This window comes from Echeneis naucrates, chromosome 16 (genome assembly GCF_900963305.1).
Source record: "Echeneis naucrates chromosome 16, fEcheNa1.1, whole genome shotgun sequence".
Taxonomy (NCBI): domain Eukaryota; kingdom Metazoa; phylum Chordata; class Actinopteri; order Carangiformes; family Echeneidae; genus Echeneis; species Echeneis naucrates.
The window spans coordinates 12,635,875-12,757,770 of record NC_042526.1 but is presented as its reverse complement, the minus strand read 5'-3'; the positions used below and the strand labels follow the sequence as shown (position 1 = coordinate 12,757,770).

At 40.4% G+C, this 121,896-nt stretch overlaps 6 protein-coding genes across 8 annotated transcripts; 3 read left to right on the top strand and 3 right to left on the bottom strand.

The window, feature by feature from the left end:
* Window positions 1-413: 413 nt before the first annotated feature.
* On the top strand, window positions 414-33,735 carry sema4ba (sema domain, immunoglobulin domain (Ig), transmembrane domain (TM) and short cytoplasmic domain, (semaphorin) 4Ba). The gene is made up of 15 exons (XM_029523746.1): window positions 414-656; window positions 16,410-16,831; window positions 25,005-25,165; window positions 25,347-25,409; window positions 26,136-26,234; window positions 26,661-26,772; window positions 26,990-27,106; window positions 27,369-27,526; window positions 30,213-30,394; window positions 30,901-31,051; window positions 31,339-31,549; window positions 31,676-31,791; window positions 32,223-32,380; window positions 32,513-32,604; window positions 32,825-33,735. The coding sequence occupies exons 2-15, from the start codon at window positions 16,714-16,716 to the stop codon at window positions 33,595-33,597; spliced, it is 2,511 nt and encodes an 836-aa protein (XP_029379606.1). The 5' UTR covers window positions 414-656; window positions 16,410-16,713; the 3' UTR covers window positions 33,598-33,735.
* A 2,948-nt stretch (window positions 33,736-36,683) lies between these two features.
* On the top strand, window positions 36,684-44,807 carry rasef2 (RAS and EF-hand domain containing 2). 2 transcript variants are annotated; one of them, XM_029522712.1, is made up of 17 exons: window positions 36,684-37,305; window positions 37,981-38,133; window positions 39,263-39,410; window positions 39,757-39,852; window positions 41,651-41,728; window positions 41,810-41,925; window positions 42,020-42,088; window positions 42,273-42,354; window positions 42,487-42,557; window positions 42,662-42,830; window positions 42,930-43,031; window positions 43,326-43,470; window positions 43,559-43,640; window positions 43,739-43,853; window positions 43,948-44,061; window positions 44,173-44,249; window positions 44,334-44,807. In XM_029522712.1, exons 1-17 carry the CDS (start codon window positions 36,995-36,997, stop codon window positions 44,434-44,436), a joined length of 2,031 nt encoding a protein of 676 aa, XP_029378572.1. In that variant the 5' UTR covers window positions 36,684-36,994; the 3' UTR covers window positions 44,437-44,807. The 2 variants fall into 2 exon arrangements, with proteins under 2 accessions (XP_029378572.1, XP_029378573.1); XM_029522713.1 differs by having other exon boundaries at window positions 36,686-37,305; window positions 39,320-39,410.
* Window positions 44,808-44,860: 53 nt separating this feature from the next.
* fkbp16 (FKBP prolyl isomerase 16) lies at window positions 44,861-70,619 on the bottom strand. The gene is made up of 8 exons (XM_029523886.1): window positions 69,742-70,619; window positions 69,304-69,473; window positions 68,659-68,747; window positions 49,515-49,732; window positions 47,621-47,805; window positions 47,298-47,375; window positions 45,543-45,680; window positions 44,861-45,447 (listed from the first exon to the last, which is right to left on the bottom strand). Exons 1-8 carry the CDS (start codon window positions 70,211-70,213, stop codon window positions 45,361-45,363), a joined length of 1,437 nt encoding a protein of 478 aa, XP_029379746.1. The 5' UTR covers window positions 70,214-70,619; the 3' UTR covers window positions 44,861-45,360.
* A 1,944-nt stretch (window positions 70,620-72,563) lies between these two features.
* LOC115056028 (RNA polymerase II elongation factor ELL) lies at window positions 72,564-97,352 on the top strand. Its single transcript, XM_029522248.1, has 12 exons — window positions 72,564-72,701; window positions 76,048-76,095; window positions 85,617-85,744; window positions 86,304-86,458; window positions 88,729-88,964; window positions 89,577-89,701; window positions 91,248-91,362; window positions 91,929-92,385; window positions 92,917-92,980; window positions 93,463-93,634; window positions 93,720-93,764; window positions 93,990-97,352. Exons 1-12 carry the CDS (start codon window positions 72,564-72,566, stop codon window positions 94,098-94,100), a joined length of 1,794 nt encoding a protein of 597 aa, XP_029378108.1. The 3' UTR covers window positions 94,101-97,352.
* On the bottom strand, window positions 95,939-101,995 carry pex11a (peroxisomal biogenesis factor 11 alpha). Of its 2 annotated transcripts, none has more exons than XM_029522249.1 (3): window positions 101,796-101,995; window positions 101,596-101,708; window positions 95,939-98,997 (listed from the first exon to the last, which is right to left on the bottom strand). In XM_029522249.1, exons 1-3 carry the CDS (start codon window positions 101,849-101,851, stop codon window positions 98,429-98,431), a joined length of 738 nt encoding a protein of 245 aa, XP_029378109.1. In that variant the 5' UTR covers window positions 101,852-101,995; the 3' UTR covers window positions 95,939-98,428. The 2 variants fall into 2 exon arrangements, with proteins under 2 accessions (XP_029378109.1, XP_029378110.1); XM_029522250.1 differs by having other exon boundaries at window positions 95,939-98,904.
* A 9,321-nt stretch (window positions 101,996-111,316) lies between these two features.
* On the bottom strand, window positions 111,317-117,516 carry gnrhr4 (gonadotropin releasing hormone receptor 4). Its single transcript, XM_029522325.1, has 3 exons — window positions 116,971-117,516; window positions 111,886-112,090; window positions 111,317-111,777 (listed from the first exon to the last, which is right to left on the bottom strand). The coding sequence occupies exons 1-3, from the start codon at window positions 117,484-117,486 to the stop codon at window positions 111,317-111,319; spliced, it is 1,182 nt and encodes a 393-aa protein (XP_029378185.1). The 5' UTR covers window positions 117,487-117,516.
* Between the last annotated feature and the right edge of the window lie 4,380 nt (window positions 117,517-121,896).

Below are 121,896 nucleotides of genomic sequence, written 5' to 3'. Positions count from 1 at the left end.
AATGATTCGGAATGAGGTGGCACTCAGTCCTCAAAAGTGCCCAGTCAACAGTCTTATGACCAGAAATTCCAGAAAATCACAGGGCACATTGGATTACGAGTTGAAGCTAATTAGTTTCGGGGAAACAAGACCTGCTCTTCTCCTATAAAACTGTAAAACACTCCGTTAGCAATCCACAATATGCAAAAAGAAATAAACAATACTGGTATTTTAACATTTACATGAGCGGTGCTGGTGAAAAATGAGTAAAGTTCATGGTGTCGAAATGAACCCCGCTTCCACTCCCTTCCACTCCCTCGTCTCTCCCTTTCCACCCTCTCTCTCCCTCTCTGACAGTGTGTGAAGGGAGGAGCTCCAGTGTGTGGAGTAGCCAGAGGCAGGCTGTGGGACGACACTGTGTCAGATAGAGGGAGCGTTAGGACCTGTGGACTTGGAGCTGTCAGCTATTTGTGCGTTAAACTCTGTTGTTCGTATGGATTTTCTTCTGACACTTCCTGGAGGAGTTATCAGTCTGTCTGTGTCACCTCAAGGAAACCTTTTTTAGAACCAAAGGACGTTTCTGTGTCACAGCAGAGCGGAACAGAGCGCAAGTACTGCTCCTGCAGAGATTATATCCTTGTGTTCATTAACTGTGTGGTGCTTCATGAATCATTGATGTGAGTACGCTGCAGTTCTGGTTACCTATTGAAATGATACCAGGATAACCTGTCATTTTCTACTTAGAGAAGTACAAACGTTTGATGAATGAGCCTGTGTTGAGGTTGTTGTTAGTTTCTCTATTTTAAAGGGAAAAGTGGGTGTGAGCTGACACGAAACAGCCCTCCTTCCTCCCAGTAGGTCTTTATCGCAAGGTGATAGCTTGGCAAGGGGGTCATTAAAGATCCAGTCTGAGTGCAAGCACATGTTTGTGTGTGTGTGCGTGTTCGTCTTGAGTTTGTCTTTGTGGGTCATTGCGCATGTGTAGGAGTTACCCTTGCATTATGAGATGGTGGACTCATTTCTGTGGAAACACAGTTATTTACCTGGGTGTGTTTGTATTCTAAGGTTCGCTGGCTTGTACGTGAAAAAAAAAAAAAAAAAAACGGTTGATGACTCTTCCTGCTGAAAAACAACTCATCAGCAGGGAGCCTGTGACTGGAAGTGGGGCCTCTTTTCCACTGATAGGAGTTAGGGCAGATAGGGCAGACAGTGCACACACATCCTCACACGGTCTGCAAACTTTGTGTGAACTCAGAGGAGTTTGGAAAAAGCTGACAAGCAAGAACCCACATATAAGCATCTACACAAAGTCTTAATTGTATCAGTTTGCTTGGCTGTGACAGTTGAGATCCAGCCAGGTCAAATAGTTGAGGTATTTTTGTGTTATGACACAGGTTAGGGGTTGATGTGATTGCTGGCTGCAACACAGAAGCATCAGGTGCTATTGTGTGAAACTCTGATCTCTCACCCACATGCTGCTGGCAGCACAATGAAAACTAATGCCAAATGGCCAGATGTGGGTGGTGGTTAATAAAAGGAACCAGAAATGGAAATGATTCTTGAAAGTCAAAGTGGAGTTCCACCTAGATTTTTATTTAATCTTCATCTTCACTTTTGAATGCGAAGCAGGAAGTAAAAGCTGTATTATTTACATTTTTTAATAATTAAATATCGTTTCTGACGTTTTTTAATACGTGAAAAAAACCCTTGAATTGAATCTAGTCCTGCTCTTTAATGAAAAAACTACAAATGAATACTAAAATATTGCTAATTTCAAATGATTTATCTCTTTATGTCTTTCTCTTCCGGTGAAGTTCATTCTCAAAGTGTGCAGAAGAGGTTTTCAAGTTTGCGCTCTACAGCTGCGGAAATTATCACAACTGGCCTTCAGATTAGTTGTGACCTAACAAACTAATGCTTATCTGTACACAACTTGAACTCAGATTTAATGTAAGCAAATAAAACTTTGTCTCTTCAGCTGATTAATATGAAAACAGCCTCTCAGTGTGAAACTCTATGAATAATACAATTATGCACAGTGAAGGTCAAGCAAGTAAAGTATCGATAAGCAAAACAAATTTTGGAGCACAGGGGGACTCCAACTCTCTTGTGTCCTCTCGGCTTCTCAAGAGAAATAGCAATGTTACTGCCATCTTCTATGGTCTCAGGACAGCTTGATTTCCCTCTCAAAAGCCAGTCCATCTGAGTCTGTCCAGTGTGTACCAACAAGGCAGCTGGGCACGAGAGATAACCCTCCCAAACCCGAATGGTCAACAAACACCCAGCAGTACTGGCATAAATGGGCGCTTTCATGAATTTTTGAGACTGGTTGCTTATTCCACAAGAAGGTGGAATATAATCAGCTGTGCTATCTCATTTGTGACAGAGAGTTTTTGTTGTGTATGGAGATTTATCCGTCTGCCGTAGGAGAAGAGACTGTCTGTACTGACCTTGGTCTGTTGTTTTCTTTTGGTTTGATCCACAAAGAAAACAGCTGGCAGTAGCATTCTGGATACCAACAGCCTTGACAATGAACTGACTGTATGATGCTGTCAGAAGGGCCTTGTTGGTATAGCTCGGTGCCTGTTATATCAATACCTCGAATGCAGACCTCTAAACCAAATATATATATTTTAGAACATTGCGATGGTTTCTTGCAGTGAAAGCCTGAATATGACTGTTGCCGTCTGACTTGCACGCTGTGTGTTCCCATGCAGCTTGAACATGTATTTGATGCAGGGCTGTTCTACATTAAGTCTGTTGAAAGGAACATAATCTAAAGGATAAAATTATGCCTCTGTGTCGTGCAGCTCAAAGCAGAGTGCAACCTGTTGCGCATTAGTAAATCTGTTCAGAGGAGTGAAGACAAAGAAGAAATAAATAACACTGTTTTATCACAGCTTCATCTCCAATGCTGCCCCCATATGCACATGTTTCCATTTTGTCAGCATATCCCAAGGGCATTTTCTCAGCATCGGGCTACTCTGACGCGTCTCCTTCTGTTTATGTAGTTGGGTTGGCTGTGTCGCTGTCATCGTGTGTTTGAGGGAGAGAGATTTTCCCTTTAGATTTTCTCCTAATGCGCTGTTTTCCCCTCACCATGGTTTGGTTTCACAAATTTCACAAAATTCACACCAAGATTCAGCTGCATGCACTTACAAGCCGAAACGCACGGCTCTGAATTAGATCACAGTTTGGACTGTGTGGTTGTTTCTTTTTCGTGAAATTCCGAGTTTGTTTTTAAGCCTCCCTTCCTCATACCATAATATTCATTCAGTTTTCAAACTTATGTTTACAGTAGCACAAAATAGACGTTTGGATGAAACAGCTATTGTCACTTTGAATTTGAGGATCTGTCCTGAGTTACACTGGAAATAGTGTTTATGTTTCTTTGACCAAATATTATCACCACTAAGTTTTGTCTCGGGGCTTTCAAGCATAAAACATTATCTTCATCAGAACATGAAGTTTGCCAAGATGTCCTGGAATCCCAGATAATTTTTCCTTTTCAAATAACTTTCAGTAACTTTCAGTTTTGTTTTGTTTTTGTTTTCTTACCTTGAAAGCTAAGATTCAGTGATCATTTGGAAAAAGTAGTTGACCACAAAGTCCATTTAGTTATTTAATCACATTGCATTATCCTCAGGTCAGATGATGTGATCTTACTCATTTCAGGAAACCTGCTTGTGCTGCATAAATGTGTGAGAAAAGGCTTAATAGCAGAGGAACAGGAGGGGTGAGGTCTGCAGTGGTCAGCCACTTGTAACCTAAAGGTTAAACACTGGCCTTCAGGGAGTCCTGTTACTGTGTACTCACTGATGGGAACTCTGCAAACATGCATTCTGAGAGCACAGCGGGATCCTCTGTTTATTCCCACTCCAGCACCGTGCCACGATGTGGGAAATGACTGTGAACGTGGAACATGGCCAGATCCCTGTATTTGCTGTTGTATCTTAGAGGTCCACACAGCTGCTTTTTAACCCGTATGAAGCATGTATCAACAACAAACGTCACGAGTGTATGAAGGGCCTTGCCTTGTTCTACCAGGGCATTATTTTAACTCGACACAAATCTGTGAAAATGCTTTGCAAGGCCACGTGGATTATGTTTACACATATGCCAGTGCTTCTTATGTGCTGGTGTGAGAATCGTCTTGTGTGCTTTTCTGGGTGTGTTTCCACCTCCCTTCACCATACACCTGTTTCTCTTGCATGTTACGTGTTCAATAATACATTTCTATTTTGATCCTCAAATACATCTAAGATAACATCTGAGCTGAGAGAAGTCTTTAAGGTTGTACGTCTACAAATCACACATCAGGTTTTTGTTAGCGGTCAGATGCTTTTGTGCTCCTGACGTGAGTATGAGAGTTGGCCAGATTAATGGGATCACACTTCAATCAAACCTTGTTTAGCTGTCTGTTCGTCCCCCCTCGCTGTGATTTGATATCTCAGAGTGTTCTAGGTTGTGCCCTTTACTTTGGTAATGGTGCTGTTGACCCCTTCAGACATTCCTGCTGTAACTTGCAAGCCTCTAATTACTTCACTGTAAACAAGCTGTACCTTCTTTTGATATTAATACTCATTGCTGGTTATTACTAAGAGGTAGCGTGCAGTATGATATTTCTGCTTGCGGTTGGCTCAGCTGATTTATTTATGATACACATCAGTGGTCCAAATCTTTTCAGTCTTCCGACTGGTTATTCTTCTCTAACTTTGAATGACAGCGGTGTTTTTCAGTCACTCATCCTCTTTGAAAGTTATGAATGGGAAATTTGCAAAGGGTGACAGGGAGGGGAATCGGTGCTGTGTTTCGTCATTTCATGCTCTGCTAAAAACCATAAACACTGCAATGGGGGGTGGGGGTGGGGGTGGGGCTGGAGGTGAGCTACAACCCTGACTTAACTGGTCTGGAAGTATGTAATGCAGCCTGCTGTGTTTTCTGCTTCGTGTGTGATGGAGTCCAGTGCTGGAATGTGATGCACTTGGCTTTGGGGCACAGGGGTCAGTGTTGGAAACTCCCTCTGCCCTACGTCTTTCTGATGTTGGGGGGGGGCTCTGTCCAGATATTTTTGGACGCAGCCCACTCTCTCACTCAAACTACTTTCTGAAATCAAAAATCTGATAGGTAAACCTACTTCAAACTGCAATTGGCCGGTTGAGCTGAATTAAGAAAGTAAGCAAGATTTTGTAGCATGCTTATTTGCAATGACAACAATAACTGAACCAAACTAAAAGCTAAATCCATATTTGATTATTTCTCCCTGGCTTTTCTTGATATCCACACAGCTGTTTACATTCCTTTCGATGTGTGCAAACATCATGGATATGTGTACAGTAGTGGCAAAATGATACTGTTTTCTTTTTAAAATGCTGTACAGACAGATGCCTTTTTTGACATTGTAACATAATCTGTTTCCCTCAGTGTGTTATGCCTCTAGTCCAAGAGATGGAAATAGAGATAGAGGGTTAAATGGAACAGAGACCACAGGACATCAGCAGACTAAAAGCTTCCTGTGGCAGAACAGAGTGTAAGCCAGACCTGGCAGACAGGCTGGCAGGGCAGATGTTTTCGGTGAGAGGCACAGTAGATAGCACCATCTGAATAATTCATCAGATTGGATTGAAGATGTGATATATAAAGACACTGCACATAAGCCATCTTATGGCCTTTTTCAGCGCTTTTTGTCCAGCGTGAGGGACTGCAGGGCTCAGATCCCCTGCATTCCTGCTTTCTCTCTGGCAGTTATCCACCGGAGTCTGGGCAGTGGAGGAGACAGTTATAGATGTGCTGGCTCTGGGTCCAGCAAGGCCTTCAGACATCTGGAGGGGATGAAGCTGTTCAGCATGCAGGTGCAGTTTAAGCTCACAGGAACTCACACGGTTGATGTATTTTTCTCCCCCGATATGACCATTTATTTATTTATTTATTTATTTTTATTATTTTTTTTAGCCATGGTCAGTGCTTTTTACTCGGGTGACAATCAGTAAATGTCTCCCGGTAATACAAATGCATGCTATCTTGTCCACTTCGAGAAGGATCTGTGCTGTGTCTCACATAGTGGGAAGATTCTCAGCCTTTCCAGTCAGGGTTATCCAAGAAGGGCTGAAGCCAGAGTAACTGTGCTTAATTGTTTTTTGTGTTTAATCAGCCTTTGGCCAGCCAAGAGGCTATTTCAGAATAACTTTGGAAATACCCAGAAGTTTTCCTTTCCAGTAAAACTCCAGATTTCTTCCACATTTCTTGCCAAGACACTACACTTTTCTGACTAATTTCTGAATAAATACTACGAAAGCTTACTTTGTTAAACGCAGCGTATTTATATTTTTTGCCAATGAAGAGAAATATATTCTGCTCTGGATTCCTGCAGGTGAGGTTGTCTGCTTTCCCTTGCGTTGAGTCTGTAATAGGGGCAAAACAGAAACCCTGTTTATTCTGTTCCTGCTCATGGATCAAATCATTGACCTTAGAACTTATAGTTTATAAATAATGCGATGAATCACTTAGTAACGTCACAGCACACAGGAAGCAGAGCAGCCTCTTGTACTTCTCAAGCAGAGAAGATGATTGGTAACATAAAAATTTTGTGTTTTGTTTAACCACTTAATCTTATTTTAACTGGATGTTACAGACCATAAATTGGACATTATCTTGTTTACAAGAAAATATGTCTCATGTTTTTGATAACAGGCTTTTTCTTTTTTTCTTTTTTTTTCATTTGGTTGTTTTTTTATCTTTGCCAGCAACTAGATGATTAAGTCAAAGAGTTGACTTCTCATTGTCTGTAGTATTTCATAATGAATTAATCACATCATTGTCTGGGTGGTTGCAACATCGCTGACCAGCCCTCATGACTGTTCTGTCTTGGGAAGAAAGAGTTGTGAAGATGTCTCAGGACATGATATCTTTGGGAAGAGGCTCACCTTTCTAGTAACAGCTCATTTCACCTCCATCTCTCCATGACATCAGCTCCCTCCTACACGCATCCAGCTGTGGGGCCGTGGTGCTGTATGAACGTGTCAGGACTTTCATCTTAGACGTGCTCCAGTATGCGTTTGTACCACAAACAAAGAGGCGCATGAAATTTAAGGGTCCCATCTGAGTTAAAAAGGCCACTCTCTTTTAACTCGCTGATGGGAACAATTTGGCTTGAAATGTGATTTAGGCTTGCTAAATTGTTGTTCTTTGTTATTATTAACTTTTTTTTTTTTTTTAGAATAGACTCATTTATGCCATTTGCACTGTGATTAACAAATCACGTGATATAATATGTCTGCCTGTATACCTGTAGCCAAGAACACTGAACTCTGTCATCTGATAGGTTGCTAATCCCCTTATTATGCTTGTCTGACTAAATAAAGCAGTCACTTAGCCATTAAATCATCTACTCCTGGGTTCAGCGTGGGCCCCATAATTTCGCTGTGTGTTCGGCTGGTTACAGTGAGACTGAAAGGGGAAAGGGGCTTGGGGAAAATGTGAGGCATAAACATTAAATTAGAGCTAAACAGAGCAGCACTAGCTGGAAAAAATCGCCTTTGAGTGACTGCATTAGCATGGTCTGCAGGGCGATACTCTTGAGTGACAAGAGCTCATCTCCTCCATACAGCTGACCAAACCGGTTGCCCTCATAGGTCAAATCTGGTCGTCTAGGATGTTTAATGTCAATGATTGGAATTTACCCCAAATATCATGGTGCTAAAGGATTCACAAGATGGCTTGCATGGCTGGGATACCAAGGCCTAAGCGATTCTTGAGGACTTGGAACGAGGAATGTGAAGCCTATTATTGATCTTTACTAAGTGAGGTCACGGCAAGTGGGGGGCAGCTGCTCTGCTCTCAGACCCCACATAAAGAGGACAGCCTTCCCCCTCAAAGATATTTTAATGCGTTCAATCCGCTAAATAAAGAGGTCAAATAGGGAGGATTTCACTTGACTGGTGCGTGATATCAAAGCTGTGGCCAGAGATGAAAAGTAGATACACCTATGCAACCACACACGTAACAAAACGAATGTCGGGAACATCTTTGTTGCCTCAGGACCAATTGTTTACTGTTTGTATCTCTTGAATTTGAGGGTATCAGACAGCTGATCTTTGCATTCTTAAGTCTCCAAATTCCTTCAAAGCATTCACATACCAACTGCATCCATCCAAAGATCTTAGATCCTGCCGAATTCGTGAAAGGTGACTCCTCCACAGTCAACAGCATTGCAGATTTGATGACTTGAATTAAAGTTTTCTGTAATCATCAAACTGATAATTTGTTCATAATTACGAATAAAACATGTGCTAAAAATTTCACTCTGCTCCCTTTAGTATGCATTCCTCAACCTAGAACATCATAAATAAAGGGTCACTTAGCACACAGCTGGATTAGCCTTTAACCAGATCTCACAGGGGTTATTTCAAATTGGCTGGTGAGTGAACATGAACCTGATTACACCACCTCAGATGAATGCAGGACTCCCTGGGCTCTCATTGAACTTTAAGATTAAACAACATGACCGCTGCTCTGGTAATGTCAATTTATGTCCTTAATTATCTGCTGAAATCGCAATTTATAGCTTTGTGTTTCATTTGCACACTTGACACTTTGTTGAATTATCCATTCACAAGGTCTGAGTGGTTTCAAGAGTGAGTAAAATACATCATCAACATCTTGTTAACCATAGTTCTTCCCATGGTAGGATCCCTTTAACTCAAGGAATTTTAACTGTTGTTTTCCTGAGGTTTAGTGACACTATCCAAGATTCCTAACTGCAGAAACTATGCTCTTTTTAAACAATTATTGAATGGAAATTTGTTGCGTTAGTTGAAAATTAGTTTGACTGAAAATAAGACTTTGTCAAGTTCCTAGTGAAGAAGGTACGAAGCTCGCTCTCTGTATAGAAAGCAATAAATTTTATGAGCCTGACCGTGAGAAACGTAGAACATCTTGGGGGTTATGACGTTTCGGTGACTCAGAAACTCTAAAGATGTCTTGAAGGTGGATTTGGGGTATTCGTCGTTATGACCATGTGGAGAAGTGGACCTTCTGAGCCTTTTATCGGACTCACACAGTGATGGATGTGTTCGATTCTTTGCCCAATGACCTACAACCTCGGCTTCTGCCTAAGCCTCTAAGCTACTGGAATGCGTGCAGCTTCGTGCTGCAGACATCAAGAGAGAACTGCTACGCCGCTTTGTTCGCGGCCTTTCATGGATGACACACCAGCCTAATCAATTTCAAGGAGGATAAATATTTCAGTGCACTGTTGGCGATTCAATGGTCCACAAATTTTACAGGTGCAGCAAATATTAATGCAGCACGTTTTCTTGCGTTCAGTCAAATTGCCCACAAGATCTAGTTTTAGTCAGAATACTCCATTAGGCTGTTGGAGCTCTGCAACCTTGTCTCAAAGATTCTTTCAGCAAAGTCTAGTTCAGTGTAGTTGTTGTTATCATTAAGTTTTGTTGTTGTTGTTGTTGTATTTATTCAAATGTAAAATTCTGGCAAAATCTTAGCTGGTGTTTATGCAATGATTAATTTCAGTTTTGCACCTTCAGTGATTGTTCTTTTAAGCAAATTCAATTATGCTTAAATGATTCTAGTGTTTAATATTTACCTTTCAACTTTCATATTTGCATTTAAACAGCAATCTCGGTGTGCTATCGGTTTATCATAGACTTATCTGTTTTAACAAATTAAGCTTCTGAAGGTAAACAAGGACAGGCTAGATAGAGGAACTGAAATCAATGCGGTGTTATCAGCCCTTGCCCTATCAGGGTCAATATATCACTCCTGTAAGTGCAGACAGTAATATATGGCAAACAAGTGTAGACATCATCTAGAATGGGAGTGAGTGTTTCAACAGGCCTGACCTACTTACTGCAGCCAGAGCTGAAACTGCTCCTTACCTGTGTCTGGCAGACGCCATCTCCCCTCATAAAAACACAGGCCTCGATATGTAAAACAGTGCAGCAGACAATATTATACTGTATATTTTTATTCTTCTCATAAACCCGTCCTTGACAAATTTTCTGCTTATGCTGGGGTGTGCTGCATATGGTCAGACTTTCTTTGGCTGGACTTGACTGTTACACAAGCTATTATCAAGTGACGACTGTATGTGACACCAAAGTTTCCACTGATGGCACATACTGTCTTAAAACCACAAAGGATCAGTGCACTGGGATTATACCCACTTAAATTGAGGAGCAGTACTGAGTCAGGTCAGGCCATATGTGAGTGCTGGTTACCAGAGTTTGCAGAGGTTTCAGTCACTTGATAACTTAGTATCAACCCAACTTTACAAAAGGAGTGAACTGACCATCCACTCTTAAAGCAGTAGCGCCACGTGTGGAGCAGGAACGAGAAGGAAAGACATTTCCAGATTGTCATATTATTGTGAGGCTTCATATGTGCAGCTCATCACTCCCCATGGTGGATGTAATATTAGTTTTCCGTACGAGACGCTGACACTGGAAAACCCACAAAAATGTCACCCTCATTTTGCGTCTGGATTATCGTGACAGCAGCAGAGTGGTGGCTGATTTGAACTTTCCAGCAGCAGTGAGGTGATGAGACTGTGGCTTAATGCGGATCAATTTAAAGGTGAGATTCAGATACACATGATGCCGACTATTTTTGCGCGTACTTGGAAGGGGATGAGAAAAATAAATACATATGCTAATGCCCAAACTGTGTTTCTGCAAGAAGAAGGTGGAACCACAAACCCAGAACTTAAGCTTAGTTATCAGTGAAATATTGTTTGTAAATAGAAAACCAAAAGGAGATTCGAGCACTAGCATTTCCAACAAAGGGCTTGTGTTCAAAATTTAATAAGCAATGTTTATCCTAGTATAAATATTTATTATAGTTGAAACAACAGCATAAACAATTGTGGTGTAAACAGCAGCAGTGTCCTCTTTTATCAGGACGCCCAGTACTGTGCAGCTGAAAAAAAAAAACAAAAAAAACAAACCCAAAACAAAGTCTTTCCTGAGGCGTCGATGCAGTTTGGGTTCGTCAGCATCAAAATCATTTCAACTTCTGTCCACTGAATTTGTAAAATATCTGGACAGTTTATTGTGCTAAGAGAAACCAGGTGAATAGACTGAGCGTTTAGAAAGCCCAAGAAGACATGGAGATAAAGAAGAGGAGCCACGTCATCGAGGGCTTTCTAGTGTTTGCAATGACTAATTTCGTGTAAAAATCGGTGGCTAATATGATGTCTGAGTGGTGCAGCCAATTATACAACTCAGTACTCTCAAAGATGTAGGCGTTTCCTTCCTCGGCAGAGGGTGTGTGACAGCACTAGAAAAAGAAATAGGCCATGTCTGCAAGATCAACAGGGCAGGCTCCTTCTGAAAAGTGGATCAGCTTCCAGTGGATTGGTGAAAACCGAAGAGACCGTAGGGGTAAAATACACACTTCTACCAACTTTTGCACAATCCTTCAGTATTTAGCAAGTCTGAGGGTTGCAACACATGAATAGTTTTAATCCAGGTTTATGCCTTCTCTGATGTGTTGTGACAGGGAGATTTGGTGCCGGGAAATAAAGGGCATTGTGCCAAAAGAGGCAATGACTCTCCAGAAAAAAAAAAAGTGAAAATCTCACTGAAACCAGTATTTGCCTGGTGAGATTAGTTACTCCCAGATGATCTCCATCTGCATTAGTATTAATGTATAGATTAGAGTTTGATGGGGAGACCAGCAGTGGAATGAATGGAAAATGTCTCCTTGCCCTTTCATTTGCTTGACGTCTTTTCTTTTCCACCTTCAGTATAATAATGCAGCTCTGTCTGTCGCAGCCCCTGCTGCTCTTCTTTCACCCACTTCAGTCCTGATATCGATAGCAGGCCCGGTGACAGACCTAACCCTGCTACTTTACATTTCATCAGCAAGCTGCTTCTGCTGGCTCCACATCTGTTATGGAAATTTGCACAGAGGGGAAATAGAATGAAATGGAATATCATTCTGAATATTTTCACTTTTGAGACAGGGTTGATTTAGGCTCCTGTAGAGGCTTCAAAGACAGAGGTGATGAAATATACTCATCCACTTTCACTGCGATATATTACCATAATCTATCAATACAATTTTTAATGCAAGTTCCAAATTTGGGGTTTTTTAGGAAGTGATAAAATTCAGCACCTCTGACCGTGTCACAAACCCTCAGAGGAGAAGCAAGCTTGATGAATTTAACTCCCCTGAACCTTCGGTTCAAAATGTCGCCTATCTCTGTTCAATAGTTTAATAATATTTTAATTAGGTAATTTGGAATAGCATATGGTCCTAATTACTGCTGTATAGTTCATTCAGGATGAATGAGCCATTAATTACTCTTAGCTAGGTCTGGGGATTGGACTAAAACTGGGTCGGCTAAGAACAGGAGAGTGTTTCTTCAGACTCCACAGTCGCCTAATCAGAACTCAGGCTTCCGAATTTTCATTCACCGGGGAACAGGACTGGGTGCACCAGCTATCAAGAAACTCATTCCCAAGTTTGTGCATGAAGCCCTTTGAAAGTTAACTACTAGCCTCTTTCAAACATATGTTTTACTGAAGGAAGGCGCGTCATTACAGCATGCGACACATTTATTTTATTTCAATATGCAGACATGGAAGAATCTGCATTTCAAAGTTAGTGGCCGTGCTTGTCTTGTGTGGGTATTGTTGTGATCGAAGGCATGCTCTTTTTGTGAAATGGAGCAAAGTTTTTTCTCTTTTCTCTTTAACAGGAACCAATTATTTACACAGTGTAATAGAACCAGTGGGAGACTACTTTGTCTTGAAAGTCCTTATGTGAGCGCAAGAGCGAGAGCGTGACATGTGAGCTTTGGGATGGAAGTATTGTCATGTCTTGCTCATAGATAGGTATTTTTATATCTGGATGAATAGTTAAACTAAAATAAACTAAAAGTAGGCAGCAGGACGGGTGCAGAACTGTGTCAAGACCGCACACCCACACTGCTCGGACTGTGAATCAGCCCCACTCTATCCACATGTGCACGTGGGCTCCTCCAATAAAGCCTCTCCTGACAGATAATATCCTCCACATCTGAGAGCCCTACCGGGGCGTGGAGGTGCTGAAGGGGCAGGAGGGGAAGTGCTGCCACAGGTTGAAGGCCACCTCTGGAAGCACGAGACCTGGGTTTTCCTGAGCTTGGCATATGTGGCCAACGTGTATTTGTGTGTGTGTGTGTGTGTGTCCAGGTGGCTGTGTAAGATGACAGCCATGCCAAGAGGTCGTATTTATCATTCAACACTTTTCCAGTCAACAGGCTGTGTGTGGAACGTGAGGAGCCTTGACCCTCTCCTACTCTACTCATATGGCAAATGCTAATAGCGGTGCCACCTGTTTCAGCAGAATGCACATTGCTGCTATTTATAATACTCACTGAGTCTTATAAGTAGTGCTGTCATTGGTCATTCAGTGATATATAGTGATAGTTTTAGCTGAGTTACAGGAAGTGACTGCTCAAGAGTTCTGGGAAGATTCCTGTTTGTATGAATATAAAAACCTGTATCCTATCTTCTTTTTGGACATCCTCTTCTGTGAAGCATATTGATGGGCGATGTCAAAAGGAAAAGCCTGGAATTTTTCATGAGAACATTTTACATGGCAAATCCCAGTTTGTGTTTCATTTTGAAAATACTGCATATAGCCTCAGTTTCCCTTTGACAGGAGTTTCATTCCTCAATGCAACCATGTTAGTGACGCAACTCTTGTCTTTTGGAGGATTTACTCCATTCCCAGCACAGCCTCTTACTGCTTCATTTAATGGTCACTTCCCCTCCTTGTAAATATTTCCACTGCTTCGACTATAAAAACAATTGTGATGGGGTTCAGATAGTCAGAACTCTTATTTTGGCTTTGCACTTGAGATGGACAGAACATTGCGGGGACAGGTTGTACCAGCCTTTCCAAATCCCAGCTTTGCCTCCCTTCTTATTTTCTTAAAGTCTCTCTTAACTCTTACTGTCCAAATGTTGTGTTATGGCTGTGAGGAATCTGCCCAGCGCAATGCTTCTTAGGCCCCGCGCAGGCAGCTCTCATCCTCTGATTGGTATCGGTTCGTGGAGATGGACATAACCTGATAAAAAGCAGATGTTGCTCAAGAGGCCCACCTCTGTACGCTTTTTAAAACGCACAAAGATGTTTCTTTGCTTTTCAGATGACAATGCTTGACAATGTTTATTCTACCATAAAGAATCTGGCAAACATTTAAGGTAGCAAAGAGCAGTGGTAGTTAAGGAAATTAACCATGTGTATATGGTTAGTTGTAAACAGCACCACATTAAGTCAGTCATTTTATCAATGAAACTGTATATTATGTTCAAACTGGTGCATTATTCATTATAAATGATTAACGTAAAAAAAAAAATAAATAAATCATTGCATGTAGTAAATACAATCACTAATCTTATACCTAACTGTATCCTCCCACTAATAAAACAGAGCATATGCCTTTGATTGGAGCCTGTTTTATCATCTGTGCTCTTGTCTTATACAATAATAGCAATAATTATGTCGAACCGATTAGGCTCATGCTTTGCTGGAGGGCCTATAGAAATTAAGGGTAGAGAGTGAAGAGGAGCTCATAGACAGAGATGTGAGAGCATCATCCACAGGCAGAGCACACTATCACGTCTGTGTGGGGAGTGAAAGGGATGATTCAGTTTATGCATCATGCAGGAGAGAGCAGTGAAGTTCTGAGTTGCATATAGATTTCTGTGCTTTCAGAGGCGCCCTTGTTCTCTCAGTCATGCTGAGTCGAGCTCTCTTCTACATTCCTCAGTCAGATTCAGCTTGATGCATGCGGGACTTTTTTTTCCGACACACACACATGAGCTGAATTGATGTTAGTGCCACTGCTTGGTGGTCAAGTGTCGTCTCTGAATTGTTCCGCACAATGACACTAATGATGCTTATGGCCACCTTCATTGTCCAAGTTACAGCCTACTGATATCACGTAGGCGGCTGGGGGGTGGCATTGTCCAAAAGACTGGAGTTTCCAAAGCAAAAGCCTTCCATAGCCTCATTTGTTTTTGTCATTATGATCATTAAAAGTCACGATGCCTCTGCTGTAGGCCAAAGCGCCACAGCATCCAAACCCTCTTGATGATTTCGATTTTTTTACCTTTCTGATTGACATTATTTTTCAGATTTAAAAGACTTTTTTTTTAAATACCCTGTTTCACATTCAGAAGCAGGAGTTTATTTTTTCTTTGCCTCAGTCACGGTATCATACACTAAACTGACAAAGTTTGTCTGCGTGTATTTTTATTTTATTATTTTCCAAAATCAAGTTATATGTGTGTCTCTATAGAAATAGCCCTTTTGTGTCTTGCTCTCTGGCCTTTATCGTTGCCTCCTGCTCCTCGAAATGTCATCTTCCCAGCTCAGATTTGGAGATGTCTGTGTTTGCAGCAAACGTCAGACTGCTTATTGACTAAGAGTCAGGAGCCCCTTGATAGAAACCAGGAATAGCTTCACTCTCCACCTTTAGCTATTGATTGCTATACCTCACATGAAATTGAGCCTCCTGTCGGCTGCATTTAATGAGGAGCTCCCCTTTGGCAACAGTAGGGTTTGCAGTTGGAACTGGGATGTCTGTATTGAGTTTCCCCTCATGTCTCACTGAGTTCAGTTAACCAGCTCTGAATCGGCTTATAACTCCATTAAAGGTATGATATTTGTCTTGTGGCTTTGCTCTGATATCTTCCTCAGGATTGTTGCGTAAACTGTGGAGAAGCAGGTTAGCCTGTGTCAAATGGTAAAAATGGCAAAAAGTTAAACCCTGGCGATGTGTATTGAGCTGATGAGAGCTGAACAGCAGGCAAAATCACTTATGTCAATTTTCTTTGGTTTTAGATGCTTTTATCTCCATGAATTCCTCACTGTGAGCGAGCAGGACTAAAACCCTCTGTAACCTGAGCGGATCAAAACATTTCCACTGTCGTTCATTCTAATGTATACACACCATTTCTCACCACTCAGTAATAAAACAAAAGTTCACCGAGGTAACCTGTGACCAGAAACTCCTGTGATTCCTGTAATATGAGCTATTATTTGGGCGTCACACCTCGTCATTGCCTTTAAGCTTCAACAAACACATCCAAGACATTTCTGCTTTCTCTTCTCTTCCAAGCAATGCAGGATAGAGCAGGCACGTGCAATTCAGAAACGGAGATTATGGTTTTTGGAGTGCAGGGTTGTTTTTCAGTGGCTGGCATTATCAAATTAACCTGACATGAGCACTGTTCACAGACTCAATGATGTAGTATTCTGTTTACGATCCCCTCAGTAGCATCATTTTCTCTCTCAGCAGAAACTGAAAGCAAAACCATACAACCTCAGATCTGGAGTGTATAGTGAAAATGTTTGCTTTAATCCCACAGCGTCTTAATTCATTTGGCTGAGTGTTTTCTCTTTCATCCTTACAGGTCCGAGCTCTGACATTGCGGCGTTGTGCACGGATGGAGGTTGATCGGTGGAGGCTCGCTGTCTTAATCTGAGCTCACAGGTCATCGTTTCCAACCAGCCTCATCATCTACAGCCCAAAAGGAGTGCCCTGACTTCAGAGCAGTGTAAAGACCCTATTTTCAAGGATCCAAGGGCTGCCGTGAAAGAGAGAGAGAGAGAGAGAGAGTGAGAAAATAAACACCGGTTAAAAAAAGAAGCTCTTCATGAAGTCCCCAAAACCCTGAAAGGCAAATACTGCAAGTTGGCTGGCGGTACTGAGGAGGCATGTGGACAAAGAGTATGGCTTGGCTCTGTCTCCAAACCTACACTGTCCTGCTTGTTGGATGTTTTCATACAGCCATCACAGAAGATGACGTTACCCCGCGCCTCACCTTCTCCTACAGTAAGTTCTATCAACTTATTTGCTGTCGTGACTTTGCAGTAACTTCATTGCAGTGCACGGCTGTGCAATTCACTTTTCAGTAATGCAAATCCATTGGAAAAAAAAAAAAAAATTTAAATAAGTAAATAAACTACATTGCGTATATGTCCAGGGGAGGAGTGTAAGAGCTTAAAGGATTTAGATGCTGGGAATGCTGTTTGTTTTTACCACAATGATTTAAAATCCAACTTAATCTTTTGCGAATGACAGCTTGATCACCGTGTCCCTGTTGAGTTACCTACAGTACAGGTCAGACATCATGACAAAATGATCAGCCTTATTGTGATGCAACATACTGAAGAGAGTCTGAAATTGTTTCCCATAAGAGTTACTGCTATTATGTGAAATAAAACAACATAATATAATCAATGTATTTTTTTGTTTATGTTCGTGCAGAATATCATACAATCCTGCCATCTTAGAAAAACAACAGACACGGTCAAGCAGCATGCTCTGTTCATACGGCTGTATGATTTTATCACCAATTACTCCAATGGTGTAATTACATCATTACTTGAGATGGCATGTTGGTTTTAAACATTTATAGTGTTTTAATGTGTCCTTATGGAAACTTACCTGAAGGAAGAATTGTGAAATCAACTACAGCCTTTCGTGACGGGACAGCAGTTAATGAGTAATATCAGAGGAGATTGTATTGATAGATGACGCTTTATAATCTCACATAAACATGGATAAAATTTCCTTTGACAGGATGATTATAAGCAGGACAGACGTCTTGCCTGTTTGGGCTTGTCCCCTCTCTATACCAACAGGTAATATCTCTCACCTGCCAGCTTCAACAAAGCACAGAATCAGCCCTGCTGGAGCATTTCACAACAACACACATAATCAATCTCTCACTGAAAAGGACGCTTCGCACTTCGGTCTTTGTTGATGGAAAGATTTGCTTTTAGGACATGCAGCCAATGTTAAGTACCATAAAACATATTAAAGCTCCATATCAAAGGCCTGCTGTATATGCTTTGCATTCAGCATTGCTTGGTTATCGTTTCTATCTCTTTTAGTGGTTTTATCCAGAGCTCACCAGACCTAGCCTCAGTCATCTTGCTTGTTTTGTATTAGCATTTTTGTTGCTATAACTTTAGCCATGCTGATTATCTGACCTTCCCATGAGGGGTAACATAGTTTTAATGACATAAGTAGTTATGATCCCCCATAAAAATGAACAAGGGCTGATTTTATCAGGTGGTTCTGACCTGTCATTTATATGACTAAGGGCTCATAAAGATTTAAACTTTACTAACTGGCTCAATAGTCAGACAGGGGAAATCTAAAAGGACTGAAGATGATGCCGTTTGACAGACCAGTTGTGACACAGAGAAAAAAATCCAAGCTTCAACCAGCTGATGAAGGTTACCAAGGCCTAGTGATAGAGGTTGGCTTGCTGTGGCAACGTCAGTTCTGCTGCACTGACATTTCCAAGCCTTTTGCAGAAGATCTTGCTCACATTGTGTTTGCAGCATTAAAGCAGAATACAGGGCTGCCCCATCTAGATGCCAGATATCTTAACGGTTTGCATGCTGTAACCTCGTTGGTGTTGGTGGGCCAGACTCCGGTCTGGCTGCTTCTCATTTGGTTAAGTTCTTGCAGACCAACCTCCCCTCCTCTTCTCTCTTGCCTTCTCTGTGTTCCCTGGTCCCCGCCTCTGCCTTAATGAAGAGGGTAATCTGCCATGAATAATGAGTAGGGATTTGTATGTGTTATGGTGTGAACACTTGTCTGATTCTCATTATGTGCCTATCAGGATGGATCATGAGTTCAGGGAGTATGTTCTGCATCTGCTTTTCTCTCAGCTTTTGTTCCAGGCTTTAACGCAGACCATGCTGAACGGCTTAGCGTGTTGGAACACTATTTAAAGGCACACCTATAAGCCACTTACGTTGGCTGTATTTGCTCATTGATGCGTTCAGCCCCCTGTTAGACATCATGCATTTGGACATTTGTGCTTTAATTCTTCTTTTGGGGCCATGCCCACAGCCACAGTGACAGAAAAGCTTTTTTAATTATTTAAAAGCTGTCAGGTCTCAACCATCTGAGGCAGCTTTCCCTCAAGTAATTCAAAATGACAGTTGTGTCAAGTGAGATAACAGCTTCTCAATATGGTGCCACATAGCTGAACATCAGTTTCAGTACGAATGCTTAAACATGTTCCCTTATAATGACCGTTAGACTTATGTAGATGCGTCAGAGTTCACCGCTATGATAAGTTAAAAAGGAAACAAAATTATTCAATTTAATGTGTAATTTACATAATTAAAATCAGGTGTGTTACTTTGGAAAAAGCACTTAACCAATAAGTAAAAAGTATTCAATTATTTTGTAAAACAGGAAAACTTGAAACTGTTCATTGCTGTGATGCTGTATGTCACAGCTGTGTTATGGTTTCACTTCAAACAAGCTTTTTACTAAAATGCTAATCAAGTTAATGAACTCATTACTTTAATTGTATGTACATTATAGGTTACAAAAATGCTACAAAATGAAAAAGAACAGTAGATGACATTGTGCTGTTTGATAGATTTTACCACTGTCAGGTATGTTTGTTTGTTTTTGTTTTTGTTTTTTTCATTTCATTTTAAAGATACAGCAGTGACTCCAATATGTCGATTCTATGAGCCTGTAATGTGCACTGAATGATGCGCATGGCCGAGTTAGTTACAGTGATGTTTTTAATCCATCATGAAAAAGCAAATCATTGATCCTGTTAATGCTGATGTTTAAGACACCCTCTCCCTTCCGCCCGCCGGAGAGCTGGACATACATCAAACGCAGCAGACCCTGCGAAAATTCCCTTAATGCTTCACTTGTTCATTTTCAAGATGCTGCGAGGGCACAGTGACCGTGTCGCTGGCCCTGCTGTAAATGCACAGCACAGCTCCTGGCTGATATGAGGCGTACAATTAGAAACATGCCATGACCCCGTGTATGGCCTCTTTGTTCTCCATACTTACGCCCTGTTCACGCTGGATATAGGGGTCGTGGTGAGTTCCTGATGAAACAGCAGCTGGTTTACATTATAGCTGCTAATCAGAGGTCAGCTTTTCTTGCGCTCTCAACAGCAGATTGGCCGATCACCGTTTTTCATTGGAAAGGGACGTTTTAAAGTTGGGATATAGTCTCTTTTACAATCTACACGTTTAATAGATATAGAGAAAAGTATTTAAATGTTAACGGATTAGTTTCTATCCCCAGTAAAAGGCCCCATGAAAGCCTGTAAGTGCCCATTCCCGCTGTGTGATACTCATCTCTGCACTTTATAATGAATCTCCCAGTGAATTGACCCTCTTGGTCTGTTGTCTTGATGCTTCGGTCTCATCCTTCAGCTTCCTCAGGTCTACTCTCCCACACCATCACTCATTAGCAGCAGCTCTTAATAGCTAGTTTAAAGTTACTGGGGGTGATTCAGTTAGAGCTCCAGTATGGCCTGTTTTTTTTTTTTGTTTGTTTGTTTTTTTTTTTTTCCTGGAAGTCACCAGACAATTTGACAGTAGCGGTAGTTCTGACACTGGACCAGAGGGCCTCCTGTTGGCACTACATCTTCCTGTCACAGTGGGCATTGCTTTACACTCAAGAGGCTTTTAACCACTTGTTAAATCAATTTGATTTACAAGGGTTCATCTGTGCTATCCTGAGCAAAGTCCTTTATCCTGTATGGTTGGCAGATGAAGCCAAAAATTGTACCTGCCGTTAATTTGCTTGGCGAGAGCGGGCACTTCCTAATTACTACATAAGTATAATTTCTGGTTTCTTTATTTGAGCAGCAGAATTTAACAGCCAAGGTGGCCAAGTTGTTCTGACGATCCTCACTGTCTTTAACAAAAGAGATAAACTACATTACAGTTTTCCACCTTGAAATGAGGACTCTGATTTACTTGTCATGCTCTGGGGTTTCCCACTGACCCCGTCTGTCTAAAAGATGGTGTGGATTCTTTCCTGGAGGAGTAATGGTGGAGTCGAATCCACCTACCTGTAAGTCAAATAGTCTCTGCCTTACCTTCACTTGACTTGCAAAGGGGAAGAATTTATGCATAGTACATTGCATGTGAGATTTTTTTTTTTTTTATTCATCCTTCTCTGGTATAGCCTCTGTTAAAGTGCTGACTCAGCCAAGATGATGGCATTTAAACTGTGCTATCGGCTGATTGGTCAGACACTCCTGTTCTGTTGCATCCTCATCTTTGTATGAAATCTTATGAACAAAAACACAATTTTTAAATAACCATGACTGAATATCATTCACAGTAACTGGTAGCATTTCTGTTATTGTGTTTATTGTTCATTCAAAAGGTTACTCAAGTTTCTCTTTGATTTCTTTTCTCGATAACAATTTTGTACAGCCAATATAAAAGAATCCTTTTATAAAGAGCATTATAATTGTTTGTCAAGAAACACTTTAATCATGAAACAATTATCTCCTAATTCTCTGTTATTTCAAGGAAAAATATTTAACAGATTCAGATCGAGTTGCGAGGAGTTTGTAGCACAGTTCACTGTTCATTTGCCATTTGCACGATGTATTTGTCTGTATGTGTTGTGTCTTCTTGTATAGTTAAGTTCATGGCAGTAAATTGACAAGATCAGGTGCTTTAAATTAGATATGTAATCGTCTGATCTCCTGAACATACAGCTGTAGGAACTGATAGAGTCAGCCCTTCATAAGGGAGGGCACTGATTCAATCAGCTTGTTACCATTGTCCCCCCCCCCCCCCCCCCCCCCCAAAAAAAAAAAAGGCACCATCGGACAAATTACTGTACACTTTCCTTATTACTCCAGGGAATGTTCCACACTTTTAATTATCTGGCTAACTTTTTTTTGGATGCAGACCCATCAGGAAATCAGCGGCAAAAATGTAGAAGGGTTCCTTTAAGCCCAACATAATTAATTTCCGCTCTAAATAGATTACTAAGCCAGTTGAGGCGAAAATTTCAGTCCACTTAGCAGTGCCATTTGCACAAATTACTTTTAATTACATAATAATGGCAATGATCACATACGGCTTAAAGCAATCAGAGGTTGAACCACTCAGTGTGCTGTTCGGGCACTTATATGAGGGGGTTGCCTGTCTGATTGACCTGTGACCAGCATCTCCATCATCAGGGACCATTATGATTTCCTTTCCATTATCATTTCAAAATGTATGTATATTTAAAATGTGTTCCAAGACACATACATTGAAAAGTATGGAAAAATTGGAAAAACCATCCATTCAATGCAGTGAGCCACTGCAGAGTGTCTCCACTTTACATCCACAAAGGATCTTTGTCGTACCTCTTCACTGGTGTCATGTTGGCCATTTGACGCTGACACTGTGGCTGCTCTTCCCCACTTCATTGCTCCATCTTAGCTGTCCTGTCTGTTTCCTCTTCCTCCTGTGCACCACAACATTACTGGGCATTGCATCGTCATGGAATGGCCCCTCAGGATTCAACCACAAAAACCTGAACAACAATAGAGGAGAGTCTCTATAGTTGACACAAAGGGGGGAGTAAGACAAGTTCAAGTCGAATACACTCATTAACCTGTAATTTTGTTTTGGTTGTAACAGTCTGCACACACTCATTGACCCCCAGAAGTTATTTTCTTCTGGTTTTGTGGTCTCAGGATTCTGTAAGTGATTATAACTGCTCAGCCTTCAAAGGGGGAAATGCCTGGCTCTTTATTTTGGCTAAAATTGTCGACTGTCAGTTCAAAATAAACAGTGAAGTTCAAAAGCTCATGCATACCAAATGTTTGTATGATATGACACTGATTACAGTCAGTTTCAACATTGTTCTCTGTTTAAAAGCTAAATACTTTTCATTAATGATTTCATTGAGTATTTCGTTCAAGTATACCATTTAGCAATTATCTAAGCCTCAGAGAAATACAGACTTGTAAACCAATAGGTCTAAACTGACAGATGATGAATGGTTTGCTTAAATTATGAATGGAAAGCTTTGTATGGTTTCAAACCCTCCCGGATCTCTTCAATGATACTCAATTAAGGGCCCTATTGTTTTTCTTCGTCGGCTGTGGTCGCTAAGTATGACAGTGGTGATCTGACTCCAGGGAACACTTATGCAGATATCCTCCCTTACAGCGTTTGTTTTGGTTTGGGCTTTTTCTTTTGTCTTTGTCTTCTCACTGTAAGAAACAATTACATTCACCCAAGGACAGAGAACCAGCAAAGAGCAGCCCTCCGTTTATCCCGTAATGACAGTGAAAAGGTGAGAATTGGCCCCAGTGGATCTGTGTACAGTATGCAGAGCGGAGCCCCTTGTGTTTTAACGGACAGCTTTTACTGCAATATGGCTCTCTGTTGCCGTGGCGATGGTCTGCTATTAACCTGTTATTTTCCCAAGGGAGAGGAAGTCGCTCAACCTCCTGTAACTACCCACTGAAGGGAGGTTATATAAGGTCACATGTACTAGAGGGTGCATATCCAAAACGTGCTCATTATCAGTAGAGCATAATGGAACCTTATTTTATTTAGACGGGATTAGTTTTATGCACGGAAGTGTAATAATTGTAACTATTGCCACAAACAACTGGGGGTTTAATCCAGTGCGATCTACCATTCCTGTGAACCACAGCCGTCAAAAAAGTTAAAATAAGCAAATGACGTCATAAAGTCAACAGACAATAGTAAAGATCAACTGAATTAATATTACAGTGCATTACGTTTTTAAGATGTATGAGCATATTATTTGTCAGTGGAAGGATACAGAATTATGCTTGGTCAGAAACCAGAAAAGAAATAATAAATCAAAATCAAAACAAAATATGCTAGATGAATATACCACAGGACAAAAAATGACTGAGGGAATATACACAGCAAGGTGAAATCCAGATAGCTTTACAAAATGTTCTGAGGTTTGGATATAAAAATGTGTATAAATGTTATTTTTGGTCAGTTGGAAGATTGTAAGTGTCTGTGACTTAAATATTTTTGTTTTCTTTTGCTTTTCACCCCATATAACATTTTTTCGGGACATTTGGTGGTTGCAGCAACCTTTGGTAACTATTTATACACTATTAAGTGATCTGAATACTGCTGTTTTCTCTAAATGTGATATTTGTGGTTATACTTTACGTCCCTTTCAAGTCTATGTGAAAATGATCACAGTTCAAATTAGGGTTAGGGTTTCAAAATATTGATGAAATAGATTAGCCAAATCAATTTCAGATATTGAGAAAGTAGGTGATGATGTTTTTGTATCAAGAAGAGGGTCCTAAAAAAATAAAACGAATGAAATGTATGAGCGAAAGATCATGTCGACCCCGTGCCCACCACAATAAGTTTCATAAAGTCATTAGCGGAGAAATTTAACGCATCATTGAGAAAAATAACTGAATGCTCAATCAAATAAATTAAATTCTTTGGTCTGTTATTTTTTTTCTGTCCTTCATCACATTATGGAACAAAGGTCATGTCTGAGAAGTTCAGTCACTTCGGGTTTCTTTCAGCTCTCTGCTTCTGTTTATACTGGCATGCAATTAAGGCAAGTCATTCAACCTGCGCCGGCAGCGAATATCTCCAGGCTGCTGCAATCTGAGATACACTCCGGCCTTCAAAACAGTGATTAGGAGAGCTGATGATTTAACCCTTGGCATCAGTCACAACGTGTTAATGTGGCTACAACAAAGCCAGCTGTGAGGAACTTTCTATTTCTCATCACCTTGTCTGTCTCTCTGATGAAGAGCTTGCACACGCACAGACATAATGAAACATAGACACGTAGATTTTTTTTTTCTTCATATTTTTATCGGTGTATCGAGGCCACAACAATTACAACTGTCTATTACAAACTGAAGACACAAAGTTTCATCAGCATTAAAGCATAACATCTTTTGGAACGGTATAATCGTCTTTGCTGTAGTTATAGGAATGAGGAACTTGATGAGGCTTGACAGGAGCTGCATCATGCTTGTGTCTAGTTCCACCATCTCCTGTATAGCTGTATATCAAATGTTCCGGCAGGACACAGTTAATTTGCATATTCAGGTGCCTTAATGCATTTTCTGCTGTCAGCATCGTGTAACAGTTTTCAATACACTGAATATCCTACCTGTGCACGTTGAATGCAGGAATGAAATCTTTTTGCCTTGACTGTCTGCATCTGTTCTTCCCAGATGCAAAGGAGAGGACAACCAGGAGCTTCTCAGCTGGCGGAGTCTTAAACTACACTTCTGTCCTCCTCAGCAAAGAAGACAACATGTTGTACGTTGGTGCTCGAGAGAGTCTCTTTGCGCTCAACCTCTCTGACATCAGCGCGGCAAAGCTACAAAGAAATGTAAGAGGTAGACTGTGCAGGCGTCTGTAAACTGCGCTAACATATATATAGCGCAGTGTATTAATATAAATGCTGTTGCAATAGGTTCAATGTGATTACAGTTAAAAATATATGATCCCAGAAGTGCAATGTGATTAAACCAGACCTACAGTATGTGTTTGACACTCTATCTCTCCTGCAGCTCACATGGAAAACTCCAGAGAGGAAGAGAGACGAGTGCAGTTTCAAAGGCAAAGACCTGCAGGTCAGTGAACTGCTGGTATAAAATCTCAAGTAGCCGAACTCAGATGGCTCACACATTATTTATGACTGCAGGTTTGCTATGTTGGTCAAGATGACCATTGTTACATGGCACTTTGGAAACAAACCCAGAACTGGGGAACATTTCCTGTCAAGTTATAACTTTCCATTCCAAAACAATGGATTTTTCCCTTCATTTGAAACAAACTTTTCCTCTGTTACTCTCTGTCTCTGTTTGTCTGCCTGCTCAACTACCACTTTTATCTGTACACACACAGTCCCAGTACCTTGTGAATTTATTGTTACAATTCGTTCCGAGGGATCAGATTAACAGACAGAAATCAGCGTGTGTTTTGAATACTGAAAGTGATCTGAAAGCTATTGCATGAAAAAATGACATGAAATCTGGAAATTAGATCTCAAACAATGCAATTTGCAGTGCAAGCACACAGTTTGACAATATGTAAACTACTTGAATTGACTGTGGTGAAGTCTGCAGAACATTTTTTGTTATTACCTAATAAGCTTCTGTAAACCAGGAATATGACTTCTCTAACACTCTTTTGGGAAAAGCTGTGTTGTTGTGTGAATAGATAAGATCAGAAAGACTACCTTTATGAATAGGGCCAAACCAAGTACTGAACATACTTGAGTAACTGGAAAGAGACACAAGTGGATAAATACATGTTTACCTTTTACATGAATTTCGCTTTGTGTATTCCTCATACAGACTGACTGCTTCAACTACATCAAGATTTTACTGCGTATGAACGACACCCATCTGTATGTTTGTGGGACGTACGCCTTCAGCCCCATCTGTGCTTACATAGTAAGTGTATACACGAGACAGTCACGTCTCTATTCCACTGACCTGCTGCATCGAGCCGAAAACGTTATATGTGATGCTTATTTATTGGATTCTAGGAGAAGACTATCTAATGCATCTGCTTCCCTGCATCGGTTTACTCGGCAGTCTGAATGAGCTCCTGCCTAGCTAGATACAATATACATGCATTATTATATTATGTCCTGTGCCAAAGGGGAAAAGGATCAAAATATTTAATGCTTCTAATCAGATTATATCAAGATCGATCCAGTTGTATCCAAAGCCTTTTCCAACAAATCATACCAAACATACGGGGATGGCCTGTGTTTCAACTTAAACCAAAGACTGACTGACTTCTTCTTTTAAGGAGGGACTGATGAACGCTGGAGTATACAGCACTGCTTATCAACCAATGTGTTATTTCAACAGAATGCTTCAGACTTCTCCTTTGTGAAGAGTGATACTGGGGAGATAGTTACAGAAGATGGACGAAGCCGTTGTCCGTTCAATCCCGAGTACAAGTCCACCGCCATCATGGCCGGTAGGTCTGAGTAAGACTGTCAGTAGATCCAGGCTGTGTTTAGATGCTTGTACTTATTGAAGCCACTAGGGGAATGAGTAAAGTCACTAGATAAACCTGGCTGATATCAAGACAAAATTGGACGCAACCTCTGGATTTCATTACTGTGTATGACGCAGAAGCCCATTCCCTTGTGGTAAACACTGTGATTATACTGGTCTTCTTCACTGCGTTGCAGATGGAGAGCTGTACTCTGGTACCGTCAGTAATTTCCAAGGAAATGAACCCATCATTTACAAAAGTCTCAGCCAAGGAACTGCTCTAAAAACAGAAAACTCCCTCAACTGGCTCCAAGGTATCGTGCTGAAGCTTTTCATTATATCTTCTCATATTAAAAATTCCATACGTCCGAATATCACGTCCGAGATAAATATCATTCTCGGATTCCTATCTGAAATAATACTGTGAGAAGTCACATGAGAAGTGTTTACGTGCAGTCTCGTCCCTATTAAAATGGAATTTTCCATTCAGGGTGTCAGAGGGAATAGGGATGCCTATCCTTGTATGGCAGGATTGCATATAGGTTGACAGCATTGTTCATGTTGGTTTTCTTTCAGATCCCGCCTTTGTTGGCTCTGCCTATATACAGGAGAGCCTTCCCAAAGGCAACCTAGTGGGCGATGACGATAAGATTTATTTCTTCTTCAGTGAAGCAGGAAAGGAGTTTGATTTCTTTGACAACACCATTGTGTCACGGATTGCTCGGGTGTGCAAGGTGAGTGACACTTGAAAGTAGATGGTCCATCTGAAGGGGTCTCCTTACCTGTGAGCTCTGCCTTCTAAAACCACCTTCACATCACTGCAGGAATCTATCAGATAAGAAGTGGGGTGGGGGGGTGCTATTTGTGTGTTTGTGCATTTCATTTGTGTTTGTGTTCAGTACAGTGCTCCTATACAACCAGGCCTCTGAAAGCTTCTTACAGCGTAAATACAACCTATGACGCTTACAGTCCTTCTGGGCAGTGGCACAGGATCTCTTGTTCGAGAAAAACATTCCTCGTGCACGTTTCCCGACGTTTGGCTCTTTTTCTCCAGATCCTCTTCTCCCACTATTCTTACCGTATTTCGCCAGATATTAGTGCTCCAATAACAATCAGTTGCCAACTCCAAATTGTTTAGGAATGATGCAGAACAAGGATCCATGCACTGAAACAGATTATCACCTGCTGAAATACTTGCGACCATTCGCACTAAAGTACAGACCTCGCAAGGTATTTATTATTCTTCTCTGCTCTGTAAACATTACGAACAGCTAAACCGGGTTTGTCTGATCAGACCGCCGGTTGTCTCTTTGCAAACAATTGTGTTTATTCTGAAGAGAATGAAAACATATCAGACGGCAGTTGGACGCCCACCTAAGTTAAAGCTGGTATTTGCGGACAGAAAAGACCTTTTTCATATTTCTTGTCATGTCAGAAGATTTGCTTTTTTTTTTCTTACTCATTATGGCTGAGCACCAGCACAGAGAAGAGCTATCTTTCTTATTTTCAATGTGTGTCCTGATAGTTTTCTGCTGTCATATAAGGCAATACATGGCCATCAGATTTGATATTTTCTTTCTTTTCATGCAGTCATCAACTCGGCATTACCAAAGCTTCAATTTAAAAAATAATACGTGTTAATAGTTAGCTAAATATTTTGACACATGTGGCATGTTGTTGAGGAGTCATCTCATATTGTTCAAATATGTGCTCAGGGCAAGCATCCTGCTGCAGATGACCCACAGGGCCATGAGCAATAATGTGCCAGTGTTTTTGGAAGTTGGCTTCCGAAACTAAAGTAAAACAGATATTATTTAAAAAATGTCAAATACATATTATGAACAAGCTTTAGAAGAGCTAAATTCTTAGAGGAATACTTTCATTAAGTAAGTAGCAATTCCTGTTCAAATAAATTAACGGTCCCACTCCTGTCTCTCCTCATCCCCTGTTTGACTGCAGTCCTGCTCTTTGTTTATTCAGGTGCTTACTACACAGGTTTCACTTCATTGACTCCAACTATGGAATGATAAACAATGTTTTTCTCTCCGAACAAACAAAACAAAGCAAAGCATGTTCTCATTTGCAGGATTGTTCTGTTTCCCAGAAAGAAACCATTACTACCCGGCGTGTTCATAGGATTTTGAACAGCCTTTTGAACAATGGGTGCTTTTTACAAGAGATTAATGAATGGGATGCATTTGCTTCAATTATTCAGAAGTCAGTTTAAGCACAGAGTGGCATTAAATTCTAAAACTAGGTTCAGTAAGGAGGAGCAGAGGATATACCGCATGATGCTCATTATCTGCCTGGGTTACTACTATAAGTAATTGCATCTGAAGTTCCGTACTGGTCATGTGCCATTTCCCCTCCCATCTTCTCCTGCCATTTCCTCTGATTAATGTAATACTGAAGTGGACTCAACTGAACCTTCACGTTCAAGGCTTTCATGTAGTTTAGATCATTTAGTATTTCTCTTTGGTCTTCTGCTCATTTCCTCCGACAGCCAACTTTTATGTGGTTAGAGCTGTCCTTTTGAAAAAAATGGGAATAATTGATACCATGAACTGAATGTAAACACGCTCAGAGTGGTTGGTACATCATCTTTAAATATCAGGTCTCTTCCCAAAAAGAAAATAAGCTCTTTGGTGTGGTTGGTATTGGTAAAACATTTAGTCACCTTTAATTGCCCAAAGTTTTCCGTTAATTGTGCATTACATCCTATAAATGTCCTTCCTTCAACGATTTAAAGATGGAGGTTCTCTCAAAATTCATCTGCGTGCCAAGGAACTCCTGCGCCACTCACTTTGAAGGCTCATGCCAAAGGCCCTGAACAGCAGTCGTGTCAGTGAAGGGGGATTGTCTGGGGGCAATGTGTCTTCTTCTTTTTCATTTAAGAAGCTTTTGTCCTCCTCAAAGCCCTGAGTGTTCACTATTATTATTATTATTATTTAAGCCAGCTGTATATTGCTTTCGTGACCTAGAAATAATCTACCTCAGGGTATATCTGTGTTGAGGCAACAACTGATTTTGCTCAGCGTGGTTCTTCCATTAGAGGTTAATGTTTTTTAATTACATCAAATCAAACCGCTTCACCCTTGGGCTCAATTCTTTGTTGTTTTTACAGAGAAAAAGTTGCAGGTAAATGAAAAAAACATAATTATTCCCCTAATATATATATATATATATAGTATGTCATATCAGCTCATCAGTCACAACCTCAAATTTGACTGTATATATATATATATATATATATATATATATTAGGGGAATAATGTATCAATAATAATATATATATGGTGTACATTTCACAGCTTTTATGAGATCACACTTGTGAATGATATTGCTTCTCAGAGGCGTCAACAGTCACCTCTACAGATTTACGTTTTTAAATTCTTTCTGCCTGCATTGTGTGTGTTGCAGGGTGACATGGGAGGAGAGAGAGTTCTGCAAAAGAAATGGACGTCTTTCCTGAAAGCTCAGCTCTTGTGCTCTTTGCCTGATGATGGGTTCCCCTTTAACATAATCCAAGACATGTTTGTGCTGACACCCAGCCCCGAGGATTGGAAGCACACTCTGTTTTATGGAGTCTTCACATCTCAATGGTGAGGACGATATTTCACTGTATCTGTTGCCAAAATAAACAATGTCGTACCTTAACATATTTTGTGCAGATACACATGTTGTGATAAAACTGCTGTGTTCAATCCAGGCAGGCTCATAGCTGTCCTTAAGGACATCAAAGTAGCTCAGTCGATTTGTTGGAATATTTGTATAAAAAATGAAAGCTGAATTTACAACATACTTTTTTTTTTTTTACATGTTTCAAGGTTGATTCTGATATTCTTGGTTAAATATCTTCAAAATTCACAGTTTAAGTTTTGAAGGCTTTTGAAGATAGTTGGTGGCCCGTTAATTCTTTGGCAGAATTTGGACATCTGTTTTAACTGGGGCTATGTATGAAAATATCAGCCTCAAATAAAAGAGGCCAGTCCTTTGTCCCTTGTCCTCTAAATATGGAGCTGGTTTGCTTCTATAAAGAAACAGACAGCTTTCTTCAAGATTATACTTCTGAAACTAAACATGTTGAGATGCCTGTCTGTCTTTTAAGGTACAAAGGTGCTTCAAGAAGCTCTGCAGTGTGTTCCTTCACCATGGACCAAGTGGAAAAAGCGTTCAGTGGGCGATACAGAGAGGTCAACAGAGAGACCCAACAGTGGTACACATACAACCATCCTGTCCCAGAACCTCGACCTGGTGCCGTGAGTACCTGTCTGCTGCCCTCTGCTGGGGAACTTACAAACGCATACATGTCAACACAAAAGCAGTATGTCATATCAGCTCATCAGTCACAACCTCAAATTTGACTGCTGATCAAGGCTGCCCTGCTCGCTTCCAATCTGATTCTTATCAAACTACTATTGCTTTCATTCCTGACCAATTTATCACGATGGAATCGTAGAAAAATTTAAAAATAAAAATATAAAAATTTAGCTGCAGTTCATGCCAAAAATGAAGGGGACTATGTGTTTTTGTGTTGCCTCCACAGTGTATCACAAATGCTGCCAGAAAGCAGGGAATCTCCTCCTCCCTGCACATGCCAGACAAGGTTCTGAATTTTGTGAAAGACCATTTTCTAATGGATAGCGTGATCCGCAGCCAGCCTCTCCTCTTGAAACGCAACGTTCGCTACAGCCAAATTGCTGTCCATAGAGTCCTGGCAGCACAAAAGGCCTATAATGTGCTCTTCATTGGCACAGGTAAAGGTCTCCACACCCACATTCACTGTCACACAAAAACACTCTCAGCTGGTATCAGCTTGCATTCCACCAAAACATTCACAAAGATTTAGTCTAATTACAAGTCATGTTGTCTCTCTTTTATAGATGATGGAAGACTTCATAAAGCCATTAATGTAAAAAACAAGATGCACATCATTGAGGAGCTAGTGCTCTTCCGTGACTCCCAACCAGTGCAGCACATTGAGCTGGATACTGAAAAGGTACGGTGAGGCACTGAGAGAGGAAACAAGCCTGGTTTGTTTTACAGAGTTTTCCCACGATGTGAACTAATAAGAGGCTCCGTAAATGCATTTATGGGCAGTTTAGAGATGCCATGAGGCACAAAGTCACAGCCCAAAGCAGACCTCATGTTCACCAAGCTAATTACATGCAACTTTCTCTCAGGGTATCAGTGAACAGTTGGGGTTTTAACAGTTGCAATTTTGACACTTCCTGAGTCCTGGCATGTCTTTGCATAGATTTGTACTTCAGGGCAAAAACGGTAGTTTAAAAAAAAAAAAAAAAAAAAAGCCAAGTGTAAAATATTTAGTTCATGGTCAGACAAGGAAGATGCTGGATGAAAATAGTAACCCACTAACTGTATTTGGGGCACTTCCTTTCTTTCCCCTGCTTTGTCATCGCTCCTCCACAGGGTCAGCTTTATATTTCCTCATTCTCTGAACTGGTGGAGGTCCCAGTTGCTAACTGCACTAATTATCAGAGCTGCGGGGAGTGCATCCTCTCCAGGGATCCTTACTGTGCCTGGAATGGACGGCACTGTGTGGATGTCAGACAAGCTTCAACAAGAAAGTATATATCATTCTGTCATCTACAAACGTTTTCTGCAGTGAATGCTTAGAGAAAAAATTTTAATGGTGGTGGCTATAAGACAGTAAGGGACTACGTTTGCCTGCACTTTTTAAGTAAATGTATTTGTTTCAGAACATGGCAGCAGGATATAGATGAGGCAGACACATCAGCTATTTGCAACAAGACTGTGCCAAGCCCACGGCTTCCTAAACCTCCACCTACACGTAAGTGAACTCCTCTTCTCTTATCAGTCAAAGACTTAGAGAGCAGCATTTTGCGCTGGCTTTTTCATTTTCTCTGTTTTAAATTGAGGTTTATATACACATCTCTAAACTGTGTCATAAAATTATTATTATTCTAATAACTTTAGCAGCAGATAAATCAGTGCAGATTATTTCATGTAGAATTTGACTACATTGGTCTCTCTTCTTTATCTTACCACAGGAATGTCTTCATGCCAGGTGATCATTATCCCAGCCAACACCTTCAAAGTATTGCCTTGCAAGCTGCGGTCTAATCTGGCCGAAAGGAGATGGGAGTTCAGTGAGAGTGCAGGTCACTTCCATTACCCCAGCCCGGAGGGGGGGCTGGTAGTGGTAGCTCAAGCTGACAGGCAGGAAACCTATGAGTGCTGGTCAGTGGAGGAAGGCTTCCGGCAGTTGCTGGCAAACTACTGTGTGAGGGGCGAAGCCAAGCAGGAGAGCACCACCCTAACAGGCCATTCACGTGCACCACAGATTCCCCAGGAAGAGTTCATCATCCTGCCAGGGAAGGCCCGCTCACCACAGATCAACACTAAGACCTACTGGAATGAGCTGATTGTGGTCTGCTCCCTCCTGGTGTTTTCCCTGGTGGTCTTCTCTCTGTTTGTGGTGTACAGGAATCGTGATCACATGAAGTCTATGCTGAAGGAGGGGGAGTGCCCCAACATGCAGCAGAAAAAGTCCAGAATAGTGGTGAAACCAGCTGAGAACTTGCCACTCAACGGCAACACAGTCACAGCATCAGTGTCAGATCACAAGGGCTACCAGACCCTTAACGACAACTACATCTGCAGCACTCCACCGCATGAGTGCTCGTCGCCTGACAACAGCAAGAGCTTTTCAGAATCAGAGAAGAAGCCTCTGAACTTAAGAGAGAGCCACGTAGAGATTTCACCCACATGCCCACGGCCAAGAGTCAGACTGGGCTCTGAGATAAAAGACTCCATAGTCTGAGGCTGGCTTCATATTACGTGGAGTGATTTATTTTAAACTGACAGGAAAGAGTGCACTTGCTGCGAAAGACAAAACCCTGTGAGAGGGAAAACTGAGGAACATTGGACTCTTCATGGAGAGACATTTCATTACACAGATTTTTGCACTTTGTCTTTTTTTTTTTTTTTGGGGATGGGGGGGGGGGGGGGGGGGGGGGATGAAGGGGGGTTGCTCCTGTGGCTGACAAACATTTCTTTTAATCCCACAACAGTTTTTTATTCCCTCAACAGTCACACATCCCTCTCTCTATTCAAGTGTATTCAAAAGCACGCTGATGAAGTTCCAGTTTGCCTTCAGACTTTTAATGCTTTCACACCTGGCTCACAGGAATGTAACAAACGTAGAGGTGGTGTTGCAACCATGATTCAGCTCCTGAATTTTATAGTATTGCAGCTCAGTCCGGCCACATAATTCACAGGGGATGCTTTGAAATGCAGAGTGATATTCAGCTATGTTCCCATTAACAGATGACAATGTTTGGGGGTTTATTTTCATTCTCTCTTCTGGTAATAGCCTACCCTTCAATGAGGTTATGCACTATGTTCTGTACTGTAGCGAGGTCAACACTCACACCAGAAAATACAGCAACAAGTCAGTGGCAGGCAAGAGAGATAATAAAAGATGCCCTGTCATACTTTCTTTTAGATAGCCTGTGTGTATTCTGGCAAGCATATTCATTGTTTGGGCTGAAATATACATAGCAACAGAGAAGGACTTCAGAGAAGCGCCTGTTGAAGCAGTAAAAAGGTTGATCAAAAAGAATTATTAGTTAACTGAAAGAGGACACAAACAAGGAATTGCCTACATGGAAATGTTGCAAAACCCTCACCACCTCAATCTTCACACACCAAAAAAAAGATTATAAGGTCATAAATGACTTAAATGTTGCTTTTTAGTATTGATGTTAGTGGATAGAAATATTCCTCTGTGGAAGCCTGACTTTCAACAGGGTTTTCTTTCACCAAATGTGATAAAGGGAAAAACTCATTCCAGGTATTATCATGCTGTTCTTCGTGAGATAGGCCGTCTATGCAAAGCAAATAATGTGAAGTGGGGTAAACACCAAGATAACCTCACCTTGAGACTGAGTAAGCACAAAGGTGTTGGCACTGTTAATGACTTTAGGATCAGTGGCACTGCAAACACACCCCAATATGCACCCCCCCCCCCCCACCTCCCCCCACACACACACACAGACTCACTCTCACTACACTAAGTATGCAAGAGATCTTAGCCATTTTGATGTACTTGTCCGTGTAAGGTAATGAAACTCTGAAAGACTGGCACAGGAAAAACAAATGATTAGAGACACTATGAAAATGTAAATCTTTGGCTGTTAATTCATCTCAATGTGATATAAATATATATCCAAAATTATTCTTTTACTACAAGGAGACATCTAGTCATTTTAGTCATTCATTGATGTTTTAAATATCTATCACTACTTTCAAAGGGAAACTATAATAAATATTTAAAAATAGTACGCCTATTAATAAAGCAAGTTAAATAACACATCTGTATAACCTCAATTTTGATATATATATTAATTGCAGAGTGCCAATGAATGGAAGAAAAGGCTGTCTGCTTGCTTAAATGGTTTTAACGGCAACCATAAAAGCAATAACTTTCATTTTCATCTAATAATAAACCATAACCATTATTACTTTCATAATCTATCTCCATATTCACAGATAAATAATTATAAACCATTTTATCCACCAAATTAATGATTCAGATGCTTAAAGTAACTTGAAAGCATTTTTCATCTAACTTGAGTTTGACTCGAGAATTGTAATGAGGCCAGCAAAATAAAAAGTTCACTAACATGCAGGAAGGCATGTTGCTCGACCCAGAATGCATTGGATTTGCACATGTTGTTGAAAAGCCTTAGTACAATGCAGGTTTGATGAGAAATCTGCCTTGGGGAAAATGGATAATGCCTTCTGATACAATAATCAAGAGATGTGCCTGTTGGGATAATGATCTAACCAGGTAGTAGTGCTGTAGAGTCAAATGCTACACTGTAGGTGTGACAGGACTGGCCATTGCTCAGATACAGGAGTGAATACATGTAATTTAATATTGTCAATGTTGTACAGTATGTTCTCATGAGGTGTTTGTTATATTTTTTATTTTTTGTTATGGTGGCTTCAACCACAGTCAGGGACGAAATTTTATTCTTAAATTGTAGCACATAAATAACCACTGGCTGAATTTGAAATAATAAATTATAGATAAATATTAGTATTATGTTACATTTCATGTAAATGGCAAACACAGCAAATACCGGTCATCTCTAAACATCATGCAATATGAAAGATTCATGCTTTGACTGTTAATGAAAACATAAACGAAAGGCAGCTTTTAGTGAAGTTGCTGTCATAACAACAATATTAAATTTGCTAAATGCTGAAAAAATATAAAATGATTTAGTAAAATATGTGCAGGTACTGAAAATGCTTTTTTGAAACCAAGCCTAAAAATGCCATAGTGAAAGTATCGTCTGCTTTCTCTAAATAAACCACTATAGTCAGGCCTTCTGTTTGTGACAGTACAAGTTGCTCTGACTCTTGTCAACATGTATTGTAAAAAATTATAAGTAAAACAAAGTTTCTATGTAAAACTGTTTTGTAAATTCAGCTGCCAATGTAAAAATGTTAATTGTAATTTTTTTTGTACATCACTACTGTTTTTGTTTGTTTTGTTTTTTTGTTTCTTTGTTTTTTTTGTACTGTATATAAAAAGCACTTTATTTTAATTTTTCAAATAAAGATCAAATGAATACTTTTTTTTTTTTTGAATGGCTGGTGATTTTGTGAACTAAAACATTCTCCTCAGCATCCTGCAGAGTAAGTTTGTGCTTATTTATTTGGATGAGTGTTGGCCACAGTTTTTTTTTTTTTTTATACGATCATAATTACATATCTCAGTATTTAGTTTCAATCTCTAAGGGTGGACCGAGCAACACGACACAAACTGCAAACCCTGGAGAACAAAGGGGAGTGTCAGATAAACTCACATGAGTTCCACACCTGAAAGGCAAACACAGGTGAGCACTTATCTGAAGTTTCTATTGTGTGACAGCGCCATGGCACGTATGGATGACATCTACCGACGAATGAGGCAAAGTAAATAAACCCACTTTGGTCGGTGCAGTATCGGATGGACTCACCGGGTTAATGGATGTGGAGGGCGCCCTCCTACACGGAGATCTGGGCCAATGAGCAGCTCCTGAGATCTTAATTGAGACTTTTACTTTGGTGGATCGGGCTACAGAAGCCAGAAATCAGGAGAGGCGGCGTCAAATTTTAACCTCGCGTTTTATGAGCCATTTTTTATTAAAAACCCAAACAAAATCATGGACCGACCCAGTCTCCGAAGACTGTTTTCCGCCTGCGATGTGGACAAATCCGGGCAGATCGAGTACGAGGACTTCACGGTTGTTTGCCGGGAGCTGAACGTCCCGGACGCCGAGATCAAAACTCTGTTCGACAAGTTCGACGCGGATCGGGACGGATACATCGACTACAGAGAGTTTTCGTCCAGGTTTCATGAAGTTTCGGAGACTCTGGACTTGGCGTCCTTCGGCGCCGGGTCGCCCCAAAACCAGGACTGTTCGAGGGAAGAGTTCTTGGGGAGGATGGACGCCGAGTGTCTGCTGTCCCAGAGGTAAACCCACCTGGAGGGCTGCTCCGGGTGCTCCAGGACTCGGCTAGCTAAACAGCTAGCCGTCCGGTAAAGCGTAGCTAACGGAGCTCCACTCGGTGGCTTCTTTAGCTGCTGTGTTATTTATTTTTATTTTATTATTTAACTTATTTTCAAGCTCTCGGACAAACCTGATGGCTCACACTGAAAACGAGAATCAAATCTCAGTCTTACAAGTTTGAGCCCCGCCGCACTGCATTCAGTTATTTTGTTTTAATGACGTGGGTTTGGCACTATCGAAAATAGATTAAAAAAATAATAATAAGTCAAACACTTGACTTAGACGCCGTCTTACTGGCCTTTGTCGCAGGTTTTAGTCGCATCCCACCGCTCCTCAGCAGGTGGATTTAATTACAGTCGCTCCGTTGTCGTGTAATCAACAGGTGGTCTCCATGACAACCGAGCGCGAAGATGGCCGTGGGGTGCAGGCGAAAGCTCCGGAAAAGGCTTTTTAAGTGTCAGCATTTTGGTCTGTTTTTGTTTTCGGTCCACAACACAACACACGCAGTGTTACTTTGTATACGTTAACATGAAGGCTTACTTTGTGTTACTACAGAATATTTCCGTGAGCTGGCTTTTATCTCTTACATCAGTGAGAAAGCAGCACTGACATTCCTGTTTCCTGTCTTCTTCCTGCAGTCTGAGGGAGCAGGTGGCTGATCTGTACCAGACCATTTCTTCCTCTGCAAACGTCACTCTGCTGCAGCAGTATGAGGAGATCATCCGCTCTCTTCTCAGACAAAGCCTGGACACCAAACTGGAGTGTGAACAGCTCGAGACCAGCTTGAAGCGGTAAGAATGAGTCACATTTAAGCGCATCTCAACCGTGGGACAGAAAAGAGGAAGTGGTTGTTAAATGGGGGAGCAGTAAATAAACACAAAGTAACATCACATGGATGTCAATGACGACTGACACTTTGTATGCAGGTGACTCCGATCGCATTTTAAAAACCATCAACCAACCATGAATGTACTCACTGACGTTACAGAGCTGTGGTGACATGCTGCCCTCTTGTGATATGAAACACATGGGAAGATAATAAATTGGAGAAAATTTTGTAATCTCATTTTAGTTGACCTGATTTCACCCTTTTGTATCTCTGGTTTCGTCTTCACCAACGAGAAAAAGTGGTCCTAGCTGTCTGGAAAAAAAAAAAAGTTTTACTTACGTGCTCAGTGTAAAAGTATATTCACATTTCATTGTTTCAGTTTTTAATTTTGTAAAGGCAATATTTTGAAGACGATCATAAAGTTAGTCTAATGATGTTAACAGTAGACAAAAGATAATGTCAATTTTAAGCATTTTCACAGTAATTGCTGATATTCACAATAGTACACAGCAGGGACAAGAAATTGCTTTGAGAAAGCATTCCGTTCATTTAAACCTTAAAAGTAACCTTTCCCTTGACACCTTAAATTAACTATTGAAATAGAGGCCTACAAATGGGAACGGAGTGTGTGTAACTCATTTTTGTTTCGGTGTATAATCGCTCTGCTTCAGTAGCTGCACAGCATGTGAAAGGGGACATTCCTTACTCAAGGAAGTAGGAAGACTTAAATGTGCTGCCCTGCCTGTTCTATTTATCCTTTTTACGAGCTAGATTTTTTTCACCTTTTTTGTTGTAATTATCAGAATTAAAAGAAAAAACAGAGTTTGAAAGCTTAACTTGCAAATAAACCAAAAAAAAAACTTTTAAAACTATTAAAAAATAAAATAAATTCAGTGTGTGAGAAAGTTTAGTGTGTCTGGAATCTGCTTCGAAGTCTGTCCCTCCCTTGACTCTGGCTGGTCTGAGCTGTCTGACAAGAGTAGAGCAGTCACAACTTCAGCACGTTTAGAGTCAAATCAGTCAGGTACAACTGACATACGGATAGTAGGTGAACTGATTTGTATTTTTATATCTGCTATTTTAATCTCTAGGACTGCTGTTGTAGAATCTGCCTACATAAACACGAATGTACATTTCTGTTCAAACAGAGCTGAGGAGATGAGCAACAGTCAGCTGGCAGAACTGGACGACGATATACAACAACAACTTGCCAGAACAGAGGCGAGGGTGAGAGATGAGGTGAGTGAGATACCTGCAGAATTTATTGTGGACCATTATTTCTGTGATTCATTTGAATGCTTGTAAAAAAGTCCATGTTTTAGGTATAAACTAGATGAATTGGCTGTTAGAGCAGCATTTAATCAATAAAGAGTGCACAGAGAAATTGACTAAAAGAAAAAGAAAAAATATTTTGTAGCTTTTCTACACAATTCTTGTTGGTTCTAGTGAGCTACCTGCATTCTTTTGGTACAGCAAACAGCAGTTGATTAAATCTCTCCCTACAAAGAGCCTCTGTAAAGTCAGATGAAAGCTGCTCTTCAAGGCCTGAGCCGGCCCCTTTACTGCTTTGGTTTCATGTTTGCAGGAGTGTAAGAGAATGGAAGGAATTATGGCTTCCATGCAAAGGAAGCATGCGAATGAGGTTGGAGACCTGCATGCGACTGTGGACAGACTGTTAAAGGTAAGTTTCAGCACAGAAATGTTTATTTACTTTGTAGGGTCATAGTAAATGGATTGTGTGAAGATGGCTTAATAGTTTCATGTATCATTAAAGAGACAGAAAAAAGTCCACTGTACCTGAAAGACAACGCAAAACCCCTGTATGTGCGGCCATGTGGTAATTTTTTTGGGAAACCTTGGCAGTGGAACTGTCATCTAATTTTCTTTTAGGTCGCTCATCAAGAGTACCTTTTTTTAAGACATTAAAACTGAGTATGTTGAATCCACACATAGTGTTATCTGCAATGTGTCAAGATCCAGCAGGGAATGAAGTACATTTCAGATGTGTCTCCAGTGACCCCTCTTGGCCAGATTTTGCTTCTGCACTTGCAGTAAGCAGGACAGAAAAAAACAAAAAAAGGCTAGGGTAGGGTAAAATATAGGGAATAATATTTACACCTCTCCTGTGCCTCTCCTATATTCCCTGTAATATTGGGAATATAGAGAATAAAAGTGTATAAAAAAGAAAAATCTAACAAAGAAAACAGATGTCACAGTGTGGGGGGGGCAAGAGAAAGATGAGCCAAGACATATTTTTCAGGGGCTTGTTGTGCTTTATGTGTACCACTGTATAGTGTTATCAGAGAAAAAGTGTATTCATAGAATGACAAATGCATAGATATAAGGGCAGATCATTCTACCTCTGAATCCAGCCTGAGTGGTCAAGTCTCTGCGCTAAAATACATGCAGGGTAGTCTGATCATAAATGTACAGCTCTACCAGCTCTACTATAACTACAGGAGTTGCTCTCTGGAGTTTTGCAGTGCAGTCAGAAATTTGGTGCAGATGAATTTAAATGAGGATCAGGGAAAGAGTTTGCTTGTGGTCAAAAATGTCTTTTACCTTGTTAGTTTTTAGACACTTTCAGCCCCTACATTACCATGCCATGCACTATTTCCTCTTGTGCTTGCTTTTTTGTCAGAAAGCACCTGAGTATATTTTAAAATCTTTCATTTTTTATGGTGTGTGAGTGTGAGTGATTTCTTGGGGTACACACTATCAAGTGATAACAACACTGCAACAAGCCAAAATTTTATATACACAGGATTTAGCTATGTGTTGCGTCTAAAGTGGCTGTCAAGACTACAACTGTTATTGGTCTTCATTACCAGACACTTGTTTGTTGTTGCTGTTGGGTTTGTTTTTTTTTTCACAACTTTCAGTGAATGTGACAGCTGCTGGCAGTAAAGACCAAGATCAAGCAGGCAAAAGAGAAGTTCAATCATCTTCGATCATCTTTTTTTAGTAATGTGTTCTTTTTCTCAGTTTCAGTTTTATTTCAGTTGCAAAAATCATTGCATGACCATAGTTTTAAAATTAAAAAGGACCGAAGTACCCCAGTGTCACTCTATATCACATAGTAAACATGCAGTAGCTAAAAAACATGAACTGAATACATAAACAGTCAGGTGGTATCAACAGGTAACTCTTATTCAAACAGAATGTTTTTGGTGTATGCTGTGTTTTAAGAGTTTTACAAAGGCAACTGGACAAATTTTATTTTTAAAGTGTTTTATTTAAATAATTATTTTGATAGCTAGTTAAGAAAAAAAGACTATCAGCTAATATATTGTGGTAAAATTGTTATAAGCAATCTTATCACGCATGTGGACACGAAATGACCGGTTTTAGTTGAAGTTGTTTTGTTTTGGGGTTTTTTGCCAAAAGCTATTAACTGCATGTGATAAAATTCTGCCACTGATGCATCATCAACATCATGAAGAACTAACAGTATACTTGTGTGAATTACTCATCTGTAGAGCCAAGAAGACTCTGAATTAAACCATTCAAGGGAGGAAGTAATCAGACTGAACAAACAACTCAGCAATCTCTCGCAAGTAAGTCATGTTGGAAGAGATTGGATTATATGAATAAATCACACATGTGCTGTAACCACACACTGCCTTAAATCTCCACAGGAAAACGAGCATCTACGCGCCTCTCTTTTGCAAGCCCAGACAAAGATCGCCATCCTGCACTCAGAGCTGGACAAACTGAAGAACATGTATGCAGACCAGAAAGCTCAACATCAAAGGTGACACCCTGTGCTAACATTACAATCAACTCAAATATGAATTACATAAAAAATGACCCAGCATCAAATACAATATGTGTGTATGTTTTTACAGAGAAACAGAAGAGCTGAAGATGATGGTTATGGAATATCAGTCATACTCCAGTCAGATTCAGATCCTACAGTAAGTCTGTCCTCAGTAGATACAGCTGCCCAGTTTGGATATTTAGGAAGTAGTTAAAGTAGTTAAGAGTTAGATTAAATGGTGGGCACACCAGTCCCTCACTTGCCAATACAGCTTGTCTTATACACATCTATTGTGTGTTAGTAAATGTCATTGTGTTGTTTTTCCTTGAACACATCATTAGGGAAACAAATAAAAAGCTGTACGACAGCAACGATGGGCTTCGCTCTGCATTGGCGAATGAAGGGCTTGCAGCTAAAAGAAGGGTGAGTCTCTTTTTGTTGATGACATATTTCCTCATACCCACTGGCTCTACATTACATACAAGCTGCCAATTTCGTTAGTTCGAGTGTAAAAGTTTCCTCCCTGACATGCCTTCCTGGTTACCTGCTCAACAGTTGTCTCCTCAAAATGAAATCCCTGCTCGAAAGATGAAACCCCTCCGACAGAGCACATTTAACCACAGCAGGTATATAAACATTTTTAAGCATACTTTGTTGAATCTGTGAATTGATCTCGGTTAATGAAGCTGTCACAGCTAAAGCCTCTGTGGCTGTTGGTGCTTTGGTGCAGCTCAGAGTACTCTCATGTGGCGACTTGGGCTGATAAATACCTGGACAGTGGAGTCTCACTGCCGATGGACACAGCTGAGGGCTCAGGCAGTGATTACGATAGTGATGACAGCAGAGGCTCAGTGGAAACGGTGCACCACAGTTACTCCTGCATCCCCTCTGATGTTGAGGTCAGAACACACATTAAGCACATATAATGTAATATACACAATAAATAATCAATATGCTGCTGAGCTGTCAGGACTTAAAATCAGTGTTTTGCTCGTCAGATATCAGAGGTAAAATCAGAGGCTGCAGCATCAGTGGCTCCCAGCAGATCTAGCTCCTTCACATCATCCATAAGAAGACGTTTGTCTGCATTTTCTACAATGGTAAAATGATGCATGACATCCCCCCAGTATTTGTTTTCATCATTTGTACACTACAAGTCAAAAGGTTTAGAATTTTTCACATTTTCATGAAATTTCAATACTGCAACTGCTGTTCGTAGCATTAAATAGTAGAGTGGTGAATTGCAAATTGCACATATTAATTAAAAAAAATGTAAGTCACCAAAAACTGAAAAAAATCACATCGATTGGGAAGAAGAGTAAAAATTTTTATTGCACAGATTTTCTGGAGTAATGGGTTCCCTGTAGACTGTCACGTGTTATTCATTTACACAGCCATTAGAAACCAACATAGAAGAAAGGGAAGAACCAGCGCAGATGTACCGTCTGGTTTTAGCTGGAGATGCTGGAGCAGGAAAATCCAGCTTCATGCTGAGACTGACTCTTAACGAATTCAGAGGAGACATTCAGACAACACTGGGTGGGTGCCATTGCAAATATGTCACATTTAATGAAGGCCTTGATGCAGTCTTGATTTCAGACTTGAAAATCTGCTTTTCAATTCTCAGGAGTTGATTTTCAAATGAAGAAAATGTTAGTGGATGGAGAAAGGACGAGCCTGCAGATATGGGACACAGCTGGGCAGGAGAGGTAGTGCACTGACTCAGTGTTTCTTCAGGAAGTAGTGCTGGAAATCATGACGTCAATTAAAATGGGTCAAGACTAAAAATATTTTCCTTGTATGTCAGGTTCCGCAGTATTGCTAGATCTTATTTCCGCAAAGCTCACGGCGTCCTGCTGCTCTATGATGTTACTTCAGAGAGCAGCTTTCTCAACATCAGAGCATGGGTGGATCAGATTCAGGTAGCTGGAGTTGCTGAGTGACATGAAGAAGATGAATGTGAATGACCTCACCAAAACACAAGGCTGTGTTTCACAACATGGTGTGTTTATACAGGATTCAACAGATGAGAAAATCCCCATATGTGTTATTGGAAACAAGGTGGACCTCCGAGAACAGCTCGCGGAGGGAAGCTGTGTGAGCAGTTTGCATGGAGAGAAGTTGGCCAAGGTGTGTAACTTTTCGTTGTACCTAATAGGAACGGTGTTTATACAGGCGCCTGGCCTCCCTGGTGTCTAAGTAAGCTGACTCCACTCAGGTTTGTCGATGCTTTGCTCATAGGCATACGGTGCCTTGTTCTGCGAAACAAGTGCCAAAGAAGGAACCAACGTTGTTGAGGCAGTGCTTCATCTAGCGAGGTAGGAGGCCAGAGAGTGACAGAGCTAGTTTCAAGTGTTTTTCCTCCACAAACCTTGGCAACACTGTTTTTCCATTTTCCACAGAGAAGTGAAGAAAAATGTCAAACTGAGGCGCCAGTCAGATTCTCAGGTCAGACTGAGTCCAACCAACCCCAAGAAGACTCTTAACAGCTGCTGCAGACTGTAGATACGGTGGAAGGAGCAGGGAAGGACAACTCTTTTTATTTTGTGATGAGCAGACAAATTTTCTTAGATGTTTTAACTTTTAAATTTAAAGTCTGAAATATATTTTTCTATAATAAATATATTGTAAGTGGTCATTCTCAAATCAAAATGAAGGATCTGTCTTACTGAAAAAAAGTGCATGTACAAATGAACATAATGTGTTCATGCTCGCATTTTTTTATTTTTTTTTTTTAGTAAGGAACACTTGCCTCGACCCCGAGGTAAATATTTTTGTTTGTATGTCCAAACGATTTGAAAATGTTGAAATTTATACACTTTTTCCTTTCAGATCAAGTGACAGATGTAATTGTTTCATTAAACAAATCAAAGCAACACGACTTGATAACATTTTTGAAACATTTTTATTTTAAGTGTCGATGTAAGATAGAGATATATATATATATATATTACAGTGCAGTTTGAACACATTTACTTTTTGAAGCAAAATTTTACAGATTTGTTGTTGAAAATCTTACGTATTTACAAAAATTACTCTTTGTGGTTTGATTTCAGATTTTACAAAAGTGCCAGAGATCTTTTTTTTTGTTATTATTATTATTATTATTATTAGAATATCTGTTCCAAGATCTATACTTTATGACAAAAAGAAATGCAATCCTGTTTCCGAAGCAAACATAACAGGAACGATGACTTTAAGCAACTGTTGAATCAATCAGCAAAAATCTCTGATGCTGGACTATTCTCATTTTATTAACATCGCACATTTTCAGTCATAACAATTTTCTAACTGGTGGAACTCGCATAAACACCATTTTAGGCTGTTGAGCTGCTGTGTTGCATAACTCACAGCATATTCACTGGAGACCAAACTTCATCCCTTCAGATGGTGGTGATGTGCAAATTGCAACCAGCCCAGCAAAAGACTTCATTGTCTTGCAGTCAGAATCACCGATGTCACTAAGCTTCCCAAAGCCACCACCAGAGCTCCGAGTATAAACTTCCAGGAAATTCCCTAAAACCCCACACCAAAGATACACGTCACAGTGAAAATCCAGACTGTTTTTTTATGAGCGGGACAGTACTGGTGATATTCCTCATTTCACTTACGGATGGTTTCTTCTTCGGTGGAATGAGAAAAGGTGCAATATCTTCTCCAAGCACCTCTGCTGGTTTGGCTTTCCATTGCTGGGCGTCTTTGCCTCCTGATTGCCTTTTGACGAGTTTGGACAGCTCGACGTGGATTGCCTACAGAAAAGGGAAAAGAAAAATATCTTTGTAAGGAAACATTTTTCTCCAGCTTGAACAGTGACAAGCGGAGTATATTACAGCATGTTCAACAGGTAAAAATGCAATACCTAAACTTCCCAGTAGATGAGAGTAGAGGTCTAAAATGTAAGGCCTTAGAAAATCTGATGAAGGCCGAGAAGAAGCCAAAGAATGATGATGTTCATTTTTGATTTCCTACAAAAGATTTATCTTCCATTCCAAGGACTTTTTATAATACTTCCTTAAAATCATTAGATTCTCGTGAAAAGCAATCAGCAGCTATTAACTGCATTGTGCTGCATTTTTCTTTTGTGAACATCGACAGACTGCTGTACAATAACTTTCTCACAGAGCAGCTAAATTGGGCTTCTGCAAAGAATTTTATTCAGCACTGAGACAAGGGTGTAATTACCAAAGCAGCAGATATTTTAGTTTTGTCTGGACGGGACCAGTCATATGTTATGGCAGCGTGCCCTATAGGTCAGGTTATTGTCATTCTGACAGCAGGGTGTGTAGGGAGCAGCTGGTAGAAATCGATTTTTATTCAAATCCAGCATGAAGAACTTCAGAAACTGTGAATTCAAATAACCATTTTTCGTTGCGAACAAGTGTTCTGATCATTTAGCCTGATTACACAGTATGTAAAGTCTATACTTTGGCTGGCTAAGTCTAAGGCTGTCTTCATTCTACTATTTTTACAGTCACAATATTCAGCTCATGCATGTGTTATTTTTACCAGGTTTGCTTCGCAACTCTAAGCAGTGTGGTCACATCTGTAGACTGCCAGATGTGCAGTTTGCGAGATCCTCAGTGGAGGATTTGGCAGATTAGACAAACCAAAAAAAAACAAGACAGAACAAGCCCTCAGAAGTACACAAAGCAGTTCGCCAGGATCTGTTTTCTCCGGGCTAAATTGTGAACACTTTCTCTGTAAATTTGAACCTTTCACACTGGAATGCAAGACAGGTTTTCATTCAGGGTGACGAGGTGGTGACCAAAGTTTCCAACACCAGCAATTGTAATTTATCAGGGTGTGGATGGTTATGCGCCTGTTGAGGCGGAACTCAAACTGAAGCTAAATGTTGAAATCTGATCAGGGATGAGTCCGATTCTGCATCAGGCACACAGTGTTAACCAAATAAGTGCATAAATTGGTGCTTCTACAAACAATTGGTCCAGAATTTGGTAAATGCTGTTGGGTGGACTGGCATGAAATTTTGTGCAGACATTCGTGGTCCTCAGAGAATGAAGCCTGCTGACTTTTCTGGTTTCAGGTTTTAAGTGAAATGTCTCAACAACTATCAAATGTCATCATAAATCATCATGAAATTTGAAATAATCGTGGTATGATATATAGTTAGCGTACGATCTATTCCATATATATACCATAAATGTTTTCTTAGTAAAATTCTACATATTGCTTTTAAACCTTGTATCGCTAACAAATTTAATCAGCCATTACTTTATTTGTATTGATGGACAAATTCAGAGGCTCTAGTAATGAAATCGGCCTAATTTTAGTTTGACCTTTCCTTTGTGTATATGAGGGATGGATGGGATTCACAGGCTGATGTGGAAGAGAAATGGTCATCTCACCTTGGTGGCTGGCTCCTGTTTCAAGGCCTTTTTTAGCACGTCCATCGCCTCTTTGTATTCACCTTTGTCCGAGAGGAGCTGAAAGAGATTAGAAACCCTTCACTGTGAGCACTGTTGGTGGACCCATAAATCAAAACAGGCAGAAAACAGACAACAATAATGTAGCTACTATTTTTTTTTTTTTTTTTTATATAATCTCATATTAAACAAATTCTGATTCCTTCCAGGAACTCACCCTGCAGTTATCAGTTATGAGATGATAAAGAACAAATGAGATGCTCCATGTTGTCTCTAGGTAATTAGACCACAGGATGGGCTCTCACCTTTCCCGTTCTGTAAAGGGCCTTAACGTTGTTGGGCTCGAGGGCCAGAACGCCGCGGCTGGTGTCCAGTGCCTCGTCATACTGCTCCAGTTTCAGATGAGTGGCGGACAGATTGTTCAAACACTTCACCCTGTAGTCCTGCACCTCTTCCTCCTCTGCCACCAACGCACCACCACTGTTACCACCTATACAGAGGCAGAGACGCACAGACTGCAGATATTTCAACACAAAGGTCTATCTATCTTTAAATAAAATAGTTTTCAGGCTTTTGAGGATAAATTCCATCTGGCTTCCTTGTTAGACTCGGTCTTGTGTTTTTATATTTAGCGGAGGATTGTATATCTGTCCCTGCTGTATCAACCGAATGGTTTCATCATCAGATCCATACATGTTGATTTTAAGACTGTGTTGGTCCAGGTAAGGAGCTCTTTTATCCTTGGCCCTGAGCATTATGGGTAGTAAATACCAGAAGTTCAAAGACATCTGAATGGGTGCATGTCTTATTTTTACCAGACCTCTCTGATTTATGGTTGAGTTCCAAAAGCTAATACTGCTCAGGATATTGACCCAAGTTAAACTCTTTAAAATTTTGTTGAGCGATTTTTATATATTTGTATTTTATATATATATTTCTTTAAACAAAAAGTTGTCAAATCGGGTTCTTGGCCACCTAATTTCATTCGAGGTCTCCTACATCTCCCCACCCACTGTCCTTTTAGCTGTGACTTTGGTCTCCTACAGTTTCCAGGGGACAAAACAGGCTCCACTGTGACCACCAGCTGTTCACTAACATGTCTGACTGTCATTTGGCGCTGGCAGGTTGTGTACAGTAACTTTATCACAACTCATGACCAGTCTGACACTCCTGTAAAAGACTGGAAGGCCTTGACTTTATTCGGCCAAGTGCCTTGAGATAGTGTAAGTTGTGATTTTGAGCATTGTTGCTGCAGCTGGAAATGATGAACCAAACCAACCGCTGAACCAAACACATGACTTGGCTTTTTTTTTTTTTTCTTTTTTTTTTTTATATTTATTGGTGCAGCTTTGAGTTCCAGATTTACAGATCTCTTACTGATTCCATCGCCTTGACAAAGCCAGTGAGCAGAAGCTGTGTTGATTGATTCATTGACTGATTGATATTTCTTTCTTTTTTCTTTCTCCCTTTCTTTTCCCTTTTCAATTTTATTCATTAACTTCCATTAAAGTTGAAATTCAGTTGCATGTTATTCCTATTTTAATGATTTCAGTAATTTATAATCCCCTCATGGCATGAATTGTATTTGTAAATTAAATCTGATAGGTCCAAAATGACTTAAAAGGAGTTCATAAGCTGATGTCTCTCTTTCCTAATTATTCAAATTTTTTTTCCCCGGTCGTCTCCTCATCCACTAATTACTCGATCGCGATGCTCTGATAAACTCCTCTCTTCAGTCCAACATCATTGATAGATTTTGAAACAGTTCATGATTTTCTCTCCACGGACTTGTTCAGTTACATTTTCCTCTTGGGCCCACCCTGCCTCGTCAATGATTAAAGTGATTAAGAAGGTGGAAATTATATGAAATTTCATTAGCTTTGATTATGCAAAAGAATAAAGCAAAAAACATTTATCGTGGCCCTCGGCTGTAATGGATGTTGCTCTGCATCATGATGGTGTGATTAGTGTGACGGCAGACTGGAGGGGTGCACTGAGCTGTGAGGTCATTTTGGGCTGTGACTGGTGCGAAAATGTGTCTGCGTGCCCACACTTTGGTCTGTGCTGTACTTCCATTTGCTCCTTTTCCTGGGAAGAGAATGCTCATATCAACTAGTATGACACATTTCCAGTAGAGCAGTAGAGTAGACCACGGGAATATTTTCTATGAAAAAAATTCAGGTTTGCATACTGGGTTACCTTGGCTGCGTGTTGTTAGAACATCCAGAGCCATACAATAGGCTTTGGCCGCCATGCTGTACTCTTCTCTCTGAAAATGAAAGTTTCCTCGCTCTCGTTTCTGGTTGCCGATGCGGATGCGGTCTGCAATGGGCAGAGTTAATGGGTCTGGTTTCTCTCTAATGTCCAGCAGCTGGAGCTGGTAGAGTAAAGGAGCCCAGGCTGGAATATCAGGCCCTCTGCAAATACAGAAACACAAAAACAGGCAGACATAATCAATATCATTATGGGGCAAGCAGTAAAAGAGCCTATGAGCACTTTATCTAAAAGTCACTCCAGATGTCCCCCAAAGAACACGCTGATCTTTTAAAGGCTGTTTAAATCAATCAGGAAATCAATCTGTTTTCAAGTGATCAGTGTCAGCTTCAAGAAGAGCAGAAACAAGCAAGTCAATATCCTGCACATGAACCCAAAGCTCTTCCATGTTATTTGACAGTTGTGTTCAAAATACAGTGCTGTCGCTGGTACACTGGATTTATAAGAAAAATAAAATAGTTTAATGTCCAAAATCAAGTAATCACATTTTGATTTTCCTCCCCATGAGCACTGGTGGTTTTGTGGGACACCAGAAGGACTTTACAGTGTGATAAGCAAAACTTACCATTAGTTTCACCATTTGTTATGATAAAATAAAATCAAATAATTGACTCTCATGACAAATCAAACGTTTTATGTTTGTGCCTTTTTCTCCATGGTTGCCCATTGAGAGTAAACGCAACAGAGATAATGAGTGCTGCTGTCGGATCTTGGATTCACTTTAGACAACAAACTTTGCTTTGATCAACTCAACAATATGATCTGTTGCTGCCAAAAAACATTGTTAGACACAGAGTCAAACTATTGCTCATCCTCATGCGGCACATTTTTTGATGTATATATATTTTATTTGTATTCATGTTGTTAATTTATTTATATAAATATATATATAAATGAATGTTTTCAAGACAACTTCCATGACTAACAGAAACATTTTATCCTAGAGCACCGATGAACACTTGAGGTTTTGTGTTTTGTGTGACCCTGCCACGGGTATTTTGTCCCAGGTTCGTGTCAAATGCAAACACATTGCTCAGGAAAACAGCATTTGGAATATAAATGTAAAAAACTGTGATATCACACAATGCGGTTAAAATTGACTCATTATTGAACAATATATCTTTTTTTATGAGCTGTGACAGCTGCTCTCAGCATAGATTAAATTTCACTGCATCCAGCAGCTCGTATACCTTGAAAGCAACATGTTTAAAGATGTCTGAGTGACTCAGGCTCATTTAAGCAGACAAGAATTTGAGACGGGTATGAGAGTGGTATGAGCCGGGGAACCGTTGGTGGCTTATCTTACTCAAGAGTCACTCAGAAGGAAAGTTAATTTGGTTTTCAATCATGTGGATCTTGACCACATAGCACACAATGGTCTGTTATCAGTTACTCTGTGGAGGCCGAGGTGTGTGAGAGTGAATGAAAGTAGGACATGTTTATTTCTGCAAAAGTTAATTGTGACATAGATTCTAACAAAAATGACTGAAAAAAAAAAAAAAAAAACACATTAAAAACACACTATGTTAAATGCTCTAATATACATATACTGTAATACTAGTTGTGTACTATAACAACATTTTAATGAGCCACCAAATGAAAATTATTCTTCATCTTTTTGAAAGATCCTGACAGTTTCATAAAGGTCTGGAAATTAGTCAGTTAAATATAGTTTCTCCACAGTCCTCACCCACTGATTGTTGGCTGCAAAGTGATCGTTCTGGGAGTAGTCTCAGGTTATGTATTATTCAAACTTCCGTCAGTGACAGAATATATGTCTGTCAAACAGATTTAGTTGTATCCCAGCCACTGCGAGGCTGTGTCAGTAGGTGGGATCAAATTACCCTTTCACCTCTCTTCTCTAGAGACCTCGTCCACTGTCACAGGAGTGTGAAACCAGCAGCTGGGCCGATTCCTCAGAAACCTGAGCCGGATCCCTGAGCTACGAACTGGAAGAAGCAGTGTTCAGAGATGTTATCGCTGCAGGATGTGAATGAGTAGATGCGTGCCCTTAAGAAGTCAGTCTGAACTTTTCCAACAGCAGCATTTACTCCTCTTGGCCTGTTTTTGCATAAATGCAGCATGTTTATGAGAATCAGAGACTTGTCAGCAAAGCTTTGTAAGAGATGAAAACAGTTTATTCATTTATGAACACCACACACCACATGGCGTGAGCAAAGCTAACTTCAGGCTCTCAAAGAGGCTCTCATTTGACCATCAGAGTGGCGCTTTGCTTCTTGTTAATTCCAGGCATTTTACTACTGAGCAAGCATGTGACACCATGTCCAAAGGATTCATTCACAGTTCGCACAGCGAGTGAACTAACTGTAACGTGAGTTCTTGTTCTCACTCTCTTTCCTCTGGTCTAATCTCAAAATATCACACAATATACCGAAGACTGGAAATTACGCAATGGTGTGCAGTGAGTAACAATGATGCACACAGTGTCCTGCATACGGTGTCCTACTAGTGTCTGGTTCAAGATTAATGGACTTCTGTGACTTCAGCTCTGAAGGCACTGCTAAAAGATCAAATAAAAGTACACAAATCTGCACAAACTGTTCTTTTGGAAATGTTTTTACTAAACCAGATTCAGCACAGACACAGCAGCATAAGAAATGTGGGTTATTTGCACTGTAAGCAGCACTGCCTTGATATTATTGTTTGTTGTGTCACTGTGTATTGTTAGTGTTAGTGTCCCAAATACTGATACCTGCCGTGACTGCAGACTCAACTTAAGTAAAAGCCGCAACACAACAGTGTAGAAATACAATTTTAATGGATAGAGCTGAAGCTAATTTCAAAATATGCTTCAATATTTCTGGGTCATTTAAACTATAGTTGCAACAAACAAATAGCAAATGCCATGCTGTGTGCTACTCCAAGTGAACTTGGACTACATCCCGACTACATGTCTGAGCGTTACCTATTGTGAACACTCCGAATTCTTCCATCATCTGTATTTACGTGGTCAATGTGTGTATGTATTTTCATCTCATGAAAGATCCCACTGCATAGTTTCCGACACTAGAAGACAAAATAAAAACTCATTCTTTACAGCACTATATTCCCTACTTGAATGTTGTGGAAAATTCTGGAATAAGTCTAAAAGAGATGTAGACAGATTTAACTACCAAACAAAAAGTGATAATTTTTTACATCTATAGGTTAGACTGATGAGTTACGATAACAGATACTCTCAAATAAAGTAGTTAAGCCTCTGAAATGTTGCTCTCATACACACATGCACGGATTGACTACTCGCTATCTGACAAACGGAGGTCTTTCACATACAGAGCTCAACAGGTGACATTTGAAATTTGATGTCATTTCAAACTCAGCGGCTAATGCATTTAGCAAAAAATGAAAATGTGTACGACGTCTAAAACACAGAGAAATGCTGGGAGGGGGTGAGATTGAGTGGCCGTTATTGGCACCCTAAGAAACAAAATCGGCGTGACTGGCAAGGTGCCGACTGTAATCTGAGAACACAGCGTGCTGACAGATCTATAAGGTTTACTGTGTCATGTGGGTCACTGGTGATTAGCAGGGCACCAGCGTGCTGCTGCACTGCACTCAGCCAATGAGCCCCCAGGGTCTTATTAGTGCAAACAGGAAGTAGGGACTGGTCAGCGGGATGAGATCCCTTAAAGATCCAAGTGAAACCTAAACCTGCAACTTTAGCCCAGGGCTTCCCTGCCTGCTGCCTCCAGCCTCTCTTTGCTGCTCTACAGAAGAAAATGGGGGATTTCGCTTTTGCTACGGTAATAAACACATTCATCTTAAAATCTTGAATGGTATGAAATAAGTTCAGTGAGTTCCTCAATAGCTTGTATCTTGTGTCTTAATTTGTTTTTGTAACACTTCACCTTTTACTTGCATTGTACAACATAAATGTGAAGCGCATTACTTTGCTTCTCATCCATTTTCCTGTGTTTTACACACATTATCCCAGGAATTGCTCACCAGGGCCTGAACGCTGCCTGGCTGTCTGATTGAGACGCGCACGGTGCTGCTCTACTAACACGATGCATGCGCTGCCTGTAAACACGGTGTCACAGGTTTGACGTGTTTTCCTCCGTGAACTTGAAAGTATACAGTCAACAGCTCTGCAGCACCTTGAGCATGCTTTCTGCTGTAGTAAGGTGATGGATATTAGTGAGGTGAAGCTGGCGGTGATGACAGCAGCTCTCTGACAAATAACTAGAAAGATGCCATAGATGTTTCTGCTGACTGCACCCCGAGGTGTGAAAGATGTGACGTTAATGTTGGCTCTTTATGAACGTTAACTAAATGCTAACATTTAGAAATTGTCCATGTTTGAATTTGGTCTGTTAGGATGGTAACATTTGCTAGTTAGTGCTGAATATTCACAAAGTACAGCAGAGGATGATGGGACTGGTATTATTTATAGGTATTATGAGGTTATATATTAAATATAATGTGAAGCTTCAGCAATGCAACATCAAACCAACTCAAATGCCTGTTTGTTCCAATACGCTTTCATTAACAAACTACTCCGATAACGTATAAAGTCATTAGTAGGTTCTGCTTTATCTTCTTTACATCATTCTTTTCTTTCTGCTTTTTTTTTTTTTTTTGCAGTTTTTTCTTTTTTTTTTTGCAGTTTTTTTTTTTTTTTTATACTGTCTGTCTGTGCAAATCCATCAATTTTCCTGCTTGGTGGGTTCAATAATGGGCTATCTTAATCTTAAGAGCTGCAGAAAAGAAACCCTTCATAAAAAATGTGAGAGGCAGAAGATTGAACCTGAAAATGCCAACCAGGACCTGAACCAAAGTGGTGAACAGACCGACCACGTCACAACACAGACAGATAAACTGCAGAGAAGGACACTGTGGTAATTGTAATACACATTCAGATTCAGTTCTACTTCGGTGTTAGGCTGAGTCTTTCTCGAGGTTTAGTTGAAAAACACTTTAATTTTCACTTCGTGTCAAACCAGAAAAAATTACACTGCTGGTTGTCACCTGACCCTGACCAGAGTAAAGGTCAGTGAGAAGACACAGAGAGAGGTTGTTTGGGCTGCAGCAGCAGGAATTAGCCTGAGGAGAGTTGAGGGTCAAAGATAGAAGACATTTGCTGAGGCTACAGCTCTGACAGGAGTGAGAGACAGAGACAGGTCCAGGTGCCACGCTGGACTCAAGGCCGTCAAACTTTCATGTTTGTGCTTGCTTCCATAAGAACTAGCGTATTGGGGGGAAAAAAAGAATCAGTACAATTATACGATGTATGAATTGTCAGAGTGCAAACATTTTGTTTGCTCAGCTATCCTGCTCTTCTCTTTGGATCTCTTTATTTAAAGGTGATAATTTATTCATTTTGTCTTTCATTCATTCATTTACTTATACTTTGCTCTAATAAACTGTAATGGCATTTCATTTCACTTCATTGTTCAGTCTGACATGTTCGGTAATGTTCATGCTCCTAAATTTAAGTTGTCAAAGCAGCACAGAGCAGCCAGCGGCTGACTAATGGGCGAAGTTTGACATTTTGAGAAAAACACTTCTTGCTGAACATTTGGTCGATTGATACCACTCCCCTGACAAAACACGATATACGACGCCACAAGTTGGCTTAGCTTGGTACAAAGATGGGAAATGGGAGGAAACCACTGGTCAGCTAAACACTGTCTGAATAAAAAAAAATCTCCCGGTGAACTATCGCTGTAGTTCAGTCACTCATTCGATTTTTTTCTTTTGTAGAATTTGCATAAAAAAAATCCCTGTGAAGTTAATCAGGATTGACATCTGTATGAAACTTCTCCACTAACTCTCAACAAAAGAGATTTTCAAAAACTTTCCGATAACAGCTGTCGCGCCTTCAAGTCATCTTACCACTGCCTGTATATATGAGTCCATATTTTCCTTGTACTTCAGTATTTCTGTGTCAATTTTCTCAGGCTATAGAAGGCAATGTCACTCCTTTGGTAAATATGTTTCCCGCCATCAGACAAATTTGGCTGAAATGTAACACGAGACATGATTTTTTTTTAATTAACATATTAAAAGGTTTGACCTACAACAACATCTCATCGGCCCGTCGTTTTATTGTGTGACGTTTGCGTGACATGGCTGTGTGACTCTGACAGAGAGAGAGAGGAATGTTTCCTCTCCTTTCTGTTCCTATGCATGTTGTGATAAGGAGAATGAGCTTTTCTCTCTTGTGTCATGGAGAGTTGTGCATTCATTATATGCTTCCTCATTAAGGTGTATGATAGTGCCGCTGACTCATCCTGTTATCTGTCATGCAGACCTCACACTGCTCTGAATGAAAGGAAAAACTCCCTCAGAGGGAAAACAGTGGTCACTTTGACGTCATGTGCTCCATACTAAATGATCGAAAGGCCACCAATGTACCTCACACCGATTTCTATGGTAACCAGTCCAGACAGTACACCAATACACCCCAATAAATATGATGTGGAGCTTGCATGATAATACAAAATCCGGGAGGATTTACGAGGTTGTTTATTTTTTACAATGGTGAAAACAGATGAACTGCCACCGTCGTTCAGGGTTGTGTCTGTTTTGACTCTTGGATGGACACACGGCACCAATACAGCCATGCAAAGGAGCTTAGCTTTAATCCCGGCACTGGTGAGACGTCACAGCTGTTTTTCCTCGCCTGCTGCCATGCTAGTTAATTTGCTGCAAAACAGCCTCCTATTACAGCTGGAAAGCCAGAAACTAACAGTGCCTTAATAGTGCCAGAAGCCTTTCAGTTGCTTCCTCAACATGCGCTCTCCTCTCCTATTTGATTTTATTTCATCCCGTAGCGACCAGCCAATCAACGTGCAGTCGAAGCCGCTGTCGATATCCTGGCTGTTGAGCTTCTCAAAAGTCTCCATATAATCTAGTGCAGATTTCCTTATCCTGTTAAAATGAACCCAGTCTCAGCCTCAGGCTACCTGCTGGGTAGCCCGTACCACACACATGCTGGCACCAGCCACTTTATAAGAACTGCTGCTCTTGCAGTGGACACAGCTGTTTCTCCAAACAGTCATCTGAGCTCAATGAGGTCTTTATGTACAGATAATACTACGCATATAATATGCACAAATTGCACATTCCCTTTTCGCTCCCTGCATAGCATTGTTTATATCCCAAATGTCAATACTTCTGGCTACTTTGGTATGTTGTTTATACATTACTGTACAGTCTAGATTTTTTAAATTCATTTTGTACTCTTTTTAAGTATTTTTCTCTGCCCTTGTATATTCTCCACCTTATTTTCCTGGGCTCTATGTAACACTGTAGAGGACAAAAGAGCAAATGGAATTTCGATTCCTCTGTGTATCTTGTATGTACAGAAGAACTCACATGTCATAATAACGAACATAATAAAGAACTTGTATGTACAGAAGAAGTTGACCTTGACTAAAGAGTAGCTTTTAAAGAGCACGGATGTGCAGTTGCCTGGTCATTTCAGAGCAACTCGTGAGGATCATTCAGTTACTCAGCTTTATTAAACCAGCTCTAAACACACAGTACTTACAGTAGTTATCTGCAGTAGAAAGACTGAGTGCCAGCACCACATTTGAGGGCCTTTCAAACAGAACAAATAGACTTTGTAGACATTTTAGCATTTTAGCATTAGATTAGCATGAAAACGTCAACAGGACTGTTTAATAGGCCATCCCTGTTTTTGTGCGATTATGTCTCTGATAAATAAATTCAAAGATCTGCTTATCAAAACATTGATCCATACAACAGTGCTACTGCTGGTTAAATCCCATCCAATTTGTGTTTCAGCTCAGATGGCCTCACTGTTGTTACTGTATGTCCTCATCAAAAACACAGGAAACAAACAGTGTTTAAATACAGAAGTGTGCTTGACTGTATTTTTTTTTTTTTTTTTTTGTTTAAGAAGAGCATACTATACAAACACTTTGGGGACCTTTGCTGTGCTGCCAGACTGGTCCCACTCAAATTAATGAAGTTTTTTTTTTCTTTCACTCTAAATGAAGGCTCGAAAAGTTGAAAAGTTTCTGCGTCTAAAATTCCCCCAGATTTTAGCTCAGGTTTGGTCTCAAAAACTACCTATGTCTCCAGACTAGTATATAAGAGACATTTCATCAACAACTCTTAAATGTCTTTGACAATTTGCAGTCTTTACTTGGATGGTTTGCAGAAAGGGCTTAATGAAAACGATGAACGTCAACCCCACGATCCACCTGTAAATTATGAGCCTAAACAATGAGCTAAAGAGAGTTCCTCGTTGTTTCTTAAGATTTCAGTACAAAAAAAATTACCCTCCTGCCAATTGATGGAGCTTGAATAAACAAATCCTAACACAACACTGCACACAGCCAACAATAAATACCAAAATAAAATCAAATAAATAAAATCCTATCAGCTTCACTTCTCATCTGAGTGAGTGAGGGAACGAGAGAAGTTCAAAGTCTTTAAACAAAATAACACCTTTACTTTGACTCACAGGTAAGCAGACATGTTTTAGTTTCTAGCTTATGCAACAATCTGAAATCTCTTACAGGTTTAAGGTCTGATGTGTGGCAGCATCCGCATGAATAATTTCTCACAAAGAAAGTTCAAAGGTTTTGGTCTGTGTTAGGGTGGATGAGAGAACAATCTGTCTTACACAGAAATATATCACCAGGGATCATTATCTAGTACATCAACCTCACAGTTATCTGCAGACAGCATCTTATCCCAGGACCTAGCCTAAATTTATAATCAATCAATATGAGCAAACAGACGCCACTGAGGCGTGCATGCTGCGGTCAAGACAAGAAGCAATTCCTCATGCAACCCCAGGGTGCGAGGTTTAGTTTCAGTGGATTTCCAGAGTGGTAAATGTGAAGCAGAAGTTAACTGCAATGACAGCTCAACTCTTTTTTTACACAGTCATTATGTCTACTGATTATATAAACCAAATCTCTGCCAGTTTTGGATTTCACCTCTGAACTTCAAAGCTTTCTTTTTACAGCTTTTTACAACAAATTTTGAGTTAGGAGCCAAAAATCCAGCTCTTTGAAAGATGGAAGTCCTCCTCTTCTATTACTATTATATTTCGCATAAATGCCTGCCTACTTCAGTGGACACACAAATCCCTGAATATTGAATACTGAATAAAGAGTGTATTTGACTTCCTGTTTAGAGGAACAATCCAGGGATTTATTCTCTACAGTACCTAAGAGTGTTAGTCAGAAAATATGGGTAGCAAAATTGCTGCTCTACATGGTTGCTGTTTGTCTCTCGCTGTGGTTAAGACATTAACGCTGGTGAGCTACTGAGAGATACTGATCTGGAATTAATTTGCTTTCGAAGTCCAACCTGTCACACATGCATGTGGCAGAACCAGATCATTTCCACAAGGACAACGTCACAATTTCAGGAATATAACTTTGCTGAAAAAGCATTTAAATAAAAGGTAATTTGGTTTTCTGTCTCTTTAAGGTTTCTTTCTCTCTTTCCTGGTTTTAATGGTTACGAACTTGTTCTGCCTCTGTATTTTAACTGCTGCATTTGTGGAAATAATTATGAATCCTCAAGAACAACTAACTAAATAAATAAATAAACTAAGAAAGAGCTATTTGGTCAATGTTAAGATAAGAAACATGATTGGGTATATACATTACGCATCCTGTGGTGCACCATTAGTGTAGAGAGTGAGTCTGTGTGTGTGTGTGTGTGTGTGTGTGCGCGCACGCGTGCATGTATACCAAAAACATTATTATCATTCACTGTCACCCTCTTGCCACATAGCTGTCCAGGAGACGTATGACTGCCTCAGCGAGTGTGAGTCTGTAACCTAACCAAATAAAGATCAGGCTTCCTTTCAGCAGCAGCAGCCAGCTCTGCCTCTCTGAGCTGCCTGTGAATCAATAGCAGCTCACTGAACTCCTGACTTATTAGTCAGGTTGTCACAGAGGAGCAGCTGCCTGAGCAAAGCAAATGTAGCAGAGCTATTAGCGCTATCTTTTAGTTTGTTTCTAAGATCTGGAGCATCAATCATGAGTCAAACAGATACATTTTTTAAGAGGGGGGCCTTGACTTTACTTGACCAAATCCGGGGCCATTGGCATAGGTCATAGTGAGTTTGGAGAGAAAACACAGAGAGCCTATTTACAATAAAATTTAATCTATCATTGCTCACGTTGGCAAGCTGATTTGTGTGTGTGTGTTTTAATACATGAGGTGTTTTGTATGTGGCCATCTGCAGCAACAATACAAATCCTTGCCACAGTCCAACTAATCCCATCAGTGCTATCAAACATCTGAGCTCTACTTTGTTAATCCCTAAATCCTAAACATGGCACATCTGATTTTGATTTCGTAGTGGGGATGTCAGTGGGAGTCTGCAGCCAGTCATTACATCTGAGAAGGATATTTTGAAAGTCTCTGGGTGTGTGTGCACACACAGCGTGTGTCTGTGATAGACTGCTGATGACGGCGTACTGACGTCTCAGAGGGGTGAGTCACCCTCCACGTCCTCAGTGACGGTACAATTCAACCCCCCACAAGCCCCCCTCCCATAAAAGACACACACAAACACACACACACGCACACACATAAACAGATGCATAAAAAGACACCAGTGCCACTCGTCACTCGGCTTCACGTCTCCTTCCTCTGGGCTCCTTTCACCTCACATCCACTCATTGCCTCAGCATGACACAGCTCGACAGACTCACAAGCATCAAGTCAATGTGCGTGCAAGATACGTGTAGTGTCTTAGCCTGTCGATACAAACCTGCAACACACCGTATGTGTGTGCACTGTGTGTCAGTGTGGGGGAGTCACAGACTGGCATCCCACTGGCCAATATGCCTCCATGCTACTGAGGTTACAAATGAGTAAAATTTATTAAGTGGCCTTACAAGTTGCCTGGCAACTCTCTCACCAATCAGTGCATCTGAGGTTCCAACCTGGGAAAGTTGTACTCCTTGTAGTTTAAGATGTGTGAAATTATAAAAAAAAAAAAAAAAAAAAAAAAAAGTTCCCTCTCTCAGCCACAAATGAAGAGTGGGGCTGATCCTGGGTGTTAAACATACCAGATAAAGTGCCTGTGTGTGTTTGAGCAGTTGTAAAAGTGAATGAAAATCAGCTATGAATACAAAGCGATGGGGACATAATCCAGGTAAGGAGAGGCCAACGTACGCTCAAAACAAACTTCTGATTGCAACATAAACAATCACATTTGAAGGCGAGGTGAATATTACTGTGGGCTGCTGCAGGGCGATAGGTAGTGTAATAAATTATTAAATTGTGATAATGACAGCAACGAGTTTTATCTTTCATTTGCTGCATTGACTGCACATATGAAAACTGACTGAACTAGTTGTATGAAATATAAAATGTCTGGCCAAACCCTGCCTGACGTTGGCATGACTGTTAAATTGCCGGTGTCTGAAAGTTGTGAAATCTGTGAATGGAAGCTTTGTGGACTCCAGATGCTGTGTGACTGTCTGACAAACAGCCTGCTTGAGGTCACAATGTTATAAATGATCAAATTGTTGGTTTGCAGAGCTGAAATAGTTTAATTTAAAATGGCATGATTTCAAGTCAGACACAACACAAAGTGCATTTGCTGTAAACAGGAGCACATTTGGTTACATTTGTACCAGCTCTGTGTAACCAGCTCTTCTTTGTCACGGCCCTCTATTCTCTCTCTCTCTCTCTCCCTGACTGTGTGTTTTGCACAGCAGGTGTGGGTGATTTAAAAAGGATAGTTGGCATAGGTAGGAAAGGTGCCAGTGGTTGAAATAATCTAAGTACCATTTCACGTGTGTTTCTGCCTCTCGCACGCCTCACTCTGTAAAACAGACTCTGTAGCAACATTGTGGTTATACAACACAGCGCAGCTAGCAGCTCAGAGGACAAGAGATAATACCAACGAGGCATGACAGGGCTCCAGTGCAGGTAGCATGTTTTTACACCAGCATAGGAGGGTAACATGTCAGAAGCTCCACCTGTATGGAACCTGAAAGATAAGCGATGTATTTCGAAATTCAATTTGTTTACAGTTTTGAAAACTTTTGACAGGTTTGATAAATGGCGCTTGATAAATATAGAACAAAAATGAGCTGGAAAAAATTCATGATGTAAAGCCATGATTTCCGCAGTGGGTGTGCCAAGTGGTGGGCACAAGACAAGGGGTGTTTATTATACATTTAATAAGATTGAAAAATTTAATTACATAAGAAACATATTGCTAAATGTTGCTAAATGCTAAATATTCTGAAAGCCCATCAGCTGTAAAACATGGGGGAAATATACCTGTTAGAGCTGAAGGTAAAACTTGCTGCCGTGGTTTCTTATTGTTCTTTTTAGGTTTTGTTGCCATGTCAGTCACACTGGATATAGGAAATGGTTTGCATTGTGTCGAACAATATCCTGTTTGCTCTTGTCTGCTGTGCTCAGTAATTGTGTGGTAAGAGCTCTTATGTGAACGTTTTGTACATTGAGGATATTGTGGGTTTTAATTGTTTTACACACTCAAATTGTCCCTTGTGTGACGACCTATTGTACCACCTCTGGTTGACATCACCAACAGCGAGGACAGCAGGAAAGACGCCTGCGGTGTTGGTATTGCACAAGGAAAAAAAAGACTGACAAAGCTCTGACCACTGTGGAATTGATATAAGGCAAAGCCAACTTTACTCCACCAAATATTATCTGCAGTGCAAATACACTATTTAGCTAAAATTCAGTAAAAGCTAATTTCAGTTGGGGGAGCTTTACTGTCCCACTAAAAAGCCCACACTCAAGAAAAACAGAAGTAGATATAAGCCAGGGCAGTGCTATATTACAACCAAAGCTGTGTTGATGAGAGAGATAAGCCAGCTTGCAGAAGGGGGAAAAAGGTAAACATCAAAGGAGATTAGATGAGGGACATGCACAGTTCAGAAACTGGTTTGAGAGGTAAAATACTGCTGCGATGTCGAAGCAACCCAACATCTAGTAAAACTACAACTAGTCTGAACTGTTTAATATGTTTACTATATATCTTTCTTTTGTAGCTAAATTATGAATATAATGTAAAGGTGGCTGTGGCAAACATAAGAGTGAATGCTGCTCTTTAACTAACAGATCTTATCTGGAGCGTGCCCCAGCTGTACGCACGGCCTGATCTGCTCGCGCAGCGCCAAGTCTGGGTGTGGCTTCTCGTCAGCCTGCTGTATCTGTGCTTGGAAAGAGACTCACAGGGACCAAACGCTACAGTCAAACTTGTTTTGGTCACGTGACGACACGGCCAAGACTTCAATTGTTTCAATAAGCCTTCCTTTTAATCACAAACAGTAAAAGAAGGGACTGTGACATTAATACTAGCGTTGTTATTACTGGATTAATTTTGCACTGAGAAGAAAGTGATTTTGGAGAAGAATAGCTCAGATTCATTGTTGTGTTTTTCCACAGAGGAATGTCTGAAAGGTCACATTATTCATTTGAACCAGGTGGCCCAAAGGAGTGATTCACACTACCTTCAGCACAGAGAGAAACTCCACCTCAAAGTTTTTCTGACTGGACAACATGCGTACGACTCTGGAGACTCGTACGTGAGGGAGGAGGGCTGGTGTGAATAAATGTGACAAACACCAGCAAGACTCTGTGGTGAGTGAGTCATTCTACCTGTCTACTTACAAGTGCCTGATGCAATGAAAAGCAAAATCGCCAGTTCTTGGCTTTGTCATGCTACATTGTGTGATAAGAGGAGAGACTGGCTTGCGAGAGGAAGAAACGCACAAACTGTTGTGCGATATGCCATATATTTTGTTTTATGTTACACCAGACGTGTTTCTTTCTGTTGTCGCTGTAAGGAAGAGGACAGAGACCAAATAAATCACTGACATTTATTATATCTGTCAGCAGTGGATACTCCTGCATAAATCCTCAGTCATCATCACACTTGACTGTATTGCGTGTGGGCTTGACACCTTCTCATGTTTCCACTTTTCTCTGGGAAGCTCAGCCTATGTTCCTCTCAGCTCCGAGAAATGTCACTGTTGCCTTTTTCAGCTGCGTTCCCCGCTGGATATGGGTGTGCCTCAGAGGCTACAACGGAAAAGCTTCTGCACTCGCCAACTTCTTTCAAAATGTCAACAAAGATTCCCCTTGAACGCATTCCCAAGATGTTGTTTCGCATGTTATCTGTAAGTGCAGACTAAATATTTGATTTCATTTAGCAAACATGATGCCTGCTCTCTAGCGACAATCCCATGTTTTATTTAACAAGAAGATTCAATAGAAGCTGTATGTTGTGCGGGTTAAAACTATTACCTGCTCAATAAACCCTGACCTAATGACGATCCAGTGTGGATGAAAACACTGCCTGATGTAATGGCTTTCAAAAAAACTGAAGTCAGTATGGATTTGTGGAAGCAGCCGTGTTTAGGGATGTCAGTATGGTGGTTAGTCAGTTGATACCAATCAGTCAAAATTTTGATTCTTAGACATTTTAGCTCATTATCACCTAAAAATCCAGCCGCTTCGGTTTTAGAAATTTAACGCTAATGCCGGAAAACCAGAGAGGTTGTGTCTTTATTTAGCCCTTTTTAGCACTGGCGTGCTAAAAAGGGCTAAAATCTGTCCCAGAAAAAGTCTGTAATATTGTATTTTATCAGTATCTTCAAACATCCATACATTATATCACAAAGCCAAGAAAGCATCTACGCCTACACATACATAAGCCACTTTACATTTGCACTGTGGCAGACTGACAGCAAGGAAAAGCCATAAGAGGACATGAAACTGCACAGCTGATGAATATGACGCAATAACTATTAATCATCACAGTAAATGCTACTGTACTTCCCAAGAGCCGAAGCGTCACTCAGCACGCTCCATCCTGCCACTCTAAAGCCAGATCAGCGTGTCAGATTTCATCAAAGCTCCCTCAGGGTCAAAGAGAGAGAAATCCTAATTCTCCTCTTGGAGCAGGACTTGTTTGTTTTTCACCCCTCTGAAACTGACAGCGATAGTCATCTGGTGTGTCGCCACAGTGTTTCCTCTATTCCATTAAGGGTTATTTGTTTAGTATGTGATTATGTGTGCTGTGCTTCACAGTCACTGCTAGTGATTTATAATCAATGTTCATCTGCAGAGGATACTCCCTTATTGTTCTCTGGATATGCTGCCACTAAAGTAAGTTTCTCATAATACAAGCTCAGTGCTCAAAAAGACATGAGTTTCTTTTATCCAGGCTAATAGTAAAATACTAGGTTTTATTATCTAGATGTCTTCAATCTTCAGATGATGCAGGCTCATTTCACCACATTTACAAAATGTAAGCTTGCATCGGGGGGGATCATTTCTTATTTTGTTCATTTTGATGCAGTTCCCAAATTAAAACCACAAACCATACTGTGAGCATATTTTTGGTAGACAACTAAATTCAGATGTTAAATCATGATTTTTCACATTTACATGACATTATTGACTGGTGTTTTCTTATACAATTATTGCAGAATACTGGTATTTCAACACCGTTAAGATATTTTAGAAAGTGATTGTGCAAACCTGATCTTTGCTTTCTTGGACCTGATGCTTGTTTATTATCAAGTCCTTGTTGTTCATTTTACTGAAAATGTCTGCTGTTTGTGCTTTTCAAATAGTCCGAGGCCATTTTACAACCTACATTGTCTCTTTAGATTATTTTTGTGTACATTCCTTGTTGTACAAAGTTTTGTGAACTTCAATATTATGGCACATTGATGCAACATTTGAATGATTAACTCCCTGACATTGTCCATGTGGACTTGGATTAAACAATTAATTTGAGTATGACATGTCCCAGGGGTCTAATTTGGTCTACTTGTGGCACTGAGGAAGCTCTCAGTTGTGCAAAGAATAAATGTTCTGTCTTCCAAGTTACCTCACCATTTCACACTGGGGACTTTTTTTTTTTTTATGTGTTGTACGGCACCTCATTCATAGAAATACATGTATAGGCGGTATATAATGGCAGCACTGCAGGCTACTGTGGTCTTTCATTTTGTTTGTAATTATAGTTTTATTTAGGTATAAATAAAGTAGGTGCCAGTGGCATTTAATGTTGACTCTGGAGCTGGGCAGTGCCGATGAGGCTGACTCCCTCTGGCCCCCGGAGGGTTGAGTGTTAGAGCTGCGCCTGTCCAGAGATCAACTGATGTTAGCTTCCACTTTTCCATGATAATGACCCGCTGACTGAGGGGATGCAGCGCACGTCCCTGACAAAGCAGTAAGTCTCAGCGGAGGATAGTCCTGACGCATGCTGCTGCTCCTTGACGAGACGAGTGCATTGCGTAACGTCTTTGTCTCCAAAGCGCAGGGCTTTTCTGTCTCACAGGAAAAATGTCACTGTTTCTTCCACTTAATTCAGTCCCAGCCATCCTGTCGGTTGTAATCAATCGGGTAAATACTTCCACTGCTTTCGTTATCATCATCACATCAATATCGGTGGTGCAGCCAGCCCATCACTCACACACCCAGTTACTGTACAGACCACATCACTGTGCTGTGCTGAATCCGCGCCTGACTGGCTTTACCTTCCGTTCTGGTAAATAACCGTGAAGCACTCTTAGCAACACTGTTTGCAACAGGCGACTGACAGAGCTAAATCAATGCATCTGCCAGAAAAGAGAGAGGCTAATTAGATTCTCCCTCATTGTGTGTCTGTCATTTTACAGCACAGACATGCTGAGCCTGTCAAATCCGGTCTGAAACATAATGTCTGTCCCTTCTTGTGATTACTGTTCCTGTGAGCTTGTATGCTCAAATATTTCCTTTATTTGAGGCCTCCTGCTACAGACCTTAACAGACATGTTCAGCAGATGTGTTTATCCAGACCAACAAGCCATTAATATTAATGAAGCTGTCAGAGTTCAGTGTCGATATAAAAACAGGAGGACACTCTGCGATATACAGTACATCTCGCCCATCAGTGTGATGAGAAAATTCATACTACTGATGTTTGTCTGCTTGCTGCTGGTCTATTTTTACCACTTATCTTAGTTTAGCAAAAGACTGGAAACATCTCAAATTTAGAGGGACCTTGCGTGTTATTTATGTCAGTAATTTCCTGAAGTATCTGCTTATCATGTCAAGAGCCTCCAAAAAAAGCCCAGCACACAAGACATCATATAAAAAAAAAAAAAAAGAATATTTCACTGCTTTGACATGTTGAATGAGCGAGTTATAGATAAACTTCTAGGTGAATGTGTCGCTTGACAGAGCCCCGCTGGCTTTTTCAGTCTTTAAGGTAATCTAATTTGGCTTTAATCTCCTGAGATCCTGCATCCTCATAGGAGGACATTGTATTTTGGATTCTCTTCGCCATCAGTGAGTCTCATTCGTGGACATTGTCTTTGTCATCTTGTGGTTGCCAAAGCACATTACAATGATCAATGTACAATTAAAAAGGCCAACAAGTTCCACCAACAAATAAAAGTTCCAGTCTCTCTCTCTATTTAATCTGGCGTCATATTCAATGTATGTTGTGTTCGACAGATTGTAGTTGACAGAAATTGTTCATAACAACTGCACACACACAACTAGGTGGAAGATTAACTCGGATGAGAGGATTTAAAGGAATCATTTTCCTTGAAATAAAAGAGTATTATTTTGAAACTGTGAGTGGTCCATCACTGGCTGAGCTGTTTGACCAATAGACAGAGCTGCTGCTGGAGTAGCTGTACCTTTCGTAGAGTTCGTAACATGGTTCGGAATTTCTAGGTTTTCGTACCAAATCATGCAAAAAAATCATTAAAATTCATTGACAAATCAGGAGATTCAGTGAGTGAATCAAGTTGACAGAGCTGGCAAAAAGTGCTGATTGTCTACATTTTGCCACGGAAAATTAGACTCCACAGCACACAACCCTAATCAGCTGCATCAAAACAATCATTAACTAACCTCCTATTGCCTCCCCCTGTTTGCTCTGCCTCCTGCTCCAAACACGGCAGAGGGCGAGACTCCAGACAACACTTCAGACTCCTCACTCACACCTTACACAACTCACAGCCCATCATTCGCCAACATAGAGCTCTGTATTAAAATAATGTGCACCGGACACACAGCACACAGATGGGACTGAAACAGTTAAGTACACACTGAAAAAAACAAAACATGCTTTCACAACACAATTTTCACTGCATCTGAACATTATGTTGTCAGCAGTGTTTTGATGCATTACTCTCCTGTACACCTACTCTGTTAATGGATACACTGTGTCCTCCGTGTAGCTGAATGGTCAATTTTGATACAACTGTGCAGCCCGTACACTCAGAAATGCAGGAAAATGCTTTAATTTTGGGTCGGTCAAGCTTTTTATATCAATTGGAGGACTGCCGTCCACTCACAGAGCACAAATGGATCTATAGTGAGTGTCTGGAATTATCTAATAATGTTGAGTTTGTTCTGATGGGTGTGGGCCTAAATAACCACAGGCTTAGAATTACATTAATCGTCACAATTTTGTTGTTGATGAAATAACTTAATATGCCAGTATGTTACGGCCATGCCTAGCGTTTGCTTCAAAATAAGCAACGTACGGAAAAATTTAATTGCACATTTTCGATTAACTCTGGCCTCCATTATTACCTCAAGTGGTGTTTCTCCTAAAATATTTTCAATGTATTTTCATTCAGTTTGATTTCATACAAAATCTCATTAAAACACCGTGGTACATTAATGTCTCTTTCTCATGTGTTCAACTTATCTAAGGTAAACTTTACAACTGTAAACAACAGGTTTTTGTCCACGGCACACTAATCTCTGCTGTGTTTATACTGGCACTTTAGTGGTGTAAAAGTTATAAACCTAAGCCATTGGTGGTAACGTGAGCATTGTCCTCCCATAGGTTGGTGTGTTGCAAACAAACCACTGATAGGCTCCCTTTGAATGGTGTCAGGAGGAAGCCATCTGCTCCTCTTTATGGTTCATTAACCCTGTTACCCCTGGATAACCAGGCTGCCCCCACAGCAACAGGTACGATAGTCCTGCGCTCACTTGCTAAGATTATGCTGAAGATAGAACTGGCCAGGTCTCATTTCTTTTACAACGTGTTCTTGATTCTGAATTTCAGGCAATATTAATTGGCAGTTCTTACCTTCCCAAAAGTCCATAAGCATACTGTGAATCTGCCAGCAGTAATGTGATCTCACCCTTCTGCATGGATATGACACACTCCTCCAGGGCCTACAGGTGTCAAAAACACAATGTGCTATTCAGCAAAGCTAAAGCGTCTGCAATTTCCTCTGTCATTAATGTCACCACGCAAAATGCGCATAAGCACTGTGATTGATTCCTTTGATTTACAACTGTTGAATGGAAGTCCCAAGTCTCAAGCATGTGGCACATGACTCAAATGATGGCAATGTTGGTCTGTTGGTTCTTCACTGTGGTCCAGACTGAACCATTCAACAATTACAAGATGGACCGCCATGACATTTGTTTGAAGATAAAAAAACTTTGGCGAGCCCTTCACTTTTCCACTTAATCCACCATGGATTTAACATTTTTGGTTTTGAGTCAAATATCTCAACACTTGTTTATTTTCATGAAATTTGACACATGGATTCATGTTTCAATGCCTGAGTTTATGAAAAACTGGACATTACTTTTGTCTTAGCTGTATTTTGTCTTTCAGCGGGTAAACGCAGTCTTGTTTACCTATTTTCAGCATCCCTGTTGGCCACTAATGAACCATGAGGTTTACCCTGTTAATGTCACCCAAAGGATTCAAAATTTTCACCTGGGTCACATCTCCTTCTCCAATAACAAAGACCAGCTTGGAGTCTTTCTCCACGACAGTACGGTCCTCCAGAACAGACTGCATCTTCACAGTGACCTCCTGGCCCCAGGTGGGACACGGAGTCTGCAGGGCCACAGAGTCCAGGACCTTCTTCCTCAACAGCCGGTCCTCTGCATGAGAAGGGAAAAGGTCAAGCAGGAAGAAGTAAGGTTAATCTGCTTGTTGGAAAACGTGTCAGGAAAAAGCTATAGACACATCAAGTTTGAGCTCACAATCGTTTGTTTCTGTAAATCAAAATTAAATGTATTTAAATTAAAGATGTCCATGAGTAAATGAAAAGGCCTTGATATGTAAGTCAGTTATGTTCATATTTAGCCAGATTACCTACCACAGCTGAAGCGTGTGTCGTGGATGTGCAGTTGACTGACGTAGCCTCACCTGTGATATCCTGCCAGTCTTCTGCAGTGAACAGTTCCTCAAACGTTGAAGAAGTCCACTCTTCTATAGCATATTCTGGGAAAAGACTCTCTGCTGAACTGTCCCTCTCCACCAAGCCGTCATCTTCCGATGGGTCTTGAAATCGTACCATTTTCCAGCTGTTTGTTTTTTTCAGTTTTCTCTGTTCTTTGCATCCTGCCTGGCCGTCTCCTTTCTCTGGATTTGAAGTGCTTTTGATTTCAGTGCTTTCATTTGCTCCTACGCCGCTTTGTGTTTCAATCTTCTCTTCACTCTCCAACTTCTTGCTTTCCTCTTGTGGCTCATGGGCCAGCTCGGTGTGGGAGAAATGGGGTAATGGAGAAATGGCCTCTTTTACCTCAGGCCCTGTAGGTGCCGCTGCGAGGTCTTTATGTTCTTCATAACATGGCTCTGTCTCCATTTCACCACAAAGTGTGAGGGACATCGTCTGCATTAGTCTCCGAAGGTGATGATCGTCTTTGTCGAGTTAATCTTCCACCTAGTTGTGCGTTTTCAGTTGTTATGAACAATTCCTGTCAACTACAATCTGTCGAAGCAAAAATAAATATCCATGATGTAATACTTATAAAAATCCATGCTTCGTTTCAGTAAATCCTGCTCAGAATGCATCCCTAAATCCTGGCTTCGTCTACGTTTTGGAAAGCTTGGTTCCGCCTGCAGCTACGTAGTTTCTGCACTTTGACCTTCTGCTCCTGCTTGTGTCCGTCTTAGTCTACGCAGTTCAGTGATTTAGATGCAGCAAAAAATGATCAATGTGAAGAAACTGTGCGCAACAACGAAGCACTCTCGGACAGAAGGCTTGTGCAGTGGTAATCTGCAGGATTAGAAGAGAAAAACCTAATCTGCCAGAACGTCTGTAAGCTTCTTAATGACTTCACCGCCGTGCCACATAACGCAGTTTCCATGAATACAATCTACCAGCAAGATCGCAGGAGATACAAAGCTATAACTTAATTTGATCTGAATTAGGGTGGGAGTTTTTTTTATTTTCACTTTCCAAGAGGCGCCACAATACTCCCTAAAGAGTGCAGACTGTGAAACTGACTGCAGATTAGAGATTACAACCTGCTGTGTTCATGGTGCAAGCCCCCCGGATCATTCACATTCAAATATATTCGCAATAGTTGTCAAAAACTGAAATGAATTTAAGATAAAGTGGTGCAAGTGTAAGATTTTCTGGTGACTTGGAGAGTCCAAGGGACAAAAGCTCATATGATTTAAGGTTGAGTCATACATTCAAACCCAGAAAAGAGCATAGAGCTTGTGTGCTAAGCTAAGCTAACCTGCATTCTCTTTGATGACAACGGTTGCAAAACAAGTCAGACTGTACTGAAGTCTATGAAAAACTGCCCCTACTTCTCATTTCACTCATTACCTTCGGAAATGTTTTCCGAATGTGTGAATGGTCTCGCTCTCTTGTTTGCAGCCTTTTTCTTTTTTTTTTTTTATATGATCCCATTTGGAAGAAAATAGACAGTAAAACAGGTTATGCATTGAGGTTTGGCTACCAGGTGACTAACAGGCCACGGAGCACGCAGCTACCTGTCTCAATCACGATAGTACAGCATAAAGAGCAGCTTGGCTCTTTACTGTCCATATTGTAGATACAGCCTGCTTCTTTGACTGTGAAGCTTATGTGGCAACCCACTGTGACGTCGCCTACTGGTTTGTGATCTCGCATTTTGAACCCTTGAGTTTGTAATATGGCATCTTGATTTTGAACCAAAAGAAACTATATTTGGAGAAACTGGAGCTCAGGAAGACTGAGGGTGGATCTGATCTGCTTTGTACTGATTGCCACGCATTTGTGGTGCAGTCAATCACAGAGTAGCCTCGCCCTCATCCATACCCTTTTTTATGGTCTATTTTAAATGGGACAATTTTTTTTTTTTAACGTGTCGTGATGAAAAGGACTTGAAACTACAATCTCAGCGCATAAAATCTTTGTTTTCTGAGGGAATGTCGGACCATTTTCCCATAGACTTCAATACAAATGGGCTTCTTTCAAATGCCGTTCAAATGCTCTGCTTGAATACAATAAGGAAATGTTTTCCCTTCACTTCCACTTCAGTACAATAAATAATTTTTCTTATGCTGCCTAATTTGCACAAGTTCTCTGATTCGAGCCTCTAAAATGAGACGATTTTCTGTATTTATAGCAAACCATGTGCATATATGATTGCATTTTATTTTTCCATTTTACAATTTTGTTTTTTGTTTTTACTTTTCCACTTTGTGATGTATGTTTGACTGAAATTCAGATAGAGAGGAAGATTTATAATAAAAAAAAAATAAGTATTCCACATTCTCCAAATTCACTTTACGTGATTAGTGCTGTGACCTTTCATGCTTTCATGTTTCACCGTTTTTACTGCTGATAAAACTCATGCACTTGAATGCAGAGTGATTGTTTTTATAGCTTTGCGATTTAACTGCAATTTCTACTCTGCACTGCCTAAAATGTCATCTATGCTCCTCTCATGCATGTGTCCGCTGGTGTAATTATACTTCCTCATGTGTGTTCTGTAAAAACAAGGGACATTTACCGAAGACTCATTTGGAGGACCAAACCCTGAGCGAAAATAGATCAGAGGTAAACACAGGCCGGAAACTCCACGGGGAAACAAAACGGCCGACGGTGGTCGGATAGGAAAACAAAAGTACAATAATCTCAGTACTTCGGACTTTAGGTGTGTGTGTGTGTGTGTGTGTGGCTCCGCCCACTAGCTCTCTCCTCCGTGACGTCTCCGGCTGAATGTCACCAATAGTGTTCAGTAGTAGAAATGGCAGCGCTGAGACAGGAGCATCGGTATGGGCTCTCCTGTGGCAAAATCAACAAAAACAACCCCAATCACACTCTCTATCACGTCAAACTCACTGACACCGCCATCCGGACCCTGGAAGCCCACCAGAACCTGAAGGTAAGACCAAAACCACCCACTTCAACTTTGGAGGCTGTGTATGTTTCTTCATCTGTATTTTCTTTTCCTCCTCCTCCCCCCCTCCATATTAATAATAATAAGAAAAAGAATAATCGGCTGCCAGCTCCGGGATCTGTGCGATCACGACCGGAGCAGCTGCCTGTTCCTTCACTGTGGGAGAGAAAAGTTCAATTAGTTGGGTTGAACTTAGTGCGATGACCGAGCAAAGCGTCGGTGGCAGATCGGTGGAGTCTGTGCTGGTTTATTCTGGCTCGGTTACAGTAGAAAGCAGGCTAAGCTTAATTTATGGTGGCCATAACAGGCAATTCACCGGACGAAGGCATTCTTAAAATAAATAACAAAAAAAAAATATATATATCCGTTTTGAGGGGAAAAAAAAAAACGAAACGAAAAGCTCAACCTTTGTTTTTGTTTGTTTTGGTTGTTGTTGTTGTTCTTGTTGTTTGGTTTTTAAATTGTACGTGTCTGCTTGTTTACCCAAAGCAGAATTTCCTGAAAACCCCAAAAGTATTTAAGTTCCCATATGGCAGAGGGTTGTGAATATGCCCAGAGCTTTCAAAGCCTGTTGTTTGCTCAGTCTCTCTGTACATACATTACATCTGAAATTCATTATTTAGATTATTGGTCCACACAGATGATTGTCAGTCATTAAATGTTAAGAAAAAAAAAAGGAGGTGGGGGGGGGGCTGGCTTTTCTGCTGCTTTGCTCTCGGGAATAAATTAATGAACAAGCTATCAACCAAATGATTCAACTCCTCTGAAACTGGAGACTGTTTTATTGCCTTTATGGTCCATTAGATTAGACTGAGATAATTTAGTCTATCCAAATGTCTTTTCCAGAGTAACGCTTGATAAGACAGCTTGTCCTACATCAGTTTTGACTGCACTAGGACGCTCATTTGGTTCAATGATTTTTTATTTTTGTCTCTGAGCCGCCAAAACAAATAGTTGTAGATACAGTATGTGTGTCTGCCACAGTCCTGAGCCATACGAGGTCTGGACCTGGATGTTGAAGTCTCTGGCTCAGCCACATAGTCAGCTCTGGGCTCAATGGCAGGGCTTGGCAAGTTGCTGCTTGGTCCTTGCGTATTATTGTTTTTTGCCCTTTACACGCCTGGAAACCCGCCCAGCTCCGGAGCTCATTGGTCTGTGAGGCAGAGTAAACTCCAGAGCTCACGCAGCCTGACAGCTTCCTCCAGGCAAAGGCAGACAGGCAGGCAAGCAGGCAGGGAGGCAGCAAGAGGTTACTGCAAAAGTTTTCCAAGTCACAGACCACCCCACAAAGTCCTGCTTTAGACTGCTGGGCTCCCTGTGTGCTGCAAACCATTTTGATCCCAGGAGTCTCAACCTGAAAGAGTTTCTGTTGTAAGAAATGCTAAATATTTCTCATGTCTGTGTTGCTGGTGAGAAAAAAAAAAAGAGGGGATTTGTGAATCTATATAAAAGAAGACGTATTTTTAATCTGCAAGCACATGCTGCAACTAGCTCATGTTTATCTAAAATAAATGTTTGGTCTAAAATGTCAAAAATATTCATAGATCTCTTAAAATTCCTATTTTATTTGGGACACTTAAAAAACCCCAGCAAGGGGTTCATATTTGAGGAGTCTGTTGATCAACTAATAGTCTCAGATCTGAAAAATGGCAAAACATAAGAAGAGCTTGAGAAGAAAAGAAAAATGCAACAATTACATATTCCAAAACCAAAGTTGATGCCGCATTTTGTCCAATCCAAAAATTAAAAGATACCACATTTTTTAACATGCCAACAAAAACAACTCTTCACATTTTTATAGACAAGTTTTTCTGGACTAATCCTTCCTCGTGTAGCGACCTTAATGAAACCTTTGTAAACATTAAATACGTTTGTGCACAGTCAGTTTACAAAGCCTTTAAATATGTTTCGAAAGATTCCATTTCATTTACTAGATTTGATAAATCAGATATTACCCACAAACACCTATGAGGTTGGCTGGTTCTAAAAAAAAAAAATCCCTTTAGCTGCTGTTTCCTTTTATTTAGTGATAATTAAGTCAGGAAACTTCTTCAGTCATTCATGAATTAACACTTGGGAGCTTTTCACTCTCTAATAAGCCATCATCTCTGCAGTTATTGACTGTTAATAAATGACTGAAATTATAATGGCCCAGCTGGAGGAAGATAAACACCAACCATTTTACATCTTGGCATCTCCAGACTCGCTATTCGTATTGACAGCCCATTACTCATCTAAAAAGTATGAATAAAAGACTTATTAACAATTATAAAGCTGTTAGTTACAGTCTATAATGCTTCAATCAGGTGCATTATTAAGAATGCCTACAAATGAATCTAAAATGAATCCACTAATTGTTTCAGGAGTAGTCAAGTCTCCGTAATACGAATAATAATTCTCATATTTACAATTCATCCATCTTCCTTCATCCGCTTATCGAAGGTCGGGTCGCGGGGGTAGCAACAATTTGCTGCTTTTTTCTTCACTTATGTTAAACCTTCTGAAAGACAATCAATCCTGCTTCCAACCTTTTAACAGGTTTGATTTAGCCCTAAGGTTGTGCTAATATTTATTATTCCATTCAATATTAAAACCTAACAGATGATGGTGAAAAATCACAACAACACTCCTCAATAGGGAAGACATTCCCCAAGACCATTAATAATAAATTAAGAGCGCTGTCAATCACACGCACAGCTGTACTTCAAAGATCATTCTTTACCTTTTAAACATATATCATGTTGCGTCAGAGGCAGAGACTTTCATTTGATTTCTTTATCAGTAGGGGGAAGAGATCTTAGTGAATTTAAGCCAGATACACTGTGGACTTGGGTTTTTCGAATCATAGCACTGGGGCCTTCTAAAATGTACCTTTTCGAAGAAATATAATTGGTTTCAGAAGGAGCTTTATCTTTCTTCTGGGATGTTTTAGCTTTCATTGAATTGTTTAGAAATCAGCTGAAACACAGCGTTCTCATGAAACTTACTGACATGAGAAAATTATTGTGTAGGCTACAGATCAATCACACATTCCTGCACAGATTAAGGCCAGAAACGCTCAAACCTCAGACCTGATATGATGTGCGAACATAAGCGTAGCTCAGAGCAAAGCCCAATGGGAAATGGTATTAATGGTGTTTTGCCTTTAAATGAGGAAAGTTGACCAAGCTTAGTCTCATCAAACCTGACTGTTACCAGGAGAAAACTGCGAAGCTGAGCTGTAACAATGTCACTATATTTTCACCTGTAACGTGTGATCTGTACATTGGATTAAACATGAACATGATTTCCGATCGGTGACCAGTTTCTTCGTTTTTTCTTTTCTCCTCAGGCATCACTATCAAATCAGCCAGCGATTTGCTTCAAGGGGAGCCAGGGGGTAAGATGTTTTGCATACTCTCCCTGATGCCTCAGAAATGGCATGCTCTAATTAGTACTGATATGCTTCAGAGCGCACTTGTGACAGTTCCTCTGCACATCTTATTTCATCCTAAAGCATCCAATAAGCACTTACATGCATCCACAAGGAGGTCTGCCTTTCCAAATGTTGGGATGATTTCATTGTTGTTCATTCATTTGCTTCTTGAGCACATGAAAATCAGATATAATGTTCTGCATACCAATGGAGAGCATGGTTTGCTGCTAGTTATCCAGAGCCCAAGCCCTGAGGGAAAGATGTCATTAATTTGCTCAGCTATATAGGTTGGACTGACTATTTTATATATATATAAATACATACAAAACACTTGAGAGTGAAGGCTAATATGAAAGTTAATATGGCATTCCTGTGAAGAAGCTGTAAAGAAAGATGCCTGTGTTCAGCATGATTAGCTTGGCCAATATTACACTCTTCCTGGCTGTGTCTGCAAGGCCACTACACATTTACCACACAATCAGCCCTGTCTAAAAGGAGCTGTTCTAATCCCTGCAAGAGCGGATTGCATTGACGAAAATGACCGTACACCAATGCTGTCCATGTGCGCTCACATGGGCCCTGGAAGCCCTGAGATAGGGTACGCTATACCCCCAGGCTGCTAGCCAGGTTACTGGGTCAGCCTCGCAACTGGGGAGGCTTTGTTCGAGGAGGGGGAGGAGGAAGGGGAATGGGCAAACCCCAGGGAGCCCCCATGTCTACATGCCTGTTGTCTCCCTGCAGACATGAAAGATTTGAAATACAGGAATGATGCGGGAGCTGTGGAATTTTAAGCCAAGAAAAAGAGCGAAATATGTTCAAAACACAAATGATCTGTGTAAACATGTCATAAAACATATGTGGGGAAACAGCAGCTTAACCTGCTTAAAGGAGTCTCTCTGTGAAGCAATGTTTAGTGAGTGCAATTTAAGTGTGCTTTAATCACTGAATGGGATTTGGTGATTATATCTTGGCTGGCGCATTGCATATTCAAATTGCTTTGCAGAATTCAAGCATGAGCTCCCTCCCCCTCTGACAATAGTCCCCGAGCTGGACGATTGGGCATTAATGAGGTAGTTGCTACCATTGGTGGTGGGGGAGGCCAGATTAAGCCGTTAGTGGGGGGAGGATGTTGGTGAACATGGCAGTCTGGCATAAAACAGGCTGAGAGGATAACCAGTATCTGTTTCTCCCGGGCGGTGGGTTACAGCATCACAGATGTCGGTATTCCTCTATTTTGTGCTTGAGAGAGGTCATCCCTTCACCAACAGCAGCACAATGCTCAGGAGGTCATATGTAGTGTGTGAGAAAGCTTGTGTCCACTGGCACTTCCCAGCAGTCAAGTCTGAACACAAAAACTACAACTGCTACGTTCACATCTTTAGTTCTAGCTGGCTCATGTCACATTTCCTGCAATGGGGCACTTCGAAGGCCACAAAAACCAAAGGAATTCTTCAAATCACTGTCCTGGCATCTCTCCAGGGCTCGATGGTATCAGAGGCCAGGGCTTCTATCAAGAAATAGCACACAGAGGTTTTCAGCTGCCTTTCCCTCTGACCCGGTGGCATTTAGACCGTCTATTGTAAATTGTCTGCCAGTTTTCAGTGAAAGACACAGATCCCTGTGAAAACAGTCTTCACTCATCTAAACGGGGTGAAGACAGTTTTATAATCGCACGATATTAGACTAAATTCAACTGAATGGGTTTTAATCTAAATCTACCTGCTGCAGCAGTGAAAGATATTTTTTCTTCTTTTTTAAGTAGACATGGTGATGCAACTATAAAGAAGCAGAAGTGGAGAGATTCTGAAGGACTTTGAATTCAACAGAAAGGATTAGGAAATATATTTCAAGTTGGGCTGGGTTCCCATGGTCTGGAATTTCACATCTCAGTGCTTATTTTCCTTTAGGTCTGGAAGCACCGCCTGCTTGTTGGCATGATCTATATCCATTTAGTAAGAAATGAAACCTTGTTAGTTCTTATTTATTGGGTCCATGCTGTAGCACATGTATTGATTAGATAATGTGTTTTATCCACTTAATGAAAACACCCCTGGTTATTTAATACACATAAGTCCATTTGTCACTTGTTCCATTTAGGTCTCTGTGGTTAGGGAACACTGTATTTCATCTCTTGCATTGCAAATTTGTGACATATCACTGAGTGGTCCAGTATACCTTTTGTACCGTTGAATAAACATTTATGGGTGTTATACTGTGATAGTGAGCTTTACTTTACATTTGAAGACCGTATGCTGCACTGTCAGGTGTGACATCGGCTCCTATTGGCCCTCAGTTCATAAATGTTGAATTGCTGTTGCCAAAGTAATTGTTTTTGTTTATGTCCGTGTCTGTTTTTATGTGCACAGCTGTCACATAAAGGCAGTGGTGTCAGGATACAGAAGTGCTCTTGAAGATATGCTCGTGATGACTGTGTGTGAAGGCTGAGCGTCCCCTGAGCTCCCTCCCTCCTGCCTGCCCTCTTGATTATTGTGCCGTTTCACCCTTTGCCTCAGTTGAATCCTTACGAGACGTAGCTGTATCTCGCACACAGCGGCCCTGACCCCCCCCACGCTCCACCCCACCCCCGTCCCCTATGCTTCGCCTGCCTCTCTCACACTGTAAATAAGCCTTTTTTCTTTTTTTCTTTTTTTTTGGCACTGTGTGAGTTGAGTCCATGCACACATTATTTCTTTCCTCTTTTTTCCCCCCCTGGAAGCTAATTAGAATAACAATAACAGGAATGCGGTTTGAGAAATTTCCTCTCCCAGTGGCACGGCAGTGAGAGGGAGAGTTGTCCCACGTGTTTCTGAAAGGGCACACGCCGCCCTATTCATCCAGATGTGTTAAGTGAGGATAAAGTCTATGCTGCTGCTCATCTGAAGCTCACTGTTTATGCAGAAGCACTTGGCCTTAGGATTTTTAGATCGCACAGTGTATTTTAGGAGTAAACCACATGAGATCCTTCTAAAGACATTTCTTTCTGAGCTCCTCTGTCATTATTGTGATCTTTAGCTTCAAACAAGGGATCTGGGAGGAAGCCATAGTGGCTGTGGCAGTGTTTTATAGTTGCTGTAAAAGACCATATATTGATGTGCCAAAGCGGGCAGGTAGTACGAGCAAAGGTGACACTGTACATATATGAAAAAAAGATGAATTTGCTAGGCTTTACAGAACACTGTAAAATGCATACAGAGTAGTTATGGTTTTGTGTTGTTTATTTACATTCCAAACTAATCTGGATTCATTAGGACTAAAGACGTAACTACGACCCTGGGAAACTGGAAGGAAAAACTCCCAACAGCAACAACACAGTCTGCTGTGAAAAGAGACAGAGGGAATGCGCAGGTTTGAAAGTCATACGTCACTAAGCAACACCTTGAACAACGCCATTTAAAGAATCTTAGCATGTAGATAGATGAAAGGCCATAGTTCACACAAAGGCAGTTTTACAATCTTTTTTTTTTTTTTTTTTGCTAATTGCACTCTCAGAAATCCAAAAGATAATTTGGCATTGTAAAGCAGAACAAGTACGACAATAAGGAAATATTTCATGTTGTGTCAACACTGGCCTCTGAGGAGTGTGATCACAAACGTGTTTTCTTCTTGGAAATAAAAATGCAGCACAACAGGATATGAGTAACACAAATATTGCGAGTAAATACAGTCAGTCTCTCTGTATACATTTGTGAAGTGCTTTTAAAGCTTAAATCCAAAAGCTTGAAACCAACACTAGAGAGCTATTGTTTAACCTAAAGACAAAGATTTAACAGGCTAATGTAATCCTTTTTAGTTTGGTGCTGCTGCTGGAAGGCACACACTGGACAAAGTACCTCTTTTCATAGAAATGTTTTGTAAAGTTTTATTTGTTAAATTTCTTCGTGAAAAAGATCAAGCGACAGGAGTGCCTTGTAACATTTTTACATTAAATGTACTCATCATGCCGCAGGTATACAATTTCACAAAACACCAAACCAATGAACTCTGTCCTTTCTCACACCTGTATGTTGAGTGTGTTTGACAGCTCAAGCAGGTTCATTGTGTTGTTTGGCCTACCTCCTCCTCCTGTGATGTTAAACACCACATCTCAGTGCATGTTTTGGATTTTCCGCTCTTTCTCCAAGTTTCCCTGCAAGCTAATCAGGTTTGGACATACTTTCCAACGCACAATCTGTGAATTGTTAAAGGATTACAGACTGCTTGTTTGTGTGGAGAGAAAAGTCCAGTAATGGGAGCAGAGCACAGCACTCCAAGTGGTTTGTGAAGCTGCTCCATTGAAACGGCAAGGAACCAACAAGGCAAACACGTAAATGGTGTCGCTGCATTTGAGGTCTAATAACTGGTGTGTAAAGGGAATTTCCTGACTCCCTATCACCACTTAATGCAAATTAGGCAAGGCTTAATGGGAGGGGGGGGGGGTTTACAAAAAAAAAAAAAAAAAAGTCAAATGGTGCTTTACTGATTTTCCTTTGTGGACATATTTCGAAAAGAGAAAAGAAAGCAAGACAAAACATTACAAACACAATAAAAATGTAGGTCTTTCAGTGCTGCCTCCATCCATCCCCCTGTCTATGAAGAGGAGGGCACCTTCAGTAAAGAGGGGTGGGGGGTGTTGGTAGGAAGAAGCAGAGTGTTTGTTAAAGTTGACAGATTAGCCCCAGCTTCTTGGAAAAAAAGACTGATTCTGCTTGGCATAACAGGCAGTACCTTGGGGGATGCTCGACAGTTGCCCATCCCCATATCCCGTCAGTCCCCACCCCCCTTCCTTTACTTTTCCTGACTCTACCAACCCCCCTCAATGAATAGATCCTCAAGCACAGAAACCAGCACATCCATCCGGGCTCACTGAAAGCATGATTTAAACTGTAAAAGGTGATGTCATGCACTTTGTTTTTTAACAAATGAGTCACAGTGGAACTGTAGATCATACTGCACAAAGCTTCAGGAAAAAATTATGTGACCCCTGCATTTCTCTGACCATTCGTCAACATAATTTTATTTGGTTGATTGCATCTGACACATGGCTGACAGTTGGATGTTTTCGTCCGTCAGGTCATCGCTTCAACCTGTGGAAGACACTGTATGTTGCTGTTTGAGCTCACATAAATTGTGTGAATTAGGAACTAATGCACTTGTTCCAGTTTGGCTCGTACCCCCTCTTCTGCACATTCCTGAAGGAGGACTATTTAGGACCATCCCTCATATGCTGGCTCTACTGGGAGCCACTGCCAACCCCCTCCCCTCCATACACACACACCCAAACCCCCACTCCCTCCCATTACCCCCCAACAACACACAGCCACACGTCCCTGCTGTTCATGAATAATCCAGGCAGGCCGGCAGGCCATTGCACTCAGCTTTGTGGGGGAAGAAGCTAGAACAAAAGGCGGGCAGCTCAGAGAGTAGCTATGGCTGAGTAGGCTCAGATGAGAAGACAATGGTAACTAGTGTCAGTACAGACAGGGGCAGGAGGCAAAGGCTCAGCGTAAATCACATATCCAGGCACCCGCTCCCATCTCAGTGCTGCCATGCCAAATACCAGAGCTGGGAACCTTGCTGTCTCACTCTGCAGAGCAAAGAAAGAAAGACAAAGAGAGAAACTATGGTCTCATCTTTCCCAGCAGATGTTTGGCTTGCTAAATGCACACAGCAGTGGGGAAAAAGTACATCCCTGTAGTGAAGGTATTTTTCCTTCTTCACCAAATGGCAGGGTAAGATCTGTTTAACCTCATCAAAGATGAGCAGCTCAAACATGCGCAGGGAGTTAAGTTTTTTAAGTTTTACAAGGACATTACAGATAACACCTTTTGTCCTTGTGCTCAAATGCTGAACCCCCTGACGAGATTTTCTGTTCCAGTCCAGTTCACACCTTACAACAGCTTGAAAGTATTTGACATCTCCAAACACCCAGAGCCGGGAGTAGCAGATGTGGCTGGGTCAAGGCCAGAGAGGCAGTTATTGTATCAGCCTGTATGCTCTATGGGGGGTTGGTGGGGGGTGAAGGGGGGGGGTTGCACTGACAAGGTGGTAAGGATTGCTGTTATGATGCTATTTGGTTGCTCCATCTGTAACTGCTGTCTAATGGCTTTACTCAAATCATGATAATGAAAGTATTACGGCACACATCTCACTGCTGTGTTGTTACAGAGCTGCTCAATTTCATTAAACTGACACATGTTAATAGTACTCTCTGATAATAATAATACCCCATTAAGCTTTTCCCTGATTAATTACTTATTAGATTATCTGGCACACGCAATAATAATTAGAACACTATTGAATCATGAGCAATTCAATGATTTCTTCTGCTCATTCAGAGCCGGATCATTAACGCAGACTCCATATTATGATCTCCTACTATAGAACTGCCAAATTCAAAGTCCACAAAGGCATGCATTTGTGATAATAGTGATTAAATTTAGTTTAAGAGCTAAGTGATTTTCATTTCTTTATTTTTCCTAAATGTCTAAAAAGAATTTAAGATTTGATTCACGAAATGAAGTTTACTCATCGTGACATTAGTCTGTCTGGTTTTGTGGCAGAACCTGATCACCATCTTTGCATGTGGCACCTAGTCAAATCACTGGTGTGGATGGAAGTACGGTTTAGAGGTGCAATATCTAAATGCTCACAAATGTCATTTAAAAAAACCAAACTGCTGTCAGATTGCATCTAAAAACTCATTTCGCTTGGTGGAGACTGGTGTGACCTGTTGTATGTTATATGTTATTTGCAGACATGACTTATCAGTTCTTGTTTTAGGATTGCTGTAGCCAAATTCTTCTGTTTGGACCTTTTGTGACTCATTTACTGGGGTTAATGTCTTTTTTTCCTTTTTTTTTTTTTCTGGGTTTACTCATTGATGATATTCCATAACATGTTGCAAAGCGTTTGACTGATAAAAGCTTTATTCTAGTGACATAAGGCTTAAACTGACAGGAACTGTGTCACTAAGGACATATTTGACCTCCCTCCCTGCATGTGACCAGGGGAAGCATAAGGCTTCCTTTGCTTGAAAAAGACAAAATGGTAACACACACACACACACATGCACACTCAGCCTCAGGGGATCAGAGAGGCAAAGCTCCATGCAGAGATATATGTGACTCAGCGTCTCTATGTAAATCTACACCTACAACTTGACTGGCAGCAGCTTTGGGATCACAAACCTGTTGGCACAAGTTGTGTCACTGACTGAAGTCGCACAGCTAATTTCATCAAAGTTGGTGGGATGGCAATGAAATAGATCACTTTGTATAAATTAGCTGTGATGAAAAGTGAATTGTAAACTCACGGTAGTTCAGGCTGTGGCAGCGATTTTTTTGTTGCTCCTTCTCGTTGTTGGTATGCCGTGATCGGGTAGTAAAATTGTGTATATTAACGATTCAAAGCTTTTGTCATTGTCACTTGGAGACACAAGAGTACTTTTCTGAGGTAAACAAAAATGTTGCACAAAATAATATGATATAAAGCACATCACAGATTTAAACGTATCCCACAATGTTCAGTGTCAAAAGTCACAAGTCATTGCTTCATTTTTATGGTACACACATGCAATGCTCAACAGCGCGTTGAGGGCTACGTTTGTGATCCTGCAGACTGATAGAGAGGTGCCTCATAGGAGTCAAGAACTGGGAACTAGTGGGTTAAAAGACATATGGTTATGAAGCTTGAGAAGGAAGCTGTGAATAAAACAGGGATGACCTCTGAACAGTCTGACCTGAGTGACATTGATTAGAATCTGAATGTGAAGTGTGCACTGTGCCATGGATGTGTCTGACAGGCAAAAATAATGCACGGCTGGAGGGGGCTCGTACTTCTGCCACTGACTGAAAGACCAGACCTGGTGGCACTATTGCAATGCTAAATGTGTATATGTGTACTCTCAGCTTATTGCATGCTCGCTTTTGTTTAGCAGGGCCCTCTTTTTAAAATGCAGTTCATTTCCATGCCTCTCTCTACATCAATGCCCAGCCTTCTGGTGACTTATAATTTTGGTCAAGTTGGCTACTACTTTACTCTCTGAAAGCATTGGGTCCTGAGGACATGGTTCGCCTGTTGGCCCTGCTCACTTTGATGGTTTTTTATTTTTTATTTATTTATTTTTTTTTTTCTTGATCGTTCCTAATTAGCATAAAATCTAAAGCAGACATAGGGAGGACTCGGCTTCACCACTTCATTTGAACGGTCAGCCATAAATAGGGCAGAATTAATGGTCAGCTGTGTGCCTCAAGTATCCATGGCCTTGTGAGCCTGCTTTGCGTATTGTGCTGACATGGGTGGGCTTGCGCACATGAAGGAAAGCTGCAGGCAGATGGGGGCAGGGTGAATGGCATGCGTTGGGTTTTAGACGAGGGAGAGGGGGGTTGAGGAGAAGAGCTGTTCATTGGTTCAATGTTCAAAAAAAAAAAAAAAAAAAAAAAAGCTTATGGCTTTGCTGCATGACTGGGCATTTGTGACAACTATATTCCTGTCTGCCACATCTGCCAGGGGCACCGCGCTCTCAGCCAGTCAACTCATAATCAATCACTTATAACCGATAACTGAAGAGGCAGCTTCAAGCGCATTTGACCACTGTTTTGTTTTTCTTCAGACCTGCTGTTGAAAAAAGTCTTTATGCTTTGGCCTGAGGTCGTAACAAAACGTCTGCGGAGGAGAGCAGAAAAAGAGATGAAAACTGGGAGCTCTTGTAAATGTTACGTATTTCTCATCAGTAAGCATGTATTCATGCTTTTATAGGATGGTGGATAATCATCAAAGTCCAGCTGAATCTAGGACATGAACAATAAAAGTAAACTGTTAAGACTGAGCCACAGCTGCAGGCAGAGAAAAAGAAGGCTGCTGCTTGAGGACATCTCACCTGTTGGTTAATGACTTTCTATGTTGAACTGTCCTTTTAGTGGAAGCGGGTTTTTGGGTCATTTTATGTAACAAGGTGTCTGACAGAGATTGCTGTTGTTGCTGGGGAGTTGCTAGGACAGCCTGTGACAGGAGAGGTTTTTGCCCAAGTGAAAAAAGTGACCGGTATAATATTTTAATGTTTTCCCTTTCAGGCAGGCTCCTCCCATGACTGGCTACAGGTCATCATCCCTGACCTGGGAGGTCCCATGTGGTCTTTGTGACCGCCCCAACTGGGAAATAATTTAGGTCACATTTATTACATGAAAAACAGTAACCAGCAAGTCAAGATCACTTTCAGTCATGTTGATTTATTTTATCCTGGGTTTTTCCACGTTTAGACTAGATGATATCTACAAGGAATGAAACATACTTATTACATAACACAACCCTCAAATTAGCCATCCTAGCAGATGTACACAACTTTGTAACAACACTGTAAAACTGTTAAAAGTGCAACTACAACATAACAGTTGTAAACACAAGCTGAGAGTTGGCTCTGTTTGTTTTCACTTTTCACTGTGAAGCTCTCCAACTTTAAAACAATGTTTCCTATAATTTCATGCTTTCTTTTTATTTGTCTTGGATAGTACATAAAGATCCCAGCGCCATCTCCAGAATCTCCTGACGGATTCAGAGTATTCTCCTTCTACTTATCCAGTGACAGCAAAGACAAGCCTCAGTCCAGCTTCGACTGCATTCACCAGTATGTCTCAGGGTAAGCAGGACACACAAGCCTTTCCACAGTCGGCCACAAATGGAACTCGTAGTAAATTTGGTCTGACACTGAGACCACATGGCCTTACCAAACAGCGGCCTCCCTCCTCAGTACAACAGCAACAGACAGCAGCACTGCTGGACTATATTCAGACAAGTCTACCATAACAACCAAAGTCTGTAATGCTGTGACTGCCCTCAGAGGTGTGACCGGTAATAATTGAGAACAGAGAGGTACTGTTTTTGGCTACACAGGGTCAAAGGGTTGCATTAGAACTGCTTTCTTTCTAAGAAAGCCTTTACTCTTGCAAAGGGGTAAGGGTTAGCCCTAATCCTGTTGATAAGAAGGAAGGTTCATGAGTGAGGGCAGTAATTTGCATGCAGATATGTCACAGAACCAGTTATGCTTGTGTCAGACAACATGCCAAACACTGAATTACAAAAATAATGCTCGTGTTTTAACAATTGGCCACATAATTGGGCCAAGACAAAAAAAAAAAAGAAAAAAAAAGAAAAGAAAGCTTCAAGTCTTTTCTCTTCTTCTCTCTCTGTCGAGACAGGGAGGGTAGGGATCGCCTGGAGGGCCAGGGCAGCATTCAGGACAAGATCACAGTTTGTGCCACAGATGACTCCTACCAGACAACCAGGGAGCGTATGTCTCAGGTGGAGAAGGACATTTGGAGCCGCTCAGCCATTGAAATCAAGCCTGGGCCAAGTAAGATATTGCCTTATGGCTTTATCTTCTTTTTCTTCTGCTGTATCGTCAAACCTCAGTGTGACAGCATTCAAGAGCGTAGGGAGCAATCACAGATACGGGACAGAATTTTTATGTTCCCATTAAAGCGTCTAACCCTCCGTCTCTCACCATGTCATCCCACTGATAATTGCCATATGGTGTGGAAGTTATCACATAATTGATCAGAGTGCTGCATTGCAATTATTCAGGAGGGACGCCTCTTTTTCTTGTAATTTTTTCCTTTCATTCTGACCAGATTGTTCAGGCACTGTGCCAGCTATCCTGCCAGCACCATTAATGTGATTGCATTTACCAGAAGTGTGTGATAACAAGTCTATCGTGGAAGAAGTTTTACCAAAAATATTATTGCACTGCCTGGAATTGGATTTATTTCCATTTGATAAGTTGTTTCTAAATATGATCTAAGTAAGAGGCCACAATTCAGCTGATGTATCCTGGGTGTTACATGTGGGAACTCATTGAACCTTTCCAGAGCCTTGGTTTTAGAGTCACCGCTGATTAAATTCACCTTGCTGCATCTTTATAAATCATGCATTCATGACGCTCCATGACATTCAGAGGTCCCAGGAGTTTAAATGCTTGTATAGATTATATTTTAAGAATGGAAACATGCTGTGTAGACAAATGTGATGATATAATGTTTAGGGTAATTGCTGTAGAGGCCAGCTGTTGGAACCTGTTTCTAGTCATTACGCACCATGCTTTCCTGCAGAAGGAGTCTCTAAGAGGCCTTTACAAAACTCATTTAACATATCTGGCAGGTGTATGCATCTCATAAAAGTTGGAAAAGACACCAGAGATCCCAGTTTGCAACACAAAGAACTCGATATCTTGTTTATTTGAAAATTTTGAGCTGTCTGGCTGTCCTTACTTTCTCGTAGGCACCAGGGAGTAAAATAAATGGGTTATGGATCACAGACTATGCCCGATGCAATGGAAAGCATACTTTTGTATTGTGGTGCCTGCTACAGACTGGAAAAATATAATTCATAATTTTATGCAGGCAGTGATAATTTGTGCTCACCTGGCATTGCACTTAAACTTGAATTTAATAATTAAGTAATTTCAGAGTTATCAATTTATTCTTGTAATTTAGTGATTATTCCCCTCTGTAATATTGATTCCACAGCTGTACTTAGTTCTTTTTACTGCAATTAGACAAGCGCATTAGTTAGTTATCCGAAGTGGGCTATATACTGTTATCAAGTGATTGCTCTTAAACTTCCCTAAAGCAATTCTAATTTATTATCATCAAAACGACTCTAGTTGCTGCTTGTCTGAAATGTGGTAGTGCAGGTTGCTTCAGCACAGGAAGAATATTTGCCCAAAATCTTCACAACCTGATTCATGGTAGATCTTAAAACAAGCTCTGGCAAGACGGGTGCATTTTACACTGCAGATTCATTTTGACTCTCTGAATGAATACAGAACTTTAGAAACCAAAAATATCTACATTTCTGATGTCCTCGAGTTTGATAAGTCAATGTTCCTCTGCGAAAGTCAGTCAGTCTTCGACCTATAACAACCTCCAAAGGTTTAGCTTATGTAAAGAGATTACAGCCTGCAGATATCTGTAAGTACTGCCTGGCCAGGTGTAACTGAATTAGTGCTGCAACAGGAAGAAGTTGCTTCGGTTTCCACACTCTTCTGTTCACCCAGCAGTAGGCTAAACCCGCTGTCAACCCATTTCACTGTCCACTAGCTACTACCATAGTTACAGTTACTACCATATTGTAGGTATTGACTGTAAACATGTAATCTGTTTTTGTTTTGTTTTTTTCCTTTCTCCCCACATTTGGCTTTTACTGTTGCGCACACTGCTGTTGTGTTTGCATGAAGCCGATTGCATAACATTGGGGAGTAATGAAGATTAAAAAAAAAAAAAAAATCCAAACAAATTAGGTTGTCTCTGGTGCGTAGGTCTGTCTGTCAGAATCAGAATATAATTTGTATAACTGGCCTGAGGACAGGATTAGAAATTATATTTCGGCTGTGCTATTACTGTCAACGTTTCTGAATCCTGTTATCAGATCAGTTATCTCTTCACTCTTGTTTAGTTTTGTGTCGGGAAGCAACTGTCACAGCAGTAAAGAGAGAAAAAAAAAAAAAAAAAAAAACAGAACAGTGTTAGGTCACTGTTGTAATTTTTTGATTAACTGATGAAAGAAACTTTTCCTTAGAAGAGTCATGTAGATACTACCCTGTGTGTCACTTTGTTTTATTCTCAGATAAGTGTGTGAAGGTCCAGAGGAAACAGGGTCTAGTATCAAGCTCAGACAACAAGCACTCCCCCAACAACAAAAGGAGCCTGGTCCCCAGCCCGGTGGCACACCGGCCCCTGAGGGACCGCATCATTCATCTCCTGGCCTTAAAACCCTACAGGAAACCTGAGCTGCTACTGTGGTTGGAGAGGGAGCGGGCCAGTCCAAAGGACAAGACCGACCTGACCTCACTACTGGAGGAGGTGACACATCTGCCATGTTATCAAAAAGCAATAAGATAGGTGCAAGAAGAAAAACAGAAAACCAGAATGTTGATATTGCCACTGATAAATCCATCAACTCGTACCAATACCCTATACCAAAGCAAGGATTCAAAGAACATAAATGCTGCTTTGCTCGTGATACTAGTCAGTAGGTTTATGTTACGAATACTTCCTGTGTTCATAATGTCTGAGTGTCCCACTGCAATGAGCAAATGGAGACTGCTGCTGCTGGTAGCTGTAATTAGGGCTGTGTTTTAATTACCTTTGAAAGAGAAGATTGTGTTTTGGCAGGAGAGGGGTGGGGAGTCTCCAGCTGGGATATGACCACTTTCAGAATATAAAGTAGTTGGTTTAAATAGATTTGCAGCAATAGGAATAAGTTGTTTAAAGGCAGTGTGTAACTATTTACCCTGGAATCAAATTAAACACACTGAGAAAACCGGTCTAGTTTTACTGAATTATAAGGTGGACTTATGGCATTGCACCTTAACAGTTTGGTGTTTGTCTTTATGACTGTTGTTAGCTTATTTTCCTTCTGTACTCTGTCCCTCTGTGTTGATTTGTTAACATTGCAAGCTGTTGGTATTTCAGATTGCTAAACTGAACCCTAAAGACCACAGCTACTCTCTGAACGACGAACTCTACAGACATGTTCAGAGAGACTGGCCTGGATATCTAGAAGAGGAAAAGCAACTCATCCATCGGCTCCTTATCAGGTGAGCTTAGGATTAGCTATAATACTGAAAAAGCTTCTTGTGTTTTGTTCCAGTGAGAGACATGGACATGGTTAATCAGCGTAATGTTCTTTTTTTCCCCAGGAAATACAAATATTTGTTCACTTCCTGTTTGTTAGGAGAGAGCTACTGCCAGCAGTATCTGAGTCTATTTTAGCATAAATAACTAAGTTTGCTCAGTCCAAAAGTAACAAAATCCGGCAAGTAGCTCTTCAAGGAATCAGTAACTTCAGCAACGTCTTGAGGTTTCCATGAGGTTATCAGCAGAAACTGTAAACTGAAGACACAGCCAGCCAAACTGTTTCTCCATGTTTCCAGTCTGTGTCTAACTAAGATAATTACCTGCTGGCAAATATGAATGATAAAGAAATGAGAGTGATGTCCATATTTTCATCAAACTCTTGTAAAGAAAAAAAAGGGGCATATTTCACAAATAGTCAACCTTGTGCTTTCAAGTTAGAATTTTCTGTTTGGGGGGGGGTAAAGCAAAGAAAGACTACGGGATGAATGCATTGTGACAGTGCTGGCGTTAATACGGAAAGGCCACTGAATTAATGTAGACATCCTCTGTGATCAAGCTGAAAGAGGAGCTTCCAAATGACTAGTTCTCTGCACTGATGAATCTCTTAATGGACACATCAAAGCAGAGCAAAATATTTCCTGCACCATGTTGCCAAATGGCATTAGCATGGAGGGTTCAGAGAAGCAAGGCTGAACTCCCATCATAGGTTTTCTCTGCCTGCCAGTAAACATGAGGGCCATGTGCCTCCTAAGTGCTTTGGAAAAGGTGCAGGTCCCATTGACTGGTTGAGCAACCTCTTCTGTTTACCACCCCGACAAAATATAAAAAGCTTGGGACTAGTATTTTAAGCCAAGCATGATAAAACTAAGAAAATCTGTAATTACTGCAAATAAGACATCTTTGCAGTAATATTTATTCATTTATATCAGGCTTTCCTGCTGCTGTCTGTCACTTTCAGTTAATGTTTAAAGGACCCTCGACTCCGCTTACACTGACCAAATGATTGAGAGGGTTACGTGAATCCAATGGGGGAAGTGTCTCTGGTGAGGCGGCTGTTTGAGGAAGGAGCTGTAGGAAACAGATTAACAGAAGAGGGTTTGGTCCTACAGAGGTTAAATCTGCTGCTATTGTTCTATTCACTGGACTGTGTTCGGTCCTTACGGTTGCGTCCTGCAGATTGTATCACCAGAGCCACAAAAGAAAACATACCACAAAACCACAGAACGAAAAGCTGAATAACCGCAAAAAAAGGAGCTTAACTTAAAAGGCCAGCAATTTCGTAATGTTGAAGACCGTCATGACTGCATTTCCTGTGTGGGAAAGCTGCTGTCTGTCTTTTCTCTGGAACCTACACATCATAAACGATGATTGCACATTCACTTGCTCATCAAATCTTCTAAAACAAGCTTTATAACCTTCTAAATGCATCTTCCCGTTTAGCTTTAGAGGCCTTTTGCTTTGCAGCTCATATCAAACTGAAGATATTCTTTCTTCATCTTTCTTCAGGAAACTCCAACCACTCCACAGTAGCCAGTTGAAGAGTCCCCAGTCCAACCAGTCATTCCACAAAACTCCTGGGGACTCTCCTTCACAACTCAGTCCTGCCAAAAATCTTTGTGTGGTAATTATTCACCTTGAATCAATTCTATTTCCTCGTGTTTCTTCTTACAAACCAAAGAATACAATATTTCCTTTTCTTGAATAGGCATTTCCTTTGTCTACTTGTAATGTGCTGCTCATGACTAAATACATTCCTGAAAGGTATAAAAGGAGTATTTTAACAGTTTCCAGGAAGTTACTGGTCCCAGCCAACAAATCATCCGGCAACCAAACTCCAATTAAAATGTCATTTTTTTGTATTTCAGTGTTGTAGTATAAACCACTGAGGTGATACGTGTTAACAGGTGGATTTCATTACCTCGGACAGATCCAGGCTCCGTTTTTATAAGTTATAATATGCTAAGCCAACCAGCTGTTGGTTTAAAGAACAAGTTTGGACGGGAGTCACGTCAGTCTCCTCATCTAATTCTCAGAAAAATAAATAGTTTCCCAAAATGTTACCTTACTGATTTGGGGTAAAAATGTGTATGCGTAAGCTGCAGTCATTTGGGTCAGTCTCATGTGGTTTGCATTCTGCTATTCAAAACACGAGAGCTAATCAATGTGTTCTACTTTTCCCCCCTCCAGAAACGCCCATTGCCCTCTGACCCATCCAGCTGTCAAACGCCCAAAAAACAAAGACTATTGGACCAGTGTTTGCTTCTGCAGTCACCTTCTCATGGGGAGAACAGCACAAATGTGGCGTGTAGCTCCTCTAGTAACAGAAACTCTAGTGTACAGATCAAAATGGAGTTCGACAAACCCAATAATCATCTCCAAGGGAGCCCAAATGGTCTGTACTCGCCGCACAAACTCAGTGGGTCATCTGTTATTCCCAAATTGGAGCGCGCAGAGCCAACGCTTCCTGCTCCCAGCCCCAAACCCCCACACACGCAGACCTCCATTCGCACCGACCAGCAGTTCACTAATGGCCAACATAAAAAAAAGAGGTCCAAAAAGCACAAAGACAAGGAACGAGAGCGCTTTAAACCAGACTGGATTGAGACCAGTCCAGATCTGAAGCAGAGCCAAGAAAATCTCAAAGGTAATACCGGCAATTAAAACTACAACACCCTCCACCCTCTCTCCTTCTTACCCTCTCACCTCCTCTTAGTCTCGTTCTACTTCATGTATCTTATTGTGCTGTCGGATTTTTATTTTTATTTTTTTTTTCAGTGGAAGACTTTGCTGTCCTTAGCAGTAAGGGAAAAAAAACAAAAAAATCTCGAGGTTGAGGTTTGAGCGTGGCTATTTTTATTTGAGAGTGCAGTTAGTGTTGTTAGGACTGTGACATTTCCTCAGCCCTCCAGTCCCAAATCGCAGCTCCAGTCTGTTGATGATTGACTGTGGAACAGCTGGGTGACCTACGGTCGAGCGAGTCAGCAGGCAGCGTTGCCTCCTGCTCTGGTGTGCTGACGTCACTGCTTGCCTTGGATCAGATCTCTTATCGGAGTCAGCGATAAATGAATCCACCAACCTTGATATGATGGGCACATTATCACATTTGCATTGGCTGATTGCTTTAACCTTTTTCTTCTGATGTGTGTGTGTGTGTGTGTGTTTTTCCTATCTACAGACCATGAGAGAGAGAAAACACCTGTCAATCGAACCTCAGCGGAGGAACTGCCGGACTATTTAATGTAAGATTTAATACATGTCATGTCCCTGACTGTGCAAATGTCACATTCCCAGATTCAGAAATGATTTGCGATTAAGGGAGGGAATCCAAATAGTTGTCACAACATTTGTGGCTCCATATACTTTCCTTTAGTTTGTCACCTGTCACTGAGAAGTTCCGGTTTCAGAAAGCAGCTATCTGTTTTAGAGAAAAGGCACCAACTTGTCCCTAAAGGGTTAGTTTCAGCATCAAAACATTCATAAATATAAGGGAAATAAAGCACATGTCGAAATGAGCTGTGGCAAAACATCACTGAGGATGACTTTGAAAACAAATGGTCCTATGTCGTATATTTGTACATCTGGCCAACACATCATACTGTTAAATCAGTGACGTGTCAGACCACTCACTCCACCAATCTGCAGTGCCATCTAATGGAAGGACTGCGCACGCCAACGAGGCTACTTCTGCATTTATATAACGGCCAGTGTTCTCACTTTTCAGAAAATACAGAACCATAACAGCACTGGAGCAGCGTCAGCAGTATAAAGACGACTTCTGTGCCGAGTACGATGAATACAGAGCTCTTCATGACCGGATTGGGGCTATCACTGAGATGTTTGTTCAGTTGGGCTCAAAGATCAATACTCTCTCCCCAGGAACACAAGAGTACAAGGTACTGCATAGACCAGAAACCTTCGGGTCTGTTTATCCAACCAGCACACGGCACTCTAACACCTTTTCTTTTGTAACCTTTACAGCTTATGGAGGATCAAATACTACAAAAGTACCGAAAGTACAAGAAAGTAAGAAGAATTACATTGTGCCTCATTTCATATATCATTTTGGGCCTCGTGCAACAACCGTTCTAATGACAATATTCATTCTTTGGTGGCGCAAATTGAATTTGCCAGTTGTTATGCATTTGATGTTTTCTCTAGTGATCATGCCCGTCAAAATGTCCTTGCTTGAGGCCCATGGTGTTACTGAAATCTAATTGACCCCTGACCCTTTCTTTTCTCCCTCTTTAGAAGTTTCCTGGCTATCGGGAAGAGAAGAAGCGATGCGAGTACCTCCATCAGAAACTGTCACATATCAAAGGCCTGATCACAGATTACGACCGAGCACAGGAAGTCTCCTAGTAACTGGCCTCGACCCTCAGCAGGGTGTTATATGACTGGACCAAAAGTCTCCTAATGGACCCAAAGACTGCCCAGCCGGGTCCTGGAGTCACCAAGACACTTTTCACTTTATTCCTCCTGTTTGAGGAGAGAAAGTTTTTCTGTTCGTTTGTTCCCCAAAACTGGGCTGAGACCACCGACTCGTGATCTGATGGTGCCCTTTACCGCTACGGTTTTCTATCTATTATTATTATTGCTGTAATGGCTGGATTTTGTTCTGCTGTAAAGTGGTCACATGTCACAGGGAAAGCCAAATCCATTTTCCTGAAATGCAAAACAGATGTGATCCTTCCTGCCTAATTGCATTTTTACTCTATCATTTATCTTCAAAAGAGCTAAAAAAAAAATAAAAATAAATAAAGCGCATTGATTTATGAAAAGAATTCAATTGATGGTACAATCAAACTTAGGGGGAAACAAATGCTTCTAAAGTCTTTATATTTAACATACAGAGGAATTCCTTTATTTACTGTTAAATGTCAAATGTGACAAATACAATAACACTAGTGAATTAGACTAAAAATCTTCAGACCGCAGCCAGACCCACACATTTATTTAAGTCGAGTTTCATCTCTTGCAGGCTTGAGCGAATGTATCATCCATGCCATAGCTTGCATTTATGCAGGGACACCAGTGTCTCTGGGCTTCGAGCATAAGGAATTATCTCCCATAGTTTCTGCCAATGTCCTGTCTCATTTGTAAGACATTGAAACGCTACAGTTCCACTGTTCTCAGTGCAATCATGCTGGTTTCAAGATGGTGTCAGTTCTACCTACATGTAGCCTACAGTACCGTGAACTGCCTTTTCACTGTGTAATGAAAAAAACTCTTAACTGTCTTGATTACAAGTTGAACAACAAACAGCACATACAGGAATCATGCTGTATTTATATTGTAAATCAATGACTACAAGTTGCTCTGTGAAACATAACTTTTCACTTAACGTGGAGTTTTAAAAACATACAGGGTATCTAACTTGGTAATCAAACGACTTCACACATTCTGATTTCTGGTGTTGCGTTGCTTATTGTCTTAAAGTTGTTTCATATGGGATTTGGTTGAATAACAATATTTCACATTGGTGAGTGTTACATTTTGATGTTATTCTGCTGAATGTGATAAGAGATGCCTTGAGAAAAAAAGAGAAAAGAAGAAAAAAAAAAAAAATCAGACCCTGATTATTTTTAGAACCACATGTGAACTGTGCGGAGGACAGCACTGTGAATTGGTCTCCAAGTTTAAACCACTTTGGTTCGTTTTTGATTTTTTTTTTTTAATTATTATTTTCAGGTACATTTAAATGAAAAAAGGCAACGTCTAATTTTAGTTCCTCTCCATTAGCTGTGCCCTGATGTAGAGAATAGTAATCACATGTCAGCATTCCCAGGACATTTGTGTCAGTGTAGCTGTACTCACAACTGTTATCTTAATGATGGCTTAAAATGGGAGAATATCGTTAATACTTTATATGCCTTAACATGTATGTCAGACATTTCAAGGATTTTGGTAGCCCTGCTCTGAAATGCTTTGGTCTCTGCACAGTCCAAAGCATTTCTGTAAATGTCTTTTCATTTGAAGAAAAGTTTGGTTACCTGATAGTCGTTCGACAGTTTTCTAATCTGTGTTGGTTTTGTTTTTTGTTTTTTTTCTGTCTTTTTCTCTTTACTTGAGCTTCTTTGTTGTCTAATAATCTGTCCAATAATCATGAACTGTAATGAAATTTGATTCACTGTCTGATCAAGCACCACTATCAAAAGTATGAATAGCTGCAGCAGTGCTTGTGGTGACTTAGCAGTTCCAATACTATCACTTATTTAGCAGCTCTTTCACATTTACTTGTTATTTTATCATTCTGGGATGTTTTAAGGATTTCAGACCAGCAACAGCAACTCTGTCTTGGCACATATGAAAGTTTTCAAGGAAAGAATATTTATTAGCACTGACTATTGGAATAGATGATACTTGTAAGCCCAAACAGTGTTCAGCAGTTGGAATCATGAAATATAAGTCATGCTAAAACGTTCTGATGCCTAAAGCCCGAGCACATCAGCAGAAATGTTCTCAGAAATCTGGTTGTGTGGATATTTTCTCAGGGTCAGATCTCTCACTTGTCTATATTCATATAGTTGAGCTGAGCAAACCTGTTACATTGCTCCACCCGACCAGAGAAAATGTCCGATCGATCAAATTGACAGAAAAATACTGGGTGATTTATTTTGGTACTGAAGCAGGAAATCATTTGAGACATGGGCTTCACAAAAGGTACAACTTTTTTTTTTTTAATCCAAGCAGCACCAGAGAAATGGCTACAAACAATTATCTTGTAACAGTTATCTGGACTAATTCAAATTAGGAGCTTCCCGATTTACCACATAAGTCTTACTGATCAATTTGATATCGAACAAACTGCATTGTGGGTGGCACTGCATGGGCAAAATATCACTCTAATCATAGTGAGGATGAAGATAACCGTACTATTCATTTTAGCATGTTATTGGGAACTAGACCCCTGATGTAAGGGACTCCTCAAGTGCTGTGAACTCCTGAAGGTGCCTTTTCATTTACAAAGCAGAACATCTGCCAGGGACTGTCATTTGTTAACTGGAAAAAACTAAAACAACAACAAACATAAAAAAAAAAAAAAAAAAAAACTTGGGCCAGCAGTATTTACAATTTCATTTTCACAATTTTACCACAGTGCTTTTTTTCATCATGTGTGGTAAAGGTGACATCAAATGCCTTGTAAAATCGGACACAATAATTAATTCGAACATTTTTACAGTCAGTTTAGCATTTTAAAAATGCGTCCAATTGCATCTCATGTTAGCTATTTACAAACAAGTATAAGTGAAGGAATCGCCTGGCCTTTGTTAGAGTGGGTTAGGATTAGGTGCTCAGTTGGTATGTTGGTACTGGAAAACAACGCCTCCATGGAAATGTGAAATGAAACATTTTGTCAGTTATGAATTGCTGTAGTCGGTCCATGTAAGAGAACAAATTTCTTTATTTATTGCTTTGTATGTGTTTGTTCTTTTATGGGATTCTTCTTTTGCAATGTCTTCTCATTATTTTCACGGCAAAACTCTAAGTATGGCAAAAGGGAAATGGAATATATTTTTGCAATTTTTGATGGTCAATGCTTTATCACATCATTCTCTTGAAAAAAAAAAAAAAAAGAAAAAGATTTCTGAAAAAGGTTGTATCATTGTCTCAGTGTAATTGAAAAATAAAGCTCTTTTCAATGGCATGCTGTCATATTTCCCCAAGAGGGCACTGTAACTCTTTGTCTGAACTGAACCTCAACCATTTTTTTTTTTTATTATTCACTTTATTTATTGAGTTACATAATTGCAAATATAAAGTTCTTTTAAAAGCACACCTTTTTCTTTGTTTATTATAAAGTCATGCCGACCTTCAATCAGCATGACAGTGAAAACATTTAGTTGTCTTAACTGGATGAGACTGTTACATGTGATCAAATAGCACATGTAACTGCAGCTTTCACAAGGCAGAGGAAGTCTTTTTTTTTTTTTTTTCCCCCATTTATCGCAAACAAAAAACAACACACATCCATAGACTTTCCAGACGATATATTAAGAATGTAAATTGTAAACACATTTAGGTTACCTATGCAGTTTAAATTAGTGAAACTATCTTCATTTTTGAATTCCAAGTTATTCCAAACAAACAGTGTAATCTATTTACAGCCAAAGTCCAGGCCATGCCTTGAATGGCAGAGTGACAAAATAAAGTTCAGATAATTCCCCTTAAATCTCTCAACTGCTTTAAATCATTTTGGCTGAGAAGCAGCTTGTCTGTCATTTGGATAACAGAATCTTTTAGCAGCATATTTTCACAAAATAGACAGCAGAGAAAGAAAGTAGATTTAAAAAGTAATAACCCAAAAAGTAGATTAAAAAAAGGTTGCATCACTCAGGGTCCCTTACTTTGAAGTACAGTAGTTACAAAATTGCTGAAGTGTTTAGCCTTGGCTCTTAGAAACATAATTATAACAACAACAACAATAATAATAATAATAATAATAATAACGATACTATCTGAACTTGATTTGCTCCTGTTGAAATCTGAATTTAAAACTTGATGCCCTTTATTTTTGCTGGTTTGAATTTTGTGTGTTGTGCATAGTGTGTTGTTTTATCTAGGTGTGTATCAGGTTAACTTCAGTCGACCTTTACAGCTCTACATAAATGATTAAATCCTTTTCAGCACTTACCATAATTAACCTTTTGATCTACAGTTATCAGCGAGGTTTATCTTTCAACACATTATCACGGTTTCATTCTTAACTTGGGCTGTGCGAGGGTTACAATCCCGATCAGAGAGGAAATCAGGCCACAGAATCCCACCACTCCTGCATTTGATGGGTAAATACTCAACCTGTCAAGGGGAATGAAAAGATCACAAATGTTTTTCAGTGTGTCCAAAGCCACAGCCGGGTTTGATTTTAGACTCTCAAACAGCAGAAAGACAAAAGCATCCAGCTGAGGAACGACAGCTTCAGCCACCTCGGGGCTCTCGCTGAGATGTCGATCCATTTTCTGTCTAAAATTCTTATCTTTTGCGCTCTGCCTCATCAGCTGGACGACTACGTAAATGTCTCTGGTTAGATTCATAACTAGCGAAAGAAAGTAGAAACGATAGGCATTTAGACTCCAGCGCTCCTTGTTGATACTTTGACTAAGGCCAACGCTTTTCACCCAGAGTGCATTGTCACAGATAAAGTAGAGGGCACGGTTGACGTTGGCCACAGTAAGGCACAGGGACAGCACCCGGTCAGAGAGTTGCATGGTTCGTTTAGCAGCCTCAATGGAATTTATTGTGTTTCCCAGTCTGAGCACTGACAAAGGAGGAAGAAAAAAAATGTATTAGAGCAGTGATCAATTTAATACGAAATGTCAGGCCAACATTTCACAGGAGCGGCCTGCTACAAAGAGCTGAATGCGGCTAAGTGGCATCTAAAACAAACTACAGCATCTTATTACATGAAATCCTTGTTACTGCAGTTGCACCTATTCTGGCTGAGGCTCTTCCTTACGTATGTGATTGTACAGCACTTTGTTAAACATCCACACCCAATAAACCCTCCTTTGGAAACTCTGGCTTTAATTTGTGAAACCACTTTGTGTCTTTCACCCCCAAGCAGGTTGGACATGCAGGCAGTGGAGTCTTGTAACTGCAGCTCTGAAGCAGAGGAGAGGTAATTAAATGGTCCAGCAACAAAGAAAGGCCTATTCTCTTCAAGCCAGCCCAAACCCCAGAAACAGCTTTACTGCAACAGTTGCCTCACTTACACCTTATCCACGGTGTGAAACTCAGCAGGTCAGCCACTGATAATGTAAAATTCACATAAATTACAAAGTTCACAAAGTTCACAAAGAGCATTTAACCCAGGTTGTAAAGTACACTGATCAATCTTAAGGTTGTTAGTGTTGCAGCAGGTCTGTGTGTCATCACTCACACAGCGTCTGACTCAATTCACAGCTGGGAAAAAGAACCACAGCCAGAAACCCCGCCCCAACTCCACGGCCTGAAGAGACACAGGTGGCCAAAAACCGCCACAATATTTACAATATTTATATTCTCAAAAGTTCCAAATAAATAATAGCGGCCTCAATGACAAATACTGATCTATTGTGCTATTCACACAGAAACTGACACATAATTGTGTCTACTGTTTAGGTTATGAGTGAATAGTGAAACTAGACAAGAACAATCGGAGAAATGTCAAAGTCATATAAGCTTTGCCACACTGTCTTGGTCTAAATGCGGGGGGGGTGAATAATGGGCTCGAAGTCATGCAACAAATCTTGGCTCATGCTCATTTTTTTGACCTACTAGCACAAAAATACAGACCTTTCCTAGGTGTCATTATCAAATATATCAGCACCTTTGGTGATATATTACACATATCTAATGGCCTTCTCTCAACATAAATGACCACAACAACGCGGTGCTATATGCCAACCATAATAACTGATGACTACTCTACTAATGCTATCATTGACATAAAATAGTAGATAAACTCAGTGTTACTTTCATCATGACGAACAAAGAGTGAATCCCCTTGAGGTTTCAGAAGGGGCTTCAAACACTTTACGTCTGGGAAAGTCAAAAGAAGCTGTACAAAAATGTCTTAGCGGTCTTTGATACCAAAACTTAATGCACTGCACTTGAAGAAAACCTTTTAGATTTCAGTTGAATTATTCCCCCATAGATTTTAATCAAGCTAAAATAATTATGCCATTTCTTTGAATAAGAGTATACAAAAATGTAAACATGTCATACAAAACCAAAACATGACTAAAACTAACTCGCATTTTTGCCTAAAGACAAAAAAAAATTATTACCTGTCAAAATTAACACTGGATAAGGTTTATACACTCTACAGTAAAATGTTCAGTAGAAACTGACTCATTTTTGACAATGTCAGAAGGAAACTTTATGGTATTCTTTTTTATTTAATTTTTAGGTTTTTTTTTATTCTATTTTATTATTATTTTTCGAATCAAACACATTTGGTTTCCTTGAAATAAGCTTGAAGGAATGTGGAGGTATTAAAATGACTTTTCTGTGACTCAGCTCCTGGTTGGCCTTAAACAGTGGTCAGTAAAAAGAACATCCTTGTTGATGTTGTGCTTGTAGGGAAACAATGAGACGAGGGCCATCACACAGGTGCTCAGTGTACACTCATATTCGCTTCAGAACAAAGCAGATGAGTTGAGATTACTGAGATAGAGGCGGACCACGTTTCTCATGGGACAAACACTGTACAGCCTATACAGCGGGGACAGTTGGAATAATGAAAAAGGACGTGGTCTTTTTTTCCCATCTATTTCTTGTAGGCAAGTCTCTAAAAGCAGTACAGAGTAAGCAGTGGAAAGTAATCATCTAATTAGTATTAATACTAAGAGATACATTTGAAAGCAGTAGGAAAAACAAAGCTGCAAAGAGGTAAATCTAGCAGTGCAATGATTAGTTGATTTACAATGAACTCCTCAATGCCAAAGCCGATGATCAACTGTTGGATCATTTATTTTGAAAGTAAGTTGGTTGACTCGTTTCAATTGTGAGAACTTGCAGTTTTTTCTCAATTTGAGTCGCACATGTTAGATGGTTAAAATATGACTGTGTGCACACCAGCATTAAGGAGTTACGAAAGAAGCCATCTGATATGAGCTGTAAAAGTTTGATTAGACGAAGCAGCTAAACATTAAAGGAGGCGATTTAAAGAAAGAGCATGTAAAATACAGCAAACTTTCTGTGCTGGTTCCTCGTATTAAAATGTTAAAACGTCTCTTACTGTAGTTGACCCATAGAATAACTTTTGCACGACACTTGAAATAAACCTTAATCATTTTCTCCTTAAATAATGAATGTCCTTAAACTAAACTCCTGGTTTTATTTAGGACCTGATGAAACCAGATGTAACACTCACATTTCCGTCCAGCACTCATGTTGGCCTCCAGACCTTTGAGTTTGGCCACATGGCTCTCTCTGCCGGAGTTCCGCAGCAGATATGAGGACAGGGCGCAGGCATACTGGGCGGCTCTGAAACAGACACGAGTCCGCATTCAACACCGAGCTTTCAGAAGCTGACGTGAGAAAATAAACCGCCCAAGTCTCGGAGGATCTTACCTGAAAATCCGGTCTCTTCCTTGACTTTGACTTGTGAATTGGACTATTGCGTTCATGATGGCAGCAGAAGTACGCGCTGATCTCACCAGCCGGATCTGCCGGATCTGCCGGGTCCTGTGCAGGCTCACCTCAGCGTCAAGTAAGACTGGAGCCGATTATCTGAGTTTTTAAAAACTTCTTCCACTTTAACGCTGATCTGATGTCCGTCTCTGTCGACCGACGAAAGACGCGCAGAATGTTTTAGTTTCACTTCGGAGAGTTTTGTTGACGGACCGACAAGCCGGACGGGTGTTGCGGACGTACCAGCTCCCTGACAGGGGTTACTGTAATAATAATAATAATAATCCGTAATTGTGGCAGACATAAAGTTATTTTACGCATTAAAAAAAAGTTCAAACACAAAGCTTAATCAAGAGGTTTTAAATAAGTTGAGATAGATTTCTGAATATTTTAAGAGCTACAATAAAATAATGACAATCTGCAAGGTAATAAAAAACAATCACATTATACTGTTGCTTTCTGTAGTAGACGTTTTATTTAAATTTTACAGAAGGTTTTGGATTTTCTGTAGAAATTTATTTTGTATTTGCATAAAAGCTGCGTTACAAACGTTTGAACAACAGGGGACGATGTGGCAGCTGTTTTACAATATTATCAATATAAAAAAAACAAAAAACAAAAAACATTTGCTTCTATATAGGCCTAGGTAATTATTCTGTGATTAATGTTTACATCTAAGCAGTGTGGAATAGCAAAAAAAAAAAAAAAAAAAAAAACTAAACATAGATAACCTGGGCAGGATCAGTTAAAAATCATTAAGGTAGTAAGGCAAGGAAGGATATTTAAATGTACATTTTTAAGCACAAATTTGATATATTTTAATTATTTCAGTAAAAGTACTCCTTGAGTTGTATGACCTAAATTAAAGTAAGTCAAATATAGACGGTATTTTTATGCTGCAGCTGGATACTTACGTGTACTGTGAAATATCAAAATGTATGCGTTTCTTGATTTTGTGTGAACTTTGTGTGAATGGTCCCTACTTGGACAAGATTGCACTCGCTGTGTTCCAGTGGCTCAGAGAAATTGGCATTTCAGAAACACAGAAAAACACATGTAGATAGAATATTGACGAATCACTGAATGTCAAATCTATCCCCCACAGCTGGCCTGCCTGCCGTAACTGCTGCATGTGATCTTCATTTTCATTATATTGATGTGAAAGCTGTCATCGTGCTGTTTACTGTAGGAACCATTTTCTTGTTGTAAAATTGTTTCAGTGGTAGTGTTTCCAAATCGGTGGTGCTCTTTGAAGGTGAGGTCCCTCTTTTTGATGCAGAAATCAGCTGTATAATTTTCCATAGGAGCCGTGATAGTGGGTAGAACCAGTGACCTTGAAATAAATTATTGCATGAACCATTTTGATTTTCAAACACAATATATCTTCAAACACAGTCTTAATCTCCACTGAATTAATGCATGACTCAGAGACAAACTTAAGAGGTTGAATGCCAAATGATGATCGTAGGTCACTTCTACATTTAAAGTAACTATGACTGAATTTTAGTGGATGAAATCACTTTACGGTTCTTATTGGAAAACCAGATGTTGAAAGTCAATTTCTAAAAGTAATCAAAAAGGTTTGGAATTAACAACGTGAGTCATGAATCACACTGGGGGAAAAAGAACAAGAAATGAATGTTACTGTATCTTCATAACAAATATGGGAGCATCCCATAAGTGACAGTTCCTCTGTGATGTAATCTTCTTTGTCCTTACACCTAAAGGGAAAAAAAAAAAAATTCAAAGCAGCCATACTTAACTAAAAGGTAATGCAACATTTATGAAGTTTTAAAATCATTCTTGCCACACTAAAAGTAGTTCAAAATTCTAATAACTACTTTTCATTAGACTTTTCACTCTGTAAGTGACGTCCAATAGAGAACATGTTTGTTGAAAGACTTACTGCTGAGAACCCTCTCAAATACATATCGCTGCAGCCCGTCTCCTTCAGCTTACACACAGTACAGATACTTCAGCACTGCAATGAAATATATTGCAGCCTTGTAACTGGCTGCTCATGGTTGAGTTTGAACCAGCATAAAAATCCATCATTTTTCCAAGTAAAACCTTAGACTGCTGATTTAATCCACATGTCTGCATTATTTGGATCAGCTAACCGTTAGCTGTAATATTTACTGGATATCTTTGCACTCTGCAAACCAACCTTCATGGATGCTCAGCCTTATTCTTGTCTGTTGATTTTATAGAATTTGTGCAGTGAAGGAGAAGTAACAGTCTGATTGGGTTTCCTCTGGCAATAGTGATCCCATCCAGGGTTTGAAACATAAAAAACCTTTAATCAGACCCTGTCAATAAAATAGTTCATACCACCATTATGTTTTCATCCATCGCAGGATTTACCTATTGAGTAAATCATTTCCCTATTAAATCTCCCCTTCAGTGCAATTATCACTTGGCTTTAACTGTTGACTATTCCTCTATTTAACTGTTGCACAATGAATACACCCAGTGACCATTCAATTCAATATTTTTCAAAGAGATTATGTTGTTATGTTGTTGTTTTAATATAAAGCTTTCTCAAGGCTGCCCTATGAATGAAAAGCTCAAAGGTCAATTGTTGTCCTGACTGTAATCGGGCAGTCTGATTTTGATCCAATGCATTCAAGTACCAGTTTTTATAAAAAGCCAAAATGGTAACTTATGTGAGCATTATAGAGTTAAAAACTGTTTAATGTTGTTATCTGTAGGACGTAGTTTGTGCTAGATTTATGATATTCGATATAAAAAAAAAAATGTGTTTACTATGGGCAGCACCAGGTGAGAAAAACAATGAGGAGCTTAGTCACTTAATATGCATAGGAGGCAGGGGGGATGATTGCACTGCAATGTTAGCACACAATCACAAATGTAGGTAGGTAGGTAGGTAAATAAATAAATAAATAAATAAATAAATAAAAAAAACAAAGACAGAGAGTGAAAACACCATGAGACATACAAGGCAAGACGTTTAAAAGTAACACAGGAACTGATGATCAGGACTCCAAGCAGAGACATAGACAGATTCTATAAAATGTACAGAATAAAGGCTTTCGTGCCTTATTGGTCCCAATAAGACACAAAAACAATTAAAAAAAAAAAAACGATCCAATGCACCACAACAAAATCACACACAGCTCATGCACACCCAACAACATGCAGACTTAAAGGCCAAAACCATTTCAAAAGTCTCACGAATAGGAGCAAACAGGATAAAGTGAGGGAGGCTGCGAGGTCTAACACCTCCAGCTCCAACCACAACTGAACAAATGAAGAATTGAAATGAGCAGAGCTGCTTTGCATGACGTCCTGCCTGTGCCCTGTGCTGCGTTATTATCTTTCTCCGCTGTGAAAAAATTGTGGTCTGTGCATTTTTGAGGCCGACACGTTTTGTCAGGAGCTTCAGTTGTTTTTGAATGATTCTTCTGGCAACAACTTGAACTGCCGATGATAAGGATGCGTGTCAGTCAAAATTCAGCTCAATACTAGCTTCTCCCACAAAGGCAAAGAGGCATGTTATCATCTGAACATGACCGTGACTTTTTCAAAAGCCTTGCCTGAGCCAACAAACAAATCACAGAAATATTTATATCAGAAAAATATCACACAATAAAACTCCCACAATGCCGCTATTTTCAGATACACAGATTGTGTATTTTTGTTATTACCTCTTTTGGCCCGTCTTTTCTTTTATTATTGTGATTATTTAACATGGAGAGCTTAAAGTCAGTGTGATCATGTGAACGTATTCGTTTCATAAGTCAAAAGGAAAACCAGGAACTGTGAAGCTCTCTAATTTCAGCATTTGCTGTAATAACAGTTGAGGGTTATTTGAAATATAATATACCTATTTGTCTGAAAGCAATTAGGCCTTTAACCTTGATTGGAGCAGGTAAGAATCAGGCTTGATGTTACAATATCGCAATGGCCGGTTGCACAAATGAACTGTATCAGATAATAGTCTGCAGTTTACCTTCCGCCGTCAACGTAAATAAAAGTAAAATTACCGATTCCAGTCTTTGTTGTCTGCGAGATAAAATAGATGTTCTTTCAATTTGTGCTTTCTCCCCAATGATAATTGTGTAAGCAGGATAAATATAAACGACTTATTTGACAGATCAGGACCAATTTTCTAATGAATACAAAAAGCATCTGCTGCCTGCGCATACTGCACAGTTGTTTGTTGCTCTTTTGGCAGCATGGCGTTCCGTCTGTGTCGTTCTTATTTAGTTTTATTTCTATTTTTTTTTTTTTTTTGCTTCCAATGCTGCTAAATGCCTTCTACCTACCTTGTTTGTCTTTGTTTCTCTTACTAAACGTTGACATGAGTCGCAGAGTGATGTGTGTCTGTGAAAAGCGATTTGACATCATAGCTGTAGATTGCTATTGCGCAACACCTGCGGGCCAATCATTTCATCCACTGATCTCAGTTATAAACATCGAGCTTTAAATCTAAGCGGTCCAACCATGTGCCAGCTGACGGCCTTGTCTGTATAGATTGTGGCCCATCAGTCTGTCTCCTGAATGTGGTTCAGTAGAATTTATTGTCAAGTCTCATTCATCATTGCTCCCCAGGGACGCAGCACAGTGGTGGAGTGCGGAGGTCCTGGGTTCGAACCCCAGCCACAAGGCAAACCAATGTTAGGCTCGTGCCGGTCCCAAGCCCAGATAAAACTACAGCCCAATCAATTGTGCGTTATAACAAATTATTATTGGAATATATTATTATTTTCTTTGTCTTGATTCCCCTGAGAGGTCAGACACATATAGATTTTATGCTGTTTTGTAGTTGTAACGCTCATCTTCCACACTACTGTCTGTTCTGCGTTTATCCTTTTAAGGTCACCAGAGGGGGCTGGGGGCAATCTCAGTTGACATTGGGAGAGGGCATTTCCAAATGCACCATAATGAGACAGCAGACTCTGAAAACACTGACAATGTTCAATCTTTAAAAAAATGTCAAAAATCACCTCAGGACAGGGTGGCACAGTCAGTGATTATTGTTCAGTGTTTTGTAATGTTTTTGAAAACAACTTCAACCTTTTTAATGGGATCGATATTGAAAAATGCATCTATTTGTTTTTTTCAGTTTGAGTCCCTTCCAAAAACTATCTTTAATAGATTTTATGATATGAGATGAGCAGCATCCTTTCTTTTTCCTGCATTGTTTTGCCTGACAATGGTAAACTATGAAAAAGTGAGTCTGAAGATTTCTTTGCATCACCTGAAGGTGCGACTATTCTGCTGCTTTGTGTTCTTCTGTGATGTTCTCTTGTTGGAGCCATGGTCTTCTCTGGGTCAATTTGGTTGAATGTTGGTTGCCTTAGAAGTTCCCATAAACTACTATTTAAACTGTAAATGAATGACTAATTATTGAGAAGCCGCCTCATGTTTCCCATTTTGAGCATGCGAATGCTCACTGAACTCACCCTGTCTTGTCTAACGTCTGCATCATATTTAAGGGTGTGATGGCATCGACGCTGCACACGGGACGTATGATTAAAAACCAGATAGCATTTTGTCAGCTGATAATATTTTTAAATACGTGACATAATGAAAATAGCTGGCAGAAATCTATCCAAACTTTCCAACTTCCGCACAGTGTTGTTATAGCGGCTGGTTCTGCTGTGCCACCTACATTTGTTTTGCTGTTTTGCACTGCACATTATCATCAATTCGACTACAACATTCGCTCAATACCCGAGCATGTAACTGTCACTTCTGGAGGAGAGGGAAGAGAAACCTTTTGGCGCTTACCTAGCTCATCCAGACAGCCAGACATTAACCACGATTCAACTTCATCTGTACACATTATGTCGTACAGCGACACCGGTCAAGCTGGAGAGAATTTCTGAAGCGATGTCCCTGTGACAGCCACAATATCTCCTGCTCGGTTTTGGTTCGACAGTCAATCAGCGCTAAGATGTCCTCCAGGTGAATCTGCCAAGATTAAGGACCTTGTCAGTTGCTGCAGCATGATGTTTGTGCTTAAGGTCGACAATGAGTATATCTCTGTGAATATTAACGCATTCATCTGTCATCCACAGGCTCTCAGATTTTACAGGAACAGCAACTGTACCTGTTCACGGCTGAGGAAGAAGGTCTTCCTTTGAATTGTTTTATTTAAATTTAACACGTCTCAACAGCAAGGAGGTCCATAAAACTGGTGCTTTTTATATCCTCATTGTTTGCTAGTAAATAAGGAACATTCAAGTCATAATACAGCCGTTCTGATAGGCTGACGGTGTTGATAGTGTTGTGCTGATGTAATATGAGTGTTTAGGATGGACAAAAGGTTGGCTGAGGGCCAGTAGTGGCAGGAGCAGGCAGGTGAGAGGGCAGGAAATAATTCTGACATATAGAGGCGACTGAGCAGCCGAGAGAGAAAACCACAAACAAGGCAACACAATCTGCTGCTGGTGTATTTAAGTAGGAGCTGATGAGACAAACATTTTCAGAGAAGAGGTTAACAGGTGAACCAAAACAAAAAAAACAAAAAACAACTGAAAAGCCAGCATAAAGGGCAACAATGACAGCTATCTATCTATTGGAAATGTGAAGTAACTACTATGTCACACAGCTCCATGTGGCCCACTAACCACCACCAACTGATGTGTACAGTAAAAACATGAAAGAGCTGTACGTGATTCTGACTCTTAATACACTGTGAACAAGGGCTTTTATTTGATATAATCCTGGCTACCTTATTCTGCATATTTCTCAAGAGTGCTTTTCAGAAAGGTAATTTCAGAGGAAGGTATAACCCTGTAGATACAAGGATTATTAAAAATGCCGAAACAGAGAGAGAGATTGTCCCTGGGTATTTCTGTTCAATGTGCAGATCCTGAGTGTTTAAAGGAATAAAATCTGACGACCATGGCTGCCCTGAGTGCAGCTGGTATTTTGTGCAATGGCCTGATCAAAACTAACCCTGCATGATGAGAATAACAACTAAAATCGATGCGTATTTCACATCTAAGCATCAATTTTCAAATCTAAAGAAGCAGATTACAGTAGTTACTGCTATGGGCACAGAGGCGTCTCCTCTCTCTGTCAGTGACTTTTTCAGATGAGAAGGGGATTTCTTCAGTGTAGGAAATTCTGGACTCTAGCGTCTTCCCACAGCCTAAAGATCTGCACGTTAGGCTAAAAAACCAAAATTTCAGATGGTTTAGCAAAGGCAGAAAGCAGAACGGCTCAGATTATAATGCAGACAGTCAGGGTTTGGTCTGGTTGTATGGTCAGGTCCACACTATTCTACAATATCTTTATTTACAAAGTAGCTGTTTGCTGCTGTATTATTGCTTAAAATTTTCCGAGACACATAAATGTTCAATTCAGTGTCTCTGAGCGATGCCCATCTGTTGTACTAACTGGATTGAAATCATGCCAGTGACGAAAAGAATACAAACCAAAGTAAGAGCAGGAAGGAGTGTCATCATCCTAGGACCAGAAAGATTTCATTGATTCATTTTTGATAAATATATTAATTATTAATATTGACCCTGTTTTATTATCTTTTATTAGATTTTTCTTTTCTTTTTCTTTTTTTGCATCCCACAGTGCAATTGAACTTTTATTCACAATAAACAAACAAATAAGCACATTAAGTTTACATCACACCATTTTGGATAACCAACAGAAACAAGTATCGTGCAAAAATTAGCGAATGAATTCTTACGGATCACTCTTTTTTCCACAGTGGTTACAATAATATATCAAATGAGTAAATAAGTTTAAAACATTGAAAGGTACCAGATTCAAATAAAACTGTTTTCTTATCCATTTCTGAGTCACAGGAAACAAGATGATTCACAACATAATACAACAATAATACGAATATAAAACACTCCCTGTGAGATGCTGGATTATTTCATAGACCATCTTCTGGAGAAAGATTTCTGTCCAACAGAGTGAACACAGAATTTACCTCAAACAAATAATGCCTTCAATAGCACAAAGCAAATGAAGCCAATAACAGATCAATAACGTGCTGCGCAAAAACACTCAGAATAAACACTACACAGCAATGTGTTACGACATTTATTTAAAAGGCCATGATGGTCAATAATGATAGCATAACATTCATTTTAGCAGCAAATGAAAATCAAAGTTTTTCTCACATGGCGCATACACAGCACTGAGTGGCATGTTTCAGTCAAACGTCCGGTCTGTGGTGGGGTCTGGTCTAGTCTCTAGTCTCTGTGGAGTGGTTCCATCTGGTCTGGTCTAGGCTCTGGAGGGTCCACTTTTCTTTGCTTCCCAGTCCATCACTTGTAATCCAGTATCTGTGGAGGGGTCCAGTCTAGTCTCTAGTCTCTGGACTGGTCTGGTCCGGTCTAGGGGGTCTGCTTTTCCTTGCTCGTCACCAATTAACTTAGACATGTTTGGCTGCCCACACTGGGAATCGAACTCGCAACCTTCTTATTGCGGGCAACCACTACGCAAACGTGCTATATATGATAGACATATACTTAATTTATCCAGAGGGAAATTCACTTACATCCATCACTCACACATAAGATATACAGAGACGTGCTGCCTCACCTTTACACTGCAATGTGCTTTACCTCCCAACCTGGGTCCTGGGTCTCTCATTCACTTGTCTCATGGCTGCTGCACAAGCTAAGTGTAGAAATGAGTGATCCGTTCACGACTCATAACTACGGGACTTCGGGTCTTTTGTTCATTATACACATGATTACAGCATGACCAATGCTGTTATTACTGGTGAGGAGAGCTATCTGACGTTAGCACGAAAGTTAACGTTAGCTACGTAGCTATGGGATGGATGTTTGATAGGCGGAGTGCTCTCCTACCAGCAAATGAAATAATCAGTAATTTCAGCTTCAGTAGGCCATGGCCCAAAAGGGTGCTCATTAGTTTAACAAAAGAAAACTTGTGTATTATATGCCAAGTGAAGCAAACCATGTTGCTCTTCAGTGTTTGAAAGCCGTGCTTTTTCAGTCATGACTTCAGTGACCGCTACAGTGCCACATTGGCTCCAATGAACGAAATGAGCAAATGACTTGAAAAAAGATTCATTCATTTTACTGAACAAGATTAAAAGACCTGAGTCAGTAAAAGGATCCAAACTTCCCATCACTAGCGTGTGAGCTGTGTGGCTGTGTCTAGCTCTCAGCTTGTTAATCAGTTCTTTTTTAAGTTACCTTTACCAAGAAAAGGAACTTTGAGGTATACGTGACACATTGCATGCTACTCCAGTAAGCCATGCTGATTTAGGAAAAGGCAGAGAACCTGTGATAAAGATCACTATGCTGCTGTTAAGGAAAAAAGGATGTGCTATAACGAGGCAATCAGAGAAAAAAAAAAAAAAAGGAAATGCACGGCAGTCTCGCAGAGTTTCAGTGTTTCTAAGCACAATAACTGAGCTGGCTGCTATTTTCAGTTAGCTCAACACTGATGGAGAATATTGAATAAAGTTTGTTTTTTGTAGAATTTTATAATTTGCTTTCTGTGATGATTGTCCTTGAGCCACTTTTGGTTCCACTCTCGTCGTTACCCTTTTCATTGTCTATGTTGGAGCCACTTGAGCCCACTTGTGTGTGTGGCGACAGACGAGACATGATAAGAGAAGTCTTATTTTCAAATTCTGTCTGTATGTTTGACTTGCGCCAACATCTCTTAAGACTGTGGTGAAGATGAATGGTGAACAGGCCGTATGTTATTGGGTCTAGACAGGCATTAAAGAGGCCAAAAATAAACAGCATGTGAGTAAGTGAATGGGAAACTGTCTCCTCCATTTTTTCAGGAAATAGCCAATACCACAGGCCTAGCAGGTAGTAAGGTGTCCAGCAGATGATGAATGAGGTCACAATGACAATGCTCATCTTCAAAGTCCGCATCCTAGCTTTGGGAATATTGTTGTGAGAGCGGCGGAGAGGAACATCTCGAGACACCTCTAAAAGAAGGAAAACACCATCTTTGTCACATGCTGTAGGCATACACAGATCCACATATGCCGGAGAAAACATGTTGCTGAATTTGCTGAAAACATAAGTAAACTTACGGTTGTTCCGAGTCATACGGCTGGAAATCTCAACAAAGATTCGTGTGTAACAGCAAATCATGATGACCAAAGGCAGGAGGAAGAGGCACACAAAGGTAAACATGTTGTATAGGGTCTCCTGCCAGTGCTGGACAAAGCTGCCATGGGTGGTGCACTGAGTGAAGTTGTCTGGGACTGTGATGGTCACACTGTGAAATATGAACATCTGTGTGAAAAGACACAAATATCTCTACTTAGAAATACATGTAAGCAGTTAGACTGACAGAATGGGTGTTTCAGGCCATTCATCTTCCAATGTTCTGGCCCATGACCAAATGAATAAGATCTGCCAACATGATGCATGTGCCAATCCCTTAAATGCACCTTAGGGGAGATGAGGAAAACACAGTGAGGCTCTACAGGTGTAAAACTAATTTGCCTGTTGATCCGATGGGACAGTAAATGGAATGTCTGCTCTGTTTCCAAAATGGCAGAAATGTAAAATTAACAATGTTTTGTGTTTATAACCTTTTGACTTAGAGACAGGAACAATACCACAAACGTCACTCAATTGTTTCTTATATTTATTCCTCAAATATTAATATATTTTGGAAAACTGTTCAATAGAAAACTTTTTTTTTTTTGATTGGCTCGCCATAAATGTCCTTTTCTTCATTTAGTTTTAAGTGTATCTGATGTGCTATTGGAATTTCTCCTATACATCTGCAGTGTCTTCATATTTATGAGAACCACATTATCCAAGGACAAAAACTGTAACTGCAGCCTTTCACAGACAAGGGTTGTTATGTTATTTGGAGTAGGTAGAGCTAATGGTGATTGCTGACGCGCACCAGATCTGTTTTCTTTCTGTGATTAATACATTTCCAGCAAAAAAAAAAAAAAAATCAAAATAAAGAATAGTGTTCCAACTGTGGGACTAATAGATGGAGGCAGATTTTCCAATGTGTGCTGGATTATTTGAAATCTTGGCATATTAACAAAGATTGTGTCAGCACACAAACAGCAGTGTGATCCCACTGATAGCATTATACTGGGATTGTGAGAGACTAGCTAGCATTTATGACACAAAGGGATAGTGGGGAACTGTAATTCTCTCAAAGGCCCTTGTTTGTGATGTTTGACAAAGTCTCTGGCGTTCACACATGAAATACTCAAACATCAGATTAGCATAAACAAATGAGAATACAATAAAAAATATAAAATTGTTTTATTCTAAATGCATACGCACATACATATCACTAAAGAGTCCACTTTATGCATTCCTCCAATAGAGAAATTGGCATTCACAACATGTTTGTCTGGTTGTCGTCACTGCAATAAATGTCACTACCAAACTGGCATTCACTCTTCACCCACCACATCTCTGAACTCCAAACATTCCAGGATAATGAAATCTCAACAGTGAAGTGGGGAGAGAATCAGCATTCGTACTTTCTTTCAGTTTTCCGTTGAATGCTACAGGCTGTGATGTCTTGCCTAAATACACAGCTGGAATCATTTCAGCACACTTATTTGCTGTTGCCTAACAGGTAAGACTGTCTTGAGCCATTGCTGGATGCTGGAGGATCTTTTCATTCAAATTGTCAGAAGGAAGAATCAGAGAAAATAGAAAAGGGCTTTGTGGGTTTTTTTTTGTCTTTCATTGTTTAGCTGAAGAATACACCTAACAAGCCCTCCTGTCATACCCTAGAATACAGCCTTGATTTTTTTATTGCAGCTTTGATGACCTCCCATATTAACAATGCAATGCTGAGTGAAGTGCTCCAGCAGGATCTGTATTTCCACATTTTAATATGACTTAATGACTTATAAATGTCAGGGAGACACTGGAGGGCTCGGTATTTTGTCAGTATATTGAAATTCCTCGTCTGTTCTCTGTGTTGTGTGATGAAACTGCAGCCCAAATTTCAGCAGCATTTAGATTGCACTCAGACTGATTGTGGCACAGCATTAAAAAAAAAAAAAAAAAAGCCCACCATGGTGCCAGTGGCTGGTTGTGACAGGTTACCAGTGAGGTGTACTTAGAAAATTATAATAGTACTCAAAGCTTCAAAAAAAATTTCATTTTACCTTCAGGTTGTAGCAAGGTTTTAAAGAACTTAAGACTTAAAAGACTTAAAATAAGAATACTCAAGTCAGCATTGCATTTTCTGTTGTTCCTGTTTTTGAACAGTTTCTCGTTATTTCCTGTTGGTAATGGAAAGCCAATTACTTTCCCATCATATATAATGTAATCATAATGATCCACTGCTTATATAAAAATGCTGACAACAACAGGCTTAATTATTTCCCAACAATGTTATATTTTCCAACAACCACAATCCTTCCCTAAGCCAAGATGCCATCTACGAGGCAGTGTGTGTGCTTTGATGCGGTGCTGTTCTAAACATTACGCAAATAATAAGCTGTAAACAAGGCAGCTTTCCAGCTTTCCAGCTTTCTGATGGTACATGGCAGCCTGTTTTTTAACTAAATTACAGGCACTATTATGGTTGTTGTTTCTGTAACTCATCTAATAAAAGCACTGCATCATATTAAAGTTCAAATCCACTGCAGCAGTATTTCTGAAGCTGACCATGAAATGATGCCCTTTTGTGCACGGCTTTATATTAAGACCAGCGCATATCACATCCCAGATGTGTCAGATGTCTTTGCTTGTTTCAGGTGCAGGCAGTTTTATTCTTCCATCCATCACGCACATTGTTTAATAGCAAATACGTATGGCCCATCTGTGCGTCAGGTGCACAAAACACGCCCATCTGCCTCAGATGCCTGTGTGTGAATGTGTTTCCTATTAATCACTGAATGTTTTCACCACAGTTTCACAATGAACCAATGACCCGTCTAATGTGTCTTCCTTCTTGGCAAAGCTGTGCATAGGACATTGACTTGACCATAGTCTTATCAGTGTATCTATCAAAGGCTCTGTTTTTTTTTTTCTTTTTCTTTTTTTGACTTTTGGTTAACGAGAGTCTTCGGACCCTCTACAGCATTACATTTCTAATCAAAAAAATTATGAGGGGTTTTGCCTGTTAGGTCTTTGCAGGATTGAAAAAGAAACCTTTATAAGACTGCTTGCTCTGACATAACCTTTGCTTTTCACCTCTAAGAAGCAGCGGTTCAATCCCCGCTGTGAGTATCTTCTCACAGCAGGGATTGAACCTGGAAGAACATTATATAAAAAGACACGAGCACTGATTAGAACCAAGCAGCAGGTCACAGCATGAGAATGGAAAACACTGTGGTGTGAATTTTACTTTGGCATTACAGGCCAGCTATAATAAATAAATAATTATTTATAGTTCATAAAGGAGACGTTAAAGAAGAAAGGGTTTCAAATTCACATGAGCTAGAGCAACACGTTGCTGTGAACATTAAGCAGGAATCCTTCAAACATTTATGTCACGTTTTTTCCTGTCACCCCTCCCAGGCCAAGAGATTTATACTCTCAGAAGCTAAATGTAGCCCGTGTCCAACGAAGGTAAAAAAGATAAAAGAGCAATCCAGGCCGTATCACACAGTGTGTAGTTGTAGTGCCGCAAGATCTGTAACATTTCTTATACAGTGGGCATGAAAATAATGAGACTATGCTTGTGGATCAGCCAACAGTGACAGAAATCCCAATTATAGCCTCACTGAGTTACAATAGATGGTTAACTGCTTAGGAAGAAGTTATGTTCAGACTTCCACTTGCCAAAAGATCTTTTGTTTTGTTGATCCACTTTTCTACTCCGGGATTCATTCCAGGGTCCTAATTCCTACAGCTAGTATTTGATTTATTCAAATTTGTAATATGCTGTTACACAGTCAGTGAGCTAAACTTTTTGAGCTTTGGTGTGCTGGAGCAGATTCATTCATAGTTTTATGTACTACGTTTGTGTATCAAAAAAAAGGAAGAAAGAAAAGCTTTTGTTTTTATTTAATGCATTTGTAATTGATTCAGTAAATCCTATCAATGCAACAGGTAAAACGTGTCTCTTTGTCCCTTCACCTCCTGGTGTATTAAAAGTTTTCTCCCTCCCTTCTGTGCAACATTGTTTTCATCTCAGTGTGAGCAGTCCAGACTATGTCCTTGTGCATTTCTCTCCTGTTTCTGAGTTTCTGAGTCTTTTGGCATGTCAGCCCAGAGATCCACATAGCTTGGCTTTTGCTAAAGGACATTGGCCTTTTGTGTGTGTCGAGTCTGCCTGGCGGGTCCCGCGTCTGTGAGCCTGACATAATGTCTTCTACTGTGAGTCTGACTGATCTCACACAGTAACCAAGCTCCAGAAAAGTCCAAAAACCTTCCAAGCTTAAACTCTCACTGCCACTGCCTTCACACCCACAACAAACAACAGCCTGAGGAAAGTAAAAACATGAGCCCTTGTGCTTTCCAATCCTTTTTACATTCACAACCAGATCACAAGGTACCACCTTCAGATAAACATGGGCTGTGCTAATTTATCATTTAAAACATAACCCCAATAGCAAAATCTCCCACCAGTTTTAGAGCAGGCTTTGTAGTGTCAAGTGCTTCAGACTCTGAGGGTGTGAGTGACAGTTTAGGACAGCTCGTCCTGTAAGGAACAGGATTTGCTCTTCCTGTTTGACATCTGGGTACTGTTTTCCATTGTGTTGGATCACTTCTTAGGTGATTTTGTCATGAGGACTTTTGATGATGAAATGACAGCTGGGTCTGCTGCAACCTAACATGAAGATGCTCCCTCGAGACAGCAAGAATAAAAAAAGTATAGCCTATGTGTGAGACAGTGTGATGCAACACACAGACACTGCAATGTTTGTATTGAAAAAATTAACAAATATTAAATGCCTGTGTTGTGTTTTTTACAACATTGTGTCCTCATTTCCATCCTAAACTGGATGCTTCAGGTTCTTGTGCCACACCACTATTCATTATACCATCTTGCAGGTCACAGAGTCTGGGAATCATACAAATCTGTTTTAGAAACCAATTTTCAAGGCTGTATATACTGAATTTAGGACTTTCACAGTCAGAACAGCTGGAATCAACCCAGAAGCACAGAGAAGAAAGAGAAGAGTTTGAAGCCCAGAAGTGGCAGAGCAGAAATATATGTTTCCTCCTACCTGAGGGAGTGACAGGACAAGACTCATCGTCCAAGCCACGGCCAACATGATTTTGCTCTTCCTCTTGGCCTCACTGATGCCCAGGGGGTTAAGGATGGCGGATTGCCGGTCCAGGCTGATGACTACAGTCACAAAAGCACAGGAATACATTGCCACCAGCTTGAGGAACATGAGCAGCCTGCAGGCGATGTCTCCTGCCTGCCACTGCACCGTGATGTTCCATACTGCGTCCACAGGCATCACAATGAAGGTCACCAGCAGGTCTGCCGCCATCAGGTTCATGATGAGGATCCTGACGTGAGACTTGCGCCTGCCCCTGTGGTTGGCAGCCCACAGGACCACCAGGTTACACACAGCAGACACAGCACACAGCGTGAAGGTGATGATGACTCGGACTTTGGCCGCGGTAGAGAATGTGGGCAGCTGGAGTGTATCTCCATCTGCGCTCCTGTTGCACAGTGATGCGGCTCCGCGGCAGCTGCCATTCAGAGCTGGATCCGTTAGCTGGTGGAACATAATCAGCACCTGACTGATCGGAGACAAGCGAGGCAACAATCCTGGAAGTTGTCCCTCTGCTTTTGATCAATGGGTGGATGTATGTTTGGCTGGAACTCAGGAGCAGCTGATGTGGAAGAAAGAAAACAGATAACCTACATCCATACACAAGCAAGAACAGCTGGTACTTATTATTGACCATGGATACACCTTAAAATAGGTTTCCTCAATTTGCAGAAACATGAAAAGTCATCACAGACAAGCCACTCATTCTAATATCGAGCTCAAAGTTATTAAATGAATCATAAGAACAGATTAAAGGATTTAAGAAAACTCTTGACTGAAACAGCACACTGAGGAAACAAGTGGAAGTGATATAATACTAAATTAGTGAGCTAATCTAATTCCAACTCACCCGCTCTGCAGTTACTGTCTCCCCTGGCGCTTTTAATTTGAGTTGAATGATTCCGTGAGAGAAAGAATATATAGGAGTTAAAGATGTTTTCTGATCATATAAAAAAGCTCACCTGTAATTAGGAGCAGCGCTGGCTGAGCTCTAATGGAGATCGGATGTCTGCTGCAGTCACTGCAGCTGTTGCTTCAGTCCGCTTCATCCATTCTTCTCCTCTGACGCACGAAATGACAGCCAGCGGTTATCAGCCGGGTTGGTTGATTCATCCATCTCTGAACCAGGGGGACTGCTGATGTCTGAGTGGTCGCATATCCAAGAAAATCCCCAAGTAGAAGAATACAGGGAACCGCTAAGCTGCTGCAGCTGAAGCACAAATATATATACAATAATAAGATATGAGGGGAGGGAAGGAAAAAAAACAAAAAAAACTTTTCTCTAACAATAAATTTAAATAAGGTTACACATTTGTTATTTTCTTGGAGCAGCCTATAGACAGCAGACACTTATCTTTCTGAATCAGAAAGGGCTTGTGTACTGTATAAAATTATGAGTAAATGAAATGGCTTAAACATTACACAGTTGAAAGCACAAAGTTAACTGTAGGGGAGCTGTGAAGTGACCTCCGTGCTGAGGTTTCCCCGATTTCAAAAAGGAGGTGACTTTACTTTTCTAAGCAAACAGTTGAGTTTAATTATATCAATTCATTCTCTTTTCAGTGTAGAGACTTTCCGGGGGTGTGGGGGGGGGGTTTGTGGCCCCTAGAGCCATCAGAACACTGTAAGGAAGAGTGTCAATGTGAATCATACGGTTTATATTCTGTAAAAACATCAAATTAGTAATGATGGAGAAGGCACCAGAGATCATTTTGTGCTTTTCCATCAAAGAAACTTAATTTTGCACTATTGATTTTAAAGCGGTCATGCTGAAATTAATACCATCAGTAATTGCATTGCCAAGAAATGAATATCATGATATCTTGAGGTCATGAAATGGATCAGTTGGTCATAGAAACAGAGACCAGAGATTAAATATGTTTCACTTCCCCTCCATGTGAATTAAAGCATTATCAGACCTTGCACTTAGTGGAGAATCAGGATATTAAGGGGCTCAAACAAGCAATTAACTCTTGATCTGAAGGATCATATTAGTAACAATACAATACATTGCTAAACCAAAACGAGAGATTCCTTATTTGTCTTTTAATCCCTGGATGTGAGAAAAATTTAAAATCCAAATGCTTTCTAATCTTCATGTAAGAGTTGAGACACTCTTCTGTGACATATAATAGATAGTTAAGTCCTTCATTGTCGAAGTGGGAGGCTTAAGACAAAGGAGAAGACAGAAAAATCTGTAAGATAAATGTGAAAAATTATTACCCATAAATCAATGTTACTCTCTATGAGTTCCATTGATTTACAGACACACGGTTACCTGGCCGTACAATTATTTCTGTCATTGTTCTCAGAACATTATATGTGATATTCAGAGAGTATTTGACAACTCACACCTCCTCCTTGTTGTCTTTAGTAACTGTCTGAACTCAAACATAAGATTAGAATAGACTTGAAATAACACAGAAGTGTTGATGTGCTCAAGCTCTAATTAGATGAAATTACTATGAGCTTTTCCTTCTCTTCTGGTTTTATTTCTCTGCTTACTGTGTCTCTGAACTCACCGACCTCCTAGCCCGTATATCCCAATCAAGTTGCTTGTCCAGTATACAAATGAGGCCTGTTTATATTCAATAAAGCAAAAGAAAATCACACTGTGTTACTGCATGTATCAGTTATGTCTCTTGAAAACACATAGCCAGTCAGGCAGGAAGCAGCAGATCATTCATTTTTATTGATCTCACAGCTACAACAAAATCTAGATCTCTGTGATGGCTATATAACTCATGATTGATGTCAACTCTGATGCAAATAATCACGGTTTGGACCCACACATAATCGATGCTGTCACTTTCTCAGTGGATTTAGGAGAAATTGTAAGAAAATCTCTCAAAACAAATACATCTTAGATAACCTGACACACAGCACCGGGGGGGGGGGCAATTTCATGCCATTTTCTGTTATTTATTTTCAGTGAGTCATTCAATCCTATGGCGACAATATCAGCTCCTTTTCAATACTGTATCTGGTGTTGAGAGTAAACACGCTCATTTATTCAGATAGAAACAATTTTAGTTATGTATTTTTTTTCAGCCAGGCCCTATATGAATTTCAATGAAAAAAAAAAAAAAGTTTCATCAAGTTAATAGCCAGAATTGTGACTGTCTCTGATTAACGTTCGTCTTTGGCATCAGTTGTCAAATGATCCTCTGTCTATTTCAGGTTGTCCACCAGCCCCAATCACCTCGGTATTGCATCAGCTTGCTTGGAACCTTTACACCAAAAACTTACCTGGTACCAGATGTTATTCACAACTGGAGGGGAAAGCCTGACAGGGAAGTATGTGAAGAGGGTTACAAGTGGAGGGGGGCTGGAGCCAATCCCAGTTGGCACTGACAACCCTTGACAAATTGCCAGGCTATTACAGGGTGAACATATAGAGACAAACAACCAATCGTACGTTCATTTATGTCTCAGGCAATAGTAAAAATGTTAAAGTCACCAATTAACCTCAACATACACATTTGTATTTGACTGTAGGAGGAAGCCAGAGAACCAGGAAGGAACCCACACAGGCACAGGAAGAACATGCAAACTCCACACAGAATCAAAGTGACGGAGAACCTTCTTGCTTTGAAGCAGCACCGCAAACCACATTTCCACAGTGCAGCACGGTGGCGTAGTGATTAACGCTGTCACCCCCCAAAAAGAAGGGTGCGGTTTGATTTCTGTGGGGGCACCTGAACATGTCTTAGTTAACTGGTAATTGTAATTGGTAAGAAGTGATGGACTGGGATACAGCAACGAACAGCGACTGCACTAGACCAGACCAGAGACTGGACCCCTGCAGAGAGGAGAGACTAGACTGGAAATGGGACCTCCCCAGAGACCAGACCCCTCCACAGACTAGAGACTAGATCAGAGACAGGAGCCCCAGAGACTAGACTCGACCAGTGGACGGACCCCTCCAGAGACTTGACACCAGACCAGACCAAACTAGTCGAGACGAGAGACTGGACCCCGCCACAGAGACCAGACCTGGTCTTTTTTTTTTTTTCTTTTTTTTTTTTATAATCGTAATAAAATGGAACGTATCTGTCAGAAAAATTCTCTGAGGGGGTCACTAATTATGCACGCCCTACACCATTGAAGCGGTCGTCTGAGTGCTAGTGCCAAGTCAAACGAGAGTCATTCACTGAGCTTAACACAAAGAGGTTGTTTTATTTATGTTTTTTTTTTTTTTTTTTTTTTTTTTACATTGATTTTGGGACATTTTAAATCGATTCTGAATCATAGTACATGAGAATCGCAATTCTTATATGAAGTGATTTTTTGGCACACCCCCAGTTATTAAGATTGAAAATCCTGCTGTGTAAAGCTGTTATGTTCATAAAAAAAAAGTTTTGGAGAAAATTTGATCTTTTTTTGCAATATCCAACATCCATCAATGTGGATTGTAATTATATTTTTTTATTTCTATTCTGTTTCAATAGCACATAATTGTTCGTCAGTCTGCCTTATCTGTTTTCAAGAGCAAAAGAATTTGTTAACCTTACTGTGTTTGATTCTAACATCCTTTCCTTGCCGTGACATTTCCATGTTACCTCATGGGAAAACATGGTGGCTCCCAATTTCCAAAGACATGTAGGAAATGCCAAAAGTGTATTAATACCAAGACTCAGATAAAAACCTCTTTAAATGCTAACATACAACATACATCAAGTGTAACCAGTATTGACATATCCACCCTGGTATATGGGAGCTACTGTGATGACATGGAAACAGTTTTTGCACCACAGGGGACAGGTTTTTATAAAATATATTCATTGGGTGTTACATACAACCAGGCATGACAATCATGAAGCATGATGACTCCCATAAGATGGCCGGCCACACCATTATGGATTC

Excerpts from the sequence above, each read along its gene's own strand:
- sema4ba (XM_029523746.1), top strand. The coding sequence starts at position 16,714 with ATGTGGACAAAGAGTATGGCTTGGCTCTGTCTCCAAACCTACACTGTC. Across the intron at positions 16,832-25,004 it reads GCGCCTCACCTTCTCCTACA|ATGCAAAGGAGAGGACAACC; the intron begins GTAAGTTCTATC and ends TGTTCTTCCCAG. Across the intron at positions 31,052-31,338 it reads CAGAACCTCGACCTGGTGCC|TGTATCACAAATGCTGCCAG; the intron begins GTGAGTACCTGT and ends TTGCCTCCACAG.
- rasef2 (XM_029522712.1), top strand. The coding sequence starts at position 36,995 with ATGGACCGACCCAGTCTCCGAAGACTGTTTTCCGCCTGCGATGTGGAC. Across the intron at positions 38,134-39,262 it reads CTCGAGACCAGCTTGAAGCG|GACTGCTGTTGTAGAATCTG; the intron begins GTAAGAATGAGT and ends TTTAATCTCTAG. Across the intron at positions 43,641-43,738 it reads GACACAGCTGGGCAGGAGAG|GTTCCGCAGTATTGCTAGAT; the intron begins GTAGTGCACTGA and ends CTTGTATGTCAG.
- fkbp16 (XM_029523886.1), bottom strand. The coding sequence starts at position 70,213 with ATGCAGACGATGTCCCTCACACTTTGTGGTGAAATGGAGACAGAGCCA. Across the intron at positions 47,376-47,620 it reads CCCTTTACAGAACGGGAAAG|CTCCTCTCGGACAAAGGTGA; the intron begins GTGAGAGCCCAT and ends AATCTCTTTCAG. Across the intron at positions 45,448-45,542 it reads CACCGAAGAAGAAACCATCC|GGAATTTCCTGGAAGTTTAT; the intron begins GTAAGTGAAATG and ends GTGGGGTTTTAG.
- LOC115056028 (XM_029522248.1), top strand. The coding sequence starts at position 72,564 with ATGGCAGCGCTGAGACAGGAGCATCGGTATGGGCTCTCCTGTGGCAAA. Across the intron at positions 76,096-85,616 it reads GCTTCAAGGGGAGCCAGGGG|TACATAAAGATCCCAGCGCC; the intron begins GTAAGATGTTTT and ends TGTCTTGGATAG. Across the intron at positions 93,635-93,719 it reads CAGGAACACAAGAGTACAAG|CTTATGGAGGATCAAATACT; the intron begins GTACTGCATAGA and ends TAACCTTTACAG.
- pex11a (XM_029522249.1), bottom strand. The coding sequence starts at position 101,851 with ATGAACGCAATAGTCCAATTCACAAGTCAAAGTCAAGGAAGAGACCGG. Across the intron at positions 101,709-101,795 it reads GGAAGAGACCGGATTTTCAG|AGCCGCCCAGTATGCCTGCG; the intron begins GTAAGATCCTCC and ends TGTCTGTTTCAG. Across the intron at positions 98,998-101,595 it reads CATGAGTGCTGGACGGAAAT|TGCTCAGACTGGGAAACACA; the intron begins GTGAGTGTTACA and ends CTCCTTTGTCAG.
- gnrhr4 (XM_029522325.1), bottom strand. The coding sequence starts at position 117,486 with ATGTTCCACCAGCTAACGGATCCAGCTCTGAATGGCAGCTGCCGCGGA. Across the intron at positions 112,091-116,970 it reads TTGTCCTGTCACTCCCTCAG|ATGTTCATATTTCACAGTGT; the intron begins GTAGGAGGAAAC and ends CTTTTCACACAG. Across the intron at positions 111,778-111,885 it reads CCGTATGACTCGGAACAACC|AGGTGTCTCGAGATGTTCCT; the intron begins GTAAGTTTACTT and ends TCCTTCTTTTAG.